The sequence below is a fragment of the Quercus robur genome, chromosome 5 (assembly GCF_932294415.1).
Source record: "Quercus robur chromosome 5, dhQueRobu3.1, whole genome shotgun sequence".
Classification (NCBI taxonomy): Eukaryota; Viridiplantae; Streptophyta; class Magnoliopsida; order Fagales; family Fagaceae; genus Quercus; species Quercus robur.
In genome coordinates, this window is record NC_065538.1 from 9,691,207 (window position 1) to 9,835,385 (window position 144,179).

General features: G+C 33.6%; 8 protein-coding genes and 2 long non-coding RNA genes across 13 annotated transcripts in view; 3 read left to right on the forward strand and 7 right to left on the reverse strand.

Annotated features, from left to right (window-relative positions):
- Positions 1-3,376, reverse strand: part of LOC126725082 (uncharacterized) — a 6,311-nt gene extending 2,935 nt beyond the window's left edge. The window contains exons 1-6 of the mRNA XM_050429589.1: positions 2,756-3,376; positions 1,745-1,839; positions 1,351-1,418; positions 1,224-1,267; positions 935-1,012; positions 684-837 (exon numbers count right to left, since the gene is read on the reverse strand). Of these exons, the coding sequence (XP_050285546.1) occupies positions 684-837; positions 935-1,012; positions 1,224-1,267; positions 1,351-1,418; positions 1,745-1,839; positions 2,756-3,105 (789 nt within the window). The 5' untranslated portion in view covers positions 3,106-3,376. The remainder of the gene's footprint in view (positions 1-683; positions 838-934; positions 1,013-1,223; positions 1,268-1,350; positions 1,419-1,744; positions 1,840-2,755) is intronic.
- An 11,063-nt stretch (positions 3,377-14,439) lies between these two features.
- On the forward strand, positions 14,440-23,611 carry LOC126725083 (serine/threonine-protein phosphatase 7-like). Of its 3 annotated transcripts, XM_050429590.1 has the most exons (12): positions 14,443-14,665; positions 15,426-15,504; positions 15,843-15,997; positions 16,079-16,129; positions 16,203-17,030; positions 17,462-17,929; positions 19,652-19,792; positions 21,542-21,646; positions 21,832-21,954; positions 22,952-23,155; positions 23,224-23,295; positions 23,366-23,611. In XM_050429590.1, the coding sequence occupies exons 3-12, from the start codon at positions 15,845-15,847 to the stop codon at positions 23,405-23,407; spliced, it is 2,187 nt and encodes a 728-aa protein (XP_050285547.1). In that variant the 5' UTR covers positions 14,443-14,665; positions 15,426-15,504; positions 15,843-15,844; the 3' UTR covers positions 23,408-23,611. The 3 variants fall into 3 exon arrangements, 2 of the variants coding, with proteins under 2 accessions (XP_050285548.1, XP_050285547.1); XM_050429591.1 differs by lacking the exon at positions 15,426-15,504 and having other exon boundaries at positions 14,442-14,665; XR_007655313.1 differs by lacking the exons at positions 22,952-23,155; positions 23,224-23,295; positions 23,366-23,611 and having other exon boundaries at positions 14,440-14,665; positions 19,652-19,833; positions 21,832-21,936.
- A 969-nt stretch (positions 23,612-24,580) lies between these two features.
- LOC126725084 (protein MAIN-LIKE 2-like) lies at positions 24,581-28,049 on the reverse strand. Of its 2 annotated transcripts, XM_050429592.1 has the most exons (6): positions 27,892-28,049; positions 26,733-26,839; positions 25,992-26,630; positions 25,654-25,821; positions 25,177-25,566; positions 24,581-25,055 (listed from the first exon to the last, which is right to left on the reverse strand). In XM_050429592.1, the coding sequence occupies exons 2-6, from the start codon at positions 26,820-26,822 to the stop codon at positions 24,843-24,845; spliced, it is 1,500 nt and encodes a 499-aa protein (XP_050285549.1). In that variant the 5' UTR covers positions 26,823-26,839; positions 27,892-28,049; the 3' UTR covers positions 24,581-24,842. The 2 variants fall into 2 exon arrangements, with proteins under 2 accessions (XP_050285549.1, XP_050285550.1); XM_050429593.1 differs by lacking the exon at positions 27,892-28,049 and having other exon boundaries at positions 26,733-27,539.
- An 11,263-nt stretch (positions 28,050-39,312) lies between these two features.
- On the forward strand, positions 39,313-44,189 carry LOC126725085 (two-component response regulator ORR26-like). The gene is made up of 5 exons (XM_050429594.1): positions 39,313-39,630; positions 40,814-40,963; positions 41,117-41,371; positions 43,149-43,853; positions 43,974-44,189. Exons 1-4 carry the CDS (start codon positions 39,474-39,476, stop codon positions 43,220-43,222), a joined length of 636 nt encoding a protein of 211 aa, XP_050285551.1. The 5' UTR covers positions 39,313-39,473; the 3' UTR covers positions 43,223-43,853; positions 43,974-44,189.
- Positions 44,190-51,690: 7,501 nt separating this feature from the next.
- Positions 51,691-58,446, reverse strand: LOC126727767 (uncharacterized). The gene is made up of 8 exons (XM_050433685.1): positions 58,321-58,446; positions 58,084-58,245; positions 54,146-54,456; positions 53,812-54,033; positions 53,593-53,685; positions 52,365-52,466; positions 51,774-52,272; positions 51,691-51,695 (listed from the first exon to the last, which is right to left on the reverse strand). Exons 1-8 carry the CDS (start codon positions 58,436-58,438, stop codon positions 51,691-51,693), a joined length of 1,512 nt encoding a protein of 503 aa, XP_050289642.1. The 5' UTR covers positions 58,439-58,446.
- A 387-nt stretch (positions 58,447-58,833) lies between these two features.
- LOC126725086 (uncharacterized) lies at positions 58,834-61,487 on the reverse strand. Its single transcript, XM_050429595.1, has 4 exons — positions 60,246-61,487; positions 59,895-60,152; positions 59,697-59,811; positions 58,834-59,597 (listed from the first exon to the last, which is right to left on the reverse strand). The coding sequence occupies exons 1-4, from the start codon at positions 61,469-61,471 to the stop codon at positions 58,860-58,862; spliced, it is 2,337 nt and encodes a 778-aa protein (XP_050285552.1). The 5' UTR covers positions 61,472-61,487; the 3' UTR covers positions 58,834-58,859.
- Positions 61,488-61,490: 3 nt separating this feature from the next.
- LOC126727768 (uncharacterized) lies at positions 61,491-62,533 on the reverse strand. Its single transcript, XM_050433686.1, has 2 exons — positions 61,590-62,533; positions 61,491-61,524 (listed from the first exon to the last, which is right to left on the reverse strand). Exons 1-2 carry the CDS (start codon positions 62,531-62,533, stop codon positions 61,491-61,493), a joined length of 978 nt encoding a protein of 325 aa, XP_050289643.1.
- Positions 62,534-68,691: 6,158 nt separating this feature from the next.
- Positions 68,692-71,518, forward strand: LOC126725087 (uncharacterized). Its single transcript, XR_007655315.1, has 2 exons — positions 68,692-68,993; positions 71,166-71,518. It is a non-coding gene; the product is annotated as an uncharacterized LOC126725087 (long non-coding RNA).
- A 64,607-nt stretch (positions 71,519-136,125) lies between these two features.
- Positions 136,126-143,767, reverse strand: LOC126727769 (uncharacterized). The gene is made up of 3 exons (XM_050433687.1): positions 143,603-143,767; positions 137,677-138,033; positions 136,126-137,562 (listed from the first exon to the last, which is right to left on the reverse strand). The coding sequence occupies exons 1-3, from the start codon at positions 143,765-143,767 to the stop codon at positions 136,126-136,128; spliced, it is 1,959 nt and encodes a 652-aa protein (XP_050289644.1).
- Positions 143,768-143,925: 158 nt separating this feature from the next.
- Positions 143,926-144,179, reverse strand: part of LOC126729005 (uncharacterized) — a 726-nt gene continuing 472 nt past the window's right edge. Inside the window, exons 2-3 of the long non-coding RNA XR_007656455.1 lie at positions 144,175-144,179; positions 143,926-144,043 (exon numbers count right to left, since the gene is read on the reverse strand). The exon at positions 144,175-144,179 is cut by the window's right edge and continues 81 nt beyond it. This is a non-coding gene — a long non-coding RNA (uncharacterized LOC126729005). The remainder of the gene's footprint in view (positions 144,044-144,174) is intronic.

Genomic DNA, 144,179 nt, shown 5'->3' on the forward strand with positions numbered 1-144,179 from the left:
AGCACTAAGATTTTTCACTGCCTGGTTACCTAGCATAACCTCATTTCTCCCAAGAACCAATATTGGCCATCTTAACATATAAGGCTCTCAACATGATACTGTACGTGTTGATAGCACTAAGATTTTTCACTGCCTGATTACCTAGCATAACCTCATTTCTCCCAAGAACCAATATTGGCCATCTTAACATATAAGGCTCTCAACATGATACTGCCCATGTCATCTTAAGTCACCAAGTCATCTGATATGACCAAAAAACACTTCAGTGATACACTAACATACCAGAATCATTCTGAAAAGTTTTTAATCCGGTGGGTTTTCAATTCTCTTTCTTTTTCTGATAAGTCGGGGCATTCAGTTATCAATAAATTTGAGAATCTATAACCAAATGCACCCTAAATTTTTAAACCTTCCCAATAGTTTGTCATTCAGACAGGGAGAATAATAAAGGCTGCATCTCTACCCCACATATAGCCATTGTATGAAAACAACAATAACCACAATGGTCAATGAAAAAACCAGTCATTCATTAAGAAAGCAGTTCTAGTGCTTTATTATGGCCAGTATTATATTTTGTAAAACACCTGGTCAAAGTTCAGTGTGTTTTACCATAGTTTTCAAAACAAAATTTCAATTAGAAACAAGTTAACAACCCATTTCCTTAACACTTTAGAGATGCAAACCTTGTTTGTCAAAGGAGAAGTGGGTATCTCTATATTCAGGGAGCAGCTTTTGGGGAAAACTCCTTTTTCAATATCTCTGATAGCTGCATTTATTAAAGGTATACAGACAGAAACTGCATCCTTAAAATCATTTTCCTGACTTTCATCCTTCTTCCTGCAATAGATTATATCACCAAAGAATTACTTCTCAACATTAAGAAGGAAAATATATATATATATCAAATTTTTATAAGAAAAAATCTTCAAGTCACCAGTTCAATGATATTGACAATGATGGAACACCACAAATTAGGGCCTCTCTAGCTCCGGCAACAACACCCGAGTAAAACCTGATCAATGTTTCAGTCATTAAAAAAACTTGTCTATTCAAATAAGGACTAGAAGTCACCGGGAAAAAATAGAAACATACAGCTTTAACTGATATTACTAGAGTAAAAATATCAAACACTGATTTCAAATATTGGATGATTCCAAAGTTTACCCTGCTTGACTTAAACAAGAAAATATAGGAATGATAAAAAGCAATAACTAACAACTTACATGTGATGGCCACAGCTTGATCCCCGATTAATTCCACTAATCACCTGAAAATGAGACCATATATGATTTTTCTGGACCCCAAAATGTATATGCATAATCATACTGATGACATCATACAAATGCTAACCAGAAGAGGCTTTGACCAAGAAAACAATGCCCCAGATAATGCCAATGAGACACAATCCACAGGAGTCCCTGAGTAAAAAGAATCACGTCCAAGCCTGTTACTATCAGTAACCATGATGAAACCGCAAAATCCAGATCAACTTTACATAAATCTTTCAGGCATACATTGATGCCAATTTCAAAGAAAATATATCAATAACTAAAAATCACTGAAGTTTTCCATATATAGAATGAATGAATCTGGCTAGTAGTTAAATTGAATATCAAAAAATCCACATCATATCTACCCAATTTCATAAACATAAACAAAAGCCAAAATGCAAGGAATGATGAATCCATTAAATACAAGATAATTTTTATAGTTACAGAACCCAATGCATAGATATCGGTCATACCTGAAACTTCAAAAGCTGTAGAACCATTAATCTCGCTGGAACTCACAGCAACCGTTTCTTGGAGAGTCACAGAATGACCTGACACTGATTTGTCCCTAAAAGTACCAAATCACAAGCTAACAAATCAGAACATGTTCCCAGCTTCAATACCAATACTTGAAATGAAACAATGCAACATATCCATATACAAATAGTAATAGGCAAATAAATAAAAAACTACAAAATCCCACACCCATAATAAGCAATTAAGAGAAACCTGCACAAAAGGTAAGTTATATCAATAATCACAAAGAACCCAGATACTCAGATGATGAAATTAACAGAAAAAAAAAAACAAAAAAAAAACAACAAAACATATTAAAAGAATTGAGAAATGAAAGAATTTCACATACCAATACAGGAACACAAATATACACGCCTAAACAATCAAAAACAATGTAATCCCACATACCCAGGTGAGAGAATCAAGGAAAAAAGATATAAAACGCAAACTACGACCTATAATCAAAGACAACCCGGAAAACCAACAAGCAATGAATGAAACTCACATACCAATACAGGAAATGAAAGAAGCCCACATAGCCAAATATCAAAATCAATCAAAAAACACAAAACTTTACAGCTAAGCAATCAAAAGTAATAGAACCCGCATAACCCAGATGAGAAAATCAAAGGAAACAAGCAATAAACCACAAAATACAACCTATACAATACAGGAAATGAAAGAAGCCCACATAGCCAAATATCAAAATCAATCCAAAAAAAAAATCTACCACTAAGCAATCAAAAAACCCACACCCAGATGAGAAAATCAAGGGGAACAAGCAATAAACCACAAAATACAACCTATAGAATTCAGGAAATGAAAGAAGCCCAGATAGCCAAATATCAAAATTAATCAAAAACCAATGAAAAACCCCACATACCCAGATGAGAAAACCACTGGAAACAAACAATCAAACACAAAACACAACAAAATAGCTGAGCAAAGTGGATGGAGATTGAACCCACGATTGCGGAGCGCAGACATGGACATTGTACAAGCCTTCACGAACGAGCGCTTCAACGAGGAACACAAGGCCAGGGGAGTCAATCCCATCTCCATTGGTCACCAAAACAATGGGCTTGGAGGTGTCTACGGCCTCAGAAGCATCGGAAACCGATGTGGAATAAGAGGGCTCGGCGGGTTCAACATTGTCGCTTTCTTTTGACTCAGCTTCACTGTTACTAACTTTGTCATCATCATTGTTTTTGTTGTTGTTGTTGCTGTTGTCGCCGTTTTTTTTGCTTAGAACTTGTTGGAGATTGGAGACCAACCCCGGTGGCAACAAGTTGTTGTTCTTCACAGAAGTGGAAGTCATAGCATAAACTCAGACAAAGAGAGAGAGAGAGAGAGAGAGAGAGAGAGAGAGAGAGATTTGGGTGTAGAAGAATCAAAGCAGAACCCTAGAGAGCGAGAGAGAGAGAAGGAAAGGAAGAAAAGGAAAGAAATAAAGGATGGAAAGAATGAAAAGGATGGATTGATAGATTATAGATATAGAAAGAGAGAGAAAGAAGAAGAGTTGAGTAGATGGACCGGTTCATACGGCATTATATATTTTGAGAGAGAAAAGTAAGATTTGGGGTAAACGAAAGAGCAACGATTGGTGGCTGCATCATTAAACACATGAGGAAGAAAGGAACAGTGATCTAATTGAAAATGGGGATTTCATACAGTCTTTTTTTTTTTTTATCCTCAATAGAATATTACAAACTTTTTATTGAATAATAGATGTTAGAGAATATTATAAATATCTTCTAAAAATATCCTTTTATAAAATGTGTTACTAATTAAAAAAATAATTTAAAGCGTTTGTTGATGAGAAATCTTATGTTTGTAATATTTTCACCACAAATTGTAAGTGGTAAATTGTTACGGATTGTTATAGGTAAGAATAAAATCATTTTAGAAGTATGTTTAAATTAAAACCAATAACAATCTACCGTCTATAATTTGTTAGGAAATTGTTGTGAAAATATTATAAACGTAGCATCTCTTTCTATTGATTAAATGGTATGGTTAAAGTTAACCAAATACATTTATTGACACATTAATTTGTTAGTTTTATGTAGTAAGATTTATAGATTTTTTAACAGTTTCTTTCATTAAATAAGCAGAAAGTGAATTTTAAAATTATGTGTTTGGATGAGCTTATTTATTTATCTATTTACATAAAATATTATTAAAAAATTATGGAAAGCTTTTTTTTTTCTTTTTTTTTTTCCTTTATGCCATCAAAATAAAGCTAAAAAGAGGTTTTTTTTGCTTGCCAAGCACACTGGTAAAATTTAAAAAGCTACTTAAGATCTATTATTTTACACTTTGTTTGTTATGGGATATTTATTGGTGAAGAAAACAAATCAAAAAAAATTTCTTATCTAATGATGTTTGATTGTGTTGATGAAAATAATTCCCAAAATATATATATAACTCACATTAAAAATCAATTACACTTCATGTATGCACAAATCTTTTGCATTAATATCATGCATTGAATCTTTCATAACATGTAGAACTTATGCATCTATGAAGTTCACATATTTTGAGAGGCATGCTACACAATACACACCGTCAATTATATAAGATAATTCTTAGACCACTAGCATACGGGAATACCAAAAAAAAAAAAATCTATATTGCATCCTTAAATACTTTATCTATTTTATCAACTCATTTTACAATTTACCCTACATCCTAATTTTTATTTTTACATACAACCCAATAAAATAATATAAATTACCTAATAAAAAGTATTCTTCTCTCTCTCTTTCCTCCCATTATCTTTTTCTCTTCACACACAACCACAATATTAGATTTTTTTTTTCTTTACAATCTATGAATAGTAAGGTTGTATATACAACCTTACTATTCATAGATTGCAAATTTTTTTAAGTATACAAACTCAAATGGAGTGGGTTTTTGTTGTCTTGAGTTGTAAAATAGCAACTAGGGGTGTTTACATCCCCAATGCTAGTGCTCTAAGTAATGGTGACAACAACAACAACAATAGGTGGCAGTGCTGATGGCAAAGAAGGGAAAGAGATTTATGTTTTGTGTTAGAGAGAATTAATTTAACCCTATTTTGTGGTTTTCTTAATTGCAAATGGGTATCTCTATGAATAGTAGATTAGTTTTTTCTTCTTTGGTTATATGTTATAACTTATGGACCTAGTTCAATCGGATCTAGGAGCTTATTTTATGAGAATGGGGGTTTCTTTCCAGGGTTGAGAAGATGAACCTGTATGGTTTATTGATAGTGAACAGTTACAAGAATACAATTTTTATTGAGAAGTAAATCATATCAGCTCATGAAAGCTTGTAACCAAGATCTTAGCGGGCAACATTAATTTGCTTTTAATTTACTGGTGCTTATTCTTAAAGACAAAATAACAAGTATTCTTTTGTTGTAACTTGTAAGTTAGATTATTAGAGTTGATATGATCAACTTTAAAAAAATGAGGGCAAGTAAGATTAGTTTATGAGATTAATATAAGTAAAATTTTAAATGAAGAGCTAATTTGTATTCTTCAAAGGCCGGTGACATATGTCGAAAGCTACAGTCAAAGAATTCACAATAGGACAAGTTTGAATCATTGATTCATAAGTATAATTAATTTAGATGAGGACTGTTAATATAACACATCAATTTGATTAGCTGTAATGATGTATGTTTTTGGATATTGACAAATTATAAATCTGAGTCAATTTTTACTGTAATATTGTAACATTAATTTCGTTTGGTAAATATGGGTTAGTGTTTGATAATTAATTAAAGTATTCAATGAACGTACAAGGATTAAAGACCACATCTTACGTTTAAATAATTAAACACGTGAGGAAGAAAGTGATCTAATTGAAAATGGGGATTTCCTACCCTTTTTTATTTTAGCTTAGCTTTTTGCTATAGTCACTTTTTTTTTTTTTTTAATCCTCAATAGAATATTACAAACTTTTTATTGAATAAGTGATGTTATAGAACATAATAAATATCTTCTAAAAAAAATCCTTTTATAAATGTGTTACTAATTAAAAAAACAATTTAAAGCATTTATTGATGAGAAATTTTGTGTTCATAATATTTTCACCACAAATCATAAGTTGTAAGTTGTTACAAGTTGTTATTGGTGAAAATAAAATAATTTTAGAAGTAGGTTTAAATTAGAATCAATAACAACTTACCGCCTATAATTTGTTAGGAAAGTGTTGTAAAAATGTTGTGGACGTAACATTTTTTTTTTCTATTGGACGTAACATTTTTTTTTTCTATTGATTAGATGGTGTGGTAAAAGTCAACCAAATACATTTATTGACACATCAATTTGTTAGTTTCATGAAATAAATTTTATAGATTTTTTAATAGTTTCTTTCATTAAATAAGCCGAAAGTGAATTTTAAAAATGTGTGTTTGGATGAGCTTATTTATTTATTTATTTACCTAAAATAGTATTAAAAAATTATGGAAAAAGCCTTTTTTTTTCCTTTATGCCATCAAAATAAAGCTAAAAAGAGGTTTTTTTTTTTTTTTTTTTTTTTTTTTTTTTTTTTTTTTTTTAATGCTTGCCAAGCACACTAGTGAAATTTAAAAGCTGCTCTATTAATTTACACTTTGTCTGTTTTGGGATATTTATTGGTGAAGAAAACAAATCAAATTTTTTTTCATATCTGATGATTGATTGTGATGATAAAAATAATTCCGAATATATATATATATATATATATATATATAACTCACATTAGTGTTAGTTTAGAATAACTTATTTAACTGAAACTGAAAACATTTTGCGGAAAATACAGAAAAAATGTTAAAAAATAAGCTGAATAGTACAGTGGGACCAATGAATAATATCAAAAAGTGCAATGAGACCCATAAATAGTAGGAAAAATAAACTGAAAGCAGAGATAAGCTGAAAAATTTAGCTCATCCCAAACACGACCAATGAATAATATCAAAAAGTGCAATGAGACTCATAAATAGTAACAAAAATAAACTGAAAGTGGAGATAAGCTGAAAAATTTAGCTCATCCCAAACGCACATTAAAAATCTTTTACATTAATCATGTGCATTGAATCTCTCATAACATGTGAGACCTATGTATCTATGGAGTTCGGATATTGTGAGAGGCATGCTACACAGTACACACCGTCAATTGCATAAGATAATTCTTAGGTGATGGTGATAACAAAAACAATATGTGGCGGTGTTAATGGCAAAGAAGGGAAAGAGATTTATGTTTTGTGCTAGAGAGAATTAATTTAACCCTATTTTGTGGTTTTCTTAATAGTAAATGAGTATCTCTATGAGTAGCAAAGTAGTTTTTTCTTCTTTGGCTATAACTTATGGATAGTTCAATCAGATCTGGGTGCTTATTTTATGAGAATGGGGGTTTCTTTCCAGGGTTGAGAGGATGAATCTGTATGGTTTATTCATAGTGAATAGTTACAAGAATACAATTTTTCTTGTGAAGTAAATCATATCAGCACATGAAAGCTTGTAACCAAGATCTTAGCGGGCAACATTAATTTGCTTTTAATTCACTGGTGCTTACTCTTAAAGACAAAATAACAAGTATTCTTTTGTTGTAACTTGTAAGTTAGATTATTAGAGTTGATATGATCAACTTTAAAAAAATGAGGGCAAGTAAGATTAGTTTGTGAGATTAATATAAGTCAAATTTTAAAAGAAGAGCTATAATTTGTAGTCTTCAAGGGGCGGTGACATATGTCGAAAGCTACAGTCAAATAATTCACAACAGGACAAGCTTGAATCATTGATTCATAAGTAGAATTTTGGATGAGGACTGTTAATATAACACATCAATTTGATTAGTTGTAATGATGTATGTTTTTGGATATTGACAACTTATAAATCTGAGTCAATTTTTACTGTAATATTGTAACATTAATTTCGTTTGGTAAAAAATGGGTTAGTGTTTGATAATTAATTAAAGTAATGAACATACAAGGATTAAAGACTACATCTTAAGTTTAAATAATTAAAGATTGGAAGTTAGCTTATAAATTCAAGTCATTTCCATGCGGTTGATGTATTAAATCTGAACACCAAATTTATGTTCACATATATATCGTTTTTGCAAATAAAGCTTACGTTTATTATGTTAGGAAAAAGAAAGACATTTGTTAGCTAACATTGAAGCAAGCCACATTAAAGGAGTATATGTATTTTGTAGATCTCCTTCTATGTCTCTAGCTCTTAAATGAGAGCATATAATTAAGATGTCCTCATTTATGCAAAATTAGTTGAAAACCGTTTCTAGAAAACAAAAATAGTGAAAATCTTTACCTATTTATAAAAGGGAAATGTTTTGCTGCATACATGTATGTGGCAGCAAAAAGAAAGAAACATGTGCATATCACTAGGTGGACCTTAGACATTTGTCCATTTCTTTTTGTTGTTGCATACCTCCTCTACATACAAGTATGCATCAAAACTTTTTCCTTTTATAAAATTATGTTTTTAATTTTTATTGACTTTAAACCTACAAATCCTAGATTATCTTAAACTTTCCCTAAGAAAAATACTATCTTGCTACAAATCAGTTGAATAAAATAGTGGGTTCTAGTTAACTCAATTAGTAAAGTCTCTTGTCATGAAATAAGAGAGTTAGGGTTCGATCCCTATTTACATCAAAAACCAATTGAATGTCTTGATTTGATGATAAAGAAGCAATTATCTGGAACGAAAAGCATAAGTTGAAACTCTTTCAAAAAATATTATAAAATGAATATATGTATAATAATCAAACATGTTTTAATATATTGATTTACTTGATTAAAAACCTGTCTTGGTTGTTATTTATAAAAATTGGGATTAAATAAGATTGAATTAAGGATCTAAGATACCAATCTTGCAACTAATGTGTAGTTCATAAATCTAGATAGAAACCGGCACCTCTTAGCATTTTTAATGAAGATGTTTAGGATTTAAAACCTCATCCCCTAATTATCATATTATATTATTTATATATAACAAATTATTGTTCTTTTTTTTTTTTGGGAGAATCTTATATATAAAAATAAAAGTAAAATTCTAGACAGAAACTAAGAGAACTTTAGGAAGAATAAATAAAACAGAGTAAAGAAAAGGAAATGCATGTCGTATAGTGCTTGTGAGATACTATATCCAGACAAAATCTACGGTAATCAAGAACGTGATTAGCGTAATTTAGAGAATCATTCTACAGGTTGTGTCTTTTAATATTTTGACAATATCCTTTGAACGTGTCAAAGTACCCTCTTGACCTTAATGTGGGGTCTCTTAAATTTGAATGGAAATCTCAGACCAAATGATGCAACTAATGTAGATGTTAGTTTCAAAGTCAATCATATAGTTTCCTTTGGGCTTAACAAAATTCTTTTGAATCAGTCTCAATAATTTTCACCTAAATGGGACTTTAATTTTGAATCATACACTTAGCCATAGGAAATCGAGTCAATTAACTTTTCTGTGCAATTTTCTTCAAGAACTTGCCAAAGAAAATAAAAGGAAATAGAAAGTAAAATTTAACTCAAGCACACACTAGTTTGTTAATTTTTGGAAGAATAGCATAAAACTACAAGTAATTGGGACTACCATATGGTTTATATCATCACAACAATAATCTTTTAAAGAAGAACGTTTAGGATTTATTCATGTGAGTTTACTCAAGGATTCCCTATGCACATCTTACATTTATTTTTATATTATCATAGAATATTAATTTCTATCAATGACCAAAAAGGAGTTGGAATGCACTCTTCTATTATTTATTTATTTACATCAATCCGTTATTAACAAAAGTGAGAATTAAATTTCAGATCTTTTATTCAACTATCAGAGACTTTACTAGTTGAACTAACTAAAACCCACTACTTTATGAGGTTTAATACAGACGGAATGACTATATTGAAAATATAAGTTTTATTAATTTAGATATATATATATATATATAAAACAATTTTCCATTGTAGCAATGTTGGTGGGATTGGTAAATGGCAATGCAGATTTTGGGAGTGACGCCAACGTGGTAGCTCAACTGTTGTACATTATTAGATGCAGTACTATATCATTGTTTTAAAGTCAAATTTCATAACATTTAATTTTCATGTCCCAAATGTTTATCGGATTCCACTTGGTCTCCAATAATCCATCCACCTGTTTTACTTATTGTGACTTGTGTCGGTGCCTGGGTGCAGGTAGTTTTACCAAGAAGAAATGCATATTAATTATTGGTTGTAACTTGTAACTTGCAAAAGAAAACTTTAAGGATTGGAAGAGTAAAATTAAAAATTTTGAATCCTTAATCCTTGAATAATAATGGGTTTCATTATGACATTGACATTGTCCTCAAATCCCATAATTCTCTTTGGCTATTCATGCCATTTGTAATTTCTTGTATGGAATCTCATAGTAAATTGTCGGATTGAGATCGGTTGCAATACCTAGAGTATTGCACTTGATACAATAGTAATATACAGTTGAGATTGAAAGTTTCTTTTTTTAAACTTTCAATTTCAACCATTAAAAAGTTAAAGTTAAAAAATGAAAATGGTAAAAATTAATATGAGAATACGTGGTATAATTGCAACTAGTGGTATTGCACTTGATCCAAATCCGTAAACTGTCATATCAATGAGGTCGCAAATAAAATAAGAAACTAGTTCGGACAAGAGAGAAAATGGAGGCATTGTTAAAGCGTAGAGTCTTTGACATTCTAGCAGAATGAAGAGTAAAAGTTTTCCTTTTAAGATCGTCTATCTTTTCAAAGTGTAAAGAGGATATAAACCGCGTAAAAAGGGGTCTCCTAGCAAATTTACTGTGGAAGTATTAACATATTGAAAAGGGGTACTAATCTCAAAAAGAAAAAGATAAAAAGGGATACTTTGGTGACACATTGCTTTTGATAACTGATGCAAAGTTCATGATAATAAGGAATTCTGAAGAAAATGTAGTTATGTGGAATAGGATTGAGTAACTATTTTTGGTATTAATGGGGTTATTTAGAAGGTAGGAATATAATTTTCTTTTTCATTCTCAAAAATAACTTTTAATTAAATTTTAGAGCAATTTTTTGAAAAACCAGCCAAATAGAACCTTACAGAATAGATTTTGTCTGTTCCATTGGGATGAAGGGGAGTTTTAATTAAGGAGACTAAAGACTCTGCCTCGATATGGTCCATTAACTTAAGAATTTATTAAATTATAATTGTAAAATCGAAAATTTGAGACATAGGAGTGAGCCGTAATGAGTTACTGTGTAATAGCAATGTTAAAGATCAAGAAATATGTCTTAACATTGTTTTTTCGAATGACTTAGGAATGGTGTTACCAAAACAAATATATGGACTCATGGAGTTTAATATTGCCTTTTGAAAGAGTGATTTATGGTGCCTTAAACATTCATTTAGCTATTGTGTTATAATTAGGAGTGTGTATTCTACTCATCAACCCGACAAACCCAGTTTAACACCCTTTGCCCCCCAAGCCCAACTAGGCTTGGAGTTTGAGCTAGCAAAATTGTCAGTCCATGTAAATAGATGTAATCCATGCTATTAATAATATATATATATATATATATATAAAAGTATATTAATGTGTTAGTTTGCTTTACTTTTGATATTGAGATTTTGTTTAAATTTGCTTCTTTGATTTATTTTGGTGTTGTAGGACTTATTTTTGATGACATTGAAATATTAAGATTAATTGTGTAAATTATAATGATTTATTGAATAATGAGCTTAAATAGTTCAATAAAAATCGATTACTCTTAGACGTATCTAGTTGATTCTTTTTAATAAGAATGATTGAATTTCTTAAATAGTTATTAGAGATATAATTTTTTTTAGTTAGGCCATCAATATGGCATCTTCAACCTGAAGACTAAATCTAACCCAATCCAATACCTACAATTTTGGGTTAGGTTAGATTGGAGATTTCACAACCTAAGGAAGTTGCATTGAGTTAAAAACAAAATACATCTCAAACCGAGTCCAATCCAACGTATATACAACTCATAGGCCATTTGGACAACTACAAATTCAAGTATGCAACAAAAGTTGTTCCTCTTTCTTGTGTAAATAAATTTCAGGGTGCCCTACTTGTAGTTTTGTAATACTTTGATGGGTTTGATCCACGTGTTGTCCATCATACCACTCCCACTCTCTCCCACAAAAAGAACAACTTCACAATTTTTTAAAATTAATTTTCATATCACAGAATCTCCCAAACTATAGTTTACTTGGAAATTTCAGAAACCCAAAACATGTGACAATGAAATGTTTATTCCAAAACTGGTCTTAAATGGAGTTTTAGATCTCAAAATATAAAATGAAAAAGAATTTAACGATGACAAAAATTAGATGATACATGCATTAGTTTAGTGAGTTTTGGGAAAGCTTTGCTGGGTTGAATTGAGTTTTGGCTGAGAGTATGAAGTGGTTGTTTTAGGATGCAAGGTTTTGAGGAATTTTTGATGTGTTTGTGAGTTTCAATTGGCAAAAAGATGTTAGCTCAATTGAGAAATTGGGTTTGAGGATTGGTTGCTGTGAACTGTGATTACACTTTGTCGTGGAGGTTTGGTGATTTGGCTAGTGGGGGGACTAGAGTGGACAAGGGTTTTGGCCTAAAACCTAATCAATTTGGTTATTAAGGCATTTGGGGTGGTTGATAGGAAGTAGTCTATTTAAAATTTGAAGCAAGGACAATGGTGGTGAAGAGTGGAGAAGGCTAGGAGAGGTGAAAGAAGGGAGAAAGAAAAATTAAAAACAAAAAAAGATTTATGGGTAAAATGGAAAAGAAATATAATCAAGAGTTAAATAACAAAATAATCTACAAAAGTCACACCTTTTGCTAATTTAAAACAGAGGTGCAATTGAACCTGCAACAAGGAGAGATGCTAGTGTGCAAATCGTAAATCCATTGGTGACATAAACCATATCTCATATCTATAACAAAGAGGACAATTTCTATCGCACTTTTAGCTAAATGAGTGAAATTTATTGTAGCTAATAAAATAAGCAAGGGATGAAGGCGTTGGGATGGGCATCTCCTTATAGATTATTGTTGGGTTATAAATTGACCCCAATTTGATTAACTAATTAGTTAAGTAGATCAATTGATTCAATTACATGCAAATTCCAATTATAGGCATAATCATATCGCCAATCTAGAGTATAGCGCAGCAAAAAATAAATTGATATAGCGAGCCCGTCACAATGGGGAAAACTTTTGTAGTAAAAACTTCAACTAGTGATTATGTAGGTTACAAGTACAACTCTCGCAAGGTCTATTAATAAAAAATCAAGGTTACAAGGGCAAGGAATTTTATTCAATCCCAAATATCTACCTAAAATAAAACATACTAATCCTAACTCAATTCCGACTCATTGGACTTTGATTAACAGAAGACTTTTCAATTTGCACGGATCTCCTATTGATGTGACTAACAACGGTTGCACAAATATCTTATCAACATAGCAACCTTACAACAACAACAAATTGATTGCAATAGTGTAACTTTGCAGTAGTTTCACATAAAATACCAATAAGATATTCAATGGTTGGAGTTGAAGACTTTCTTTGGTATATAACCATTAGTGCACAAAATTCGCAGCAAGATAACTCACAAGTTCAATATGTGTAGGTTAGGATTTTTCTCTAAAAACCTTTCAGTTTCTATCTCAACAACATTATTTAAAGTGGGGCTTAATAAGCCTTTAAATAGGCTCCAGCTAGGTTACAAAAACTGAATTACAGTCATTTTAACTAAAAGCGTTTCAAGCTAATTCAGAATTTACAAATCTCTATCTATTGGCTGGTGTTGATATTGAATTAAACTTGATCAATTGATTTGTAGTCAAACCTAGTATTGAGGCAACAAATTCAGTAGTTATTGAGCAGTTTTCTTGTGTCTTCCACATAGATATTCAACACTTTTGGACACTAAAAATTAAGACTCAAAATACATCATTAAGTACGTTTGGAAGCTGGTATGCTAACACCTAAAAATATAACCTTAAATATTTTCCTATCAAAATCAGTTTCAAAAGTCGACAATTAGTCTTGTTCTATAATTTGTGTCATTACTCATTATCTTTCTAAGTTTTTTCACTAGTTCATAAAATGATTTTTTTTTTTGGTTACTACATTAATAAGTTAGAGCTAGGGATTGAAGGGATTGAATCCAAGACATCACTATTTTACCGTATGCAAGATTCTGTCGTTGGAGTGTCATTATCTTTATAAGCTTTTCACTAGTTCACAAAATGATCTTTTGATTTTGACTTTTTCCCCCCTCCTATATTAGGTGAAAACCAATGGTTCATTGACAATTAATCTCCTTAAAAATAAATAAAAAGAAAGAAAGAAAGAAAGAGATTCAATCAATAAGCAAGGTTACACATAAACATGAGATTATAATTAAAAAATAAAAAATTTATAGGTAAGAAATCCTTGAAGAAAAAAATAACACATAATAATTTCATAGGCAATTTTAATACTTGTTGAGATAATAAACTATAATTAATCCACAATTATCACACTTTTTTTTTTTCACCCATCAATCATAATAATAACTTTATTATCTCAAATAAGTTGTCAATAAAAACAACCTACTATATAATTATCCAAAATTATATGAAAAGTGAGCACACATAATAGACTGCCTATTGAAAAAAAAAAAGCTTCTCAAACTCAAAGTGGCGCCGTTTCCAAAGCTACAAGTCGCTGCATCTTTAGTAGTTATCGATCCCTAAACACTACCCTCCAAAGCACTCTGTCGTATTACTGTTTCTATGGCGTTGAGGGCCTTCCAATTTTTGAAACCCTAGCCTAGGGTTTCAAATTTCAATTTCTGGAGCCAATTGAAGGAAAAAAAAAACCCAGGTACACTTTCACTTTCTTCTTCATATTTATTCATTGGAAAATTCGTAACGAATTGGACGGCTACGATTGTACAAGATTGTGATTAGACGATCCAGGATTTTCCCCAAATTTTTTTTTTCAAATTTTTGCCTATTATTAATAAAGGGGAAAGAGTAAAAATCTGGGCTTGAAAACAAAGCACGCGAGAATTTGTTGCAAGCTGTGTTTGGCTGCAAAGAAAATGTTGGGAAAGTTTCATAAAAATTGAAACTTTGAATATTTATGTGCTATTTAAATAGAATTTGTTACTTTTCACAAATGAAAAAGAAAATCATTGTGGGTTTATGAAGCTGCATTGCTTAAAATTGGGTTGAACTAAAAAGCATGACACAGTTACAATTTACTTTGATTAGCTTCTGTGTAATGCTTTTGATTTTTCAAAAAAATTAAAGAACAAAAATTGTAATGTGTGTTATTTGACAATTTGCTAACTTCAAAGGAAATGGTTTATTGAAGTATTGAACCATTTTTTCTAACACTATCCCTCATGTGTGGGTTCATAATCTCTTAATAAGTGGGACCCACCATGTGAAAATTTTAAAGGGTTAAACTCAAGACTAACGATAATATCACTGTGATAAATTATCACTTATCCTAAAAGCTTTAAGTTGCTAGGAAAATGTTCATTTAGTGATTTGTCCATTTTTCTAACAGTTTAATACCTGCTTATACATGTAAAACTTTTGTGACTCGAATGCAATTTGTGTGTATCTAATGGCAGATTTGTTGATGGAGGGGTCTTAAGAAGTGTTGCAGTACGAGACTTGCATGAAAACTTTCGGTGTTTTTGTCGAACAGAAGTAAGTTATGGTCATGATTTTTGGGATAAATGAAGGTTTAGCTGACAGGGGATTTGTGCCCTGAGTAAAGAGTTTCCTAATTATAGATATAGCTAACAAGATCATTGCTTAGTCATGAATGTCTCAAAGGCCAGTTTAAATTATTCAGTGTAACTATTGAGTGTTTTATTTCCTTTCTAGAAGGTATTTTTCTATTTATATGGGCCATTAAACTTGCATTGCACAATGCTTTGAAGTTTGAAATCACCAAGCTATGTGAGTACTTGCAATTGAATGTGAATGTTTGGTTGTAGCTTGGGATAGATTTGTCCTAATATGTGCTGCATTGTTGGCTGTAGTCATGGACCGAGAAGAGAGAATTAAGAATGCATGCATGAAGATTGTGGAGTGCATAAACGCCATGTCTTTTTTAAACTTGGATGACCAACGGGTGCATTCACTAGTGATGATGCGAGAAATAGCACGTGGGGTTGTTGAAAATAAGGATAGAAAGGTAAGAGAGAGAGGGGAGTATGTGCAAATTATTTTGATTATCATGTTGATCACTCTCATTTGTTGCATTGTTACTTTATAGGTAACTAAGAGTGATGTGACTAGGGCTTTGCACTCTAGTATTGAGAAGATGGTAAGTACTACTTATATCATGATAAGTTGTTTTACATTATGTTATCATTATGTGATGATTGATGGCAATGCAGGCCAGTTCATGCAGGGATATTGTGTATAAATTAAGTAAGATGTCATATAAAGGCTTAGATGACCAACGGATTCAATCATTATTAAGGGTGAAAGAGATTGCGGCTAAACATGCTAAAGTTGCGAGTGTTGAGAGTGATACATGGATTAAAGAAAGCTTGGCAGGTGAGGAAATGCAGCCAAGCAGCGTGGATGTCCTGGTTGGAGGTGCAGAAATTATGGTGGTTGAAGAATCGCTGGTGGAGGAAACGGAGCTAAGAAATGAAGACGGTCATAATGTGGTGCAGAAAAGGCCTGTGACTAGGGCAAAACTCACTGGCCAAAAGGATATGCAGATTGGAGAGGTACAAAGGAAGATGCCTGAAGATGAGCCACCAGAGGTGGAAGCTCAGTTAATAAACGAAAATGGTAAAAATCAGTTGCAGGAGATTTTGTCACAACCACCGCTTCTGCAATCTCTTATATGGCCTCCAGATGACTGCATTACCTTAGATTGGATCTGGTCATTGATATCTGCAATTAAGCAGTTTTCACAGAATCATCCCCCCTCCGAGTTTCAATTGGTAATGCCAATTTCTGTGGTGGATAAACTAGTTGATAATGCTTCAAGTATCCTTTCCAAAGAACCAAACTGTGTGAAAATTGATTGCCATGGAGTGGACTCAAGAGTTGTTGTAGTGGGCGACATTCATGGCCAGTTCCATGATTTGCTCCATCTTCTTGAAAATGCTGGTTTTCCCTCTGAGAATCAGTTCTATGTTTTCAATGGTAACTATGTAGATAGAGGAGCATGGGGTTTGGAGGTATTTTTGCTCCTATTGGCTTGGAAGGTATGTGATATGAATGATATTTATGGTAGTTGTCCATTTGCTTAATGCTCATTTTTTATTTTTAGAAAAAGCAAAAGAATGGAGGCAAAAAAAGCATATGTAAACAATTATGTATCATGTACTTGTTTTGGTGGCTAAGTAACACAATTATATTTTTCTATTGTCTGTTGTATGAGTTGTATGATTACTTTGTATTCATTATTTTGATTATGCTTATTTTCTCATCTTAGTGATTATCATAAATAATATAGTGTTTTCTTCATTGAAGAAAAATAGCAGTTGGTTTCTCCTCCCTCTGCATAAGTAATATATAGTCCACTTATTTGTTGTTGATTTTTTATGTGTATTTTTTTCATTCTATAACTTGTGATGATTATACTGCTTTAATGTTTGTTGTTTTTGTTTTTCATTTTTAACTCCTTGATGTTTAGGTATTGATGCCTCACAGAGTATATCTACTCCGTGGGAATCATGAGTCAAAAGAATGCACACTGGCATATGGTTTCGAGAAGGAGGTGAAGACCAAATTTGGAGATCAAGGTGAATACGTCTATAATAAATTCCTGGATTGCTTTAAAGAGCTTCCTTTGGCCTCAGTTATTGCTGGATCTGTTTATACCACTCATGGAGGGCTTTTCCGTAGTACACGCATTGCATATTCACGAAGATCTAGAAGAAAAAGGACACAGAGGCTGGAGCTTGGTTCTTTAGAAGAGTTATCTGCAGTTAAAAGATCTCTAATAGATGCTCCATATGAAGGCCCAAATATGATATTAACTGATGTGCTATGGTCAGATCCATCACAGAGGCAGGGTATATGTAAAAATCGAGCTCGAGGACGGGGTTTATGGTGGGGTCCTGATTGCACTGAAGCTTTCTTGAAAATGTCCAAGTTAAAGGTAATAATTTTCTACGTAGCTAGTGAAAAATTAAGTTGAAGTTTTCTTGTCACAATTGAAGCTACCACTAACTTATTTTGTCACAATAGAAATCATATTAGATGTCAGTCATTTATGGAATTGATATCACATATGGTCTCATTTTTAAAATTCTTTTTTGTTAACTTTGGCTAAGGCTGGAGCTAATTTTTTTCCCCTTTTTTTGGACTGCGTTTTCAACGCTATGCTGGAATAAAAAATAAAGTCATTATGGAATGAAATGTTTCAAATGTTCTTTTGTTTGGTTTTGTGGACATTTGATGTGACTCATTGGATAATTAAATGGTTTTGTGAATTGTATAAGAAAAAAAGGATTAATGCCTAATATACTAGAGCCTGAAAGGTTAAATAAGCAGCCTTTTCTGACCTCTACCATAGTAATTAGTCCATAGGAAGCTTTAATATATATATATATATATTGATAATTATAGTAAGCTTTAAAATTAAATATTTAATTAATAGCCTTAAAAGTTTCTAAAATTATGTTGCACTGATGCAAAGAGGACCCATTTCTTAAATTAGGAAGGATTTGAGCTACTCGCTTCAATCCTTCACAAGATATGCAATTGACTCTACAAGAACCCTAAAACATACTAAAGTTGAATATGATATGATGGAGGTTGAAATCAAAGGATGTCATCTTTGATGTGCTGCTTCTGCCTAAAACCTCCTTTAGCAGAGAAGAAGCGTTCCACCTCCACTAACTGACCCACGTAAAGATTTCTTGCAGAGCATGCCATTACTGCTCCTACTGGATCCAAGAAGATTCTCTTCAAATATTTCAGCCCTTTGTGCAACCTGACCATTTCTCAAATTACTTATAGATATATAAATTGGTAACATTCCGATGATTCAGCACTTCTTTACAGGTAGTAAAAGTGTCTATATGAAACTTATACTATAAGTGGAACCATAATGGCCCATTCTGACACCAGGTACTGGATGAACCTCATCACATCTTGTCCCACCATCCAGCTTTTTCCATGAAAAAGCCTTGGTCATGCCATCTGGATCCAATGCCTTGTTCCCACTTGTATTTTGAAGAGTGAGGCTAGTAAAAGCTTATTACTTGGTATTCGCTCAAACTTTCAAGATTATTAACATACATACAATCATGTACACCGATTAGGTTCTAAGCAAATATTGAGAAAAAATTAACTGAGGCAATAATTTTAGCTCTTGGCTCAATTATCTTTTGTTAGCTCCATTTTGTGAATTATTTGTGCATAAAGACTCACTTCTTTACAGGTAGTAAAAGTGTCTATATGAAACTTATACTATAAGTGGAACCATAATGGCCCATTCTGACACCAGGTACTGGATGAACCTCATCACATCTTGTCCCACCATCCAGCTTTTTCCATGAAAAAGCCTTGGTCATGCCATCTGGATCCAATGCCTTGTTCCCACTTGTATTTTGAAGAGTGAGGCTAGTAAAAGCTTATTACTTGGTATTCGCTCAAACTTTCAAGATTATTAACATACATACAATCATGTACACCGATTAGGTTCTAAGCAAATATTGAGAAAAAATTAACTGAGGCAATAATTTTAGCTCTTGGCTCAATTATCTTTTGTTAGCTCCATTTTGTGAATTATTTGTGCATAAAGACTCACTTTCCAGATCCCCTTTTAATTTTTTTTTTAATGCTTGTGAACACTGCCTCTTCATTTCTACTGTAGTTGATCATAAGATCGCATGAAGGTCCTGATGTGAGGACTGGTCAGCATCTTTTTGGTGATATGCTATGTGGGTATAGCTTGGATCATGAAGGAGAATTAGGGAAGCTGTATACGCTGTTTAGTGCTCCGGATTACCCTCAGGTTGAAGATTTATCTCTAAGACTTGACCCTTAATTTTTTTGGTATGTTTAATTTTGTAAGTGACATTTCTTAGTCCTATGTGATAATCTTTGCTACTAGCTACAGCTTTGTATTTCGTTTTTCTACATCTGAAGGGCAGTCTGTGTGTGTGTGGACTTGTATTTAAATAATGGAATGCTTCTATTCTGTTTATATGACAACTATCAACTTTATACTTGGAAAAAAATAATGACAACTATAAACTTTATATGTGAATATCGTTGATGGGACATGACTTTGGAATTGACCAATATGAGCATTTCACCTTATTTCTCATATGAGAAAGTAAGCATAATTCTTCTGTACAAATAGCAACATATAACTATGACTAGAATTTCTGACTTTGATTGCATTATGTGTTATAAAAAAATAATTTTTCTTCTTAAATAAAACATGTCTTTTAATTATAGGATTGAAATTTGTGTGCTTTGGCTAACAGGTTGCAGGGTTCAGATTTATTCAATGTCCTAATTCTGTCTTTTGGTTGCTTTAACATGAAGTATCTTCATTTCTTTATTAAGTTGGTATGCATCCAACACCTGGAGAGTGGATTATAGATGTTTATTCTATACATTATGAATGTGTAGACATGTTGCAACACGGCAAATATCGTCGACAAGCAGGCCTTTGTATCCCTTACTAAACTAAGATTTGACTTACACTAGGGTTCAGATTTATTCAATGTCCTAATTCTGTCTTTTGGTTGCTTTAACATGAAGTATCTTCATTTCTTTATTAAGTTGGTATGCATCCAACACCTGGAGAGTGGATTACAGATGTTTATTCTATACATTATGAATGTGTAGACATGTTGCAACACGGCAAATGTCGTCGACAAGCAGGCCTTTGTATCCCTTACTAAACTAAGATTTGACTTACACTAGAGATTGTTTTGCAAAACTTAGTAATGTGCCACCAATTAGTATGGTTGTGTGCGTCAAGATTGAGAGGCCGTGACTAAGATTGATAGAAAATGAGGAATCCAATACACTTGTGGTCTGCTCTTTTGGTGTCTTTGCATCCCAAATGAGGGTTTCTATAAATGACTTCCATATAATGGAATGTGCAATTTGTTGCTAGCTTGCTAGTTGGTGGATTTTCTGGATAGTAGGTTGTGTGCGTCAAGATTGAGAGGCCGTGACTAAGATTAATAGAAAATGAGGAATCCAATACACTTGTGGTCTGCTCTTTTGGTGTCTTTGCATCCCAAATGAGGGTTTCTATAAATGACTTCCATATAATGGAATGTGCAATTTGTTGCTAGCTTGCTAGTTGGTGTATTTTCTGGATAGTAGGTTGTGTGCGTCAAGATTGAGAGGCCGTGACTAAGATTAATAGAAAATGAGGAATCCAATACACTTGTGGTCTGCTCTTTTGGTGTCTTTGCATCCCAAATGAGGGTTTCTATAAATGACTTCCATATAATGGAATGTGCAATTTGTTGCTAGCTTGCTAGTTGGTGTATTTTCTGGATAGTAGTTTTTCTACTTCTCTTCCTTTTATGAGCAGAAATTTGTGAGTATTTTATTTGGATTTTACATTTGAAAAGAAAATTAAATCTATTGGACATTCTACAGTATGCATTATTAGTAAAACATGGTAGCTCTTGATGTTCAAAGAAAGGAAGTTAATGTCAACTGCTACGGAAGTATACTTTTTTGGGTACAGAAGTTGTATTCTATCTCAGATAACAGTTTGTGAATTATGCAGTTCGGTAGAAAGATATTTGCCAATGAAGGAGCATATGCTGTACTTCAGTCTCCTAATTTTGAAAGTCCTTCCTTCCACCCATTCAAAGCTGTAGAAAAACCAAAGGTATGGATTCCAACCATTGATTTTGGCCCCTTGCCGATGGATAAGTTTGCACTTGTATGCTTAGAACACCTGCATCTAGCTGCAGGTTGGGGAAATGACATTAAAGCTTTTTGAAGGGTTTCAGTTTCATGTAACTCATGCCTGCATGAATGTATCCAATTAACTTGATGCAACTTGCTTCACAGGCAGATCCTTTTGTTGATGTTGATGACTATGATAAGATAGCATCATCTAAACGTGAAGATCAGATAGCAACATCAGATGAAGAAGATGAGATAGATATAGGTGAACGAGACCTCACATCAATAGTAAGTTGTTAACATTTTCTGGAGGAAAAGTAGCCCTTAATTGTTTTTAAATTATGGTTTCAAGTGAAATATATGATGCTCTGACTAATGTATTGGGTCGTAGATTCTGTGTTGTTCACAATGGTTGTTTTAAATTAACTTTTCCTCTGCCCTTGTTTAGTAAAGAGAAATGCAGCTTGAACAAATAAGGTATAATGTTATTCTTTATGGTGCAATTTGGGTCTGATTCCCGAAGACTCAACTCCACCTTATTTATACTTTTGGGAAAAAAATTCTTAAGTAGGTTTGTCAACAAGGCATGAAGTTGGATTTCTTTTTCTAATCGATCTTACAAATAGGTACTTTCTTTTTTCTGGCTACTTCATCTCTTTAATGAAGTAGTCTTTTCTTAATACAATTTTTCTTACTTATCAAAACAAAAGAAAAGAAAAACAATCAATCTTACAAATAGGTGATTCCTCTGTCCAATTTTGAAATGATATATATATATATATATATATTTTCTTGGGGGAAAAAATCAATCTCAGGTTAGGTAACTTTTTCTTTAAAATGGTTTCAAAGTAGGATTTGTTTTGCTTTATATCTTGCTTATATGGAAGATGGAATCAATGTGACATTATCTTTAAGTCAGAAAAGATTAACCATCTTTTCTAGAAAGTTGGAAGTTTAATATGTCTAAGAAATTCCAAAAGAAAATTTGAAAGCTGTGAAATGCATGTAATTTAAGGCAGATCAATTCTTGTAGCATTACATTATAGTATTATATGTTTGCACTTAGAGTATGCAGTATTATGTTTTGTTACATTTTCCCTGCTCACGTGTTCAGTTGGGATTTCAGTTGCTATATGAAGGGCTTATGTCACTTATTCAATATATATATATATGAAGGATTTATGTTAAATGCCCATGGCCCTTACACCTGATCTTAATGCTCCTAGCAGCTATTCTCCATTCTCCATAATATTATTCTCAGAAATGGACTTTCTTTGTTAATTAGCATGCACAGTCCTCAACGGCCGCCATCTCTTCGTTGCAAAAATCTTCTCCGGTTGTGATGGCTTCTGGGGTTAACTTTGAGGCACTGGGCATTTCTAATCCTCCTTGGAGTGTTCTTTTGCCGAATGATTTGGGTGGCACCCAACTTGTTCAAGTTCCACAGGCTCCTGAGGTGGAAGGACTACCACTACCCCCCAACTTAGAGGTAATAACATCTTTTTGGATTACCCATTATTATCATCTTCGTCAGAGGTCTAAACCTAAAGTGTGCAGGAGCCTCACAAATCTGCTTATGAGTACTTGTTCAAGCTTGTTGCTGGCCTAAAGCATATGCTTCAAACAAGGGTGAGCCATTTTCACATTTATCTTCTCTATTCCTCTTACGTGAGAAACTAACGTGATATTCTTTGAGTAGGAAATTGAGAGTAAGGGCCAAAAGAGGAAGCGAGATGATTAGGTCAGCTTGGAGCCAAGGCAGCTCTGCCACAATGGCTTGATATGTCAAGCATCACTAGAAAAAAGATTTTCTGGAGATGTATCCAAATGGAAATGTATATAATACCAAGTAATGTGATTCATTGATTCTATGTTTATGTAGATAAACACTCGCGCATTTTGTATCAAATTTACAAATGAGTTGATTTAGCATTTGGGATCTTTATTCAGTACACTTTCTTAGGAATCTAACCTTTGTCTAAATCTGTGAGAGATGAAAAATAGAGAGAAAAATGTGCAAAGAAAAACAATCAAACACGAGAGTTAAGTGATTTGGCGATGTGCGTATGTTCACAAAATTGCAACGGTTTCACTATATCAATAAGATGAATACAGAGGTGGCCATACAATACAGTTCATAAAAAAATGTAGGAAGTCGGCAAGCCTTTGTTCTATGGACTAAATCTAAGAAAATCACTCATTTAAAATTGTAATGCTTCTATATGCGTTTTTACTTTGTGTAGATGGTCTCTGCAACACCTATTTTATTCATTTATTTATTTAGTCCATGGTCAGAAATCAGACTTAATGGAAAGATAGCAGATTGTCACTCCATAACTGAATGAGCTACATGGTTCACAGGCGGTAAGGTGGCCAGCTGAGCTTGGGCTTACTCACTAATCACATAGAAGATTTATCTCAAAAATTACTCAACACTATATTAGGAGTAAATGTTAGTCATAATGACAACATCTGTTATCTGGGAAATTCTTTTGAGGATATTGATGGAAGCTAAAAGGTCTTACTAAAGCTAAAAGTTGCACTCATTTCAAAATACTCGAGTAGACCAAGTCAAAAAAAAAAAAATAAAAAAAAATACTCGAGTAGACAAGGAAGAAAAAATAAAAAGAAAGAGAAAAGTGATTAAATGGATTATGATTAATCTGCAGTATCTTTCATCCCCAATCCCTTGGATCAACTGGCTTGCTTTGCTTCAATAAAACCGAAAAATCAAATTTAAATTAAAAGTGTCATGGACCATCTAAAAGCTTCATTTTCCATGGCAATTAAAATAACTATCCAGCCCACAGCTCATTTGATACTACAACCGTTCCAGCAGTGCTTGTTATAGACCAAGAACTTCATAAATTCAAGAGAGAGAGAGAGTCTAGCCAACACCAAATCCATCCCAGCATTGAAAATTTTAATTCAGTGAAGAACTACTTGACATATTAAATGAAGAATTTTTTACACATTTCATAATCATACAAGGCGACTATAGGCTATGCACTACAAATCCCCTAAAACTAAGTAATAATAACCTACTTCCTAGAAGTGCTTTACTAATGACCAACGAAAAGAAAATCACATCTTAACCACTTTGCCAAACAGATTTTTTTAGGGTATTTTTATCTCAATAAACAGAGCTGTCCACATGATTAATGCATCTACAACTCTTAACATTGGCCATCCTCGCAAATCGAATCATCCTTCCGCTTACGCTTCTTAGTACTCTTCATTCCAATTTTTTTTGGTGAATCTCCAACTTCATCCATCAAATATTTGTGCACAATATCCTTGACCTCATCAAGTAACTTCCTATCCTGGAAATCCATCCCATCTTCTGAAAACTTACCTAGCATGTCTGCAATTTCATTCAAAGCTTCAACCTGTAAAATTAATAAAAACCAAATATCAAGAAAAAAGATGTAATTAATAAAAACCAAATATCAATAATATCTAATTGTTGAGATTAGTAAACATCAAATAGCTAGTTATGCATAGCCTTACTTTTCCCTTAAATTCAGACTCAACAGATGTAAGCCTCCCTACGAATTTACGAGTAATTTTCTCGTACCACTGCATGTACTCCTTTTCGTCCACATCATCATCACCTTCCACGACATAAAATCTACGCATTGCCCACTCATCAAGCTCATATTGCATTTTACCCAAGATGTCAACACCATGATCATATGCACGGCTCTTTCTCTCCCATCGATGAACATCATTTGGAATCCCTTGAAGCATGCCAAATTGCCTAACGCAACGATCTGGGAGGTGTCTTTCTGCCTTTTCAAAGCAAATGAGCATAGTCCTTGATGCCCGCAAGGTCAAAGTATTTTTAATATCTTCTGGTATTACTGTATGGTCGATATCTTTGTAAGGAAGCCACTCCACCTGTACGTCAAAAGCACACCAATTGGATCATATCTTCTAGACGATACATATAAGAATTGACACTGACTAACATGCATATAAACTCACATCAGAAGGTTTAAGAGAATCCAAGGCTTTCCGATAGGAGACTATATTACATTTCATTCTGGAACCACTTTGTTTTCCTTTCCACCAGAGCACCAATGGAAAGCAACCTTGGTTTGGCTCCTGATTGAACCTTGGTCGGCCAACATTCAGGCGATAATAACTCCAACACTACAGACACATAACAAAGAATTGAAGTCAGCATTATGACTGAAAGTCATCAACATAGCCAAATTCCAATTGCTTCACCAATCAATATTTTAAATCACAACCCTGCCCCCCCGACGGTTATTTATCTGAAACAAAAAGAGAAGCAAAGAAAACAGTTATTTATCTGAAACCTGGAGTAAAGTCAAAGAGCCGCTAATGGTGCTTTGAGACTTTAGTGAAGCATTGCCAAGTGCTCTATATAAGAATGCCAATGCTGCTGCACCCCATGCAAACTTTCCCGCTTTGTCAAAATCCTCAAACAATGAAAGGTACATGACAGGGACTTTGTTACCAGTTGTTGTGGAAAATATTGTACTGCCTACCAGGTATAGAAGGTAGGCACGTGTTCGGCACTCAATCTCTTCCACTGGTGCATCTTTGGGACATTGAGAAAAGAACTCTTTCAACCAGGTAAGCTTCACCATTCCACCAGTTAGGTCCTCTGGTACTCTTCCTAGTAATTTTTCACACAACAAGCTGGGTGTGCTGCTTGTTACACCTATAACAGGCTCTCCATCAATTGCTAGTCCAAGCAAGAGTGCTACATCTTCAAGGGTTATTGTCATTTCTCCAACAGGCAAGTGAAAGGTATTTGTTTCTCTCCTCCACCTCTCAACTAGCGCTGCTATGAGGGCACTGTCAAAATTAATTGCGGGAATCATTCGTAAGTAATGAAATCCAGCCTTCCCAACCAACTCGATTTGTTCAGCTGTGAGCTTCCATTGGTCAAGCAGTGAAGTGTGTTCATGACATCTAAGCACTCCTCGTTCCTTTTAAATGTTGCAATTAAATTATAAGCAATTGCAGTCCTTTAAAATATTGGGAAAAAACAAATTAAAACAAAAGGAGAGATATGATAGATATTGTCAAACCTGCCCATCCCAAACTGCTGAAGAGACATGGCTATCTTGATCATAAAGTACAACATTATCAATTGGACCGGGATCTCCAGTGGTCTCCATTTGAGCTTTGTAACAAACTACAAGCCAAAAAAGGGAATGCTAAAGTTAGCTCCATATAGTTGTAGCTCAAGAGCAGTAATTCGAGCTAAAAAAAAAAACTTGCAGTAGCATTAAACTAGTTTCAACTTGATTTTCAGACACAACAAATATTTTGGCCAGTTCAGACCTTGAATTGACAAGACTCACATTTGCATGACCCTTAATACATAGTTGAACAGATAGAGATTACAAAAAGGACAAACAAATGGTTAAGGCCATTAAAATCAATGCTCTCTTCATTGTACACTACCCTTACTTCAAAAGACACAGTTTGAATTGGAGCGTAAAGCTGAGGCTCCTTCCAATATATACAATAGTAAAAAGGATTAACAAGTAAAGAAAAGCCTAACTTCCATTTAATTTACCTGAACTTTCCCTTATCAAAGCAAAAAGTAAGAATATTTACAACTAAAAAAATGAATGAGCAATACTACTTTCTTCACTGTACACAAAGCCGTAGTTCCATATGCAAAGATCAATAATTAAACAAAAAGCCTAACTTCCATTTAATTTGTAGCAAACACCCAATTTCTCTAAATTTTAGCTCTCCCTTTTGAATTCTGTCTTCTGTGTCCAAAAATATAAAGATTAATTTCCCAGATAACAAGAAAAATAGTAAAGAATTCAAGACTAGGATTTTATTGAGCAAATCCTGAAAGCACTTTCCTTTCCTTTATTTCTTACTTCTTACAAACAAAAATGCTTCTCTACATCATCAATTACTATATTCTTCCTTAAACAGCTTGATTAAACCATGTTTTTCATCGAAAACTTTTCTGGGTATTTTCCCATAGAGGCAAACAGAGCTTTAGCAAGCAATTGCAGCATCCAAACCCGCAAATTAATTAAAACCCAGATGATAAGATTAAAAACCCAGATCAAATATAATATTTAATTTAAAAATACTAGGCCAATTAGTGGTAAAGGTTCAAGCTTTCAAATACACAAAAATAAAACCTTGACGACATATAGGATAAAGAAAAGGATGAAGAAGAACGACATGATTAAAGAGTAATTCACATTCACTGACCTGAAAAATAATTTTTTTAAAAAAATGGTATATTTGGCGAAACGACGATGTGCAAAGTGGGAAAGTTGTCGACGACGGCCACGGAAGTGTCGTACTTTGATTTGAATTGGGGAACTCTGGATTTAAAAAAAAAAAAAAAAAATCTTTAAATTACGAAAGTGTTAACTGATAAGATGATTTGAAAAAGGCCAAAAAAGAAAAAGAAAAAAAAGAAGAAGAAAGGCTCGGATAAGAATAATACTAGATGGGTTTGGACCTTTCTCAGCTCGGCCCAATTCAAAGTCCAAAGTACAGTACTCAGAGCTTTAACTTTTAAACTCACTTTGATATAATTTTATATTCTAATTATTATTTTATACTCTCATGTGGCAATTGATACAGGGTAATATTTTAAATATTCTAATTATTATTTTGTACTCTCATGTGGCAATTGGTACAGGGTAATATTTTAAGATTCTCAAAAATGTTTTAAAATTTTCATATTTGGTTGCAAATCATACAAGAAAATTAGATGCCGGGAGAATCTGGATTCCCCCTTTAAACCCTTCTTACCTTTAAACCCTTCTTAGTAGGAATGTGGATTTTCTTTAAAACAGGCGGGTATCCAGATTCTCAAACTTAAAGGAAATTGTATTTTTTATAAATTGATAATTTTAACTCTTTTCCTTATCATTTAAGCAATTAAGATAAAATATAAAACAAATTATTAATATTTTTTCCCTTGTCTTTATCTTTTCCCACCAAAATAACATAAATAGGATAGACAACTTTGTTGATATATTCTTTATCAAAGTTCTATTTAGATTTCACATGTGGAAAAAAAAAAAAAGTTAGAATGGGACCCTTCATTATTGCTAGGTATTCACTTTTGTTGTTGTGTGTGTATTGCTCAACAAATTATTAACAGTTTATATTTTGTTTTTTATTATTTATTTAGGGGAAGATTTTTTTTAAAGGACTTGGTAGTTCACATTCAAATCTAAGGATAGAATGAGAAAAATAAATAATTCATTTAAGATTCTTGGGAATAAACTAAATATTATCATTTCACATTCCTAGGAATTTTAAGAGATTTCCAATGAAACCAAACATAAGAATAGTTACATTCCTAGGCATCCAGATTGTAAAGAATCACATTCTTAGGAATCTGGATGCTATGAGTAATGTGGATTCCCTCGTATCAAATGCCACATCAAAGTTTTAATTTCTTTTGCTTCTTTTGATCGTTTGATTGGGGATGTGAAGGTTATAGAAGAATTCTTTATTGGTTTTACTACTTCTCATGTTAAGAGACAAGGAAATTCTGTTGTTCACAATCTTGCTAAACATGTTAGTGATTTAAAGGTGTGAATGAAGAGTGTCCCTCCACATCTTAATGTTGTAATTGTTGCCGACTTGACATCTCTTATTTAATAATATTAGCTTATAACTCTCTATATATGCATGGATACACTTAAAGATATACAATAAGATACATAATATAATATTTATATATATAATTTAAATACTATTGATAGTCATTTTTTTATTTTGTTAACTCTTTAAAAAAATTTGTAAGGATATTATTAGGTATAAAATGTAAATTATCCATTTTTTATTATTATTATTGTGAAGCATTTTTTTTAATGATTCATTTATTCTAGACTCTTTGGTTTTTGTACTTAATAACTCACTTAAATGAATATTTATGGTGTGGTCCAACATTTGATTCTAAAATTAAGAAATAAAACTCTTTAAAAATAAATAATTTAGGACACATGATGCAAAATTGGAACTCTAATTTAGAGTTCTAGTTTGAATTTTTCTTAGTTTCACTTATTATATAAATATATATATATATATATATATATAGATTATAGCTTTCTACTTCTCAAAAAAATAAAAATAAAAATAAATTTACACATGATGTGAAGAGTATGAATACTATTGAAGGTAAAACAGTCAAAACTCACAATTTTATGATTCTCAAATTTGGTTGGAGCTTTTTCTTATTTATTATTTTTACTTGATAAATTTAATAGTTAAGAATGGAGATATTTAAATTTTGAATGTTTTCATTAAAAAATATCATAAGGTATCAGTCAAGTTACAAGACTCTTTACAATTTTATGGAGCTTGAGTAGCATGTAGATTTCACTACAACAAAATGTATTTTTGGTGATGAAAATTTTTGTCACCAAATGTCCTCATTTATTCACCTATAACATTCAGCGACGAAACTACTTTTTGTTGAACATACTCGTCACCAAAAGGTTCAATTATTTTTAATTTTTTTTTTTTTTTTGCAACAAAACCATTTTGTTGCCTGATATTTTCCTTGCTAAATACATTATCCAACAATGAAATAGTTTTGTTGCCAAATGTATTTTATTTTTTATTTAATCATATTTGGTAACAAAATATTTCGTTGTCAAAACCAAAATTTTTATTTATTTTTTAATTTTCCATATTAGGCGACGAATAGTTTTGTTTCCAATATTTGTTTCTTTTTAGTTTATTTTATTTTAAATTTTACCATGTTAGTCAAAAAAAATTTTCATCACCAAATGTTGTTTACGTTTGCTGTTCAATTTAATAGCGACGAAACATTTTGTCACCAATTCTTTTTATTCCATCCTATCCAAATTAATAATGACGAAATATTTCATCGCCAAGTATTTATTTATTTTAGTCTAATTTTCTATTTTTATTTATTATTTTGATATAAACCTATCATTATATTATTAGAACCTCACATTTGAACAACAAATTTATAAGCAAACTATCTATACAATCCAAAAGTAAATAAAATAAGTATTAGATTTAATCCATCTATATAAGTTGTTTGCAACACAATTCTAACAAAAGATGTCTTATAATAATAAAAAAACATATTAAAGATTGAATTGATGTCATTATGTAAATAAATTTTGTACTTGACATTGTACTAAAAAAAAGTTGGACTTTTTTTTTAGGGGAAAAAAAATTCTATTTTACTCTATTTATTTATATTTTAAAATCTATTTCTTGAATTAGTCATTTGAGTTGAATTATTACATTGTCACATAATTGAATATATATGGAGTCAAAGACATGACTTAGAATCCGTTTGGATAAATGTTTTCTCCCGTTTGAATTAGCATTTTCTTAGACAAAAACCATGATTAAATCTCAGTTTGGAATTTTAAAATCATTTGGCATTGTGTTTTTAACTAGATTGTGTTTACGAAATTGCAAAAAGTTGTGTTTTAGAAAAGCAACTCCCAGGTGCTACACCCTAGAATTTTGATAAATATTTGTTGGTGCTACAACAAAACGACAAGGATGTTTCTCTTTAGGATTTGAAGTTCCCTTATGTTAGTTGTTAGAGATATATTAGACATATTAGCCCAATATAATAGGTCCAAACTCACCTAGTATGTGTGCAAGAGAAGTCTCCTACCTGTAATAGTCTAGGGTTTAGTCTTCTATAAATACTCATGTTAAGGTTTATTGTAATGCAAAATTTGTACTACACTCTTACATAATAAAGATGTAGCCTTTAAGGGTTTCCTCTGTGGACATAAGTTGTCAAGGTTGAGCTATGTAACCCTCGTGTTCCCGTGTTCCTATTCTATGCTTCATTTTTTGCATCTACTTTAGTATATACAACATGGTATGCACATCAATGCTAATATTTAACATGGTATCAGAGCTAAACTTCATTCTTGGCATTAAGCAAAATATTTCTACCCAACAAAGAAGATTTCCACACACATAGCACAGATCCACAACAGTTCCTATGCTTGGCTTCAGATCTGGACCCCACGGCATCACACAGCTCCCACGGAACCACCGTCACTACCTCGTTGTTGGGTGATGTCGTCCAATTTTGTAACGAAAATCGTAGTGTCGCTAAGGTTGTCGTTCCACCAAGAAAAGCAAAACAAGAACATGTCAAAAACACTAATAACATATAGAAAAATATGATTGAAACTTAGGAAAAATAAAGTTTGGTAAAATTCAATAATTAAAATTACTAGGGCGTTAGGGTTTGTCCACCAATATTGTTAAGCATCCACTACTAGTCCAATTTAGTACACAGTTGGGTAAGTAAACACATAAACTATCTGATCGAATGATTTAGAAATAAGCTTTATTAATAAAACTCTCTTTGGTTGATAATATTCATCAATTGTTCCAACAATTTAGTCTAGAAAATAATAATTTTGTTAGAAAAAAACTCAAGAACATTGCATACCCTAGAGGCAATACTATGGAAAAAGTAATATCTAACAAGATTACCACGTTTTGCTAGAGAGATTATAAAGCCCTATTCTAATAATAAGAAGATTCAAGAATAGACTCATGAAAGAATTAGAAATTAAATATCAATCTAGAAAAAAAATTATGAAAAGAGAACAATTGATTTCAATACTTGAGGTGTTTTAAGGTGGAGATGTCCTTGTTGATGACCTTATTTCTTACAAGAGGGTCAAAGGAGATGATTGTTTGGACCTTGGCTTCCTTGGTTGATTGAGATTGAAGTTGATTGTGAGCTTTAGGTTGGTTACAATTGATTGCATCAATGCAGTTGTTGGTGGTAGCCATACCAAGTTTAATTGAACTAGCTATTGTTGAAGCTTGAATGTTTTGGCTAGAGGCCATTGAAGCTGGTAGCAAGACAATGAAGATTTATTTCTTCGAAGGAGAAGGAGATAAGAGATAGAGAGGTCCCATAGGGCGTGCAAGAATTTGTTAACGACTAAATTTCTAATGTGAAATAATTAAACAAGTAAAATAGTTTCACAACTATGAATTTGTATTGATGATTATGTGGTAATTCTCTGAAATTACAAAAGAATGATCCTTTGATTTGATCTTCTTGAGATGGTTGCTTATTGGAATTGTGGTAATGTGATTTTGACTTGAACACCAAATATCCTTCAATTGGGCTGAAGGATGTATTGAAGACCCTTGAAACGGAATTACAACAAATCTCTAGCTATGAGCTTGTTAGAAATTCTTTATTCTTCATGTTCTTTGTGTGTTCTTCGCATGTTCTTCATCTTTGAAGGTTTGTGGTGGAAATTTTTCGGGGCTTTGGAGGCTTGTAGCCATACAACTTCATTGATTTGTGGTTTCTTGAAGTTTGTAGAGGCTTTTGATTTTGATTCCAGTGAACTTTGAGATTTAGGAAGATGATTTGAATGATTCTGTTTTGAATGTTCGTATTTGAGGTTGAAATTCTTGAAGTTCTTGGAGGCTTTAGGCTTAATTCTAGCAAAGCTTCTATACTTCTAAATCTTCTTTGATGCTGCTTGAAGTGCAAATGTCTTGGTATGTAGAAATGCCTTAGGATGACTTCTAATTATAGGAGTTTGGGTGTGGGTGAGTGACATGTGGTGGAGTTTGATTGGTGACACATGTCACAGCTTGATTGGAGGAGCTTTAAGACTCTTCCTCCAAGACACATGGCATAGTTTGATTGGTCGAAATGTCATAATTTTCAAGGTGATACATGTTAGCACCTAATAGGGATAAATCCCAAAGTAGATAGATCCAATTAACAGAGACAATCATAAGTGACAGAGTCAATGGCCTGGTAATTCTTCCAACTAAAGAACTAGTAGACGGGCTCATGACCTGGACGGAGAGGCAAGGCGACGGATGTGCTCCTCAAAGTGGACGGGTCCAAGGGAGACGGTTTGTTGAAGCCAGGTAGCACTTATGTGGCATGAGTGGTCTCCAAGAATCCTAGTATGGAAATATCTTGCATCCTACGCCCAACCATAATCAAAGGAAATCCCTACAAGGAAAGGATCCCATAAAATACGAGTATTAATGAGAATTTTCACTACAAGGAAATACCTTCTCCATCAAGAAAAAAAGATCAGCTCTACACTACTATAAAAACTCCAAAACCCTCATAATCAAGGTACGCGTAATTTTCCCCAGCTCTAGTACTCTAGAGTTGTAGAAATTCTCTCTAACTTAACTTTCGGAGGGTATTTGGCTGGTACTACACCAATACTCTCTATAAGGTCTTCTATGTTTTTGCTTTGTAGGTTCTGTCAAGAGCGTGTGAGAACCATGTGACTCATTGACGATTTTTGGCATCATCACACCCGATTGGATTACTTATGTTATTGCTTACATGCGTTGATATGTGATTGAAATTTTGCATGCTTTTTATGTTTTTATTTTAGTAACACTTGGCAAATCTCTATTAGTTTCTAAATGGTGATAGTAGAAACTAGTAGCAATACGTGGCGCTTTGTAATTTGCCATATGTTGTGAATTTGGTAGTAAAATGTGTCAGCTTGTAATAGGTCAAAAATTTTCCCTCTCTACACTTAGCTATTAAGAAACTTTTTTTTTTTAATTTATTTATTTTATGTAAGCTTCACCTAACTTCATTGTATACTTAATAAAAGTTGAACTTAGCTTGATCTATTAAGGTAAACAAGTTCAATTTCAAACTCGGATTTAGAATAATATAAAAGAAAAAGAATTTCAGAAGATATTTATAAAAAATTGCAAATAAAGTATAAAAACTAAAAATCATCTAGAAAAGAGTTACAGCAGAGAAAGCATACAAACACCGAGAGAAATCATAAAATCATAACAAATATACAAAGGAGACTTGAAAAGGAAGGGACAAAAATTGATACAATCATGACAATGCTTATTTTATTTTATTTTTTTTAAATTCCAAATTCTATAACAACCTATCAAAAGAGCCTAGAAAAGGACAAAAGGACTACCGGTGTAATATTTTTAGGCATATATTGCTGAAGAGTCATTTGCTGCATTACACCTGTCCGTTTACACGTCACACTAAGGAGTTTGGAAAGTCTTTCGATGTTGCTTTTCAAATTTTGATAAAAGACCCCTTGTCCCCTCATTGCTCATTAGTACCTTTAGTGAGATGCTTTAGTGTTTGCCTGTTTGCCATTTTTGAATTGTCGACGTTAAATTAAGCCATTGTACTTGATTATTCTTTGATAACAAAAGCTTTTTATAAAATTCTATATCTCCGCGGCTTTTAATTGGCTTAATTAGTAAAAGTTTTTGTTTCCTAATAAGATATTTGAGATTTAATTTATTTATACTAAAAATAAATTAAAGTTTTGACTTAAAGAACAATCACCATGGAGCAAACATCACAAATTTAAAACACTATCATATCTACAAAAAAATTATTTAATTTTATTAAAAAGAAACATGTAAATAAAGATACATTACTTAAAATAGTGATTGTCAGTTTTATGTGAATAGCTAAATAGTAATTTTTTTAATAAATAATTCAATTTCTCCAATCAAAGTTGCTTTTTGGATTGAGAAATACTTATTTCACATACCTTGTTATGCACATCTTTAATGTAATTTTTTTGCATGTTTGAAGCAACATTCTGACAGTTAGGCTGTGTTTGTTTTGGCTTCAAATCACTTTCGAAAATGCTTTTCCGTAAATGCGGGTGTTTGGTTGCGTATGGAAAATAAATTTTCCGGAAAATATTTTCAGTTGACTGTGTGTTTAATGGCTTTGACCCGGAAATTGGTTTTAGTCAAAATTTTCACTTCAAACTATTTCCGGACTCACGCGCAAAGAGAGAGAGAGAGAGAGAGAGAGAGAGAGAGAGAGAGAGAGAGAGAGAGAGAGAGAGAGAGAGAGAGAGGGCCCAGATCACGCCTTGGACTTCGCCAACGAACCCAGAGCCCAGATCACGCCTTCGACTTCGCTGATCTACGAACCCACGAAACGATCTTTGTCCTAGAGCCTTTGACCCACCGATCTACGAACCCACGAACTGATCTTTGACCTAGAGCCTTCGACCCATGAGCCTTTAACTTCGATGGCGACCCAAAGCCTTCGTGCCATGAACCCACGAACCAATCTCTCTCTCTGTGTGATTTTGATTTTTTGTGTGATTTTGATCGACCCACGAGCCTTTGACTTTGCCGGCAACCCAGAGCCTTCGCACCACAAACCCACGAATCGATCTCTCTCTCTCTCTGTGATTTTGATTTTTTGTGTGATTTTGATCGACCCACGACCCTTCGACTTCGCCGGCGACCCAGAGCCTTCGCGCCACGAACCCACGAACCGATCTCTCTCTCTGTGTGATTTTGATTTTTTGTGTGATTTTTATTGACTCACGAACCGATCTACGTTTCTGTGTGATTTTGATTTTTTACTTTCTCTCTTTGATCTCTGATTTTGTTGTTGTTGTTGTGGTGGTGTGGGTGGTGGTGTTTTGGTGGTTTTCCTGTTGTGTGGTGGTGGGTTTTGTGTGGGTGGTGGTGGAAAGTAGCATTTTCAGAATGTTACCAAACACATGAAAATATTTTCTAGAACAATTTTCATAATGCAACCAAACACTTGAAAATATTTTCGTTTCCTGAAAATAGCATTTCCGAAAAATATTTATTTTCCGAAAAATATTTTACATGAACCAAACACAGCCTTAGTGCGTGATTCTTTTTTCTTGAGGAACCGATAAGAAAGATTTTATAAATACACATAATCAGCTTGGAATACAAGCTTTAGCTTCGAAGAAAGATCTTTTACCTATACATCAAGATCTGCCATTAGAACTTGTCTTCTAGCAAGAAAATGAGCTAGCAAGTTACATTTATGAAAAGCATCCGACAAAGACCCACAATAGTGTTATTTGACAGATTTATTATTGTGATATGATGTACTTTTTCGTGTTTTGGACTTTAATCTTTTTTTTTTTTTTTTTTTTTTTTAACAAGATAGAAATTTTATTCTAGTCTAATTTAAGTGTATATGTGTGTGAAGCTCATTCTTGAAGACTTGAATCCCGACCCTTGCACCCCACACCTCACACACACACTTATACTTATAGAATGACTATCGTGCCAAAGGTGCACGATGGTGGACTTTAATCTTACTCCACTTGTATTTTGAGATAATAAAATAATATACCATGTTATAATTGGAAGGCCCAATTTTCTCAGCCAATGTGTACGAGGGTGTATGTTTTTGCTTTTACCTCAAATGTTTTCTTTTACCCCAAATGTTTTAGGAAATTCTCCTCCATGTCCGAAAATTGAGTAGATATTTTTTCTTGTTCTTTCTCTATAGTCTATGAGCAAAAGTCGGATAGATTATTAGAGTACTAGTATCAGCTGTGCCAAACTAAATGTTATTTTAACACATCAAAACTTATTTTATCTATTTTACTACACTGTTTTACAATACGTCATACATCACTTCTTTTTTTTGGGTAAACTTTAGCACATTTTCTATTTTAAAATTCTCACATTAAAATAATACTAGCCCACCACCTTTCAAGAATTAAAAATAAAAACAAAAAGCCACTGTTGACCCCTCTCTCTCTCTCTCCACCAAATTAAAAATCCATTGAACCCTAAATTAAAATCCCACTTCTGAAACCTCAAACCAAATACAATCCCCACAAGGTCAAACATAAACAACCAAACAAAGAAAGGGATTCTTGGCCGGAGAAAGAAAAAAAATAATAAAAGAGAAATAAAAAGGAAAGTAGAAAAGAATTAGAGATTGGTTGTGAATAGAGAAAGAGATTTGGGAGCTTGACCATGGTGGCCTCGGCTTGGATAGGTTCAGCCATGGTTGACGGTGGAGGAAGAGCTTGTGAGCTTCGACTATGGTCATGGAGGCTTGATTATCAAATAATTCAATTTTTCTGACCAAAGTCACTTTGTTGGATTGAAAAAATTCTTGTTTCACATACCTTGTTATACACATCTTTAATGTAATTTTTTTCGCATGTGTGATGCAACATTCTAACAGTTAGTGCGTGATCCTTTTTTCGAGGAATTGATAAGAAAAATTTCTATAAATACACTAAATCAGCTTGGAATACAAGCTTTAGCTTAGAAGATAGATTTTTTACCTATACATCAAGATCTACCGTTAGAACTAGAAAATGAGCAAGCATGTTACATTTATGAAAAGCATCCGATAAAGACCCACAATAGAGTTATTTGACTAGATTTATTGTCGTGATATGATGTATTTTTCGTGTTTTGGACCTTAATCTCCTTTTATTTTATTTTATTTTATTATTATTATTTTTTTTTACAATATAGAAATTCTAGTCTAGCCTAATTTAAGTGTATATTTATGTAAATCTCTCTCCTGAAAACTTGAATCCTGACTCTTGCACCCTATATCCCACACGCATTTATATTTATAGAGTAACTATTGTGCCAAAGGTGTGCAGTGGTGGACTTTAATCTTACTCCACTTGTATTTTGGGACAATAAAATAATATACCATGTTATAATTGGAAGACCCAATTTTCTCGGGAAATCTGTAAGAGGGTGCATGTTTTTGCTTTTACCATGAATGTTTTCTTTTACCTCAAATGTTTTAGGAAATTCTCCTCTGTGTCCAAAAATTGGTAGATATTTTTTCTTTTTCTTTCTCTATAGTCTATAGGCAAAAGTTGGATAGATTATTAGAGCACTGGTATTAGCTGTGTCAAACTAAATGTTATTTTAACACATCATAACTTGCTTTATCTATTTTACTACACTGTTTTACAATATATCATACGTCACTTTTTTTTTGGTAAACTTTACATCACATTTTCTATTTTAAAATTCTATCACATCAAAATAACACTAGCCCCACTGTCTTTCAAGAATTAAAAATAAAAATAAAATTAAAGCCACCTTTGACCCCCCTCTCTCCCTACCAAATTAAAAATCCACTGAACCCCAAATTAAAATCCCATTTCTAAAACCTCAAACCAAATACAATCCCCACAAAATCAAACATAAACAACCAAAGAAAAAGAGAGATTCTTGGCCGGAGAAAGAAAAAAAATATATTAAAAGAGAAATAAAAAAGGAAAGTAGAAAAGAATTAGAGATTGGTTGTGAATAGAGAAAGAGATTTGGGAGAGCCACCGTTGACCTCTCTCTCTATACCAAACTAAAAACTCACTGAACCCAAATTAAAATCCCACTTTTGAAACCTCAAACCAAATACAATCCCCACAAAATCAAACATAAACGACCAAACAAAGAGAGGGATTCTTGGCCGGAGAAAGAAAAAAAATTAATAAAGGAGAAATAAAATAGGAAAGTAGAAAAGAATTAGAGATTGGTTGAGAATAGAGAAAGAGCTTGTGAGCTTCGGCTATGGTGATGGAGTCATGGAGGCTTGGCCGAAATAGAGAAAGATTTGAAGAAAGAGAGAGAGAAAAGAAAGGCAGAGAGAGAGAGAGAAATGAAGCTCATAGTGGCTATTGGTGGTGCCATGGAGGTGCGGCTATGGAGAAGATAGAAGAAGAAAAAAGAAAGAGAGATTGGCAGAAGATAAAATAGACAGGCAGAGAAGAAAGTGGAAAAAAGAAAGAGTAGAAGAAAGTAAGTCATAAAAAGAGAGAGAAAATAAATAAAAAACTATATATTTTTTTTAGCATTTCCGTTTGGAATGAAAAAGAATCTTAATTTTGGGGCCTACATTTTAGTCCGTAGAAATTTATATTTTATTTTATAAAAGAAGACGTCCGTGGAAATTGAATCAAAATGATTGAGGGGGCAAGGAAATCACATTGTGTAATGTTTTGAATAACATCTCCGGAGAGTCGCATTGAGAGATGGACAGAAAAAGCAAACGCAAGGCCGTGTTGCCAGAAAGTGATACCGGTTTCGATTATTCTCCGGTTGGTCTGAGCATTTTGGTCGTGGATCATGATCAGAAAAGCCTCCAAGAAGTTGTAACAAATCTTCGGAAATGTAAGCACCAATACAAAGGTCTGTTCTGGTACCCTTTTTGACTTTCTTTTCTTTTTGACGGGGTGTTAATAGATACCAGTCATAATATTTGTGAAAGGAGTTTCTCTTTAAAAAAATTCAAAAGGTTTTTTTGATGACTTTCTCATCTTACACTGGTGACCACAGCCCCCTCTTCACCTTTTGTATGTTGCAGCATGAGTGATGTCTCATCTCTCTCTCTCAACACTGTCTAAGTGAGAGAGAAGGGCATTCCTCGATGCTGATGACGACCTTTTGTAGACGCATTGCGCAGATCACCTCGCGAGAACATGGGTCACCCTTAATTTCTGTGTATCATGTTAGGGTTAAGGGAGATGGAGTGAGAAAGGTGATGGATGTCCTAAAGTTTTTCCTTCTGGTTATCTTTCTCTCTCCTCTTTTCACGCTCAATCTTCTTCCGTCCTCAACATTCCTTTTAAATGGAGGGAGATGACAATCATCAACAAGAAGGAAAGAGAAAAAGAGGATAACATTTGTTTTGTTTGTTTGTTTGTTGTTGTCTTTTTTCTTTTGCTGAGAGTTTGTTGTTGTTTTTTTATTTTTTATTTTTTATCATTGCTTATTAGAGGGAACGTAGGAAAGGATGAAAACAGAGAGTTGTGTTTGCTTCGTTTGGAATAGAAAAAGCTGAAAATTAAGAGACTGAGGGATGTTGAGTTTTGACTTAAATTTTTTCAATTTTGGACTCCTATATGGTTGTTACTCACCAGATCGAGTAAGTATACTTATTTGACTCACTGGACTATTTCAGGGAAGCACATCATCTGCTACCTGTTCAGTTAAAACCAGTGCAATTAAGTATCTTGACTAAGTTCCATATTGCCTAGGTAGGGGTAGTCCTAAACCTTATATAGAGGGCCTTTAATTGGTATGAGTCCTTTTAAAACTTTGAGAGTCCTAGTTTGAGTCAGTAATGGTGACTGGCATGTTTTAAGGTAGGGACTTTTAGGCCTCTGTATAGATTGGGATTGTTTTCTCCATGTGGGATTTGTGTGTCTTGTAAAATGTGTTTTTTCGTGTTAATAAAATTCTTCCTGATTTTTTTTTTAATGGGCTATAACTGAATGCAAAATATTTACCAATCCCAAATATGACACCTAAATATGACATGTATCCATTTGCGCCCCATGGATGTTACACTGAAAGCAAAAATACTTTTCAGTTACAGAATGCAATCAAGTGGAGGAAGCTTTGACTCTACTTAGGAAGGACATAAGCATATTTGATATTATAATAACTGAACAACGCCTGCTTGGTATAAGTGAATTTGAGCTTCTTCGAATTGGTAGAGAGAAGGGCTTGCCTGTAGTGGGTAAGTATACACAGCTTGTTCAATTCCTTCAATATGTTATATATATTTTGACGATATTTATACCTTTACTAAAACATATATGCCATTTGTAGTTTCATTAATATTTAGCATGTTTTGTGAATCTAACATCTCACTATTTTTAATGATATTTAGTAACATCGGAGGATGATGGAGTTGACACTATTCAGAGGAGTTTAGACTATGGAGCTTGTGCCTATCTGGAGAAGCCCATCCCAATGCGTGATCTCAACATGGTGTGGACACACGTGTATTCCAGCAGAAAAAATAAGTTGGCTCAAGTGCAGAAGCCGGCAAATGATATGTCCAAAGCGAAAAAATGTCGAATTTCTTGGAAAATGGACATTCAAGAAAAGTTTGTAGAAAGTGTGCAAGAAATGGGCATTGATAGTATGAATCCTTTTCCTAATCTTAGCTATATTAATTTTTGTTCTCACACTCTGGCCATTTATCTGCTCATGCTAAGCACTTTTGTCCATTGCGTTCAATGGTGTAAGTTGGTGAAGTCAAATTACTATCAACTAATTCAATCTTTCATTTATGGAAAAAAAAAAAAGAGAGGGTTTGCTATATATGGGAAGGAAAACATATGCATCGCCATGATGAAGAAGCTAACATGCCTATATATTTGTAGTTATAATAGGATTATGCTAACAAGTGTTTTTAGGGCAATTGTTAACAATTTATTTTAAGAAAGTTTTGATACAATTTTTATAAAAAATTGACAAAAACTATGCAAACATTAATTAATTATTTATTTTTTTAATAAAAACTTTTTTAAATAATTTTTTAATTATTACCTTAAAAATATCTGTTAGCATTACCCATAATATGTGATAAGTAGAGTATATTGTTGTAGTGGGCAAGATGTTAAAAACGCTACAGCTGCTGATTAGTTAGTTTCAGGAATTAGTAGTTAGTAATATGTTGGAGCAGAAACAATTAGGAGTTTCTTAGGCTTATGCCACATGGCAGCGGCCTACACATTTAATTAGTCTTTTTTTTTTTTTTTTTTTTTTTTTGGGTTGGTAAAAACACATTTAATTAGCTAAGGCCTAGGGCAGTTAGTACTTGAGTTCCTAGCTATAAATAGCCCATTGATGTACTTGTAAACTCAGTTTTTGGATGATATTACTGATTTAGCCTAAGTACTAGCTAGTTTCCAAAAGGGTGGTGCTCTTGAAAAGTTGATTTCCCAATCTTGTATTTCTAAGCAACTTAGCCTTCATTTATTTCGATAGAAAATTATATGTGAAAATAGTTTTTTCATATAAAAATATTTAGATTAAATTAAAGAAAAATGATCTCTTAATTTTTTTAATTTAGCTTGGCTTGAGATAGAGTTTTTTTCCACTAAAATTTTCTGAAAAATAGTATTATTTTTATACGAAGCTAAATAAGGAAAAAAATTTATATCACATAAAAATATATAGAAAAAATTAAGAGATAATTTTTGAACTTATTTTAAGATTGTTATCAAACATAAGAAAATAAGATAATTTTCTATAAAATTCACTTTGGAAATAATTATCACGTATCTCTCGTAATTGTATCTCACTTCATGCAAATGATATTAATTTGGAATCATAAGTTCATGATTACTTCAATCATTTTATTGGTGGTTGTTTGGCCAAGAAACTGAAAATATAAATATTTTGCTTTGTTTGTTTCTCTATATTAGTAATATTACAGTATATCATGTTGATGTAGAAGCTACTCCCAAGAAAGTTTTGGAACGCATGAAAACTAAGGGTGTTCGAAATGTTTCTAGAGATCAAGTTTCTAGCCATCTTCAGGTGGGTAATGTTTGTTACACACTTTTTTGAACTGAAATTATGAGTTGAAGACACAACTTCAATTCATGATTTCAAGTTTTCATAAAAAGTGTGTGCAACAACTTTTATCTATTTCTTAAATTAAAATTTCCCTCACAAGTAAAAATCTAATTTAACTCATACAGTTGTATTAGAATAATCATTAAACATATAAATATCATTTTTTTTAATATATTAAGTTTTTAGGACAAGTGTTAGTTTATCATGGTAGGAAGTTAGATATCATTTTCGATAATAAAGTCAATGAGTTAGATTCCTTAACGGAAGTTTATGAAGTCGGATTCCTTTCCTTTGTTGGTGAAGGACACTCACAACTTCAGTGTATGATGCAGAAACACCGTTTAAAACTTCAAAAACAAGCTCGTCCATTACATATGGAAGGGTACAAAGACAAAGATGGTACTAGTTCAGGGCATGTTGAATCTAGATATGAAATGAAGCATCCACCAATGACTCTGCTCAATGGATTTCTGAACACCTCGGATCCAAATCAGCTAGATATACCCTCACAGCAGCAACGAGCTCCAGCAGCAATAAAGAACACTCATGGCTTTCAAAATTTACCATTGCCTGTTGAAGCCAACTTCTGTACCATTGAAGGTAGTACTATTTGTGCAAACCAAAACTTCACATTGATGACTCAGATGGCTCAAGCACCGTTAAGTGAGCAGATATGCAATCAACTCACGGGATGTCAGCCTTTTATCTACCACTTACCCAATGATGTACCAGCGAATGTACTTGTCAATGAGGTTGGATTGCCCAACTTTGATACTCTTCAGGGGGGAATTTCTGGAGATCCTGGTCTCTTCTCCAATTATACTCATCTTCCCAGTTCTTCTGAAGATTTTGGTATTGATTATAATTATATCCCCTTCGACTATTGAACTTACAGATCCTACTGGAATGAGAGCTGCCCGGTTGGAATATTTGAACATTTTACTGGGGAAGATATAGTTCATGATCATTCTGAAGACCTCTTCTTTGATGATGATACTGGTTCGTAAGATGATTCCATTCATGGTTGCTACTTGCTGGTAAAAAAATTGTATAACTTATTTGCATTCTGGTACAAGTTATAAGAATTTCTTCTATCTAAAATAACTGAGATTTTTTAGACAAATAGGAGAGCTTTATTTATTTATGTTCTCTTGCAGCCAGCCACTGGATTATCTGAAGCCAAAGTCTCAGTCTGGTGAGGTCATCCCAAATTCCAAGGAAAATGCTTCTCTGTTGAATACTCTCAGAAGAAGAAGACAAAGAAGACAAGGAATGATGATCAAAGCAAAGAAGAAAGAAGTAGTCGTGTTAAGTTTAATAAAGCTACTGTTGTTTTGGTACTAGCATCATAGCATGGTAAAGATAAAATGAGAAATTACATTTTATCATCCTAAATTATAATATTGATTACATTTTGCACCCTAAATTTCAAAATTTTGTCTAAATTAACAGTAAATTTAATGTCAGGGTATAAAATGTAACAATGGTTATAAATTAGGATGAAAAACTTGCATTTGAAAAGTTTTAAGGTGTAAAGTATAATATGTGAGTATAGTTTAAGGTTATAAAATGTAATTTTTCCTTACTATTGAGTCTTGTAAACGCTATTTAGTAACATGTGTGCAGGTGTCTTACTAACACAGCGGTCTTGTTTTTATTGGTTAGCTTCATAGCTGTATTTAGGGAATTAGTTAGAGTTAGTTTCTTCAGTTAGTGTTCTTTGTTGCTATAAATAAAGAACAAAGTCCCTTGTAATTAATCAGTTAGTGAAATAAGATTTTATTTCTACATCTTCTTGATTTTGTTATGGTATCAGAGCATACGTGTTGATTGACAGTAAAACCATTTCTATGGCGTCAACAAACTCAACAACCTCTACACAAACCATCGCCATTGATGAGTCTCATCCTTTCTTTCTACACCAAGGAGAAATTGCAGGTGCTATACTTGTGTCAAAACCTCTTCTAGGAGGAGAGAATTATCCAACCTAGGCACAATCTATTCAAAGAGCGTTGAGTGTGTAGAATAAACTAGGTTTTTTTGATGGCACTGTTTCTCTCATCGCATCAATGTTGCAAGGTTGGCCATGTTGTAACAACATAATTATTTCTTGGATCTTGAATTGCATTGCTCCCAATATTGCTACTGGTGCGGTTTATCACAACACCACATTGGGAATCTAGAATGATCTAAAGGATCGATTTTCTCATGGAATGGGCCTAGGGTCTTTCAATTGTAGAACGATCTTGGAACCAATTCACAATCTGAGCTTTCCATCACAGATTACTTCACTCAATTGAAGGCTTTAGCTGACACCCCTTTTGCAACTTTCATTAACCTCACTTGTATTGCATTGTTAAGAAAATGCTAATACTATTATTAGTTTTGTTATGGAAAATTTACAAACTGATGTTATAAAATTATAATCATCCCACCATCATTTTTAATTTGTTGAATCAATTACATTTAACATATCTTGAGTTTTACTAAACATCTGAACCAAACGAAGTTCCACTAATGACTAAAACAACCTAATATTCGTAAGAGACCACAACCTTGGTTTCCCATTGTAGAATGAGATAGGACCCATATAAATGGGTAAGGTTGTGTTAATTTCCCCTCAAAGTGTACGGGTTGGCTACATATCATATTTGATGTTGGAATTTTACCTAGAATTTATTTCAAAAGAATCAAATATAATACAATAATCAATTAACAATTATCATGACCAAATATATCAAAAATCAACTACAAATTATGAGAATTTTCTTACAAATTTATGTTACTCAAGAACCTCACAAATGATTAGTATGCTATCCCTAGCTAGTTAAGATTAATAAGAACTCTCCCTAAAGAGTTCGTTGAGGACGGTGATAAATTTCTTACAAGTTTGCGGGGCCCTAAGAGCTTTGTATTTATAGCTTGAAATGGGACCAAAGGAAAAAAAATAAAAAATATAGTTCCAATGGACCTTGGGCTTATATTATCTCATAACTAGCTCAAAATTATCATTAATTATAATTTATTTCACTATAATTAAAAATATAATTGCTCTCTAGGTCTCATTGAATTACACAAGGTTTCCTTTGACTACCTAAAATTTCATTTAATACCTCCATCATTCAAAGTAAAATAATTGCGTGAGTTTGAGTCTTGCTTAAGTGGGTGGATAAATGAATTTGAGTTGATTTTGCTACCTCTAATATTAAAAAGTAAAACATGGAACAACATAGCCTCATAATAGCACAGTGTTTAATATGAAAAGAGTAGTTGTAGGATTATAGACTGTTCCATAACTTTTTGCTACATCTCTAGCGTAGCAGATTGTGAGTAGCTGTATTTCACTTATGTAGATCTACCATTTTTTTTTCACTATTCACCATCTACCCAATTACACTTATGGCATAAAAATTGAGTAATAATTTATGGTAGTAGATTTTTTCTCAGAGAAGTTCGGAGGAAAAGGAAAACTAAAAACTGTAGTTAGATGTGGAGCCCTCTAGTTCCCTGTGCACTAGTTCCTGTACTTGTGGGTGCTAACATGCATTGTTCATATCTTAGGATAATCTACAATTGATACGAATATCAAACCTGTGATTCATATCAAACAAATGATACGTCAAATCTTTTTGACATTCTTTATATACTGACATTGTATAGAGCTTAATGCTGTACTAATTTTCTTCTTCAGTCTGCTTTTAGATTTAATTAGTTCAATTTCTTTTTTCTTTTTTGCTTTAGGGTTTCATCCCTTCTTCTTGTTGTTGTTCTTCTTCTCTCACAAACAACAGTCTGAAGAAGCTTCAGTACACGACGCCCTGTACCTCGCTGTATTCTAGAGAGAGAAAGGAAGAGAGAAAAAAAAAAAAAAACACATTTAATTAGTTCAATTTCGACAGATTAGGAAAATGAAAAGCGCATTGGAGAAGAGTGATAATACTTCCAGTGAGTTCCCAGCTGGAATGAGGGTTTTAATTGTCGATGGGTATCCGGAAAGTCTCCACCTGTTGGAAACGATGCTTAAGCAATGTGATTACGAAGGTATATATATGCACTGGAGTTTGGTCTCATTTTTCTTTTCCCCTTTTTTTTTGTTTGGATGTGAGGAAAATAATGGAATAACAAATAATCATATTCGTGACCCCGTGTCACTAGCTAGCTTTGTCCTTGTCTCTAATGTGTGCTACTTTCCCACCTACATTGTTTAGGTTTCTAAATCACACACCATGTTGTGATGTTGTGTTTGATATTGAACTTTGATCAAACTTTTTATGTGTTCTTCCAATATATTTCTTCACCCCTACTGTGTTACATTAAAGTGAACATAAATAATTTCAGTTGCCAAATGCAATCGAGGGAAGGATGCGTTGAATTTGCTTAAAAATAGCAGAAGCAACGAATTTGATATTATTTTGACTGAAAGATGCCTGCCTGACATGGATGAAATTACGCTTCTTGGAAAATTGAGCAAGGCCACTGATTTGCCAGTCATAAGTAAGCATATATACAGCTTGTCTTGTTCAATTCAATTTACTATATTCTTTTGCCTTTTACTATGATATATTTAAATTGCAATCTCATTATTTAACAGCATATGCTATATTATTGTGGCTTAAGAGGGGCAAGCTTATTGTCAGGCCATGTCTAACATCCCAGTATTTGTTATTTTACAGTTATGTCCGAGGTTGGAGATAATAGCACCATGGTGTATAGCATAAAATATGGTGCTTGTTATTATCTGGTGAAGCCTATCCAAATGGATGAACTCAAAAAGATTTGGATTCATGTGTTAAAGCATAGGATAAGTAAGTGTTTTGAAGTGCCACCGCAGCGGAATGAAGAGAAAAAAGAACGGATGATCTGGACATCTGAAATGAGAGAAATATTTCACCAATGTTATCTGGGGCTGAGACCTGGTGTGAATCCGTTCCCGGCCCTAATCTTAAGCTTCAATAATTTGTTATTCTTACAAAATTCACAACCCAATCAACCCAGCCCAATATACATTATCAATAATATTTAAAATGGACAAAGTTTAGTTTATAGCTCACTAAACAAATTAACATGGTTGTATATTTTGAAATTTAACTATTAAATTACATGTTTTTTATATTTTTAAATCACATGTTTTTTACTATTTGTTTCAAAAACTTATTTTTTAATATATAATTTTAGATTACAAAAACTCGAAATTTAAATATTTAATTGATGACATAATTATTAATTTTTGATTTTATTGAAATTTTGTAAGCATGAAGATATAAGAAAATAATGTAATCTAATAGTCAATTTGTTAAAATTTACATCCTATTAAAAAATATTAAGTAGAGTTAAAAAGTTTGTTGACAAACATTGTCAGTTTAAAAAAACATATTTTAAATTAATTATTTTTATTTTATTTTTTCAGACTTGTTATACCCATCACTCTGCTTTTATGGACTACCACATATTATGAGTGTGGAATAATTAACACTTTGATATAATTAGTGCACATTATTATTATTTTTCTAGTCAATGTAGAATTCCAAAACCAATAAATAAATCTCTATAATTCTCCCACTAACGTAACATGTGTATGTAACTCCCAAGAAAAGAATTTTGTTTCTTACGAAGAGAACTAAACAGTAAATAGAGCCATTGCGATTGTTTGAGCATCCCATTCCTTTCTTCTCTAATACTAATATTCATGTCTGTATGACAATATCTTGTGTTGCTGCAGAGGCTACTCCCAATAAAATTTTGAATAGAATGAAAGCACAGGGTGTCCAAAATCTGACTAGAGAACATGTTTCTAGCTATCTGCAGGTGCTTGTAATTTCTTTAGCTGGTTTTTACCTCTATATTATCAAGTTAAACCGTCATATTAATTCCTTCTTCGGTGAAGGACACGTACAACTTACAAATTCATGTCCAAAATACAGAAATACCGTAAAAAACGGCCGAGCGGGAATGACGAAGTCCTGAACACCAAGCAGCTTGAATTATCTAACATTGGAACTCAAGCCGTTGGGAATGTAGCGTTCCGTGACAGGTCAAGTATTACTGATGGTAGTACTAGTTATGGAAACCGAAGTGACACTTTTATGGCAGAGAATGTAGCTGCCATGGGAGGCAAAGGCCCAACTTATTTTCCTGCGTTAGAGTTGTCTAACCATGATAATTTTCTTGGGGACAATCCTGGAGATTCTGCTGGTATCAACTTGGATCAGTTGGATGATATTCTTGTTGATTATGATTCTAATATATAAGAGGAATGCATTCATGAAGGTTAGTTTACTGTTTTTTCCAAGTCTTTTGGTACAAGTTATAAAAAACTTTACTGTCTAAAATATTACGAATTAAATCACATATTTTCCTTTTTGTTCTCTTGTAGCTAAATGCTGGATTTCCTGAATCCAACTCTGACTGTCCTAAAAAGCTTTGGAATGAAACATTGATCCTTCCTCCAGACAGTGGATAGAGATGGTCTAGGCCCATCTGCTCTTTGTAGTTCCTTTGTTGTATACTTATGTTTTGTAAAAAAATTAGTTTATTCAGCAACACACAAAAGCATGTGTGAATTTTCTTTATGCATTTTCTGAATGCACTTCCCTTCCATTTTACCAACCGACAAGTCTCTTTTACACCAATACTTATTAGTGTTCCCTTTAGAAGCATGATTAAATCCTTTGCACATACCCTCAGCTATTACTAGCAACAATTAGATTGCATTTAGTATCGGCTTAAAAAGTCCCCTTTTTATTTTATTTTTTATTTTATAACTATTTAGTTTATTTTATAGTACCCAAATGAGATGCCATGCTATTGAGGATGTGAAAATTTTGTTGCCCCTGCAAATGTTGTAAATCATATGATCTTTGTGTGAAGAAGTAATAGTAGAACACAAAATTTTTATGTAGTTAGTGTGACAAATTATGATTGAAATAAAATTATTTTTATATGGGTAAAATATTGAAATTTGTTTTTTGGAAAACTCAATTGGTGTTGTATTTGATTGAATATAATTCGTTTTCTTTTAATTTGTTTTTGATAATTCGATATTTATGAGTTTTCTAGTGTGTGGTCCACAGAAAATAATTGATTTCTTTCAAAATTTATTTTTTATATCTTAATTATTTACTTATCATTATAATTAATTATTTGTTACTACTAATAATGATGAAATATAATTTTTCTAAAAAAAAAATTATTTATTTTTTAAATAAAAAATTCAAAATTTGTAAGAAAGAATGAATTTAAGTATTTAATGATCATTATTTTAGAACCGTTATTATAAACTCTTTTACCATCCTTGTAATTGATTCCCCCCCCCCCCCCCCCCAAAAAAAAAGAAAAGAAAAAGAAAAACCACGTTGTACTTTCTATGAACACATTCAAATTCACCACCACCGCCTTCTCCCCCTCTTTATTATTATTATTATTATTTTTATATGTGACCGAATTGCCTAGTTCTGCTCTGGTCTTCATGTCTCTGCGCTTTTGTCGGCCCTGTGGCTGTGCTGTGGGCCCTTAAAGTTTTTCTTCTCCGTTGAAATTTATTGACTATCCCGTTTCATCAAAAAAGAAGATTAAAGAACCAAGAAAAAAAAAAAAAAAACAGCAAAATACCATTCTTATCTAGAAAGAAAGATGCATTCTTGTTTCCAAAAGTTTTGAAGAGGATTTTTTGAGAGCCTACTTCTTTATTTCTCTTTTTAAGCAAAATAATTTTATTCAGTTGTGTCTAGCAGCAGTGGAATTTGGAGAAAGGGATATCACTTTCAATAAGTCTACCGGTTATAATTATATTCTAGTGAATTGAGAACAGACCTTACAACTATTAACTCTAGAGAATAAGAACCACTACAAAAAAAAGGACCTCTGGCCGCGTTTTAAAAACGCGGCTATATGATTAAAAAACGTGGCTATATCCTCTGGCCACGTTTTTTTAGGCCGCGGTTCAGAATGTGGCCTAAAACCTGTGACTATAGGACTGATGGTCCTATGGCCGCACTTTTTAAACGCGGCCCCAGCTCGGGCCCTATAGCCACGTTTAAAACGTGGCCTAAGGGTCCCGTCTTAGGCCGCGTTTTAAACGTGGCCATAGGGTTTCGTCTTGGGCCTCGTTTTAAACGCAGCCCAAGGTTAGACCTTAGGCCGCGTTTATAACGCGGCCTGAGACTGGACCCTTAGGCCGCGTTTAAGAAGTGTGGCCATACCCTCCATGCTGAGGGCCTCTACACACCTTTAAGCCGCGTTTTAACCGTGGCCTAAGGTCCAGCCTTGGGCTGCGTTTAAAACGCGGCCCAAGAGTTCACCCTGAGGCCACGTTTGAAACACGGCCCAAGAGTTCACCCTGAGGCCACGTTTGAAACGCGGCTCAAGAGGTCACTCTTAGGCCACGTTTTAAACGCGGCCCAAGACTGGACTCCTAGGCCGCATTTCAAACGTGGCCTAAGTTCCAGCCTTGGGCCGCGTTTTAAATGCGGCCTAAGACCCCCCGAATTCCTATTCAGAATTTGTCTATAGCCGCGTTTTTAAAACGTGGCTATAGTTTTTTTTTTTTTTTTTTTTCTCCTTTTTCTGGGCAGATGAGTTTTCCTGTATTACAATTTTGTAAAGCAACATAAATTTTCTAAAGCACAAATTTTCTCAAACCTGTCAACAAATTGATCAATCTTTATGGAATATGTCGTTCAATACAACAACTAAATGGAGGGAAAAAGTGTAAAATCCATTGGAGACAATATAATATTACAATCATGTTTACAATATTTTACAATCATGTTTACAATATTTTGAATATCCACGAAGTTACAATATTTTGAATATCTACGAATTTACAATATTACAGTATTCCGAATGTCCACGAAGAGTCCTCCCTGTGATGTAGCGCTATCCTGAATATATTATATACATTCTATTAGCAGCACATAAACACACAAGTTTCATTAAATTAAAGGCAAAGTTTGTATTACCTGACAAAATGCTAAAACCTAAACTGCTTGGCGTCTTTTGTAAGAAGGCTAGTATTTCATCCATTTTCCTCTTTGTTTCAGCCATTTCTTGCTTTGTTTCGGCCAACTGCTGCTTTGTTTCGGCCAGCTGCTGCTCATGCCGTGCATCTGACTCCCGCTTTGCTTCGGCCAATGCTTCGGCAATTTCCTCCTTGTGTTGTGCATGCAATGACGCCATCTGGTCTTGATGCCTCTGCTCTGCGTAAGCAAGTTGGTCCCTCATCGAATTTTCCAATGCAGTCATCCGTTGGGCCGTTTCAGGGGACGACGGCCCAGGCAAACATGGCAGGTTGGACCCACTTCTTCCTGTTGGGGTTGGTCCAAAACCGACCCCACGAACACGTCCAGAACTTTCTTTGCCCATCACTTGAGCGAACGCATCATCATGTGCCCAAAGAATTCCATCGCGACGGTCTCCTTTTAGTTTGCCCCCGTTGTCTAAAATTTCTTTCATTTTTGACTGTTTTCATACATAAACCAAATAACATATTATTTGCTATAAACATTTCACGCACAAAATAGAAAATAAATAGGTTATGATATAGGGCTTACAATCTTATGTAGCACTACATCACTAATAGGAGTCCCATCTTTCTTGCAGTATGCTTTTATGAAAACATCTGCACGCTCCACTGCTTCGCCGCTTTCTTTTGCCTACATCATATTCATCAGTCTCATTACAATAGTGACAATTTATGTTGGTGATATGAAGCGACAATCGACAACCAAACATAGCAAATGAAAGCTGGAACATAACATGCAATATAACTGTAAACAAATTCCGTAAACATGTAGTTTATTACGTTCAAAAAGACGAGTTGCACTCTTCATGTGAATGCTTTGTATCAAGCAATTTTTGGTACCAACACTCTTGCCGTTTGAAAAAGTGCGGCCATAGCACCCTTGTTGACAGCTTTGAAGACATTTTCGCCGCATTTAAAACGCGGCTATAGGCCACAACTATAGCCACGTTTCTTAAATGTGGTTATATCTGTTACCTATAGCCACGTTTAAAACGCAGCTATAACCCCCTAAGTATTTTTAGAATTTGTCTATAGCCACGTTTAAAACGCGGCTATAACCCCCTAACTATTTTTAGAATTTGTCTATAGCCACGTTTCAAACGCGGCTATAACCCCCTAACTATTTTTAGAATTTGTCTATAGCCACGTTTCAAACGCGGCTACAACCCCCTGCATATATGCATCCCAATTGTATTGGAGATGTCCACTTTCAACCTATTTAGTTTTCCTATTGAAGGTCACAAAGGAAAACAAATTTCAAAAAGAACGAATTGCTATATACCAAACCAAGCTCTTGCTAACAATGTGGCAAACATAAATATTAATGAAATCGCTAATCAAAAACAGGAAACATCACCCCAACACTATGCTCTACATCAATAAACTAGTTTCTTCCTTACCCCGACACATAATAATTTCAATTTAACCAAACAATATGTACAGAAATTTTGTTGTGAATTTTCCATATTGATTATTTCTAAACCAAGAAGTTGTGGATTGCTTAGTTTGGACCCTACGACAACATTGGGCATTGCCACCATTACTGTCATCTCCATGCAAGCCCTTCCTCAATGCTAAACTCACGCCGACAAAATCTATTTTAATTTCCATGAATTTGAATCAACCATGTTCTTTCAACAACAAAATAAATAAATAGTAGAGCATTATGTCAGACGTTCAATTAAAATATGTCAGAAGTTCAATTAAAATAGTAGAGCATTAAAACTTGGCTAGTTGTTGTATAATGCATTTCTTACCATTTTGTCCGCAGTTTGGGCAAAACTTATAGGCCCTGTCCTCGCTATATCCTTCTGAAACGAACGACTTCTCTTGTTCGTATCACATAATGTCTACAAACACATTCCCGCCAACAATTTAAAACAAAGAAATCAATTAAAACACTGTACTCAGTATATCCAAATACCCCATCACATATATTATCACTAAAAAATAATAGAGCAAGAAAATAGTGCAACCTTCGTTTTCGGATCAAACCAATAGTCAACTAGTGCGCGGTAGTCCTGCTCCTCAGCCCAAGATGGTTTATTTTTATAGACATCATCTTTCAACGCATCTTTTGGGTAGCATTTCTTTTTCAACTTACTCCTTCGATTTCTTCTCAACTCCCCTAGCAAGTGCATTGCCCAGTTCATTTGATTAGCTGGTCTGATAATCTCTGGGTCAATGATCCACTTTTTCTGAAATGCAAAAATTGAGTTAGCATAGTGCAATAATTCACCCTACTAAAAATGCCATTTAGCACATACACGGCTATAAACAAGAATTAAAAGTATCCCTATTTGATACAACCTCTATCGCTATCCAAGCTTCTTCTTTGTATTTACGGTCGACATGCGTCCAAGTTCTTGGCATAAGTGGGCAATAGTTGTGGCAGATGCATAAGGTGCCCAACCACCTTTTGAATGTTTGCCCGCTTTCTCCAACCGGCTGCTGGCTCCCATTTAACCCACATACAAGTTTCTTGTTCGCCGGAAGAGCCCATATCCGCTGCATTAGCGTTATTCCACGTTTTTTATTTAAATTATTGGATATTGGGGTTTCTGGAACTGAATCTTCTGCACACCCATCAGTGGATGGTGCGGTTTGTTGGACCAAATCTTCTGCATATAGTAAACCATTATTAGGAATGAAATTTCAAAGTTCACAATTAGAGAGATATATGTGATCTTTGTAAATGTGGACATTTTGATACTTAAAGAAACTGATAATAACAAATAAGTCGATGTCTCTATCTAAAAGCTGTTTTTATCCCTTACAAAAATAAAAAACTGTTTTCATCCAAGGCAGAAAAGTTGCATGTATTTATCAATCATACAAAAAAATTCAAACACAGAGATGGAGGATTATGTCCTGGGTTTGAACTTATTAGCTGCTTGTGTTACTTATCGATAATAAGTAAAAAAAAAGCGATAAATATCTGTTGGTGTAAAAAAAAAAAAAAAAGGCATAATGTTTGAGCGTGTCTTAATATTTTAATATTATTCTGTAAAGAAACTCTTGTAATAATAATAATTTTGTATTAGTTTCACCACATAATACACCTCATCCCCCCCCCCCCCCCTAACACACACAGGCATAAACATTGACTTGGACCATAGTGAATTCGCTAGGTTGGACCTCCAGGGAGACATATTCTCTTCACCTGTAATGATAGGTGGCAGAATATTTGTTGGTTGCAGGGATGATTATGTGCACTGCATTGTTGTTGAAATTCAAAGTCTATTGCAATCATAGAGCTTATTTGTGTGGCTTTCACTATCCAAACCATCGTCATATTCATTTTTAAGCCATAAGAATCTAGCTTGACCCATGCCATGAAATGTAATGAATGGTTAACTTAATTCAGGTTTTAGCTTTGCAAGGTCTCTAAGGGGACGTAACGTAAAGAATCTAGGTTGACCCCCCACTTGGGTGTTTTTTTTTTTTTTAATTAATTTGTTTTAGAAACGAATTATATACTAGAGAAGGGAGGCAAAATCGAGTGGAACTATCCCATCCGTTTCTTTTTAACCCAAAACAGTGGGAAATAGAAGAGATGAGTATGGTTCCATGAGGAGACCCAACCATTGAGCAAGTGTGCTGCAGAGTTGGGTTTGATAGGACTATATATAGCTGTATATATGTGTGTGTGTGTGTGTGTGCTGATTACTGCATCCCTCCCTTAAAACCCGTAGTCAGTCCAAATCAAATGATAGAGTGACACAATTAGGTATTCTCGTCAACAACATTTCAATTCTAGATTAGGCTTATGGTAGTTGAAACTTACAAAGTTAGTTTCCTAGATAAACTGTAACAGCAGACCAGCCCAAAGATGGCATGCAAAATTAACTCCAAAATCAATTTTGCAAATTTTTTTGCTTTGGGAAACTGTACACCAAAGGAGAAAATGATAATAAAATTTACAAAATAGGGTCACCTAGCTTAGTGCTAACATTACATACATCAAACACTGACATGAAACTATGGGTTCAGGTCCTAACTGCCCCTAAGACTCTAGCCAAATTTATAACCAAACTTTATTAGATTTAAATTTTAACAAATCTAATTGAGGTTGGCCTAAGCCAGACCCAACAGATGTGCCCTTTTGGTGATGTAATGTGCGGCAAAAAATAACGATTACGTACAACTGTACAAGCAAGAAAAAGTTATAGTGACGTGTATATTGCGTGTAGGTTGTATTTGAGAAAACCAAGGCTGGAAATCAGATTACTTTGAAGATGACAGCAGTCACAGCAGCTATGAATTTTTTATTTTTTATTTTTTTTTGGGAGGATAGTTGTCCTTTTCATTGGCTTAGGTAGTTTCATTTAATAATATTAAAAGTTTTGTAACTCAATAAAATTATCTAATTCTACTACAAAAAATTTGAGTTCAAATCTCACATTCGGTACTTTGATGTAAACAAAAAATAAAAAATAAAAAAATAAATAATGTCATTAACACATTGAGATTACAATCCAATTGGCACCTTTCTATGTCTCCAGTACTCATACCACGGGCTCTTTTCTCTCCCCTTCTCGTCCCTTAAATAAAAAATAATAATAATAAATAGAGGCCCTTGACTTGTCCACAATTATATACTTGAATTATAAATGCTTTAATCAAGGAGTATTTGGGTCAAAGGTAATTCCATACTCTCTTATTTGGGAGGGCATATGTTCAATCCATGAAGACTTAGTACTATTTTACTCCCAAGGAGTTGTGTATCTTTGATACAATACAATTACTACATTTATTATTCACATTAAAAAAATTACTAAATTTATTTATTTTAAATTTCTTTCTTTTCTAATTTGTAAATGGAAGATGCTTCTAAAACATCCAAATACCCACAATAGCCCAATTCAAGAATAACATGAGATTAGATTCGTATCCCTATATCTTTATTAACAAACAAAAGGAATTCAAGGATAGTAACAAAATTACGATAAGTTTAGGGCCATTATTATATTTATCCCCATAGAATAAACTCTCTCAACACACAACAATGAAAAGTTTGTCTTCTACCTCCATATATTAAAAAAATACAAATAAAAAAATACTTTATCCTACACACATCCTCTTCATCATTCACCACCTTTATAGACAACCATCATCCAAAAAACTATAATAAAGTTTCAGAAACAGATATCTAAAAGAGAGAGAAAAATAAAAATTCTGTGACATCTTGTTAATAAATAAAAAAATATTAAAAAAATTTGCGTGACACTGCAATGTTGATAACATAAAAAACAAGCAACTGATGTCTAGCTGTGCATATGTAGTCAATTATGTGATGTGAACATATATTTTGCAAGAAATAAAGACATTGATGCTGGTGATAGCTTTTTATCATGTGTCAATCGATCTGGTAATTCAATAGCGCACTTTTTTATTAAGTTTGTTAAATATATCTTTAATGATGTAACTTGGATGGAAAATCTTTCTCCTCCTGTCTTAGAAGTTTTGTTCTTTGACGTAAATGTTTCTCGGACGTAAATGTTTCACTTACGTGAATGATAGTTTTTTTTTTTTTTTTTCCTAAAAAAGCAAGATAAAAGGAAAAAAAGAATAGAAAAAAGAGGATGAAACATTTAATTTTAAAAGTTTGTAGTCATAGTACATCTCGATTAGAATCCTCCTTCTCTCTAACAAAGAAAAAAGAAGATTAGAATCCTCTAGCCACTTTAATGTCGGCCATTTTCCATAGCTGACACACAAAATATTCTCAAAATCCTGGTTACAGGATGGACCCCAAAAAAGAAAGAGACTATGAACAGGGAAGTCAAGTCTACCCATCAAAACTCACTACTCTGTTGAACTATGACCCGTCTAGAAGTCTTTTTTTTTTTTTTTTTTCACAGTATTTCCTCCAAGCAGCCAATAAGGTAATGCAATTGTCTTAGTCTAATTTTGTTTAGGAGGGAAATGAGGCTGAAAGGTATAAAAAGCTTTTAATGCAGTTATCTTAGTCACATGCATTTCTCTTTGTAGTATTCATGGCAGCTATGATGCAACTTCATTGAGGTAGTCCTAGGCTGTAATTGTACCTTAAGCACAATACTATACTAGCAAATATACCAAGAAAAAAATGGAGAGTGAGTGAGGAAAGGCTGGAGGTGGGTGGTCGTCATCTTTGTCAACTAGCTAGCTTCAAAGGGAAAATATAAAAGTGTTTGCTGTTTAGTCATTACTAGTAAACATAAAAGTGTTACCCTAAGAATAATCTACATTGTACGAATAACTACCTCCAGAAGGCGCCTGTGTCTCATCATCATCAATATCTCCTTCCTCCCATCTTGCGTGCTCAGCATCATAGGCAGCCCTTAACTCCTCCTCCATGATGTCTCGTGTGCGTGATGAACCTTGGCCAACTTCCACAACTGTCAATGGATGGTCCCTTTCCATTCCTGTAGCAAACATTCGAAAAATTAGTTACAACAGTAATAAATATCAAACGTTACATTTTAAGATATGTAAACTACCTGAGGGCTGTGACCTAGCATCACTAGTATGGGCGGCTTGCAGCTCCTCCACTCTCTGTCGTGAACTCGAGGGTCCTTCGCCGACGTCTACAACTGGCAATCGGCGTTTCTTACCCATTTCTGCGTCCAACAACTTCACAAAACAAAAAAACTGTTAATTATAGACAACAATCAATTGCATAAAATGTAAATGAAACAAACTGGGTAAAATAACTTATTTTAATATCTAACAATATATACAAACATATATCCAAGTTTAAAAGCTTCTCTTTGCCAAACACTACAACCACAACGAAATGAAACCCTAACACCAGACGATCATATATCCAAGTTCATAAGAAATGAATTTCAAATCCAATAGCTACAAGGGAAAGGAATTGAATACATAATAAGTAAAAATTAAAGGAATTAACAATAATAAGAGGAATTAACAAATTCAACAAATACTACACAGAGGCATTCCAACTAATTAATGAATGAATACGTTTTCATTAACAACTGTAACATCCAAATACATAATACACCACTAAACTATTACACTACTCATCATCGGTATACTCATCGTTGTTCTCATCTTCATTGTCAGACTCATCGTCAATAAACTCATCTTCATTGTTTACTCCATGAAGATCTCTTTCAGCAATGATGGAGGCATCAACTGTCATTCCCTCTACATCATCCCGAGCCCAACGAAGGTTGTCACTCACAACCTCATTAGTACTTATATTGTAGGGAACATTTTCAGAAAAACTATATGTATCATCCTCCTCACGTTGGGGACCAACACCAGCATCAAACACGTCCCTAGCTTTAGTTTTGACAACAGCATACCAATCCTTGTGCCTTTTATCTTCCACATAAAAAACTTGCGTAGCTTGCGATGCCAAGACATATGGTTCATCCGTCATTTTATCCCCACCATGTATGAAGTGTGTAAAGTTTACCATAGGAAACCCAAATTCATCAGTCTTATATCCTCTCCTATGTTGGTCATGAACCCATTTACACTTGAATAACACATATTTCATATTGTCAGAATAATTCAACTCGATTATATCACTTAAAATACCATAGTAAGTATTGCCCCCATCAGTAGCGACACTAACTCCACTATTCTGCGTTTTCCTGTTTCCCTCATCATTTACACTCCTAAATTTTAAGCCATTTATTACATAATGCTTGAACCGCTTTACATAAATATACGGCCATTTGGACAATGCAACAAGGGTATCACTAACTTCCTCTCTTTCCTTATCAGCACCAGTGAGGGACATCACCTAACATCAGTTGGCCAAAATAAAATAATTCATATCAGTACAATTAATCATAGTTGAGACAGTGTTACAAGTTTAATAAGTTGAAAATGTCATACGTACGTGACCCCTAAACCAAGTACAAAACTTCTCCATGTGGTGCTTATATATAATGGCATCAGAAACGTTACGATTGTGGCCTTTTCGAAGTTCATCCTCTATCAAGCTTTTGTGCATCCTGTGCAGGCAATTGTATTAGGGTTAATAGACCTTACGTACATTCGATTGACGTCCAATTATATTTGTATATGTAATACTTACTCACGAAAGCGGTTGATGTTTTCGGAATTGAATAGAACGTAGCGATGGGCTTGGGTCCACTCTTTATTGTTTAGTGTCATGATCGAAACCACCCCCGTTGACTCCTCAATCATCCGGGTGGGTCGATTGAATATAGTTTCCACTCCTTCCATATACCGTGAACAAAATGTTAAGCACTCCTCTACTATGTATCCTTCAGCAATAGACCCTTCCGGAGCAGCTCTATTTCGTACGTAAGACTTAAGACGTGAGAGGTACCTATAAAGGAATGATAAGATTAATGACTGGCAATGGTAATTCGAACACGCACATGAAACTATAAGTTGATCAATAGTATTACCCACATCTTACCTCTCAATGGGATACATCCAACGGTAGTGCACTGGACCACCAATCTTAGCTTCAGCAGCTAAGTGCATGACCAAATGTACCATCACTGTAAAGAATGATGGAGGAAATATTTTTTCCAATTCACACAATGTCACTGCAATCTCTGCCTCACTAGTCACAATATCTGAAACCGTAAGGGTTTTGGAACAAATTTGTCTAAAGAAGCAAGCTAACTTTATCAACGGCCTAGTAACATGAGATGGCAAAGAACCACGTAATGCTATGGGAAAAAGTTGCTGCATCAATATGTGATTATCATGACTCTTCAAACCAGAAATCTTGCGTTCTTTCATATTCACACGGCGTGAGATATTCGAAGCGTACCCATCGGGCACTGTTACGTCCTTCAAAACTTGCAAGAAACCATCTATCTCCAATGAAGTCATATGAAAACATGCGGCCGGTATGGTATACTGATCATCACTTTTTCGTTGTAGGTGGAGTTCACTTCTTATCCCCATGTCCGCTAAGTCAAGGCGTGCCTTGTAATTATCCTTCGTTTTATCCTTCAAGTTCAACAGTGTGCTTAGTATATTGTCCATCACATTCTTCTCTATATGCATCACATCAAGATTGTGTCGCAACTTGTGATCCTTCCAATAAGGCAAGGTAAAAAATATACTCCTTTTCTTCCAACCACTCTGGTCTGCCTCCCTTCTCTTCCTTTTTTTGTAAGCAAGTTGACATTTCCTACCCAGACAACGTCCAAGTAAATGTTCAGTTTCCACAATAATGTCAGATGTGATTGGTGGTTCAGGAGCCAATCGAGCATCATTAGATCCATCAAATGACATACCATCTTTGCGGAAATCGTGGTCAACATCCAACCATCGCCGATGTCCCATGTAACAAAATTTGTGACCATTTCTCAAATATCGAGACTCGGTCTGCACGGCACAAGAAGGACACGCCAACTCACCTTTGGTACTCCAACCCGACAAATCTGCGTATGCAGGAAAATCATTTATGGTCCACATCAATGCTGCATGCAATTGGAATACTTCTTTTGAAGATGCATCGTATGCTTGTACTCCAACATCCCACAACTCCCTTAGTTCTTCTACTAACGGTTCCAAGTACACATCTATAGCAATCCCTGGCGAGGTAGGACCAGGAATAACTAATGATAGAATCAAAGATGACCGTTTCATGCACAGCCAAGGTGGGAGATTGTACGGGACCAACATGACAGGCCACGTACTGTGACTAGTACTCATAATTCCGAAAGGGTTGAACCCATCTGCAGCTAATCCAAGTCTGACATTACGAGGGTCAGATGAGAAGGGTAAATGCTTACTGTCAAACATTTTCCATGCATCTGAGTCAGCAGGATGCCGCATTAGCCCATCATCAGTACGACCATTAACATGCCATTTCATAGAACTAGCCAGATCGGGTGAAAGAAATAGTCGCTGCAATCTTGGCTTTAAGGGGAACCACCGTAGGATCTTCGCAGCTTTCTTCTTCCCCTTAGTGGATGAAGCATGCTTACTAGCAACAGATGCCTCATTTGTTTTCCACCTTGAAGCTTTACAACAAGGACACGCCTCAAGGTTAACATTTTGCTTCCAAAACAGCATACAATCATTGGGACAAGCATGGATCTTCTCATAACCCAAACCCAAATCTCGAACTATCTTCTTAGCCTCATAATGGTCCTTTGGCAACTTAGCGTCTGAAGGAAGCATATCCATCAGGACTTGAAGCAACAGAGTAAATGACTTATTTGTCCAACCACACAGAGTCTTCAACTGGAACAACACGACAATGGCTGAGAAAATGCTAAATTTTGTACAACCTTCATATAAAGGTTTGTCTACATCATCTACCATCTTGTAAAACTTCTTGGCGTCATCATTCGGACCTTCATCCGAACGTTGCGCAGTTGGACCTTCTTCCATTGGTTCGGGTGGGATTTCATGCGGGGGGCACAAATCGTGCAACATCCCATGGAAATCACCATATGGATTTTGGGTTTCTTGCACATGAGAGCTCCCACATTCAGTAGCTGGCGTAGCAGCCGCCGATTCACCATGAAAGTTCCAAACTTTGTAATTTTTAAGCATCCCCGAAGCCCAACAGTGCTCACGTACCACATTTAGCGGTTGTATAAGCAAATTCACACATTTCACACAAGGACAATAGATCTTCCCATTGCGTGCAGATGGAGCAGCAAATTCCACGAATTGGTTTACACCTTCAAAATATTCCCTTATACCCCTCCGCTTCTCCATCCAACTTTTGTCCATTACGGAATTTTACCTACACCAAGATTTGTTACTACAAAGATACTAATTATTATAATTACATTCATTTGTCATTTGTGAAGAACAGACATACCCAAGTATGCGGCTATTTTGTTAGAACATATAACACTTGTCCTAGACTAACTCAATGTAAGAAGTTGGAAAAGTAGTTAACCATAAGTGTTTACAAACTTAGAAAACAAATACCAAGAGTGAGTTCACAACATTTTCGGTCTATAATACCATGATGCTCAATTACTTGGGTCATTCGTCAAAAGTGAGTTCAAGACATTTTGGTTGACAATTTCATTCGTAATGATGGTGTTTGAAAATGTGCCCATTAACGAGAGTGGATGCAAGAGTGTGATGTTGGTTTCATACCAATCATGTGCTTTGAAATGACCTATATGAACATAATACATCAACAATGCATAAAGAGAAGACTAATTTTGTTTGCTTTCTGTTTTATTGGGTGTCATCGCAGAAGTAAATAATGCAATGACACCCAATAAATGACAAAAAGTTGGCAGCTTTTGAAAAGAAAAGTAAACAAATTTATTAAAAACTAGGTGGATATAAAATTATTGGGAAAATATATCCAAATCAAATTAAGTTATGTTGATAAAAACGGATAAATCAGAACTTACTTGTGAATATCTTTTTGTTTTTGTCATACACAAATTTTTTTCTTTCCAATTGTGGTAGTTAGGAAAATTTATTTCCAATATTCATTTCATTATAGTTAGGTTGGGATATTTACATAAATGCATGAAATGTTTATAAATAGGAGAAAACATTAATGACACCATTCAAATATGAGTATATATAGCATTTATGCAATTCTAGTGAAACACAAAATATGCCTAGAGAAGTTTCATTCACCGCAACTGAATCTGAGGGCAGTAGTATCAAATTATCAAGTGCTCAAACTCCATATTTGTACTCACTGATTCTCCAAATTTGACATAACACGAGGGTAACATCCAGAGCCTATAACTACTGACATGGCCTACCTATATACAATTCTAGTATATTTGAGACAATTACAAGACTCAGAGTGAAAAACTAACAAACTCTTGTCAAGAACATGCATTGAATATGTGAATAGAGAGTTTACTAAATCACTCTGGTAGAAGCACTCACACCTATTGTGGTTAAAACATAATGTAATTGTAAAAGGGACGCCAAAAAACAAAATGTAAATAATAGCCTCCAACTCTGGCATTCCTTTTCCTTCAATTCTTATGTAATTAATGTTATTTCTACAAAACTTCAAACAGAGAAAGATCATATTAATTTTATCATTGTGAGCATGACACAAATTATGAGTAGCCAAAGGGAAAAAAATCAAATATTCTACTAAGTCCATCAGTAAAATTCTATCAAACAGAACACAAAAATTCTACCCTCAATATACCTGTTAAAAACAATTAATTAACAATAGAATACCCAATTCAATGCTCAAGGTCAGGAATTGACAACTTTCGTACATCTGAGTGGTAAAGAATACTCACAATTCTTTCAAGAAAGGGTGTTTATAGAAGTCTAAGTCAAATCTCCCTGTAAACTGGTTATGATCCAAGTACCTGAGATAGAATCAAAGAATCCTTTAGAGTATATACGAAGACAATTTCCTGTCCATGGACATGAACAATGATAACATAATCCAACGACGCATGTATCCAAACAATTTTAAATGAAGAAAGAAAATGCATTCCATTAATTGCCATTTCATCATGTGTAGTAATGTAAATTCTATTCAAATAAGCATCATCATGTGTTGTTAAATTAATATCAAGCAATCTATACTAGTAATTATTATTGGAATTCCTTGATTTTAAATCCAGATATCGAAACTACAAATGCAACCTAAAGGATATGCTAATCATTTTACCCATTTCATTATTTGATAATTGATAGCATATTCCTGGTAATAATTCATTTCTTCATAAATGTTTATAATTGTTCCTAATCCATTTATTAAATGTCACCCAGAACCAATCAATAGAGTCACCCATATATCAGCACCTATATACAGGTGCTCAAGGAGTTGATAGCGAAAACCTTTTAAAATCTAAAAAGAAAAACTCCAAACTCATCATTACATCAAGCACGTGGAAGCGTATTCCGCCTGCGGGGGGCAGGGGGGGGGGGGGAGGAAAGCTCATGGAGAAATAACAGTATGCAGAACCAGGAAAATAGATAAGGGATCCTGAATATGGAGTAATCTCAGTAAGGAAACATGACAACAATACCAAGCAAAGGAGTGACTATCGAGTACAAAAATTGTCAATTATAACATTTTATGTCTGCCTATATTTGGATAACTTTGGCCAATGAGCTTTCATTTAATAATACTAATAAACAACACTTTCTTCATGTATAATTTTAATGAAACTAATAATACATTATCACTAATGCCATTTTAGTACAGAATCAAAGTTTCAAACACATACCTTAATTGCAACTTTCAGTCTGCTAAATTTTGCAAAATCAACAGCTTTATGGTTATTTTCAAAACTCGCCCTATATGAATAAAATCCCTCTGAGGAATACAAAGCGGAGTCCCAATCTGTATCGAAAGCCGGTTGTGTTAGATGTGTACAAATATATAAACAAGTACTTTATGTACGATACAATGTGCTTAGTATAATTTCAAAATAAGCATTATCCTATAATTCATTCTTAAGTTAGTTTCAATTATAGGAAAATGAGGATATTGTGGTGTGAAAAATTAGACTAAATAAACTTCAACATTCAACAATAATAAGTTCTCTATAAGGGTAAAAAACATATATTGACATGGTTGGAGATAACTGAAGCTAATAGATCACTTATTTGTAGAAGGTTGATGACATGGCCATTAGAGTATTTCTACCGTTAGATTTATTACAATTCAATAAACAAGGAAGGGGATTTAAACACCCGGCTATGGCTATCGAAATTACAGGGAAATTACTGTTAATATTCCTCTAATCTAATCAACCACTCTATTGCCTTTACCACTGGATAATGTTTCGAAAAAGAGGAAAATCCGAAATGAACCCAAATTACGATACATTTTTAGAATTAGAATTTATTAAAATGGAAATCAAAATTATTAAATATTGTTATTTGGGGAGAATTGAATTAAATTCTGATAAAATTTTTGCGTTGGAAATTTGATAAGAAAGACAATAAGTGCAATAATAATAGAATAAAATGAAAATAAAATTTATTACTTGGTTTTTCACAAAACTTTCTATTCCAAATATGAGAGAAATTGCAAAGTATCGGTTAAAGAATTACAACGTGTTACTTGAATTATTACTCTTAAAAATAGTAATTATGCTATGGAAAAAATCCAACACAATTGTTGTGCCTGGCTCAACATTCCAGCTTTTACAAATTCTACATATTCCTTATGCTCTTCTTTCATGGTTGGTCAGATAGATTAGGTTTTCAATGATATATCATATCACACTAAAACTGAGGATATTAAGGCATATAATGACTACAAAACTCTTTTATAACATAATGATGAGAAGCAAGATGCAGGACATTGAAGGAATTTACCCTATAGTTTAATACTGTTAGAATTTATGACATAGTAAAATTTATTGTTATTAAAATTTTTACCCTATAGTTTTAAATATTGTTATTAAAATTTATAACATAGTAATCGCTCATGCAGGACAAGTTGACTACATAAATAGTATGCACATGTTAGTGCGTGACATTGAAGGATTTGAGCTGTTGTTTTGATGTTGGGGGAGACAGAAGGCATGGTTGTGATCTTCCCAATGTAGGTTAGAAACTTCTGTTTCATGCTTGAAAATCATAAATGCAACAAATATATTATGCCAATTGTTCTGATTTCACGAGTTAACTACACTGTATAAGTTAGAAAAACATTTTTTTTTTTTTTTTAATGATACCGATGACGTGATATCATTTAATAGAAAATATTATAGTTAGTTATGAACATTTTACATAGACATGATCATAGTCATCTTTACTAATTGAAAACAGGGGCTTAGATGATAATGGTTTGTTGGTATTTGTAACTCCTAGGTTAGACATTTTCATTCTTCTATTTTGTTGTGTCTAAAATTATTTAGACATTCTTTCTTGTTAAAGTATGTTACATAGTTTATGGTAAATTCCATTAACATACCTTGAAGTTTGGATTAATACCAATTAGGTTTAAGACTTTTTAAAATTAGTCAATTTGGTTCCTAAAGCTCCCTAAATAGTTGGTTATTTTTTCTCAATTGTTTTATAGACTAAATTAGATTTAGGGACCAAATTGATTAGTTTGAAAAGTCTTGGACCTAGATGACATTAGCCCAAATCTTAGGGAGTATGCATGGAATTTACCCTATAGTTTAATACTAATAAATTTTCTGTTTTCAGACCTTTATTTATAACTTTTTCCATTAAACCTTTTTCAAACCCTAGTTCAACTATTTAGAACCCCTACTAGCTAGTATATATGTACAGATTCTTTTTTGTCACACTTAGTTATATAATTTTAATTGATGGTTTGTTTGTAAAGTACTGTGATTATTCCTGCCAATAGCTGACAAAAAGTCTTCACAAAACCACGTTTTCATTATTGTTTTTTTTTTTCTTCCTAAATTTAGTATTTAAACTAATGATAAGGAATATATATATATATATATATATAGCCTTGTGACGTATTATTACGTAATTTCTACACCTGTATGTCATTTACAACTTTGCAACATCAATCCTTACCAACTCAAGCTAACAACAATTACCATAATTATCCATTCCAAATGGCAACTAATCCATTATGATCACAGACTCATTTTTACTGATTAAGTATGGTCATCTCTAATATACAACTACATATATAACAACACCAAAAATAGTAATAACAATCGCCCAGCACTTCTTACTAATTTCGAACCTGAAAGATTATATGCACTCTTGACCTTTCAATTCATTTACCTTATTGCTATATAGTTCATTGTACTTTTAAATGTAATGACATTTTGTTCTATTTGACCGCAAAGATAAAGTGTAAGGAAACCCTCTAGTACCATATGTGGTGAAAGTGAAACTCAGTCTTTTCTGCGTGGAAAAAAAAGTTTGATTCTTGAAGGGGGAAAACAATAAAAAAATAATAATAATAAAATAAAGAAAGAAAGAAAAAATTTCTTTAGGCATGTGTTTTAACAAGTGGTGAGAGCAAGAAAAATATAAATAAAAATTTTGTTGAGACACGAAAATTTAAATGGAAAGAAGACTAAAGAAAAAAAGGTTGATATCATATCAATCTAAAACTAGATCTCATTCGTTTATGGAGTGTTGTCAATGAGTTTATACGCCTGAAAAAGGATTAGTTCGATTAATTAAATATGGTTTTTCTACGCTTATCCTAGCAACATAATATTTTTTTTTTTTGGTTCAATTGTAACAAACTAACAAGTAACAACTATTGATATAATCCTTGTTAATTAACCTTCTTAACTAAAGGTTTAATTCGATTCTCAAAAAAAGAAGAAGGTTTTATTCCCTTTTCTTATATTTTAAACTCTTGTAGCAATATCCAAGATTTGTTCCTTGCGTGTAAATTTCAACTCAAAATCTTGATATTCCAAGAAGTCATCTACAGTTATTAATTTAAAATAGTTATCAAATATAATGCAGTAGATCTTTGACATTGTTAAGGCACTAGAAGAAAGGACCACTTGCTTGTTTAGGAATTAGTTCAAATATTTAAGAATGTTGAATATAATTTGGGACTTTATGTAAACCTATCAAAAAATCAGAGTCCATATCTGGATGAATTGTTTCTTAGTTTGATGAAAATATTGACTATAATTGGGATGATATAAGAAAATTTTGACAAGTAACAATGGTCATTGGATATAGTGTTAGTGTTCCCCTTAAGTAAGGGGAATTTTCATAAGTATAATGTATATATATCTTCCTACTTATTGAAGCTAGCTACAGCATTTTCTTTTCAATGTTGGGTTTCCTATTGGGCCAAAAGAAAGAGAAAATTAAATGACTTATCTTCTTCCACTTTTTTTTTTTTTTTTTTTTAATATTTAGCAAAAAGAAATTCTCATAGGGGTGGATGGACACCAACCATGGACGCGAAGTCTTCCACTGTCATGGGTTGGGACTTCTTAAATAATAATGCAAGGTTGATAATACAAGTTATATGGATTATTTTTTTGATAAAGAAGTTAAGAAAGCATAATTGAGGCCAACGTGGTCTTTCATCAAACGTGTATCTATAAAAACACCAAGCCGCCTATTAAAAAAAAAAAAAGCATACCCTAAAACGCTCTAACTTCCGTTTCTCCTCTTTCGGATACTCTCTCCTTTCGCTTCCTCTTGATTTTCTTAACACCGATGCTTACGATACAAAGATAGAGAAGGAGGGAAAAATAAACCTTGCGATTCAGAGATGAGAAGAAGACAGATGTTGAGAGAACTACCACCGGTAAGTTTTTCTTTTTTTTTTTTCATTGTTTCTTAGATCTGGGTATGGGTATGAAATATGAATTAGTTTTGAGAAATTTGGTTGGATTGATTTTAATTTAGGTATTTGGGTTACATTAGGTTTTGATTTTATTTTTTGAAATTTGGGGTTATATATGATTTAGGTCTGGAGAGGGCAAAAACAGAGAAATAAGAGAGAACAAGAGTTCTTATTCGGAAAGAGCAGAAATCTTTATCAGTAAATTTTTTTTTTTTTAAATATTGCTTTAAACGTTTGAGTTGATTTAGTATTAGGTTTGGGTATTTAATTGAATTGATTTTGATTCAATATATGTCTTCCTTTTTTTCTTTTTCCCCTTAAACTACACTCTTAGATACCATTTAGAGGACAGAAAAACAGCGAGTCGGAGATTGAAGAAGTTTGATTTTTTTTTTTTTAATTTGATTTTGATTGTCAATTTGTCAATTTTATTATTATTTTTTTTTCAATTAGTTTGTTCTGGGAATAGGAACAATTAAATAGGAATGTTGATTGAAATCACTAGCAGACAAATAACTTGCGGAGAATGACTTAGTTTTGGTTGATTAGTTTTAAGTTTGGATTTGTTTTGATTAACGTTTTTGGAATCCATTTATATATATATATATATATATGGGCATGTTGTTCCTTTGGGAAGGTTACCGTGTAAATTTTAAGGATTTCTCTGTTTTTCAGCATTGATAAAGATTATTGATTTAGACGCTCTTATGGTATGAGCGCATCAACTTTTATATGTTTATCCAAGTCAATGATATGGACATGCAGCACCATGACAAAGATAAGATAATCATGACCGTTTATGAATCAAGTTCTAATTCAATAAAAAACAATATATCACATGTATTAATCACGGCACACATGAATAAATCCAATACTTATGCAGAAAAAATTACTGCAAAATTTTTAATATGAAGAAAAGAACTTTTCTTTCATTCTAAAACACAATTAACTCATTAGTGCTGTTTTGTTCTCAAAGCAAATTGACCTGTAAAATTGTTATGATTTCATTAATTTTTTTCCCACCTTTTCCCAGCAGCCAAATAGATTGTTAGAGTTCTCTTTTTTCTTCTTTTTTAGGCTATGCTTTGTAGCAAATTTGGCTTATTTGTGTTTGTATAGTTTTACAATGCAGTCTGCCTCTAAGATTACATATAGTCTTAGTTTTGCGAAATTTGAGTTTCTATTAGTCATATTTCTATAACTACTAAATTTAAGTCCAAACCGAGTTTTATATATATGGTTTGTGGTCTCTAGCATTTTTTCCTACAAAACAAATACATATGTATAGTTTTAAGTTTGACTAAACCATGTTTCAATAGATTTTCATACTATACGTATTTTTTTAATTTATAAATTGACATTTAATGTAATTTTTCTCTTTAGTTAAATATGGATGATAGAATGGTTATAGCGAATGTGAAGATGAGAGACATACTTTGGTTTATGGTGGTTGACTATTTCAACAATTACATGTTGGTGCATACACATGTATAGAAGGAAATCTATTTATGTGGGTGAGGTTGAACCAACATATATCAAAGACTGAATTATATAATGGATTGAATGGTGTGATTAGAATCCTAACTTTGAATAAGAAAAATCTTTGAAGAGGAATGAGACTAACTTATTACTAAAAATTTTATGATATTATGATTTTGTTTAGCTATTTTATAGAGTTATCTTAGAAGTTTTATCATATCATGTTTATATTATTAGATTATGATAGTAGTAGGTTTAAGCAATAAGTGAAAATTGTAGTACCATACTAAGAGAAATTATTTATAATTCTTTGATTCTATACCTATAATCACCACCTTTACATATTTTTTCATAATTAATTTTTTTCCCCATGTTATATGCTTAATAATCAATGTTGTTTGTTCTCTAGAATTGGTTTTTTGTTTAATTTTGCTTTCTCTTTCATTGTATTTGATAGATAGTATACCTACAAAAAACATAAATGAGTGTCTTAAGTTCATTGTATCCTCATACATAACCATCTATTGAATGGATAGAGTATGGAGAATATGTGTCTAAAATTAATGAGAAAATTTGTGGTTTATATGTATTTATGATTTTTTTTTTTTTTTGAAGTTTCTTATCAAGCTTCTAAGATACATTTACTTTGTGCAGTATATAAATGTTGGGGTTAAACGGAATCTACAAAGGTCTATATTTATTCCTCACAAAAGGGACATGATAGGCGGAAAATAAAAAGGGGAAACGATATTTGACTGATTGGAAGGGAGCAAGAACAAAAAGAACAACTGAGATATGAAATGAGCTGATGCTGAATTAGCATCTTCAAATGCACTTGGTTGGATTGTTTTAGATTTAGATATTTGACTTAGATTTGGTTTTAATGGGTTTAAAATAAATTTTGTTTTGAGTATTTGTATTAGATTTGGGTTAAATTCGTTTTTGGTATTTGCCTATGGTGTTTGTATTTAGATTTATAAATGGAGATATGTGTTGGGTGTTTAGTACGTGGTAAAAGTGTATTTAAATATTATTAAAAAAATTCTTTTCTAATAAATGTAAATAAAAAGGTTCCCGCACATAGTGCGGGTTAAAAAGCTAGTTTATGTTAATTTAGGCACCTTGACAATCTTTAATATAATAAAATTCACCTATTATCAATTTTATAGCAAAGTTTTGCAATTAATAAGAAAAACTCCCATATTTATATATATATATATATATATATATAATCTCCCCTATCTCATCCCCCTTCCCCTATATATGTGTGTGTGTTTCTAAAAAAAAAAAAAAAAAAACTATTACCATCTGTAGTGTTAAATTTAAATCTCTACTATGCTATCAAAATCACACATTTTTATAGCTGTGAAAGGACGCAGACAGAAAGGGATCATCAAAAAGCTTTGATAATTGTATGTCTTATGAGTGTCTGATCTTTGTTTATGTAACAAACAATTATAAAGCATGTAATGTGATATGGTAACCTTATTTCAAATTTATTACCATATAATATGTTCCACAAAAATAAAAACATACTGCATTAGTGTGCATGCAGGGGTTAGCTTGGGATACACATGGCCTTAGGTAAAGTTAAAGTCAGTTAATTTTGTAGCATTTAGGCCTGACACTAGGTCTGTAAAGTTCATCCTTAGTCTACCTAGTGGATAAACAGCTTAGTCTACCTAGTGGGTAAACAGCTAGGGTGGTTCAGTACAACCTGATGTTTGCAGCCTAAGTAACAGAGACTAATAAGTGAGCTAACAAGGGACACTGAAATTGCAGAAATTCTTGTTTCTACCAAAAAAAAATATGTAAAAAAAGGAATATTCAATTGGAAGAGTTGTAGGTTTATAAAATCTGTCTTAGGAAGCATAATATTTCCATCAGCTGAATTATCCTAACACCTTACATGGGTAGATCACTGCACTGTATAAATTTGCACATATTTCAATAATATAGAGAGTATGGGGCTGATCACCCTGTTTCTATCACATTTCTATTTTTAGGTGGCTTAGAAAGTAGTCAAGTCTCAACTCATTACCCTAGACAAAAAGATTTTATCTACATTTTAATTTGTAATTCTAGTATGGAAGCTTCGTTTTAGTCAAGCACATTTTTATGGTTTTTCTGCTTATGTCTTAGGTTTTATACTAAATAATAAGTTTGGAGGTATTTTGGTATAAGTTAAACTTTTCCTGTAAAAATGATAATAATAAGGGTAAGTTACACTGATACATCTGAGGTGTAGTGAAATTAAACTTGCTATATCCAACTTTCAAGAAATGACATCATACCCCCAAATGATAAAAATAATTGAAACCCCACCCTCTTTTTTGAATTAATTTGGGGGTAGGTTTAATTATTTTTGATCATTTGGGGGTATGATGTCATTGAAGAAGAAGAAGAATTGCTATACTAAACAAATAATGCAATTGACATTGTCACCCTCTTTTTTAAATTTCTTTGGGGCAGTGTTAATTATTTTGATCATTTGGGGGTGTGATGTCATTTACCCTAATAATGAAGAAGAAGAAGAAAGAAAAAAATTCCTGTAAACAGTTTTCAACTGATTGGAGAGAGTTTGGATCCCAATACAATCTACCTAAAACTTATCCTGACTTCTAGGGACTGAAGACGCATGTATTCTCCATTCAGCTTACACATATTATAAGTTCCATCAAATTGTAAACAGCTTGCACCTTTTAATGTTTGGATAGGTGTAAACAGCTTACACCTGTTGATGAATGTACCCGCCATTCATATAAAGAAGGTAATTTCCAATTGAGCACTTATTGTACCCTTCTACTTCCGTCATAGATGATTAGATCTCCACCATCAAATGTTGCATTTAACTACTTCCTTCAAGTAAGTTTTATGAACTGAAAACTTGGGGGGCACAAATAGGCCAAATTTTTCTGATAGAGCAGTACGAAAAAAGAACAGGGTCATTTTAAAACCACGAGGTATGGACTTGATATATGGATGGAAAAATATTTTTGCACTAAACTGTAATCTCGTTCCAAATTGAAAAAGATCTAAATAGAATAACCTTATAAATATTCAATAATGCTTTATGAAATGATTTCAATGTAATTTGCACTACAAATCATGACAATAATGATACGTAATTTTGTGGTTTGTGACACTTGCAATGTGGGCTGTGGGAAGCAAATAACGGAAGCCCATATGATACTTCTTGATATATGTAAAAGGAAACATTGGTATGAGCCTTGGTCAAGATGAAAATTTATTTTTCATTGGTAGGGAGTCTAAATTACCTCAAACCATTCAATTTCTTCTTATGGTATAAAGAAAAATAATTTGTAAATATAGGCAGCTACACCAAACAGGAAAATTAACTTATTATACCAATTAGTATAGCACTTCAAACTAAATGTCCGTGCAGATTTCTTCAATATTATGGAGAAACAACGCAAAAAGAGAAAAAGTAGAAAATTTTAAATTGAGAAGTGTTGAATCCAAGAACAGAACATCAAAGTGAGCTTTATTGCAACCAGAAAGCAGAGAAAGATCTTCTTCACTTCTAAGGAGGGTTGTCCTTAATTGTGTTGCATCCTAGGAAGCACACACACTTCATTTGGGGTGTCTTACCTGTGTCATGCTAGTGTCATACCCACCGTGTTGTTTTACAATTTTTTAGAAATTGCTTGTATTGTCGTGTCCATGTCCATACTTCCTAGGTTGCATCCTACGGTCGGGGTATTCAAATATTTCCTAACTACAAAGCATTTGCTTCACAGTAAATCATCAACAATTGAAACTAACTCACAAAAATTAAAATAAATTTGTGCAAAGAGACATAAACATGCAAGCAAACACTCAAACACGCATGCACATTTAGGAAACACAAATTTTCAAGAATCTTTAGAGAGAAAAAACTACTATGTTCTAATTCAACCCCTAAAAGTTGTAAAGGCTATCATGCTAGTGCTAGCTAAGCCAAAAACTCTCTTACAAAAAAAGAAAAAGGAAGAAGAAGAAGAACCCATCTTTGTTCACCTCAAACTTATCTTACTGTGCACGCATGTGAAATTGAATACATTTTCATTGTCTGTGCGTATACTTGTGCTTGTGGATGTATTATGCTCCAAATTTAGACCCCACAATGCTATGCAGTAACAGTTTACCCAACTAGTGCAAAAGACACGTCCCAATCACGGTAACAAGGAAAGTAGGACAATTATACTTTTCTGTATGCAGTTTTCTTGTCATGATGGCTCTAAACTCGGAGAAAGTACAAACCCATTGTCTTCACTCTTTCACAAACACTGCACATATAATTAGGCCAATCATTCTAGGGTTTTATTTGACAGAGTTGCATGTATCTTGTTCATTTATCATTCCAAGTGCGGCAGGACTTTTTTTGTGGGGCATGTAGCTCGACTTGAAGAACTAGTGGCAATGAATGATGCTTCAAAGCATAGCCAATAAAACGGAGCCTACAAGGAAAAATATCGAGTCTAGCAATTCCTTACACCTCTACATACTCTTGCTAGCCTTCCCCTTTAAATGAAAGTATTTCCAAACAGTGTTTCTGTCATGCATAATGACCAAGAATACTATAAATGAGAGCCACAAATACCACTCAATACACGATTGTTGTTGGGATTTCGGCTGTGTAAGTTGAACATTAACATCTTAAGAAGTTCTCATTTTGTAAAGTCATATATAATGTAATATGCTGAAACGTTGCCTTAACCCAAGAGTTTAAGTTTATAGTTTCAGCCTAATTATGTTAATTAATTAAATATATCACCACTGAAGGTGTGTGGTCCAGTAACAAAAAGGTATAGTTCCATGTGATTTTATTGGAGTTAATGTCTTCAATTATCCTTAGGAGCATGAAATTGGTTCTTAAAATGCTTGAGAGATTGCTATTGGGTCCCCGATAAGGTTGAGATTAAACTATGATTGAACCCACACCTAAGAGAATGTCTAGGATCCCTCAAAAACAGCTGCAGTTATATATATATATATGATGGATTATGATCATGCTTAAATAAAGACTCCATGGCTATTCACACCTTACTATTTTTTTTGAGAAAAAAGAAAAAAAAGAAAAAAAAAAAACAATGTTATATCAACATTTCATTCTTATCACTGTTATCAAATGTGAACTACAACACATTGACCAATCATGCTACTCACACTTATATATATTAGCAAAATTGATAAAAAAGAATGTGAATTTTCATCTTAAGACTTCTTCGATTGAGTCCACTTCTTTCAATCAGAATCTTGCTCAAAGTGGCACACTGATCCATACAGATTCCAATGTTATTGGATTATAAATCCTACAATATTAAAGTCCTCTGTTCTAAAATATAATCAAATATTTGTGGAATGATTGATAGTTAAGCACGACAAGATTTGTGAGGTTTGAGTATATATTGTATATAATAGGACTCTCGCTACTTTTTTGTATTTATTATTTGACAAGAATGTGGTTGACACTAGAAAACTGTAAAGCTCAAATGCCCATAATGCAGCACACAACAAAGAAAAAATAAATAAATAAAACTATTACCATCTTATCTAAAAAAAAAAAAAAAAAACTATTATCATCTTATCTCAAATGTTATACTATGAAAGCCGCCAACATGTTCTACAAATCTCACACTAGAGAGAGAGAGAGAGTACATACGCTTTGTCGGCGATGGGCTCGGCGGCGTTGGGTATGGGTCGCCGATGGGTATGAGAGTTCGGCCTTGTCAGTGTTGGGGTCGTCGGCGCTGGGCTGGTCTCTCGGCGTCGGGGTCGGCGGAGTTTTTTTATGGGTTTCTCTGAAGAAAGAAAAAATTTAAAAAAAAAACTGGGTGAAATTTAGATCGGATGGAGGGTGACGGACAAAGAGGTTGAGATCGGATGGAGGGTGAGGGTTGAGGTCGGAGATGGAGGGTGATGAGGGGTCAGATCGGTCGGAGGTGATGCGGGGTCAGATCGGACGGAGGTGATGAGGGGTCAGATCGTAGATCGGATGGTAGATCGGATGGAGCGCTTGAAATCTGATGGGTTGGAGAGTAGATGGGTTGGAGAGTTTCTCATTGGTATTTATACTTCCCCTAAAGCCGCATTTTTAACATGCGGCTATAGGGGAAGTCTGAAGCCCCGTTTCAAAAACGTGGCCCCATCCAGAACTAGAGCCGCGTTTTTAACACGCGGCTTCAGAACCGGTCCTTAGGCCGCGTTTCTAGCTCAAGAAAACGCGGCCTCAGAACAGAATTAGAGCCGCGTTTCCAACACGCGGCTTCAGGACCAGCCCTAGGCCGCGTTTTTATCTAAAAAAACGTGGCCTCAGTAAAAGAAGACCAGAAAAAAAAAAATAAAAAAAGTTTCAGAAAAAATAAAATGCGGAGGTCCTTGGGCCGCGTTTTTATCTCAAAAAAACGCGGCCTCAGAACCTATCTATGGCCCCGCGTAAAAAACGCGACCTTAAGGTTCACCTTGGGCCGCATTTTTGGAAACGGGGCTTTAGCCGTACCTTGGGCCGCGTTTTCTATGGCCGCGGCTTTAAAAACGCGGCCCAAGGCCCCCGCGTTTTGTAGTGAACAGAGGAAAGGAGATAGACAAAAATTTCAACGGGCATGCATGGTTTAGACTAACGTGCATGCATGGTTCATGTTTAGACTTACGTGCGTGCGTGGTTCATATTTACACTTACTAGCATGGTTAATGCTTTTTTATTTTTATTTATTTTTATACTTTTTTTTTTTTTTTTTGAGAAATGGCTAATGTTAGTTGGACATTTAAATTGAGTTGGGGAACAGAGAACATTCAATACGAAAATGTTCAATTCTTTCTGTTATCAAAGAGAATACGAATGAAAGAAGAGAAGCACCTCTACCTCATATTTTAAGTTTTCAAGTCACACACATACACATGGACCAGCACAGCAATTGTGCGGGGTAGAGCAATGACGCTTGCTTGGTACATTGGCAAAGGGGGTCAAATGCCCAAAACTCACATAATGTTCTGCATTCGAGGCCACGAGCATGCTCACGTGGTCCACAACGGCAACACGAAGGCCGCAAGGCACGCGTGGGACACGAGGACGGCTTTGAGGCCTTGCCGACACCCGTGAAGAGCGTCGACTAGGAACGAATCAACTAGTTGGACGAGTGCCTTCAAGGCAGGTACGTAGCACAGGCACTCGAATTGCGTCCAAGGCATCGAGTGACGCTCGAAACAACGCTGATTGGGAGCACGCTGATCGGGAGCACGCTGATTGGAACATGCTTTGCCTAGCAATGGATGAAACTAACACCATCTGCGTTGTGATAGCATGCCTAAGCTATACCAAGAATGCATGCATCCCCCCACCACACAGCTATTGAGATCATCAACCTCTTGCCACTAGGCATGAGTGGGCGTGGCTTCAAGGAAAAGTGGCATTGGAGAGAGCTTTTAGAATACGGTTGATCATCACCTTAGGCTTGCTCTACGTGGCAATGAATGAAAATAACACCATCCGCCTTGCAAGAGCGTGTCGTAGCTATACCACTTACACGAGAAATGCTAACCCGGGTCCACCTAGGTGATGCATTTAGGGCACACCTCACACCATGAAGCATGCGAGGTTGGGCCCAATAATCATACTAAATAGATAGCCATAGGTTAAAGATGTATTGCTCAAGGGACTGAATCAACCTAAGGTGTGTGGTCTACATATGGACAGTGGTAAAATGAAAGTAAAGAAGCATAGTTGTTACCCATTTATTAAAAATTGTATTTTAGATTAGTCTTTATATTTTTCTCTACACATTTTCCATATTTTCGACATGTGGATTTATATTTTACATGCACATGTGATTTTAAAGGAATTAGTTAATTTGTTAGCGATATTTTCTTAGGCTAGCTTAATGGGTGACACCTAGAATTATTTCAGGGTGGCCGCTAAGAAACTTAAATTATATAAAATCTAATAAAAAGAAAACTTTATATATAGACAAAAAATAATAATAATAATAAAATCTTACAATTTCCTTTTACAAATTTTCTTATTTTGAAATTGTTATATGATAGTCTCATTATCAAAATGCTGCAAGCTACATATATATTTTTCAAAATTTTAGTTGAATAAAATTTTTCTTGGACTTTTTTTTTTCTTTGTAAGGATCTAATATATTGTTAAAGGAATCAAAGTTTAAAGACAAAATTTGGCTGCAAACTTAGGCTACAACTCTCACTAAACAAATTAACATGGTTATATATTTTGAAAATCTAACCATTTAATTGCATGGTCTTTATAGTCTTAAAAAACATGTCAAACTTCATGTTAATTGGATGTGAAAGCTCGGATTTGTGTGAAAATACAAGAGCTTGTTTAGATCCCCAATAAAAATTACGGCTAGATTGTTTTTACTCTAACTTAAACTAAGTTCGGAATAAGAGTAAATGAATGCAAACAACCGATAACACTACCCTAAGCCATATTCATCCATTATCAACAATAAAAGAAAAGTTTAAAGAGTAGGGAAGAGAGATGCAAACATAAAATACTACTGAGACGTGTTATCAAAGAGGAAATCAAAGAACTCGGCGAAAAACCTCTTCGGGATCCTTCAAGTCGAAATCGATCTACTAGAGAATAAAGTTGGAGTTCACAAATAACAAAAGACCCTTCAAGCCTAGTTTACCCAATGTACTTGAGCCCTTCAAGCTCTTGCTACCAATTAGCTTCTCGGAATCTTATCTTCTCTAACTTTCCCGAATCTCACAATTTAGCCCGATTGCATCCGCCAATGAAGGGCTCTTTCCAATGCTTCCTAGCAGCACAAAAATCTCACTTAATACTCAAATTGGGTGTGGTAAGTGCTTGAGCTATCAATCTCTCAAGAATTTAAAGATTAAGAGGTAGGAGTAGAGGAAAACCACAAGAAAATGTGTAGATGATTGTGGGTATAACAATCTCTAACTCTCAAGTGTATTTTCTAGGGTTTTCTCTCTGAAAAGCGCTCCTTACAATATGTGTGTAATGAGGGTATATATAGTGTGGTTAAAGACTTGGTAAAACAAAACATGACATTTTGCCAAACAGAATGTTTCATGAGTATTTCACGGGAATGCCTTACCCGCGAGACACTCACAAAATCCTCCAGGCTAACATGACTCTTCATCTTCTAGTCAAGTACTTTACACTTGGCTATTTCGCGGGTAAGCTTCTTGCGAGACAGTTACGAAATCCACTTGTTCATCCTTTTAAGCCGTAGTCTTCACACTCTCTCATACTCATCCCTTACAATTAAAAACCCACATAAATACAGGGAAATATGATTGAAGAAATTACAATCAAATTTGGTACGGAATTAAAGCCAACATAAAATAGTTGTAAATTACAACTTTATAGGATGTTATTTACTATTTAATTCATAAACTTATTTTTTTTTTTTTATGTATAATTTTAGATACAAAATCTAGAAGTTTTAAAATTTGATTAATGATATAACTGTTGATCTTTTATTTTCTTAAAATTTTTCAAGTATGGAGAATATAAGAAAAAAATGTAATCCATTGATTTGTCAAAAATTTACATCTAATAAAAAATATTGAGTAGAGTTGTAACCTTAGTTTATAACCAAGTTTGTTGCTAAACTTTGTTCAAAATGTAATTATGTTGGGTTCAAAAAAATTTAGGATACAAGAAGTTATTTATTATACACTCTATATTTTGACCTGTTATCAAGGCATATTTAACTTCTTGGCATCAATATCATCTTTTCTTTCCTTTTGATTTTAAGACTAGCACAACAAGTTGATTTCTTTATGAGTTTTCATATTTTGAAATCGTTACATAATAGTTCATTATCAATTGTAAAGATAGTTTATTATTAGTTGTTATTATTTATTGTTAATGTGTGTAGATGTGACCATTTTATTTTGTTAAGTTTGTATAGCATTTTTATTTTCATACAGTTATCATTATTTATTTGGCATTATTTTTTATAAAAATATTGTAAACTAAATGACAAAAATCAACCCACTTGCCCACACTGTCACACTCATCCGTATATAAATAATACACTAAGTGTATGCTTGAATAATTACTAACTTTACTGTTTTTTTCTTGAATCACTAATTTTATAACAAAAAGTTATTATAATTGGATAACAATATACACATTATAACAAACTCTTTGTATTTTCTAATTATTAAATTATATATAATTATATTATATTTGTACTATATATATATATATATATATATACACACGTGCACATTTACATACATTACAACTCACACAAATTTATAACATTATAACAAAAATAAAAAAATAAAAATAATGCACACAATCAACATCATGCGTGAAAGAGATATTTGTGATTATTGTGTTGTTTGATTTTGAAATAGGCTTGTCTATGTTGCTATTTGATTTTGGCCTAGATTGATGTGTGTGCAAAAATGTTTTTGAGAGTAAATTTAATTTGTAAAAATATACTTTAAATATATAAATATATATTTTTTTAAATTAGGGAACAACCCTAAAGTATATGTGCACCCGCCATTATCTACCCGCTAAAATCCTCCCTCGCCTTTCACGCATGAGTGGGGTGAAAGGCCTATGAGTGAAGCCCACTCCCTAGTCATTCTGATAGAGTATTGTGCGTGATGAATCATATGATCTTTAATTTGTGTGAAGAAAGAATATTCATAAGTGAAGGTTTGAGATCATGTGCGATACCTAAGGCATTTTACCTAACCTGATGCAATACCTAAGGTATTTTCACTTGATGCATAACAATGGATGGTTGAGATTGTTCAATCTCAACCATTAAATAAAAAAAATATTAGATGCAATAATAATGAATGGTTGAGATTGAAAGTTGCTTTTGCAACTTTTAATCTCAACCTTTAAATAAAAAAAAATATTAAAATGAAGTAAAAGTTAAAGGTAAAAAATTTAAAATGTAAAAAATTTGAGAAGGAAGTGAAGTAATTGCATGTACCTGATCTCAATCTATAAATGTAAAACACGAAAAAGAAAAGTGGAGAGAGATATAGAAGATATGTTTTCCAGTTTTCCGTTTAAAAAGAATGGAGCATAACATCTTTTTTTTACTTTCGACGAGTAGAAAATGAAGTGGGAAGAAAAGAAAAGGGCCCCGCAAAGAAAAATTAAACATCTTTTTTTTGTTTGTTACTTTTGATGAAAATTAAACGATTTCTTTACCACCACCTCTTATGACTTTCTGTTTCAGAAAAATTAAACGTTTTTTTTTTCTTCTTCATTTCAATTAATATAATATAGCCAAGTTGCCACCTTATCATTACTAATGGGTGCCCACTGTCCACTCCCAATCAGCCACCCATTGACGTTAACGTTTTTTTTTGGGAAAATTTTATTAACACGTGAGATTTGGACTAACAATTTTTCGTGTTTGTACCAATCTGAAAAAATAGAAGCCCATGGTCAAGTCTAGTTATGTGTATTTGAGAGAGAGAGAGAGAGAGAGAAAGAGAGAGAGAGAGAGAGTGCCGACCTATTCGTACAACATTATAAAGTGGCACTGTTTTAGCGCAAGCATTGGGGCTTTCATTGGCACCAATTCCGTAAAAGAAGCCCGGGATGCTTTGTGTGGATGTGAGGGAGAACAAAAGTGACACTAGGTCACTACCAGAGGACATTAGTATTGAATTGCATCACAAACCCTTCATAAATTAAAGATCCGTTTGATACATGTGTTTAAATAATAATTTTTATTTTTTTAAAAATATATATGGGTAAAAAAAGTATGAAAATATATGTAATGTTATTTAAAAATTAAAAACATGTGTTTGAACTTGCGTACCAAACAGAACCTATTGGTCCGTTTAGATTGAGGGAAATGAGGGGAGTGAAGTAGAATAAAGTAGAATTAGTAAAAAATTAGTTTATTTTCAGCTAATTCTACTCTACTCCTCTTCACTTTCTCTCAATCCAAACAGACTATAAGAGAAATAAAATCCACAACTTATAGCATGTGTGCTGTGACATTCCTAGCTAGGTGCACTAAATAATTTCTCCCAGAGAAGTCCACGTTAAACTTCAGAAATACAGTACTGTGTGTTAATACTTCGCCATTTTAGACATATTCTGAAAATTTTGGTGCCCCTATAAATGTTGTAAATCATATGATCTTTGTGTAAAGTAATAGTAGAACATAAAATTTTTAAGCAATTAGGATCCGTTTGAGATCCACTTATTTTGCTGAAATTGAAATTTTTTTGCTGAAAATATTATAAATAAAAGTAAAAATTAGTTAAGATAGTATAGTAAAACTCATGAATAGTACTACAAAGTGTAGTGAGACTTATAAATAGTAGAAAAAATAAGCTGAATAGTAAAATAAGTTGACAAAAATAATTTTTGCCAACTTATGATTGAAATAAAACTATTTTTATACAGGTAAAATATTAAAAAAAAAAATGAAAACCTCGATTGGTGTTGTGTTTGATCAATTAGAATTCTTTTTTTTTTTTTTAATTTTTTTTTTGATAATTCGTTATTTATGAGGTTTCTAGTGTGTGGTCCACAGAAAACAATTGGTTTATTTCAAATTTTATTTTTTATATCTTAATTATTTACTTATCATTATAATTAATTATTTCTTACTACTAATAACGATGAAATATAATATTTCTAAAAGAAAATTATATATTTTTTTAATAAAAAAGCAAAATTTATAAGAAAGAACGAATTTAAGTATTTAATGATCATTATTTTAGAACCGTTATTATAAACTCTTTTACCATCCTTGTAATTGATTCCCCAGCCCCCAAAGAAAAAGAAAAAGAAAAACCATCCAGTACTTCTCCCCCTTTTTATTATCATTTTTTTTTTGTGACCAAATTGCCTAGATCTGCTCTGGTCTTCATTTCTTTGCGCTTTTGTCGGCCCTGTGGCTGTGCTGTGGGTCCTTAAAGTTTTTCTTCACCGTTGAAATTTATTGACTATCCCGATTGATCAAAAAAGAAGATTAAAGAACCAAGAAAAAAAAAACACAGCAAAATACCATCCTTATCTAGAAAGAAAGATGCGCTCTTGTCTCCAAAAGTTTTCAAGAGGATTTTTTGAGATCCTACTTCTTTATTTTTCTTTTTAAGTAAAATAATTTTATTCAGTTGTGTCTAGCAGCAGTGGAATTTGGAGAAGGGGATATCACTTTCAATAAGTCTTCCGGCCATTATACTCTAGTGACTTGAGACCACACCTTCCAACTATTAACTCTAGAGAATAAGAACAGAGGAAAAGGGAGAGGCAAAAATTTCAACGGGCATGCATGGTTTAGATCGACTTACGTGCATGCATGGTTCATGTTTAGACTTACGTGCGTGCGTGGTTCATGTTTAGACTTACCTGCATGGTTAATGTTAGTAGGACATTTAAATTGAGTTGGGGGACACAGAACATTCAAGACGAAAATGTCCAATTCCTTCTGTTATCAAAGAGAATACGAATGAAATAAGAGAGGCAACTCTACCTCATATTTTAAGTTTTCAAGTCACATCACTTAGTGGCGGTTTTAGGAATATTTTTTTGGAATGGTCACTAAAAAATTTAAATTACCACAATATGTTTTTAGTACCATTTTTTTTTTAAGAAAAATGAAATTAGAAATTATTTTTATTGAATAAGTTAAACGAGCTGCAAATTTTATCTTTTTGTTTTATAATAGGCTTTTCTTGAATAAAATTTTCACTTCTTGTTGTTTGGTCTTGTCTTGTCTTTGTTTGGTTTATGTTTGTTGTTCTTTGAGCTAATATTTATTGTCATTATTTAAGCTTCAAAAAAAACTGAAATTAAGAATTATATTTGGAGGCAGTATTAATTTTGGAGTAATGCTACATCCACAACATTTTTATAATAAATCTTATGCAAAAAATTGTTATTGGTGGGTAAAAAAATAATATTAGTATTTGACTCAAATTAGAATTAGTAATAGCTTACTACATTAGATTTGTTATAAAGTTATTGTGAAAATATTATGAATGTAGTAGCATTACTCTTATTTTTGTTGAACCCAAATTTTTGTAATTCTCAAGTCAGGCTGTTTATAATTTTTATTTGGATAGTTACAATAGGTTAGTTCAGCATATAATATTTTATTTGACAACTATATACATTTTTTTGCAAGTCAAGGTGGTCTTGTGACCACCTTTGCTTGCATGTTGAGCCACCACTGACATCACTTCGTTCTTTGTTATATCTTCAAATCATATCTCTCAAAATTCATATCACAACAATTTTTGCACCGAATGAAAATTTTTACGTAATGGCCTCCTTGATATATATATATATATATATATATATATATAAAAGAGTTATTGGAGCATTTTAATATTAAATAATTAAAATGAATAAATGTAACAACATAAATGTAAAGATGTGACAGTGAATATGGAAGATGAGGAGTTAGTGAAAATGTTTAATCCCACATTGAAAAGGAGATAAACTATTTTATTCTTTTTAATTGTAGTGATTAATGAGTTAACATGAATTGTTTTAGATATTGGGCTAGATACGTGCGCAAAAGGGAGGTGAAGGGTGGAGGTATCAGAAGTATTATTCAGTTTCTTCTTGCGTTATTTCTATTATCATTGTGTTTGTACCAACAAGAGCCAATCCTTATAGCTACAGTATTTGATTTTTTTTGGGGGGGGGGGGGGGGTTAACAACGTCAATTGAACTTTTTTTTTTAAATATAATTTGTTATGGACATATGAACTGTTAGTTACTCAATTTATATATAATAAGTTAGTAACATAACAAATTGTCATAATATTTTTCTTTGCACATTTTCCATATTTTCAACATGTGGATTTATATTTTACATGCACATGTGATTTTAATTAGTTAGTTAATTTGTTAGTGATATTTTCTTAGGTGAGCTTAAGGGGTGGCAGTTGGAATTATTTTCAGGGTGATTATTAAGAAACTTAAATTATACAAAATCTAATAAAAAGAAAATTTTATATATAGACAAAAAAAAAAAAAAAATCACGCAAATACATAAAATCTTACAATTTCATTCTAAAAATTTTCTTATTTTAAAATTGTTACATGATAGTCTCATTATCAAAATGCTACAAGATACACATATCTTTCAAAATTTTAGTTGAATAAAATTTTTCTTAGACTTTTTCTTTTTATTTGTAAGGACCTAATTTATTGTTAAAGGGACCAAAGTTTAAGGACAAAGTTTGACTACAAACTTAGGATACAATTCTCACAATACGAATTAAAATGGCTACATATTTTAAAAATCTAACTATTGAATTATATGTTCTTTATATTCTTAAAAAACATGTCAAATTTCATGTTAATCAGATGTTATTTACTATTTAATCCATAAACTTATTTTTTTATGTATAATTTTAGATTACAAAATCTAGGAATTTTAAAATTTGATTGATGATATAACTATTAATATTTGATTTTCTTAAAATTTTTCAAGTATAGAGAATATAAGAAAAAAAATGTAATTCATTGATTTTTCAAAATTTACATCGAGTAAAAAATATTGAGTAGAGTTGTAAACTTAGTTTTATAAATAAGTTTGTTGCCAAATTTTGTTCAAAGTGTAATTTTGTTGGGTTTAAAAAAAATTTAGGATGGTCACAATTTAGGGTAAAAATCTTAATTTTTTTTTAATTTATATAATTATTGTGGGAGCCGGTTAATTAATAAATTATTAAAATCGTGTTAATTGGGCCTATGGCCCATCCAAGGACGTAAAACTGTTCGAGGAGGCCCATATCAGGTTATAAGGGTAACCAAATGAAAGGAAGAGTAGATATAACGTGCGGTAAGTTCAGTATGCGTCCGAGAACAAAATCCTTCTTGGCAATATGAGTCCGAGGACGACCTGAACGCCACATTGTTACAAACACACTTTGGAACTGCGTTACCACTAAAAGGACATGGGACCAAGGATAAGAAAGAAAAGGTAAACAAATATCTTTAACAACAGCTGCCTCCGCATTAATTGCCTCTCAACCAACTCTCTGGCCGCATTAATATGGAGATGATACCTGAACAGTGATGAGGCAGCCTTACAATTGCTGGTTGGAGGTTCCAGAAGGTGTTGGATGAGACAGGAAGAGATCCCCCGAACCCAACCTACACGTGTGTGGTGAAGATGATACCAAGAGGGCAGTATATAATATGGAAGAATGCATTGAGAGAGGGGATCAGAACTTCACAAACAAAGAGTACTCAGAAGAAAACCTTATGAAACAAAGAACTAAATTGGTTTCAAGGAGAAATTGATTGTGATATTAGTGCTAGTCTATCTATAAACGCTAAATTTAATCGTATTTCTTTTGGAGTTAACATAGTTCTTTGACACCCACGCTCTACAAATTTATTGTTTGGATCTTTAACGTTCGAACCCAATACCAATTTGGGATCGTTACAAATTGAGTCCCTACAATTATTATTATTATTATTTTTTAGTAGGTTAGGATGGTCCTGTGACCTCCTTGAACCTAGAGTGAACCTAGAGTGGAGCTGCCCCAGGCTAGCTCTTGTGTATGTATATATGAGTGCTTAGTGATGTAACATACACAACAATAATACAAGAAGTTATTTATTATGCTCTCTATATTCTAACTTGTTATCAAAGCATATTTAACTTCTTGGCATCAATATCATCTTTTCCTTACTCTGGATTTTAAGACTAGCACAACAAGTTGATTTCTTTACGAGTTTTTATATTTTGAAATCGTTACATGATAGTTCATTATCAATTGTAACGATAGTTCATTATCAATTGTTATTATTTATTGTCAATGTGTGCAGGTGTGACCATTTTATTTCGATAAGTTTGTATAAATTTTTATTTTTATGTAGCTATCATTATTTATTTGTCATTATTTTTATGAAAATATTGTAAACTAAATGACAAAACTCAACCCACTTGCCCACACAATCACACTCATCCATGTATAAATAATACACTAAGTGTATGCTTGAACAATCACTAACTTTATTGTTTTTTTCTTGAATCACTAACTTTATAACAAAAAGTTATTATAATCGGATAACAATATAAACATTATAACAAACTTTCTGTATTTTCTAATTATTAAATTATACATATGTATGTGTGTGTGTGTGTGCACATTTATGTACATTACAACTCACATAAATATATAACATTATAATAAAAATAAAAATAACGCACACAATCAGTATCATGCGTGAAAGAGATATTCGTGATTTGTGTTTTTTGATTTTGAAATAGGCTTATCTGTGTTGCTATTTGATTTAGACCTAGGTTGATATGTGCGAAAATATTTTTGAGAGTAAATTGAATAGGTAAAAATATACTTTGAATGTATATTTTTTAAAGTTAAGGGACAACCCTAAAGTATATGTGCACCTGCGCTTGTCTACCCGCTAAAATCCTCCCCCGCCTTTAACGCACGAGTGGGGTGGAACCCCTATGTCGGAACTATAAGTGAAGCCCACTCCCTAGTTATTATGATAGTGTCTTGTGCGTGATGAATCATGACCTTTAATTTGTGTGAGGAAAGAATCTTTGTAAATGGAGGTTTGAGATCATGTGCAATACCTAGGGTGTTGCACTTGATGCAATAACAATAAAAGGTTGAGATTGTTCAATCTCAACCATTAAATAAAAAAATATTAGATACAATAGTAATGAATAGCTGAGATTGAAAGTTGTAAAATACAACTTTTAATCTCAACCATTAAATAAAAAATATTAAAAAGAAGTAAAAAGTTAAAATTAAAAAATTAAAAATGTAAAAAATTTAAGAAGGAAATGAAGTAATTGCATTTACCTGATCTCAATCGGTAAATGCATACACGAAAAAGAAAAGTGGAGAGAGATATGGAAGATATGGTTTCCGTTTAAAGAGAATGGAGGATAACATTGTTGGTCGCAGCTGTTTTACTTTCCACGAGTAGAAAATGAAGTGGGAAAAGAAAAAGGCCCCGCATAGAAAAATTAAACGTCTTTTTTGTTTGTTTGTTTCTTTTGATGAAAATTAAACGATTTCTTTATCACCACCCCTTATGACTTTCAGTTTCAGAAAAATTAAACTTCTATTCTTTTTTTTTTTTTTTTTTTTTGTTTCTTCATTTCAATTAATTTAATGTAGCTAACTAATCATTACTAATGGGTGCCCACTGTCCACTGCCTAATGCCAATCAGCCACCCATTGACGATAGCGTTTCTTTTTTTCTTTTTATTTTGGCAATTTATTTTGGCAAATTCTATTAACGCATTTGGTTTGGGCTTAATGCTAATCAGGTCTAAATTTTTTTAAAATTTATCAATTGGGTCCCTAAAACATATGTTATGTTTGGAAATTTAGAGGAAGATGAGAGAGTAGAGGGGAATGATTATCCTCCACCTTATTTGGATGTTTTTAAAATTAAGTTAGGGGAGGGAAATAATTAGCTTTTTTTATAATTTGTAATTTTGTTAATATGGTGAGAGTAAATTTGGTAATTCATTTGCTCAAGCATTTCTATACTCTACTCTCCCTCAAAATCTCTTAATTAATTTGGAGGAATGAAAAATAAGGGGTTAGAAGTAGTTAGAACCCCTCCAAATCCCTCCTTCTCTTCCATTAAAAAAAAATCCAAATAAGGTAATTTAACTTACTCTCCCTCCCCTTATCTACTTTACTGTCCATCCATCCAAACAAGCTAATAGTTTCTAAAAACTGTTAGGCCAGTTAGTCATTTTTCTCAACTGTTTTAGGCATTAAGGACCAAATTAATATATTTTAAAAGTCTTGAATCTAGTTAGTATTAGCTTAAACTTGAAAGTATGTTAATTAAATTTACCATTAAAAAAAATGTTACGTCTTTGCCATTATATATATATATATATATATATGTTGTATGATGTCTTAACTCTTAACTCTTATAAAATGTTGTATTAACTAATTTAATTGATAGTAGGCAATATTTTCTTATATAATAATTAAAAAAAAAAACTATGTAATAAGGATATAATAGAAAAAATTTATATAAACTATTTTTTTCTATCATCTTTTTTTTTTTTTTTTTCCTCAACCAAACAAATAAAATTTATATTTGTTGTTTATTCTTCTACTTTTCCATATCCCAACCCTTTTCATCCTCTCTAGGTCTCACTTTTCCATGCTCTTAACCAATCAAAACAATGTTAGTTATAATTATAGGAACATTACTAATACAATTTTTTATTTAATACTAATCACTATATGTCACATTAATAATTATGAGGAAAAAAAAATTATGATATACGTTTTGTCTTTCGACTTATTGTTGTTCAAAGAAATTGAAAATGAAAATAACCTTATCTTTCCAAAAAATTTGACAAATTTAAACCTAACTACCATACAACGATTGGTTAAAGTTATTTGATGCTAAGTTTGATTTGGAGTGAAATCATTTGCTTTTATTAGTTTTTTAGTGTTTGGTGGGGGGGGGGGGGGAAGGAATGGCAATATTGAAAATAAAGAGTTTGGTCAAATGGAAAACTAACCCTTTGATTTGGTTCATTTTAAGATTAATATTTAGACCCTGCAATTGAGTTGTTAATATAACATTTATAAACATCACTTGACCCAAAAGGTTCAAGCCTATGAGTTTGGACTCAACTATTTTCTATTAAACACTCTCTTTTCGTTCTTATTCAATGTGAAACTTTATTCACACGTATATACTCAATAATCTCCCTCTCACATATAAGTCTTTGCCTCTTTGTGGTTCACAAACAAGTCATACTCACTCCCCCTCGTCTATGAGCATTTTCCATCACCAATGTGTCATCTATGGGTATAGACACCCCATTGTAACTAACACTTAACCTCATAATGTTTGCTTCACATCTCAGAGGTAAAAATGTAATTTTGACTATTTTATTTCCAAATGCATTCCAAAAAATAAATCTTAAAGTCACAATGATCAAAATGAGAAGTCGTGGGCTTAATATGTATTTGCATGAATTGAATCCCAACCACATGTGATTAATGACAGGTTGTAACAATATTGATTGAGGATATGATTTATTGTGAAGTTGCATGCATCTAATTTAATTCGAGGGACAAAGCATTAATTAAATCCTAAAAATTTGGTTGAAAATAATTGATTTACTTAAGGTTCGTTTGGGATCCACTTATTTTGCTGAAACTGAAAACTTTTTGTCAAAGGACTGTAAATAAAGATAAAAATTAGTTGAAATAGTATAGTAGAACCCATGTATAGTATTAAAAAGTGTAGTGAGACTTATTAATAGTATAAAAAATAAGTTGAATAGTAAAATAAGTTGGCAAAAATAATCTTTGCCAAATGGACACTTAAGGAAGTTAGAAATTAATTGGCTAAACCTGATCTCCCAATGAGAGTCTGGAATAGTTGAAATTTGGAGAGAATCAAAGCATTAAAGTTAGAGTCACACAAAAATGGATAGAAATTTGCCATTGCTGGGCCAAAGTTCCAATCAGCTTTTGCAGTAAGAAAAATCTTCCCTTTTTCGGTTTTGCTTGCTTCCCACTCAGGTCAGACCTTCCCTACTCTAAATTTCAATCTAAATTCATATTTTCCATAGTTTCATATGTTGAACAATCATTGTTTTAGTTGTTTGGTTATGCTCTTCAAAAATGATTGAAGATAGTTTTCAAAGGGAAACTTTTGGTAACATTTATGCAGTGTTTATCTTTTTCATAACCAGGAAACATAAATATTAGCGTAAAAATTTTTCTGAGCAAATGCATTATCAATTTTTAGTTCTGCTTTGTGTTTCTGAGTCTCCAAGAAGAGAATTTTATTGCTTAAGAAGAGAACTAAACAATATATAGAGCTCTTGTGATTGTTTGAGCACTACCCCTTACCCCTTTCCCATTCTTCATGTCTATATTACACTGGATCCATTTAATTAGGCATTTTGGGAGCTTAAAAGAACACTTTTAAATCCAAAATTCTGTTTTGCAACCACAATTTTTTATAACTTTTTTACAAACGTTCATTTTATACTCAAAACATAGTTTTCCGACAGCTTATATAAATACATCCAATATCTTCTTTGTTAATGCAAGGCTTAAACCAGTGAAATTTTGAAATGCATGGAAGCTAACGGTGTCCAAGGCCTTAAAAGAAAACATGTTCCAGACATCGTCGGTTATTATTTATATAACTAGTTTCCCAATCAAGTTAAACTGTCAGATTCCTTCTTCGATGAAGGACACTCACAACTGCATCTCCATGGTACAGAAATATAATGAAAAAAATGAAAAAAAAATAAATAAATAAAGTTTTTCCGTTAGATATACGGGGGCACATAGACAAAGATTTTACCAGTTTAGTGCTTGTAGAATCTAGATATGAAATGAAGGAACATCTGAATAAAGAATAATGCATCAGAAGATTTACTTGATGAAGTCCATAACTCCACAAATCCAAATGAGCCAAATTTAGCAACATAACTTTAACAAGCTCCAGTATTAAGGAACATGAGTTTGCAACTTAACATAGAAAATCAAAACTTTCAAAATTTATCATTGCTTGTTTCAGCCAGCTCACATACCGTTGATTATAATGTCATGTATAGATAACAGAGCAACACTTTAATGACCCAGATGGCGGTTTCAATTCAGGGCAGTTTGAATTGAGATATGAAATGGAGGAACATTATAAGCAAGAACCCAGAGCAACACTTTTAATGACCCAGATAGTCGTTTCAATTCAAGGCAGTTTGAATTGAGTTATGAAGTGGAGGAATATATGAGCAAGAACGATAAACCAATGAATTTACTTGATGAATTCACCATTTATCAAAGTCAGCCAGATTTGGCAACACAACTGCAACGAGCTCCAGCAGCAAGGAACATGAGTTCACAACTCCAGACTTTCAAAATTTACCATTGCCTGTTGTAGCCAGCTCATGTGGCATTGAAGGTAGTACTATTTATAGATGCTAGAGTAACACTTCGATGACCCAGTTCATGACTCAAACTCTGTTAAGTGAGCAAATATTCAACGAGCTATCGTAAGGTCGGCCTTTTGTCTACCACATATCCAATGATAAACCAACGAATTTACTCGCCAATAATGCTCAAGACCAGGCCTTGGATGAGAATGTGGGAGTCAAGGTAGGCAATGACCCAACGCGCTGCCTTCTCCAGCATTGCTAACTTTGATTCCTTTCTTTGGGCTAATTCTGGAGATAACAGCTTCATGATCTCCAATTATACTTCTCTTCCAAGTTCTTTTAAAGATTGTGGTCTCATCTTCAACTTTGATGATACAACTATAATCTGTGATGATATTCCTTTTGATATTAATACTAGAGATTATAGTTCCTTCTTGAATGACAGGTACCCTAGGGAAGTAGAGTAATTTTCTGTCCCACTTTTAACATTGCACTTTATTAATCGCAGCATGCATGATACATGTCTATTTGTTCTGTTCCTTATAAAGTAAGTACAGTATGGCATTAAAAGAACATATATAACATACTGCCGTTGATAGAACATGAAATACTAACAGTGAAATAAAGAATTTTTATTCATTAGGTTACTCTCTTGCATGTCTTTTGTTATAAGAATTTCTACTACTAAAATAACGAGAACTAATTAATTTTGATTTGGTTCTCTTGCAGCTAAGCGCTGGATTCCCTGAAACCAACTTTGACTGGTGGTCATCCCAAGGATTATGCTTTTAGGTTACAGTTTTGTCCTTTTTTATTTTATTTTATTATTTATATCTTTTTGAGATAATTATTTTGTCCTCTTTGATTCTACGCAGGTGCGCATTGTTTCTCTTAAATTTTCTTTCCAGAGACACGTTTCTCCTAACTTTTTTTTTAATAACTAAGAAAGATACATGTTCAAAAGGCTAGTTTGTGCAGGAAAAGAACAAGGCAAACCAAAATTTACAAAGAAAAGAAGAAGAAAGGGAAAAAGAAAACGAAGAAGAAAATTAATTACAAAAGAGGAGGGAAGAAAGGAATAAAGGGAGAGAGTCATTAGATGTGAATCCTCAAGTCCAAGCCCAGTCAAATAGAGAACCACTATAAATAGCAAGCAATTGATCTCCAGTGCAATCCAAGTCCTCAAAAGTCCGCCTATTGTGCTCCTTCCATAGACACCACAATAAGCACAATGGAACAAAATTCCAAATGTTAGACGAGTGTTTCCCCAACCAATTGCACCCAGCAAAAGCAAATCTATGACCGTTCTAGGTAAGACCCACGAAATCCCAAAAGATTTAAAAACAAAACTACATAACCGATAAGCCTTCTCATAATGTAGCAATAAGTGGTCCACAATCTCCCCACAGTGATGACACATAATACACCAGTCAACAAAATTGAAACCCCCAAGTCTCAAATTATCACCTATATAAATCTTACTCCAAGCTACCGTCCAGACGAAGAAGGAAACACATCGGGGGCCTTAACTTTCCAAATACATTTCCAAGGAAAGACACTAGAAGAAGAACCTCTCAACTTATTGTAAAACAAGCAGATGTCAAAATCTCCATTAGGCTTCAACTTCCATCTATTTGTTGAAGGAATATTGGATTCCAAGATGCGGAGAAAGTCGTCCCCTGAAGCCATCTCCCAATCATTAAAATCTCAAATGAATTGAACATCCAAACTTCTCCTTTCCCCCACCCCTAGTCTTGTCAAAGAAGACTCAACAAAGGCCTCCCTATTAGTGGAAATACCATACAACCTTGAGAAAGTCAGTTGGAGAGGTTGAGTCCCACACCACCCATCTTGCCAAAATCTCACTCTATTCCCCCCCCCCCTCCCCCAAAACAACAAACTGGGTATTTTTTCTAAAATCTTCCCAATCCATACAAATACCTCTCCATAAACCACACTCATGAACACCCATACCCAATTAAAAGTCCATCTCTCCCACTCTTCCCCAAACTTTGAAACTGCCACTCTCTTCCAAAGCCGAGTCTCCTCATTCCCAAACCGCCAAAGATATTTTCCTAGTAAGGCTTTGTTAAATGTAGTTAACTTCCTTATACATAAACCACCATTGGCCATAGGCGTGCACATTTTGTCACATCCTACCAAGTGAGTCTTGTTATCATCCCACAAAAAAGTCCCTTTGAAACTTTTCGATTATATTTGCCACATGAGTAGGAATAGTCAAAAGTGATAGGAAATAAGTACGAAGACTAGATAACGTACTTTTGAGCAGCGTCAAAATACCCCCTTTTGATAAAAATAGCTTCTTCCACGCGGCTAACTTTCGCTCAATTTTTTCCATAATAAAATTCTAAATTGAAAGAGATTTATGAGAAGCCTCTAACAACATGCCAAGATAGGACATAAGCAATGTACCAATCCTAGAACCCAAAATCTTAGCCAAAGCATGCACATTATTTACCCCCTCTATTGGAATCGTTTCACTCTTCTGTACATTGACCTTCAAGTTTGTCACAACTTGAAAACAAAGTAGCAACATTTGAACATGAAGTATTTGCTCCACATCTACATCACAAAATAGAATTGTATCATCTGCAACTACCAATAGCCTTGAAACCACTGATTAAGCCAGCACCCTCCACTTTGTTCAACATCCTACTAAAAACCTCCATCATAATCAAAAACAGGATAGGAGATAGCAGATCCCCTTGTCTCAAACCCCTTGAACTACCAAAGAAATCAACTTGTTATGATCCCAGTGTTTCACATGGATTAAGTATAAGTTTAACCATGTGTTTATAAGCTCTTGGGCACTCTCCCCTTGCAAGCCGGTTTTCAAGAGTGAGTTCTACCCATGGGTTTCTGACATTTGGTATTAGAGCCAATCCCCACCCCAAGTAATTTGGTGTAGCTCATTGAGTATGGGATCAAATGAGTTGCGGCTTTGTGGTTGGATTCCCAAGGGGGTAACCTAAAGGCTAGATTAAAACATTTGATAGGTGAGTAGAGCCACCAAAAGAAAAGGGGCTACCATCGGGTTAGTGTCGCTAGAGTAAGCGTTCATGGACATCGACTGTGGAGTGTGGCGGTATGTTATGATCCTACTAATTCACATGGATTAATTATAAGTTTAACCATGTGTTTTTAAACTCTTGGACACTCTCCTCTTGCAAGTCGGTTTTAAAGGATGAGTTCTTCTCATGGGTTCCTAACACAACTGAAGACCCATTGATCAAAACATAAAATTGAACTATGGATATACATGTTCGGATCCACCTACAACACTTCTCCCCAAAGCCCAGTCTCTTTAACAAATCCAGGAGAGCCTCCCAATTCACTTGGTCATATGCTTTAGTAAAGATTTTCTTAAAAGTTTGATATTTTCTTCCTTCAACAGCTTAATTAAACCATGTTTTTCGTTGAAGCTTTTATGGGTATTTTCCCATAAAGGTAAATAGATCTTTGGCAAGCATTTACAGCAACCAAACCCACAAATTAATTAAAACCTAGATTAAAAGATTAAAAACCCAGTTCAAATATCAATTTTTTCTCTATTTTTTTTTTGTTATTAAAAATCTAAGCCAATTAATGTTAAAGGTTCAAGAGGAAAATTATTGAATACTTCGGAAGTATCATAAATGTGTACTCTCCCATCTCACATAAATTATGAGTCTCACCATAAATTTAATTAATTATGTGAAAATGAGAAGTACACATTTATGGTACTCTAGAAGTACTCAATAATTACCTAGATGATGACAAATTAATGACTTTACACATAATTTAGGACAATAATTACAAAACAATGTCGGTTAAAATTATGATGCTAGAAAATATGGAGAAACATTGGACAAAGAAACCTTGATGTATTTGGAAAAAAATGCTGCTTTCTAGTTAAATTAAATTAACCATTAACGTTTCCACAGTCGACAAACAACAAAATCATATAATTCAATGGAAATTATCTGCTACTAATTAATTTTTTAGGTAAAGTTTCATTTAAAAAAGCTGAAAGGTGCCAACCAAGTACATAGACATTCACAAAATGTGGGAGTACTTAATAAAAAATCCTAACAACTATAAGAATTACTAATGAAAGAAAAAAAAATTGAACTTTCTTGTTTAGATTGATTCAAAAGTTCTTCAAACTCTATTTTCACAATTTCTTATTCTTATACAGCCATCCTAGTTTTACTTTTGCTTTAAGGGTCCATTTGGATACAGCTGAAAGCTAAAAACTGAAAATTGAAAATTGAAAAACACTGTAGCAAAATAATTTTTAAATATGTGAATAGTACGATAAAACCCATTTTTAATGAAAAAGTTGCTGAAAATTGAAATTTGTGGGTCCGTGAACAGTGCACATTGTGCACTGTTCACGGGAAAAGTCAAACATTTCGGCTCAAAAAAAAAAAAAAAAAAAACAGCTGAAATGCAAAACGTGCGTCCATAATTCTTTTTCTAATTTTTGGTAGCCAAGCAAACTTTTATTAAACATGGAATAGTAAAATATAACAACACAATGACAAAAGAAAAAATTCTAAGTTCCACTGAAGCTTTTAGAACCCCAAGAAAAAAAGAAAAAAAAAAAGAAGCAAATAGAGTGATACAAAGATAAAATTCTCTAGCACAAAATATTCATCCAACAAAACTAATGTATTAAACATGAAGATAGAAAAATCAAGATACTTTGGTGGCATCCATTACCTCTAACTTTCTTTTAGCAATTACTCCATCTGTAGTTTGCTTAGAAATCCTAGCATTATTAAACATGTAACATTTCAGTTAAGTCCATATTTAAATTCTTGGCCAATCACAATGATCATTCATTAATTAATCATTACTTATTTCATGACCATGTTTAACAAAGAAAGAGGAGGAGTTACTCATGCCATATATCTTACTTTAAATTAGAATTCAAATATATAGAGATGCAATTCATTATGGCACTAAATGGAAAGATCAACCAAAAGTCCAACATCTTCGGTTATATATAGGAAATCTAAAACCATATTGTATGAAAACTAATATTTTTCACTATTAACAATCAAAAACAATAAAAAGGGTACTGGCTGTGCAGTAAGCATCACCAGCAACAATGAATTATGACACAATTAAGGACACCAAACATGCTTAGAATAACCACGTTATGAGTTATATCAAACCTTTACCAACAGTAAATTAAGACAAAATATTGTACCTGTAAAAAAATCTGTCTAACTCCTCAATCAAAATTATCCATTGAATGCATACCTTCTCACAATGAGTTCTCTGCATACCAAACCTCCTTAGAAACCACCTATTCTCTTTAAACACAACTCTACTAAGCCTAACACAAAGCTCAATTGATAATCCACTCCTTAAAATTAAAAAAGAAAAACCAAATAAACTAACAAATAAAAAAAATTAAAAGATTTTCTTTCCTTTTCTTCTCTCATTTTCTTTAGCAAGCAAACTAAAAACAAAACCGAATAACTTTGAACTAATATAACATCAACCATTATGCCAAAATTTTGATCGAACCCATAAACAAAAGCTATTGCCTGCATAGAGTGTCATGCCAATGGAAATTTTTTTTTTTCCTTCTGCGAAATAAAATTCATTTAGATCTCCTTTCAACCATAGAAATGCAAATATACGTTTCAACCATGCCAGATAATATTCATGTAGATTTCCTTAAATCATGTCAATGCAAATAAACAAATCAAGTTCAAATTGAAGAAAATCAAGATCATTAAAATAATAAAAAATAAAATAAAAAGAAAGTAATTAGTGCAAATTAGGGTTTTTAGACATTTTTCTCCCTATTTATATGTTTTGTAGCCGTTAAAGGCAAATTAGATTATTATTAATAAATACAGACTTTTGTCAAATTCTTTTTCTGGTGGATTTTAGTTTTTCTCTTCGTGGATTCAGGGAAACCATTCGTGGATTCGATGTTTACTACCAGGAGCTAATAATTTAGTTTCTGTTTCATCAAGAGAGTATCGTGTATGTTTTCTTTAGGCTTCCACGACATCAAAATTCAGAAAATTAAATAATATGGATTACAACTGAAATCAAATAGAAGCATTTAAAGAAAAACCATTAGCTAATTACTCTAGCGAATAGTGTGTTTTATTTTTTTTATTTTTTATAATGAAATTATTGCAACCGATAGTTAAATCTATCCATTTGAATTTACTTCTATGGTAGATCCTCTGGGTTTGTAGACAGGAATTGCAAGTTGGGTTGGTAGGAAATATGTAAGGCTCACATTTATGTTTCAGTGGCACAAATGATGACTTGTGTGCATTTTCTGTCTACTCAAATTAAAGGATGATTAACATTGTAACAATATGCAAAGTTAGCAGTTAACATTACACTATGATAAGAACATCAAAGGCCAAATAGAAACGTACCCCAGAGTTGGATAGAGTAAAATGTAATAAGGCCTAACAATATATAAAGCGTTCTCAAAGTAAAATGTAATAAGGCCTAACAATATATAAAGCATTCTCAATACTTTGAAAAAATATTCACCTTAATGACTGCAGAAGAAGAAGACGATATTGAACATAGTAGCTGCACACAATACATTATCAAGTTGGCATATTGAACAAAAAAAAGGAACCAATTTCTTTAAGGTACCTGATCCTCAAATATTATTTGTTGAGCTTGTTGGAAGTTGAATTTCATTGGGTTTCCTTTCAATATTGTGGACACTAACACTACCTGATTGCAATTTATTCCTTTGGATCATTGACTTGGTCCCTACATGCACTCTTGATTGACCTTAATTTTATATTGAGAAATAATTGCACGAATTTTTCTGCGAATTTCAGCTGCATTCAGAAATAGTGAGTGCATATGCTTGTCGAACCTTGAACATCAGGCTAATTCTGAGCCCAAGTCTTCCTTAGAGTGAACCATAGAGGACCTAGCAAAGACCTACCGTCCAAGTCTTACTTGAAAGGGTAGATGGAATAGGTACTCGACTTGAGTCAGCTGAGACCAATAACTATGAAGGAGAGATGTCCCACACAGGAGGAAATAATGAGCTTAGACGCAATAAAAAATAGGGTCTCTCTACTTATCAAAAAAAAAAAAAAGGTCTCGCCTAATAGCGCCTTACTAGTCCAAGAGGATAAAGGAAAGAGAGTGGCTAGCGAATCTTCAAAATAAGGATCTTGCCTCTGATGTTTCAAATGTAATGGAGTTGGTCATATTGCGGATAACTGTCCTTCTAAGACCCTTGTCATTCAAGAAGAGGAAGAGAAGGTAGAAGATACGGAAGAACTTGTGTATGACCCAAATGTTGAAGAGACGATCCTAGGATGTTGAGGCAGAATGGGAAGACGATCCTAGCTACCTCGCATGCATTAAAGTCATCCTTGGTGTCCTCAAAGTGAATGTAGTAAGGTGTGCTTTGACACAATAAAAGGACAAGGATGATTGGCGGAGTGCCATCTTCCAAATTTACACTAAGTGTGGGGTCAAAACTTGCAAGGTTATTATAGATAGTGGGAGTTGTATTAAAGTAGTGTCTACTAGTGTTGTTTCTTGCCTAGGCTTGAAATTGGTTCCATACCCTAACTCATATAAAGTGTCTTGGGTAGATACCTCCTCCATAGCCATAAAAGACTATAGGGGTGTCCATGAGTCAGTTAGGTTTGGATTTGGGCTCAATTTGGAATCGATGTGATCCCATTGGGGTGGCAAGACAAAAGACCCATTGCCGGCTACGAAAAACCAAGGGTCAAGTTGGATCGGCCTTAGGTGGATGGCAGTTGGTTTCTACTTCAATCGAAAGAGAGAGATCAAAGATCAAACTTGGTAAATAAATCACAAAGCTGAAGAACAAACCTACAAACCCAAACACTAGTAGACCAAAAATCCAAAGAACACAAACAAAAATAGAGAGAGATGATAGCAAATCTAAACTTGCAAGAGAATGAAATGAAGAAATAGAAAGAGAACATGACTGAAAATCACACTTGAGATAGAGAATTGCAAAAAGGGAGACAAATTGGTGAGTTAGCGATGGGGGCGAATCGAAGATTTGAATTAGATGTGTTGGCCATTGAGAGAGAGAGAGAGAGAGAGAAGAGTTTGAATTGAAGAGACTCTAAACTGACTAACTGAGGGTTATATATCACTATTAGGTCAAATGTATTAGGTTTTCAAAGGGAAGACCTGCCACTTGACCTACTAGCATCAATTTGGGGAGGAAGGGACCATTATTCAACCACCAGGCAATCAAATCAGGTGATAGACGATTCAGGTTCAGTTGATTTGGCTAGGTAGGTTTGGTCTGTGGTTTGGTTGGATAGACCTAAAAGAGAGAAGTGTACTCCCACCTTAATTCCTTACTTAAGGCTGAAATATGGTGTGATGCACCCCTAAGGATGTAGGGCATATTATTTTAGGTAGGCCTTGGCTTTATAATTTAGATGTCAACCTTTATGGATGAACAAATTCTTGTTCATTTGTGTTTAAAAGTAAGAAAATTATGCTCACACCATTGAAACCCAAGCCAATTGACATGAGCAAGAAGAAAGATGTGACAAAAGTGAAAGGTTTGAATATCATAAGCCCAAAGGTGTTTGAAAGGGTAGCAGTTCAAGAATTAGTTGTGTTCACCTTGGTTGCCAAAAAGATTACTATGCATGCAAGTGAGGAGCCACCTGAAGAATGAAGTTAGTTGTCATGCCCCAAACACAAAAGGGTCCAAAGTGTGAGAGGAGAATCATTAAGAGCGAGAATGTAGGAGATTTTTTTTCCCTTTCCTTTCCACAGGATAATAATAAATAACCATACTAAAATTTTCACATTACAAGATAGAGCTTTATAACACATTTACTAACAATAACTAAAATCATGTGCCTCCAAATACTACATGAATATATTTTAGAGCTCCAAATGGATAACATAAAATCCATTCTAGAATACACAACCTCAACATTGAATCTAGGCCTACCACACCTAAGGCTAACAAAGCTCAAGTGCCCAACCTCTAGTAGAATTAGCAATGGCCTCGATGAATTTAGTAAGTTGAGTCACCAACAATTTATAGCACAAATCTCCCACTTAGCATAGTTTTCCAATCACTTCCAATAAACTAAGCTCCATGCTCAATGTATAGTTAATTTATCTGTAAAACTGTTGGAGACTGGGATGAATTAAAGTCCAGTGAGTAACATAATTAATGGGGATGGGGGAAATCTAAGTTTCATGATAACGAGCATTTTACAAAACATGCTATAATTTGGAAATTTCCAATTAATTTATGCAAAATCAATTTCATTAACAACATGACAACAACAATAGAAATAATATAGCACCAAGCTTCCCAAAATAACTATGAAACTATATTTTATTCACTGTGAGCCATAAAAACATCTAATACTATTTCAAAACCAAAAATCTCACCCAAGGTGCCATAAAGACAGAAATGTCACCAAGACATCATACCATCACAGACAAGTCATAACCTAAACACACTACCATGATATGTACCACTTTTGGCATATGGTCTATCTACCCTACCTAGCCCCACTCACACTCTCAAGGATTTACCTATCCCTCCATGGGCAGCAGGGGATAACATGCTATGTAATACCTCTTTTGCATGTGGTCTCTTGGCCCTGCCTAACCTCACCCACACACTCAAGGATTTACCTCTTCTCCCCATGGGTAGCAAGGAATGACACATCACACAGTACCCCTTTTGCATTTGGTCATTTGGCTCTGTGGGCAATAACCTTACCCACACACTCAAGGATTTACTCGTGACATGCAAAATGGGAGCCTCCGAATTGGCTTGTCGTCACAAAGATGGGGTAATCACATGTCACAAAGACAGAGTAATCACATGTCACAAAGACGAGGAAATCACCAATATCATAGTACAAAGGCAAATCCACATCAAAAGCTCACAAGTTAAATGTATTCAATATGCATAGTTTACTTTCAAGTAGTTTCATAAAATATTTCAATAACCAAATATTCACAATATTCTCAAAGTCCTCAAAACCATTTCTTGTCAAAAATGTTTTGCATCAGTTTTCCAAATAATACAAGTTTAGAAAAAGCGTCTTTAGTATTTCAAATAATACCATAAATCTATGAAATCCATTATCAAAGGAATTCAAAGATGCTTGTCTTTTCCATGCCAAATATTCATACATTTCCCCATATGCAATACCAAATATGATGCACTTTTCATAAATAGTCATATATAATAGGGTCACAACACAATACTTTTTAAGAAAACATAGTTTTACAAATAATTTTTCAAAATGTGTTTAACTCAAAAACAATATTTATGCAACATGATTATTTTCCAAAAATCCCGTTAAAAAGCTACTTACCTCAGCAGTTCAATCCAAGTTTACCTCAACTGGGCACTGCATTCAACCAGTCAAGTTACTAGGTCCATTGCTAAGTACTTTGGAACCTAGAAACACAAGTATCAAGCCTATTAATAACAAGGTCTATTGCAAATTACACTACCATATTTGTCTCCATAAATAGGAAAGGATGCCCTCAAAAATAAAACCTAAGGCCCTAAACCCTAACTTGACCATCCTAAGACAAGTGCCCCTACCCAAACGGGAGCCAAACAAGCATACATGAAAATCATAGGGTTTATAATAAAACATTTTATTTTCCTACCACAGCCATAAGTCAAGTAAATGCAACCTCATAACTCATTGAGGTCATCCGTCAACCACTTGACATGCCTACATCATTTAAACAATTCTATAGTTATATTTTCATATACTATCCACATAGCTACACTCATTTTTGTATGTCACAAAACCACTCAACGATGCAAAGAAACCCATTTTTAAAATTAACTGAATTTTTTAATTTAAAAATTCCCAATCGCAAGAACAAGAAAAACCATATGATCGTTTGAGAAAACCCAACCCTCAAATTTAGTTTTCAAAACCTCCTTACCATTCATCAAAATAAATGGCTAGGCATCAAACTAATTTTACGAAAATATCACACAAAACCCAAACCCATAGATGGCATGAATTAAAACTCACAATCTATAACTTGAGATTTTTGGCCATCCATCCAAGACCACCTTCCATGTTAAATTGAACAAAACTCTAAGTAGTACTATTAACTAAAAATCACTTGGATCCACCATTAATAACAAACGTGTATATTTAAACTAAATTATCAAAAGAACATGAAAATTACCTTTGTTTTTATGATGGCCAAGTATACAAGGGAAAATTAGAGCCTTCATATGAGATTGCAAAGAAGAAACCACTAAGAGAGAAAGGTGGAGATATCTATGGAGTGTGTAGGCTAGTAAAGGAGGAAGAGAGAGTGAATTAGAGCATTCTCATCAAAGATCTCAAAAAATTTAGCATTTAACATCTTAAAAACCTACTTTATCTATTTTAACAATTCACTTTACAATTTACCCAACATCAAAGGTCTTATATTTTTTACTACTTCATTAAAATATTATTATTTTTGTTATTTTTTATTCTCAATCTCATCTATTCTACTACCCAAAAACCCACTACCACTAGCCACAACCATAGTCACAGCCACCACTACCTAACCCCCAATCACCAAAATTAAAAACAAAAACAAACCACCGTAAACCCAACAAACCCACAATCATCACCAGCCACCATCACCCACCCACCTGCCACCACCATAAACTCCAACCCAAAAATCAACCCACCACTAGCCACCACCACTACAAAACAACCACCAAATCACAAAACCCAGCCATCAAACAACCAATCACAAAACAACCACCAAAACCCAGCCATCACAAATCACCAATTACAAAACAACCATCAAAACCCATCCATCACAAAATCACCAAATCGCCAATCACAAAACAAAAACCCAGCCACCAAATCACAAATCACAAAACAACCACTATCACAAACACAAAACCTAGCCATCACAAAATTTCACCTACCACCAAATCTGATCTACCACTAAACTGTGACCCACGACCCAGACCCACAATGACCAGGTGACCCACAGTGACCGCCGAAGCATTGTGACTCGCACCCACTATAAACTGGTGAGAAAGAGAGGGACGACCAAGAGAGGGCTGGAGAGAGGAAGAAATAGAGAGCACCAATGAGAAAGAAAGAAAAAAGTTAGAGAAGAGAGAAACTGGTGAGAGAGAGAAGAAAATGAGAAAGCAGACAGAGAAAAGAGAGTTTGGAGAAAGAAGAAAAAGAGAGAATAGTGAGAGCGAGAGACAGAGAGAAAAGATATTTTAATTGAAAATGTATTAAAAAATTATTATTTTTATAAGATTTGATTTACAGTGGACTATCATAGATAACAGTTCACTGTAACTCAACTGCTAAATTTTTTAACAATAACACCTTTGTTGTAGTGTGTTTTTTTGGAATGAAATGCTAAAAGATAGCATTTTTAACTTTTGAGAGCTTTAATGTGAGTGCTCTTAAGAGATGGAGAAAGAAGAATAAAATGAGAGAGGTGGGGGGTCTACCGTATGGTGATAATATAATAGAGGGAGGGGGGGGGGGGGGGGGGGAATTTGGACCACTTGTCCACTTAAAATATCTTAAGGGGAAAATTTTGCAAACATATCTTCTCTTAAAATATATTGCCAAACCTTTTTTTTTCCCCTTTTTTTTGGAGTGTTACATTCCTCCCCCTTAAAAGGATTTCATCCCCAAAATTATACTCGTAAAGAGATATTTTAAACAAAGACCAAGCAATCATTGTCATTAACATTTTCGACATAAACCTTTAAACTCAAAGGGTCATAGAGCACTTCAATCAATTATCGCATGAAAATTTATTTTATCATAGAGGTATGCCTTCAACTATGACTTAAAGCTTCAAACATGTATATGGAGTTCAAAATGAAAGTGCTCATATTCAATATGGGGTTTGAGGGTAACCATTCTTGAAACCAAGAGTATTAGTGTAGTCCACTAGATCCTTTCATCAACCAAATTGTTTGTTAGCAATGTTACTGCCAAGAAATTTCAAGCGGCACCTTACCTTCATACCAGTACATATATATGAGATGAAGAGACTCAAGAAATTACCTGGAAGGGATATATGCAAAAGTACGTCATCTTTTTCACTAATATTGTATATTATTGAGTTTGGATAAATTAAAGTGAGTGATGTTCTAATTGTTGTTCAAGGAGGAAAAGAGGAACCTAGGATAGTCGTACTCTCGATGCTTGGTAAATTAATTGCTTATTATGCCAAGAGTAGGAGCACGAAGGAGATAGAGATTTACCTGCTTAGATTGTTAACACTGGAAATTAGGCTTAAACTCATTACTCATCACTACATTGAATCATTTATTATGTTTGAAAATCTTTGATGGTAACATTTTCAGCAATAGACTTTTGTGAATTTAATTTCTATCATGTAGCGCTTACAGAAAATCATAATTTAGTCATGCTTGTGTTTTATGGAGTTCTATATAGGTTTTTGAAACTTGTGATCTTATGCCCTTGAAGGAATTGGTAATAAGCTTCAAACTTAATAAATCCTTGAAATATAGAAGATTGTGTGTTCTTCAAAGATAATATCCTTTGTAAAAGACTGTCTCCACCCAAAGTCCCAGAACCTTCAGATGCCAACATTGATGTGAAAAATAGTCTTCAACTGCACTTGGATATTCCCATGCGTTAGGTTCTAAAGAATTAGGATTAAATGTTCAGAAATTCATCTTGTATGTGTTGGCAAACCAAGAACCAAAAACATGTCTAGACATTGCTCAAAGTTGTACAGGTCAAAACTCAAGAATGTACAAACTGCAACAAAAAGAATTATTTTTCTCTAAAACTTGACTAATCGAATTGTGAAGCTCAATTGATCGAAAATTGCAAAAAAAGAATTTCTGCAGAAGTTTAAATAGGCCGAAGCTCACGAAAATGTTTAGGGTTTCAGTCTAACTCTCCTACGTATAAAAAGAAAACCCTAGTCACGTTTTGAAGACTCTTGGAAGACTTGTGAGTTACTCTTATGAGATCTAAGAGGTTTTGTACCTTCTAATTCTACAAGCATTAACTAGAATAAGATCTACAATAAAGTGCTGATGGAATCTAGTTGCTACATAGATCAATAAGCCATGATCTAAAATCTTTGAGTGAGATCTCAAAATCACAAGTGCAGGTACTTGTGTGCTATAAATTCAAGAGAGAAGAAGTTCATGGATTTGGAGTTTACATGTGATCGTATCAGTAAGTTACTACTAGAGGTAGCAATAGATTTAGAATTAAGATTGTAAAAACTTTGATTCTCCATAATGGATTTGTTTTATCTTGAGGATAGTTAGATCAGATCCTCCCTAAATTTTTACCCTAAAACCAGGGGCAGCAGCACTTGAAGGCCAAGGTGGTCACAGGACCACCCTGACCTGAAAAAAAAAAAATTTATATATAATAATTAAAATTTTATATTTGTCTATCCTTTAAAAAAAAAATTGGGAACACCCTCATTTTTTTTTTTATGCCAATAAAATTAAACTGAAAGTTCAAATAGTGTGTAAAACACCCTTGAACGTTTAGACCCCCAATTACAAAATAACCAATTCAAGCTTTATGCCAAACAACTAGTGTGCAGAAAATAAACAAAAACTATAAAACAGAATTGGTAAACAATCTAAGCCAATTAAAATCACAACCCACAGCAGATAATAAAAGACAAAGATAAAAGGAAAGGAAGATGCAAACACAAGGACAACACACTATGTGTTATCGAAGAAGAAACCGAAACTCTCGGCGTAAAACCTCTCCGTCGTCCTCCGAGCAATAAGTAATCCACTAAAAAATGTAGTTGGGATACATGGACAGTAATAGACCCTCCAAGCCTAATCTACCCAGTGCACCTAAGCCCTCCAAGCTTCTTACTCCAACGAGGTTACGCTGAACTTATTTCTTTTCTAACTTCCCGGATTTCGCTACTTGACCATAGCATCAACCAATGTAGATTGGTTCCTTCCTAACTGCTTCTCAGAACACCAAACAACCCTCTCACAGTAATGGATATGGTGATAAAAGGTTTTGGTAAAATGCCTCTCAAGGGTTTAACAATGAAGAGGAAGAGAATTGAGGAATTTGAAGAGACTCTTATGTAAAGATTGTAAATGAATCAATCTTATTTTACTCTAGGGTTTCTCTCTCAAAATTCTTTCTGGAAGCTCTCTTTCTTTTGTGGGTATAAGGGGTATTTATACTAGGGTGAGAATGGAATGTGAAGAGTCAGGTTTTACAAAACAGGGGTGACTCACGACTTGGCCTCGCGGCTTGACTGAGTTGCGAGATCCAGCCACAAGATAACAGAACGGCCAGTTGTTCTTTTTTGTCCTGTGGTGCTCCAGCTAGCATGACGTTTCAACTTTTGGCATGCTTGGCACGTGTGCTGCATCTGACAGCTTGAAGCCGCTAGTCACCCGCGAGATCAAGTCACGACTCTCTGTTTTCTTGCACACTCTTGAGCATTTCAACACTCTATCTCACTCACTACCCTTACAACAATCCCACCTAAATACAGGATTACTAAATTCTGAAATACAAGCAAATTTGGCCCGGAATAAAGCCAACAAGATGGTTGATTAAATTCAACCTTACATAAACTTTGCTCTATAATTTGTTCTGCTTAATAATATATTGGAGCTTTCAAGCAAAAAGAAAAAGCTCAAAAAAAAATTTGAACTAAAATCGAAAAAAAATATTATAACATAGCAAGCCCAAAAAATTATAATATTACTTGGTTGTGTACATTGAAAGAGATGTAGTTTGTAGCATTAATAATGAGACTATCATGCAACAATTTCAAAATATGAAAACTCATAAAAGAAAATTGTAAACTTTATGTATTTGTATGTTTTTTAATTGTTGTTATTGTCAATATATGAATTTTTCTTTTTATTAGATTGTGTAATTTATGTTTCTTAAAGAACATCCTGATAAAAATTCTTGGAGCCGCTACTGCTTAAAACTATTGGTTTCATTGGTTTTCATAGTTTATCATATCTTGGTGTTCTTTATTTTCTGCTGTTTGCATGATATGATTTATTTTTGTTTAACCTAGATCTGAATAATTAACCTGAATAACTACTTGGCTATTATATTAGATTAAACAATTTATTTTAAGGAGTATAAACAAACAAACACCATGAAAGATGAAAATATCCAAAAGTAGAAAATGCAAAGTGGTAGCTTCAAAATAACTTGTTATTTTGTGTTCATCACTGTGAACTCAATGTTTTTTATTATTTTTATCAATATAACTATTCTTATTACCTATAATAATAATAATTATAATAATAATAATGATGATAACTTCGACCTCTGCTTTCATTTACCTCAGATAATGCTATGTTTCCTCAATAATTTTGTTTATGGATTTAGCATTTTTCCATGCATGTTTCTCCCTCTATATTGGCAATTCAAAGTCTACCCCATATTCACTTTGTGCTTACTGCACAACTCCATAAGTCTACCCCGTAGTTGGATAAAAAAGGGATATGGATAGTCTAAGCTTTCTATCTCAATAATCCAAAAATAGATTTAACGATTCTATATAAACCTAGAGCTAGAAATATTTTATGAATTAGATGGGTATGACTTTTTCAATGCCTGCAAGTCAAAAGTTTACATATCTTTGACCTCTTATATGTTTGCAGCCTCCATATCTATTCTATGTAGGAAACATTTGGACGGAAAACCCTCTGCAGCAATTTGGATTTGGATACTTTTCCATGATCTCGTCATATAGGACCTGAAGTTTAGGTAAAACAACAATGAACATACTATGTATTAACCACTTGAAATATGTAAGGAAACAGGTTTCTTTTTGTTGGAAATATATAGGATTATAAAAAATAAAAGAACACACCTGTGTGAATTCGCTGTTGTAACAAGATACAACAGATAGAATGTTCATCCACCTTTGAAACAACTCATCTAGAAGACTGGTATAACTCATTGATGAAATGATTAAACTCAGAAACAAATCTTGGTGATCACAGGATAGTGAGAGGAAGATTTCACTCATTTCTTCAAAAATGATCACGCCTTCACTCTGAACACACACACACACACAACATTATAACCACATGGTGATTAACAAAAGATATATATGCTACTCCAAATTTGATGCTAGTGCTTCCCTTTGCACTATTTATATTCCAATTTCCAATCTACTCAATGTAAGATGATAATAAAAGGTACAAACAGCACTTCCCTCAAGAAATTTTAGTGAAATTATGTATGATAAAAACACCAAAAGGCAAACAGGAAAAAAGAAACTAAAGATACCTTAATGCAGTTGATAGCCCATTCCAAAACTTTAAGACTCGTCAAGCTTTACAAGAAATTGCTTCATATCATCCATGCTAATGTTAGGATTCCCAGGTTAAAACTCAAACTTCACTTCAAGTAGATATGAGGTATTTATAGAATACAACGGCATTTTATTGTTCAATAGCTCAATTGAGAGTAGATTTGGAGCATCAATATGCACAACCATCAGATTTGGAACAAAAAACTAGATTCTGAAATACAGTCAAAAGTAGACATAATACCACTCTTGAGCTCGAAAGTTGTTAAAGCTGAAGCAAGAAATCAAAGAAAGCAGTTGAAGAAAATAGCAGCGTATTGCATTTGCAGCAAAAGATTATAAGAAACAGAAAGCGATGTCGTGTAGTTAAATAAGAAACGTTGTCGCGTAACTAGAGCTCTTCTTCTTAGATTCTTCTAGAAAGTTCCTTTCTTTACAAAAGTAAAACCTAATAAACACAACACTGTCAGATTCCTGGTATCCAGGAAATTCCAAGGTAAGCTATTAGGTATAAATTGAGAATGGTCAGACCACAATGAATGGATATCCATCATAAGATCTCTCTCTCTCTCTTTCTCTCTCTCACACACACATCACCCTTTGCTGCCATGCAAAGCCATTGGTCCAAAGGTAAAATTGATTCATAATTGTAATCACAAAATTCAATGACCACGTTGAATTGCTGTACCCTCATGGCCTCGTGTTTTTCTCAAGCACACACTCCAAAGATTTGTCTATAGATTCCATTAACTTGTTCCTCTTCATCCTAGCTTATGGTAATATCTTTCTCAGCAGTGTGCATCAAAGTCCATTGTATGAAAATTCAAGATTGGGAATGTGGACAATGTACGTTGCCATTCCTTGGACAACTTACGGGTATGAGCTGTATCTTTCAAGTCGAGCCTAAATAAGATCTTGATTCTTGTGAATGATTTATTTGTGAAATCCTATTTACGTTTGTTTCATCCACTCCATCGTTTAGGATGCTAAAATTTGTCTTTTTATAATGAAATCAATAAATTTCTAGCAGAGAGAGACCCACAAATCTTATCAGAATTAGTAATAAAAAACAATAATAGCACTGCCACTATAAAGAATTAAGCACTTCCCCTAACCTATATAAATTCATCAGATATATAAAGAAGCAAGCACTTCCCCTTACTTCCATTCATATAATATCATTCAAAAACATAAATTCATTGCACGCTACACACAAATAAATAATCTCATCTTTCACCAAGTAATGGTACTATTAAAATCAAGTCAAAATTTATACTCATGCTGTAATCAAATCTCCTCTGATTAAAAATTGAGATAAAACTATTGATAGTGACAACTTAGCAAATCAAACAGTCCCAATTTCATAAGCCTATATATTCAGTGCCAATAGGCTCTCTAGTTTTTCTGTGATACGGCTGTCTCTCTGCTCTAAAAACTCGTAGCATTAAGTATATATATATATATATATATATATATAGGTAGGGTTAACAAAAGGCTGTGCAAACAGTTTCAAAACAGACTCGGGAAAACAGAATTTGTGAATCTCGCTTGAGCGATGGTCAGGTGAGCTTACAGGTGGATTAATGACTCGCTCAAGCACCAAGAACATCTGCTAAGCGAGCCTTGAGTGAAATGTCCAAGTTTTCACTTCTGTGAGCAGCTTTAACCATTACTTAATCTTCAATAGTGTATCAACACACTACAAACCTTTTTCATATTACATTGTCAATGGGTATTGCCAATCTAAAACCTAACATACACCTTGCATCACTGGATTCTTTTTAATTGTATGCCATATTTACTAGACGAAAAAATTCCTTTGTTTAATAATTGTAACCAAATGCCCATAAATAATAATAAAGATGATGATAACAAAAATCATACAACTTACAATTTGGATAATGATTTGTTATTCATTCCACTATTTGATTTACAGAATCAATGTCAGTTCTAGCAATTGCTAAAACGATAAACTATAGGCGAAAAAACAGAATCCATATTTTGACGTTTGGCATTTTTATTTGTATGAATCTTTAATGTTCTTTGTTGTGCATTTCTGCCAATTTTTTCACAACATAAAGTTTTAACATTACAGATTAAATAGATGGCTGCTTTCTTTTATTGTTAGTGTCAACTTTACAGAAAACTATGAATGTATAGATAACCACGCTGCACAGTTGCAACTAAGATTCTGAAGGATTCAACTTCTGTACCACAACACATGAACTCAATTAAGTGTTTTTTTAACATAGAGGACTTTAACAATCAAAGCTTCTTCTTATAACTTTTAGTAATATGTTTCGAGTACAAAGGATTAGAACTCAGTAATGAAATTCTCAAGAATGCACTCTTTTGGATAAATAAAGTAAAAGGCACCCATATCTTCGTGACTCAGAAATCATAATTAAGAAAAGAAAAATACAATTCTCTATTTTACAAGATACTTTACCTTACTGTCAAACATGTATGGCCCATAATTTGTGCGACCCATGTTTTCAACCTACAAGAACAAAGAAGATTTAAATGGAAAAAATGTATAATTCATCAGAAAATTCACTGTGTATGCTTCTGTGCATGTATATATACATATCTAGATATATTGGTATGTAATATATATTGCAGAGAACCCCCTAGCACTAACATGGTAATAAAAGAATTCATTGAATATTGCGACTCTTATGTAACATGAGCTTTACTAATTATTCAAAGCCAGGAAATATAACAACATGCTCATATAATAAACTTATAACCCGTAGTCAAATTGCATGATTATTATAATAGTAATAACAAAAACAAAAAGAATGGAAATTGTAGCTTTTTAGGAGTCGCTCCATAATAGTATCTATATATATCTAAAAGTTGAAGCGTAACATTTATTATTACTATATTTCAGTTAAGCCACGTTAGCGTCCACATCATTATCATTTTTTCTTTTCAATTTTCCTATAATTTTTTTTAACATTCACTTTTTTATTATTATAAATATTTACATTTTCTCTAACCTTTCTCTCTCCCTTACTTTTTCATCTCTACACTACCCTCTATCTTAATATCACTATTCATCTTTACCTTCATCTTTCTTTATTTTGTCTCTTTTTATTCATACCCTCTTACTATAAATTTGTCACTCTCTCTTCCATTCTTTGTATAGTTTTTCCTCACACAAGGGTTATTTCTCTCTCTCTTACAATTTTTTGGAGGATTTTTTTTTTCTTGCATCTCTGCTTTAGGTCGATAAATTTTTGTGTTTTTTATAACTCTAATTTGGGTTGATGGGATTTATTTTTGTATTTTAAGTTTTTTTTTTTTTTTTTTTTTTTTTTTTTTTTTTGATTGTTGAATATTATCCTATTTTTACATTATAAAGAATTACAGATAATATATAAAAAAATAATATTATTCTATTACATAGCATGATTTGGATAATTTAGTGTTTATTGTTATATCTTTTATTTTTGTTTTTTTTTTCTTCTCATCTTATTTTATTCAACATTGAAATAAGATGAGATCTTCCATATCATTAAATTATTTATATTTTCTCATCTTTATTATTTAAAAAAAATTAAAATTTCAATATTTTACACTTTCTCCAACCTTTCTCATTCCCTTTACCTTTTCATCTCTCCAAACCCTCTACCTTAATATCACTCTTCCTCTTTCCCTTTATCTTCTTTTATTTTGTTTCCTCTTATTATCATCCTCTTAGCATAAATTTGTTATTTACTCTTCCATTCTATGCACAATTTTCCCTTACAAAAAAAATATTATTTCTTTCTCAATTTTTTGGTGGATTTTTTTATTTTTCTTACATATCTGTTTTAGGTTGACAAATTTTTTTGTTCTTTATGTTGTTGCGATTTATTTTTGTGTGTGTGTTTTTTTTTTGTTCACTTTAATTGTTGAATGTTATCATATTGCATTATATATAAAGAATTAAAGATAGCATATAAAAAATTATTATTATATTACATAGCATGCTTTTGATAATTTGGTGTTTATTGTTATATATATATATATATATATATTTTTTTTTTTTTCTTCTCATATTATTTTATTCAACATTTAAATTTAGCTACATCCTCCATATCATAAGTTATTTATATTTTCTCTCATTTTTTATATTAAAAAATTAAACATATAATATTTTACTTAAATTCAATAAATAAAATTGTCCTCATAAAGTGGAGTAATGCTAGAGAAACACTCATTCTCACACCCAATACATTAAAGGAAAAATGGAATACAAAAAAAATGTCAATTTAGAAACACTTAATTATATAAAAAAAATAATGAGAATATTAAACCAAATATAACATAATGAAACTAATAAAGCAGATTTAATGCCATGGAATCATCATCAAATTTTGGAAAACGAAAGGTTGCCAATGGAGAGAGAGAGAGAGAGAGAGAGAGAGAGAGAGAGAGAGAGAGAGAGAGAGGGTAAAGAAAAAAACAATACAAAGTAATCAAGAGTAGAAAAAGAAAAAGAAAATCAAACATCATTAGTAGACGTTAACTGGAAAATAAAGAGGTTATAAGGAGAAGTAAAAAATAAAATTGAGATGTCCATATGGAGAATATTAAAAACTTTATAATGTGGTGAAATAAACCATTACATTCACTTAAAAAATTAAATTAATAATCAACACTTAAATACAATCATAGTACTAAATTTAAAATTAAAACTAACCAAACATTAATCATGAAACCATATTTCCAATCATAACTAAAAGAGTCTGGTTAATGTATGCCTTTAGGGCATACAATAACAATCCATTTTAAGAAAATTTTTATCAAGAATTGAAAAAACTGTCAAATTTTTCTGACAACTTTTTCAATTGACAGCTTTTTCAATTCCTGGTAAAATTTTTCATGAAATGGCTTACTAACTTATGCCCCAAGGGCGTACGTTAGTAAAACCCAAAGTGATGTTCTCTAATAATAATAGAAATTGCATAAGAAATAATGTTAGAAAATTTAAAATCTTTTTTTCGACATTTCAAGCGTTATAAATGAGATCATTAAAAAAAAAATTAATTAGAAACTATCATTATGAAGTAGTAGTATGTGGTTTTACGCATCTAATGAAGTGGAATATATATAGTTTTCTTAAAGGTATATGCAAAGATTCACATTATGTGTGTGTAAAGGTTTAAAAAGAAAAAGTTATATGTAAGGTTTTAAAATATATATAAAAAAATATATAGATATATATTTATATAAAATGAGATTATCAAAAAAAAAAAAAAAATTATCACGCATAACATGCAGGATTGCAACTAGTTACCATAAAAGAGATAAATTACAAGAAAAAAAAAATATTGACATTTGAGAGTATACTTAAGGAAAAGCAGAAACATTTCACGCCAAAATCTTTTACAGGGCAGCTGCCATAAAATCTGCATCAGTCTCTGCAAGCTTCTCTTACCCAGGGTGTAAATGACTCAAATAAGTATCAATAACTGAAATAAATAAACTCAAGGTAACAAAGAAAGAAAAGCATGAGAAAGATTAAAATTGAGTATAAAATTTGATGTTCAACTTTATGTAAAAAGACAGCATCTCGATAAATTGTTCATTTCTCAATAGTTTCCCTATAACCTCCATCTGTAGTTTACTAGATAGAAAACCATTAAGATCCAACAAGAAAAGGATGAATGATGAAAGAAGAAATCAATGATCTACAGATGCAACATAATACGAAAGGCATATGGTCACCACTCACCACTTTCCTTTCTTTATCTAGCTGAAGGCAGTGGCGGCTCCAGAAAGTTTTTTCAGAGTGGTCATTAAAAACACTTAATTTGAAAAAAATTATTAATAATAAAATTTCAATATATTAACATCACAAAATAAAAACATATTCAAAGACATAAAGTTTTAAAATTTTCTTTCACAAGTTTTCATATTTTAAAATTGTTGTATGATATGACAGTTTCACTATTAATATTATCAACTACATCTTTTTCAATATACATAACCAAGCAATTATTAAGCTACTGATCTCCTATTCAATTACTAACATATTGCCTAAATAAGTACTAATATAAACAAAATACATTATCCTTTTGAAAAAATACATCACATAAATCCAACAAATACTAACAGACTAGCTATTTGAAAAGTGTACATTTTTTTATATAAAAAATAGCAGTTTTAAAATATGCCAGTTGAAACACAATTTAAAAAATCACAATTAAACGTTTTATTTGAGATTTTAGGCTAATATGTTTGTTTAAACAATTTTGGAGAAGTGTTATGTTCACAGAATTTTTGCAACACTTTCACAACAAAACCTAGGTTGTAAGTTTTTATTAGTTCTAATTTGAATTTACCACTGAAATTATTTTCTATTAATCAGTAACAACTTGTTATTTAGGATTTGTTACGAAAATATTGCAAAACTATTGTGAACGTAACATTTCTTGCAATTTTTATTTTCAACATTCAATAGAAAATTTTTTTGGAGAGGTTGAATTTTATTTTTAATGGGCTCAATTGTTATTTAGGGTGTTCATGTATTTTTTTTAGGGTGGTCAAGTTTTTTTTTTTTTTTTTTTTTTTTTTTTTTTTTTTTTTTTTTTAAGGGATCAAAAGACCCATATTAATTTAAAACTCAAAAATTTTTAAGTTATATTAAAAAAAAAAAAAAAAAAATCAGTGTGGTCCTATGACCACCCTGATTAACACTTGGCATTGCCAGTGGCTAAAGGAATCACTTAAGAATAAACCTAATCAAGCTAAAGAGCTTTAGCTCAAATATTACTTCTCCCATAAGAACGGTTGAAGGGTGGTTCAAAAACCATTAGTATAGCATGTGACTTACCAATCAAAATTTAAGAAACTTGATCAATCACAGCTAGGTTTCTTCTTCATTTATCATAAAATGCTATCTTCTATCCAAATAAAAATAAAATCCATGATACATTTTTTTTAATAAATAAACTATTTAAAAAAAAAAAAAAAAAAAGACTCTTGAGACTTATTTACTAAGCATGCAAAAAGTGAAAAAAAAGACCAATTGATTGAGATGATATTAACCTATAATAAACAACTTTACAAATCTTAGACTGAAAGCAGGGAAACCCCCAAATCCCAACCTAAAAATAAAATCCCAGAAATGCAAAATGGTAACTGTCATGTCAACAACATATCATCATCTCATCATCAATTTCAACAAGAGAGACAAAAAATACCTTTTGGAAGAACAGCCAAGATAGTTGGAAGAAATAAGAGCACCTCCTCCGGTTGTTTTTTTGATCCATCATCAATTTCAACAAGAGAGACAAAAAATACTTTTTGGAAGAAAAACCAAGATAGATGGAAGAAATAAGAGCACCTCCTCCTGTTGTTTTTTTGACCCAAAGAATGGGAGCACTTCATAGGAACCAAAATTTTTCCTTTATCAATCTATGAGGATTTGAAAAATAGATGAGAACTAAATTATAATACCATAGCTAATTGAAGACCCTCGTCAAACAAGAAATATAAGTCATGTCACCCTTTTCTATAAATCAACCTGCCATGATTTACAGGAATATGTTTACTCAATAAGAAACATGTTTCAAATCACAAATTTTATCATGTACGAAGACCAGGGATTTGAAGAAGTACTAGCTATCACTATGTGCTAAAAACTTCACAAAGACCCCTAGAGTTTATATGAATCATGACTGCAGTATCCAATGCTTCTCTATGTCATCAATTACTATATTCTTCCTTAAACAGCTTGATTAAACCATGTTTTTCATTGAAAACTTTTCTGGGTATTTCCCCATAGAGGCAAACAGAGCTTTAGCAAGCAATTGCAGCACCCAAACCCACAAATTGATTAAGACCCAGTGTAAACACAAAATTTCTCAATTGCGGAAAATCAAACAATTGAAAAAAATATGCTTTGCAAATATATATTTGTATTGATGAATAATGAGTACAATCTCTATTTCAATTCTTTTACAAAAGAATACCCTTTGATTCTATCTTCTTTTGAACTTGACTCGAATAAGAAATCTTCTTGACTTTGGTTGGAAAATGGATTGAACAGTCTTCAAAACAAATCTCTAACTTTGAACATAGGGTCTGTTTGGATACCGCTTATTATTGAAAACTGAAAATATTGTAGTAAAATAATTTTTAAATATCTGAATAGTGCCGTGGGATCCAATTTTAAAGAAAAGTTTGTTTAAATCCGTATTTGCGGGTCCAGTGAACAGTGCACGGGACCCACACAAAAAAGGCCAAATGCTAGTTGTGGGAAAACACAAACGCTATCCAAACGAAGGCTTATTAGAGATTCATTATTCTTCAAGTCTTCAAATGTGAAGACTTTTAGGTTGAAGTTCTTAAGGTTTGTTGAAATTTATGGAGGCTTTTCACCTTAATTCCAATAGAACTTCAAAGAAGAACTTCAATGAACTTCTTTGAATATTTTCTTCATGTGTTCTTGAGGTCTAGAGCTTTGAGGTCTTAGAAAAATTGTGTAGAATGAGAAGAGGTATGCCCTCTTTTTATAGTGATTTCAAATGATAAGTCCCACTTAGGATTGAGCTCCTTGTAGATAATTATCTCTATTTTTTATTTATTTTAATAGAGATAATGATTAACTATTATCATTCTGATTTAATTCAGATATTAATCTCTATTTAATTAGAATAATTATCATCAAGATATTTATTTCTATTTAATTAAGATAATTATCATCTTTAATGACACATGTCAACACTTGATTTATCTAATTTAATGACATATTAATTTAGAAATTTTCACTAAATTTTAATGTGGCATCTTAAAATTTTGCCTCATAATAAGATTAAAAACCCATATCAAAATTTAAAAATCGAAGCCAATTAATGGTAGAGGTTCAAGCTTTCAAACTCAGTGACGATAAAAAACAAACACGATAAAGTGATAAATATTGTACATTTTTCACAAATGTATACAATATTTGTCACTTTTTGTGCACCTACAACATAAATTTTCATTGTTCAGTGCAATATAAAAAATTTCCCTTATATATTAAAAAAAAAAAAAAAACATAACTTTATCAATCATTAATAACATATCCCAAGAAAAAAAAATGTTTTACAAACCCTCTATATGACACGTGCCCATTTGCCCAATGCACCTACTACTACGTTACATTGAACTGAAGTGAGCAAAAATATTTTGAGTTACTGAATGCAATCAAGTGGAGGAAGCGGATTTGATATTATAATAAATGAACAACGCCTGCTTGATATGAGTTAATTTGAGAGATGGATTTGCCTGTCATTGGTAAGTATACACAGCTTGTTCAATTCCTTCATATGCTATACATTTTTTTAATGATATTTATACCCTATACTAAAATATATATGCCATTTGTAGCTTCATTAATATGTAGCATGTTTTGTGAATCTAACATTTCAATATTAATTTTTAATGATTTTTAGTAACATCGGAGGATAATAGAGTTGACACTATTAAGAGGAGTTTAGACTATGGAGCTTGTGCTTATCTGGTGAAGCCTATACCAATGTCTGTTCTCACAATGGTGTGGACACGTGTATTCCAAGAGAAAAAATAAGTTGTCTCAAGAGCAGCAGCTAACGAATGATGTGTCTGGAGCAAAAAACCTCGGATGTCTTGAACATCGGTCATTCAAGAAAAGTTTGTAGAAAGTGTGCAAGAACTTGGGGGCATTGATAGTATGAATCTTTTTCATAATCTATGTTGTTCTCACGCTCTGGTAATTTATCTCTTCATGTTAAGCACTTTGTCCATTGCGTTTACGGTGCAAGTTGGTGAAGTCAAGTTGCTCTAAAATAATGGCCCATTTATATTTAAAAAAAAGACGGGAAGGGTGGGGGATGTACTTTATCCTCTACGTTTGGGATAGTTCACAATTCCTCCATTTATCTTTGAAATCAACCAACAAAATAAGTAATCTAACGGAATCAATAAATACCCTCAACCTGTCACATTTTCAGTTAAATCCAATGGAATCACAATGATTTCAAATGTAACTAAGAAAACAACAATGCAATCCCCAATTTTTTTTCTTCCTCATTATATACAACAAATAATTTCTTTAAAAGATTCTGTCTAATTTAATTAAGAATATCACAAATTGAGAGTATTTGCTCATTTCCCAAAAATAGAATTGAGTTGGTAAATTTCAAAGATAATGAGGAAATTATAAACTGTCTCAAACATAAAAAGAGGGAGAGAAGGGAGGAAAGGTTTATTAGGTATAGGAAGGAAAACATATTGTGCACCTCTTTTATTATCCTATATATATATATATATATATGTGTGTGTGTGTGTATGTGTGTGTGTGTCCCTTTTGATTCATCTCTATGTTAAATTGGTAATTACTCTTATACACATTATCACACACTTTGTTTTTAACCGAAATTGTAACTTGAAGTCATAATTTCAGTTAAAAATAAGTGTGTATATACAATATGTGTTAGTATATGTGTAATAAACATTACTCATGCAAAATATAGCACATTGCATGGAGCATTAATTTATAACACTTCTGTACAACTATTTGCAATCATTCAATAAATTAAAAACATGCACCTGTTCTACTAGCGTCTCACTTGATGCGACTAACATTAATTTTAGAATCATAAGTTCATGCTGTTTGGTTATATGCTCTTAGAAAACTTTTGGCGAACATATATATTTGTTGGTTTTTTTTTTTTTTTTTTTGGGTGTGCAAATGCAATATCAATTATCCGTTAGGGTTGTTTTGTGTTTCTATAAGTCCAAGAATAGAAATGTTGTTTCTTAGGAATTAAGTGAATTAAACAGTAATTTTAAATTCAGCCTTTATGATTGTTTAATTTGACCAATCCATCTCATTTTTCACTTGTAGCTTTCTTGTCTGTATTACAATAACTTATGTTGATGCAGAGGCTACTCCCTTGAAAGTTTTGGAATGCTTGCAAACTAAGGATTTGTTTGGATACCGCTTATTGTTAAAAACTAAAAACTTATTACTGAAAACACTGTAACAAAATAATTTTTAAATGTGTGAATAGTGTTGTGGGATCCAGTTTTAAAGCAAAATTTGCATTTTTCCGTACTTGCGGATCCTATAGACAGTGCACGGAACCCAGGAAATAATGCCAAATGCAGACGTGAGTTGTTTTCAGTGCAATCCAAACTCAGCTTAAGGGTATCCTAGATGTTACTAGGGATCATGTTTCCAGTCATCTTCATGTGATTTTTACTTCTTTAACTGATTTTTCCCCAGCAAATTAATAGATAACCAGTTAAAATTAAACAGTTTTATTAGAATAATGACTGAATATTTAAACTTATAATTTCCTAATATATATTAAGCTTTTAGGACAAATTAATTACACTCACAACTTCACTGCATGGTGCAGAAATACCGTTTAAAACATAAAAAACATATGCTGTCGTTTAAAGCCAAAGATGGTCGTACAAGTTCAGAGCATGTCCAATTTAGATATGAAAAATGAAATGGAGGAACATCCACCAATGACTTTGCTCAATGAATTCCTGAGAACCATTGATCCAGATCAGCCAGACACATTAATATCACAACAGCAAGGAGCTTCAGCGCGCAGCAATAAACAACACTCTCAGCTTTCAAAATTTATGATTGTCTGTTGAAGCCAACTCATCTACCATTGAAGATAGCACTATTTGTGGGTACCCATAAGCAACACTTTGAACACCGAAAGCAATGAGCTCACTGGAGCTCATTCTGGTGAATACCCATCGCTCGATTTTGATATCTTCGATAAGTTTCCCAGCCTTGATATTCTTCAAGGGTTTATTTGTGGAGATCATAGTTTCCCCTACTATGATACCACTCTTCTTCCGAGTTCTTCTGAAGATTGTGGTATTGATCAAAGTGGAATATTTGAAAATTTTATTGGGGAAAAATTTTCCGACGACATTAATTAACAACCTCTAAGTTTTTGATGAATTGATGATGCTGGTACGTATAGACCATAAGAGGATCCCATGCATGTAAGAAATTTGGATGCAAACTTTTATGCATTCTAGTTAAAATAATTTAACCTATTTAATTAAAATAATTTTTTAGTTATTTATTCTTGGAGTCAGTCTCTTATGGAAATTTATTGGGTATTTTAAGAGCATATTTTCTCACTCTCATATAAAAGTGAGCTCTATAGTAAATAAGATCTGCCCATATATGAGAGGGAGAGACTATACTTTGAAGTATACTCCGACTCTTTGACAATCCGCAGGGTTCATAGAAACTAGAATTCTTCTGTTGATCCTGATGGATACATATATGTTTGTTCTCTACAAAATAAAATTATTTTACTTAAAAAGCACTTTATGTCACATGTTTCCAAGAAAGTCCAAAAAGATATGGCAAATAATTTTGTCTCATATAATGTGACCGAAAAGTTGTCTCTCAGATTCTTAAAAAATGAAAAAATGTCTCTCAAATGACGAAATGAGCTTTTGATATTTCAAAATTAATCCAACATGATTGGAAAAAACGCAGTTTTTATCTGGTGATGTTCTGAAATGTTTCTGGTTATTATTATTAAAAAGTAAAAGCAAAAAAGTTCTAGTTAGAGAAAATATTAGAAGTACAAATTTTTTAACGATATTTTTTTTACAAACTTCTAATGCAGTAGTAATTTGTAAGTACAAAAAAATGATATAAATGATAAACCTAAATTAAATGGTAAAATTTTAAAAATACTATAAAATAGTTGGTAGCTGACTGACTGTTAATATTAATCAGCTCGTTTAGTTAGTGACGATAAATAGTTTGTGTTCAAAACAAAAAGATGACGGATTTCTTGAAGAAAGTGTGCGAGAACTAGGCCTATATGTGAAAAAAAAAAAAAATAGAGGTTTATTAGATGTGGGGACATATATTTATTAAATTTGGACCGCAACTTGACGACTTCAGGTCATTAGGCACTGGTTTAATGATCAATAGATCATCAGTAAAATCATAGGCTGTATGAAAATTTGAATAAAAATTATAATTATTTTACAAAAGACCTAAAGAGTTAAAAATTTGATAGAAAATTTTTCAAGAATATCATAAAATGTATATATATATATATATATATATGTTTATATAATTTATTATGAATATTATCTATCTATCTATCTATATATAATGACATATACTTAATGTAATATTAATTACTAAACACTCTTTGTATAAGTTAAATATAAAGAACTCAATAATTTTGTTCTTTTTACAAAAAAATGTATATAATGATAGAATATTTAAGTTACAATATATAAATAAATAAATAAATAAATAAATAAATTTATTATTAAAAAAAACTATGATGGTCATAACAGAAAAATTAGACATATTTTAAAAATATCAACACAAATATTCGAAAAATACTAAATTAGTGAAAACTATTATGACAATATACTGCATTTATTAATTTCTTTCCTTGATTTAGAAACCTTTTTCTTAAAAAAATAAAAAAATAACCAAAATCTCAAATTGTTTGTAAAAATAAATTTTAAAAATTAGATAATAAATGATTTGTAGGACATGAAAAAATCTGGACACATTTTTAAGAAGCTATACAATTTACGCGTTACAAAGAAACTACCAACTTTGAGTGAATTTAATCGGATCATATGCTTAACAATAACGATGTACAATAATTAAAAACTTGCACGAGTCAGAGTACGTACTGGTCAACAATTCCCTTGCTTAGAAAAGATATTTGGTGTCAATAGATATCCAACACTCTTTTTTATCTTGTTGTACAGAATAATATACATCTCAATGATATTCAACGGGAGATCAAATTAGGAAGACTTTAGGAATTCTCAGATATAGTACTTCTTCGCTCTTAATTTGGCCATCTTCCTCTTCTCTAAATTAGGGGTACAAAACCATGTTTATATGTATAAGATTTTGGGTTTAACTAGCTACTAAAATTGCTTGAAGAAGCCTATGTTGGTGGCTTTCTACAAAACTCGCTCATCCTAATGACTACCAAATGTTAGGCAAACCTCCTCCTTATTGTAATCTTGCTTACCCTAGTTTTAGGCAAGTGTCTGGCGAAACTCTCTAGAAGTCCATACTAACAATCTAGCTTGACCAAATGTCTAGCTCAACCAAGATTCTCCAAAATAGCATACTAAAATAATGCAACTTCTGGTTCATCTCCCCGTTTAACACCCAACCCAATTACAATTCAAATAAAATAAAATGAAAACATGGAAATTATTTTGATTACATAAAACTTTTGACTCTAAATTAGCCAACACTAAAATGACCCTAACAAATTCTCAACTAGGTTTTCCCCACCTCAAGGAGGTGACGAGGTGGAGATGGGTTTTTAGTGTGTGTATCTATGTCTTTATTAATATATAAATTAAAATATTTTTATATATAAGTTCATCTTGTTTATACATATATTATTTATAATTTTATGTTTTTACACATTACCCTATATATCTTAAGACACATTCTCTCTCTCTCTCTCTCTCTCTCTCTCACACACACACATGATTGTCCCTCCCTTTCTTTCTTTCTTTCTTCTCTCTCTAAGACAGTTTGAAGGGAGAGGAGAGCAAGGGTAAAAAGAGAAAGAAAAGTAGAGTAAATGAGATGGGAGGAAAATGGCTACCCCTTCACCTTATTTAAATGTTTCAAAAATTAAGTAGGAGCAAGGGGAATAAATATCCATCCCCTTTGTTTGAATGTTTTAAAGCAAGATGAGTCTTGAGAGGGAGAGAAATTTCATATAAATAGACAATTATGACTTTATTCTATTCATTTTAAATAAATAAATATAATTTGACATCTTAAGGTAAAAAATACTAACATATTGTATAAGCAATGAATATATATATAATCATTATATATATAAAATAATAAATGAACCTTAGTACAACTTTGTTGTTATTATGTATTGTTAATCTGACACTTAATATTTATAAAATTCTTATATATTTGTGAATTTTGTTATTTTTTTCTAATTATAATACGCCAAACAAATTTGTATCTATTCTCAACAAACTGAAAGAACATGGACACAAACCACACGTGCTCCACTCCACTGCCATTTTTATCAACTGAAAGAATATGTGCATCTTCTCAAAAGATTAAAAAACATATATATATATATATATATATATTTTGCACTAATTTATAGAATATGATAATAATTATCGCTCCATTTTACATACTTATTTTATGCACACTGCTACATAAGTTGAAATTGTGTTTGAAATCATGTTTTAAAACATGGTTTTATGATTTTAACTAAAATCTTGTTTTTAAAACATGATTTTAAAAAATAATGTATACAAAATATGTAATAACGAGTGTGTAATAAAATTTTTTTATAAAAGAAAATATTCAAGAAGAATAAATTATCACTAAAGCTAGATGGCACCTCTATATCTCTCAAGTCTCAAGTCACATCACTTGATTCTAGCTTCAAATCATATCTTAAAATTCAAATCACAGCTCTTTCTATGATAATTGACTAACTCATATATCTTTTGTGGGGAAAAAAATAAGGGAAAAAAACTATTTCTGAAGGCTTCATTATTAGAAAAAAAAACTTTTACTAACAATCTGTTGCAATGTTATGTGAGTCAACGAGAGTCAATGTGAAAGCATTGCCAAGTGGTTTATACGGCAAGCGCAAGATCATATCTTCTTTTCCTTTCCCTTTTCTTTTTTTACATGATCGTAAGCAAAGAAAAAAGAAAGACCATATCTTAGGGCAATTTTTAGGCAGTCTTGAAAGGGCTCTCACAAAGGACGTGGATCCTAATGTGGACTTTTACAAAGGGCGTGGGCCTCAAACATTAGGGTTCACGCCATTTATGAGAGCTCCGAGCACTATTCCGAGACCACTTCAATTTTTTTCTATATTTTAAGCAGTTGCAACTTACAGAAACCCAAGAATCTAAAACAATATATAGACCCTAGATATATATATATACACACACGTTTAGACTCTAGATATATAAAGATACATACCTACGTCTCTTAAAATTGAGTTTCAATTTTATGTGAATGGCTACTTTTTTCTTTTTTTTCTTTTCTAATCATTTTTTACGATCTAAGTGGCCTTAGGTTATGCGTCGATGCAATATTCCCACACTGCCAAGCATGATGCAACTCGTAAAGAGTAGATCAAGAAGGAGCTCCATATAGTTCATACTTTTCAAAGACATCCCGTAGATACCATTTTATAATAATACAACTTTAGAGTCATAATAACTTTCACAATAATTGTCAAAGTGCTAAGTTGTTAATGGTAAATAATAAAATAATAATAGTAGTGTGCATATATGAGAATTAATAAAAACTTGTCAATTCAATTGCTATGAAAATATTATGAAAGATTATGTGCTTACTCTTACTAGTTTTTTTTTTTTTTTAGAATTACTCTTACTAATTAATAACTAAGTTTCAATCTATGCAATGCACAATATTTTTACTTACATAACTTTATCTATACTATTATTTAAGGGGCTTCCCCTGTTTGGATTCCTCTTTTTTTGTTCAAAAATACTCCTACACCCCTATGTTTAAGTAGAGACAAACTAAAGGACAATCCAATAAAAATGCAACTCTAACTCCCACTAAAACATTGCCTAAAAAATAAAACCACTCTCCTATTAATTTTCAAATTGATTTATTCACTTATAAATTAGATTTTTAAAATAAAAATTATATATATATATATATAATAATAAAAAACACAGTTTTTTTCCTACAAAATAAGACCACTAACCAAAAAAAAAAAACTTATCGCATGTGCGAAGTGCGTGTGATGAGGCTAGTATAATATTATTTTTCTATTTAAGTTTTAAGACATCATAAAGTCTAACATAAGTTACCATGTAAAATAATAATAATAATAATAATAATAATATATATATATATATATATGGTTGGGTTCAAGTTACACTTGGTGTAACTTTAAGCAATGATACACCACTCAATAACTTATTATTGAATTAATATTTTGAAAATCCAACTGTTAAATTACATATTATATATGTTCTTAACATGCATGCCAATTTTCATATCAATCCAATGTTATTTACTATTTGATCCATAAACTCATCTTTTATGTATTATTTTAAACTACAAAAACTTATATTTTAACAATTGATTAATGACATGGCTATTAATCTTTGATCACCTTGAAATTTTGCAAGAATGGAGAATATATGAAGATAATGTAATCTAACAATGGATTTGTCAATATTCGCATTCAATTAAAAAATATTGGGTGGTGTAACATTACTTAAAGTTATACCAGGTGTAACTTGAACCCAACTCATATATATATATATATATATATATATATTGACATCTTTAACTTTAAATCACCAAAAAATAAAAACAAGACTTTCTTCAAGAAAATCTCTACACATCTTCATAAAAATTTAGCTTCATTGACCTAATATAATTTATAATCCCAAGACAAACTTCAAAATTCAAACACTTTCATCCCTTGCTTATGGACTTCGTGCATCAATTCTAAAATGGTTTATAGAATTATAGGTCCAATGTTGTCAGCATTGACAAAACAAATATTTTTTTTGGAGTATATATATATATATATATTGATGATGCATAAAATATCATCAGTGAGCTGACGGTCCAAATGGAGAGCTCTAGAAGACCTACAAGGATGAACACATTCTCGGAGAGCGTCAATGTGGGGTTGGCCTATTAGCCGACAACCCTTCGATGATTAAGTCAATAACTCACAAGATCTCTAAGAACTCTCAATGCATATGAGATTTAGAATTGTGTTTTTCATGTACCTTGAAATTTGGGTGTCCTGGTGTTTATATAGGGGTCTGTGAATGATCACCTTAGCTGAATTGTGGAGACATGTGGTTATCCCTTAGCTGAATTGTAGAAGGTGGAAGTTATCCCATTGCTAATTTGTAGGAGATGGGAGTTATCCCTTTGTCGGCAATTGTGTGAATGTAGGAGAGCCTTAGGTGATAGCTACTATATGAGCGTTGTAGTATAAGTCTTGTACGCCCATTTTCACTCATCCGTCTACGGGGGTGACAGACAGGTGCCAAGTTCAGGCTCACAAGTGTTTACTCATCCGTTCTTGTATGTAGTGAATGACTTATTGGAGTAGATGTGATAGGTTGCATTTGTTGCATTGAGTCTTCCATTTCTGACACGTCAGTATTTTTAGAAGATGTAGCTTAAATTCGGAAGGATATATATATATAATACATAAAGTTGTCCATAACATTATTTAATATACATTATTTTCTCAAGTATAATAAATATATTTACACCAATTTACACTTTACATAATTCATTTTTTTTATTCAGTTTGTAAATAGTGAATTATCTTGTAAATAATTTTAACAATAATAAATATTATTAAAACATTGTAGATCAAGATTTTTGTAAATTAATTTAGAGATACTCTACACTTTTAGAGGAGCCTAATTGTTATAAAAATTACGGAACATATAAAATTTAATCATTTATAAATATATTATACAATAAACATCACTTTACATGCAACATGCCTAAACATTTACAAGTCAATATTAAAAAAAAAAAAATTATATATATATATATATATAATAACAATTTTTTTGTTAAAAAAAAAAAAAACTTGTTTTTTATTGATGACAAATTAATAAGGATCTCTCTAGCTTCTACCCACAAAATCCACAAATTTCATCTCTTCTGGAAAAAATTTATATATATATATATATATTGTAATTGTATATCTGTCATTTTCATATGAATCTACTACTATTTTTTCATTATTTACAATCAATTACATAGAATAATTTTGAAAAATAGTGTTGTAAAGGTTATGCTTCTAGAATTATATATTGATAAAACATAAATGGAAGGGCTACTGTATATATATAAAAATAGTTCTACAGTTCAAATTGCCGACCCTTTGCCAATTCAGGAGTAAGAAATTTTAACGTTTTTACCTTTTTCCATCTACCTTTTTAGAGAACTTTTGGTAACATACTAGCCCGCAATTGTTGTCTAGCAATACATCGGGAGATAGGATATATATTATATTTTATCAAAGTTATCAAACTATATATACGTGCATGGTTATAGTTAATGGCTGATGAAGTATGAATTCATCAGTCAAAATAAGCAGACGGAGCTCCCCGTCCGCAGGCAAATATCCTGTAAAAGGGTCACCGGTGTGGTGCCTGCCACAACGCCTCCGATGCCAAAGTTAGAACAGAAAAGCAATTCGTGAAATAGAAAATGAATGAACAAGATAATACTGAGTGTTCTCTTAGAGTGTCAGTATTCGTATCTTTTGTTTACAATGTGGAGGCTTTATATATGTGGCTTTGGGTGCTAGCCGTTGTGGTGGTTAATGCCCTTCCTAGTAATGCCTCCTCCCCAATAATGGGGCTTTTAATAGCTTCCCAACGGTCCGCCTGGATGATTTTGTAACTGCTCAGGTCATTGATCGACTACATTAAATGACTCCCTTATCTTCGTCAAGGATGACTAGTTTCTTCGTCAATAGGGATGACTTCGTCATGAGAGTTATCTTCGTCATGATAGGTCATTCCCATCAGTTGCCCCCCCAGATTCTGTGGTCGTCTATGACGTGTCAAGAGGACCATAGAAGGTGAAAAGTTTTCCTGAGCTGTCTGTGACTCTTGGGGTTTTGTTTCGAATTTAATGCGTAGTGGCGGCGCCACACGTAATGTGGCCATGTGGCGCGCGCTGATCCGTGGAGTTAATGGCATGACCCTTGGGTTTCCCGTTGGTTTTCCAATCGTTTTTTAGCCTTGTTTTGAAACTTCTCTTCTAGTTTCTTTTGCCTTTCGAAAACAAAACAAAAACTACCAAACACTGTTCCGAACGATTTTCCCAAAGCTTCCTTCTGCTAATCTTCTCCAAACCAGTGTGCTGCGTCTTGGTGCTTTGCCATTTATGGAGGTACGTTTTCCCTTACATGTTTTTGTCTTTTCTTTCTATCTTATTGTAGTATAGCTTCTGATTCTCTTTTTCTTTTTCTTCCTTTGCTTTTGTTGGTTTTTGATTTTAGCTTGTGTTGTCCTCCTTTGTCTCTTTTCTTTTCTGTATTTCCATGGTCAATAGTTCTGAAGTTAGGATAGCTTGCCCCTCAATTTCCTTTCTTTTTGCGCGCCTAGGGGGTCTTTGGGCGTTTCCCACACTTAGAAAATTTCATTTTTGAGGGTAACTGCCTGGGTATTGTTTTGGGCGATTTGCTGCCTTTGCTTCGCCAATCGCTCAGTTGGTTCGAGGGTTTAGTGAGAGAAAGAGAGGTGATGTCTGAGGTTAGGTCTAGTGATCTCGAGACTGGGTTGTCGTCCAATGGTGACCCAGTGGAGGGGGACACAGCCGTCTCTGCTCCTCGAGAGGTTAGGGCTTTTTATGCCCTCAGGGAGCAGTGTGGTTTGGATGCCGAAACTGTGAGCAGATTCAAGGATAGGTTCCAGTTTCCGACTCGAGTTCGTGTTCGTCTACCCAAGGACGAGGATAGGGCCTGTCATTTTTTCCCGGGTGAGGTATGTTTTTATGAGTCAACCTTCACCTGCGGGCTTAGGCTCCCCGTCCACCCGTTCCTGATGGAACTCTTGGCCCATTTTGGTATTGCTCCAGGGCAGCTTATGCCCAACTCGTGGAGGATTGTGATCAACTGTATGCAAATATGGTTGGCCTCCAACGGAGATATGATCAGGGTTGGTGAACTCACCTATTTATACCGTTTGAAAGAGTCGAAGGAGTGTGGGTATTATGAGTTAGTTCCTTGGGAGAGAAGAACAAGGATTGTCAAGGGTTTACCTTCGTCCTTCAGATACTGGAAGTCGCGCTTTTTCTTTGTGTTCGGGGATGATTTCGAGACTCAATCCAGCAGTGATTGGGGCGATATCCTGAGGTTGCTTCGTCGGTGGGGAACCCCGACTTTAGGTGCGTCAGTATTTCTCCCCGTCGTTTCAGTTTTGCCACTTTTGATGCTTTAGTATTTCTAACTCCTTTTTCTTCTATTTGGCACAGTTAAGAGACGGCCTAAGCTTAAGAGCAGGCACAAGGAGCGCATTAAAACCGCAATCGGGTACGCTGAGACGATTGAGAACTAGGACGACCTGGTTGATCCCCGGACCCTCGCCTTCTACAACCTTGGTCCTGACCCGTCCCCTTACGTTCTTCGTCAAATCGGTATTGAGGGCAAAAAAAGTAAGTATTGTCCTCGTCAGTGTTGATTCTTCTTTTGTACACTTAGGATCTCTTGTTAAGTGTTTTCCTCTTGCAGAGATGACAACCAAGTTTAAGAAGGACATGTACGCGAAGATGAGGTCCAAGAAGGATGAACCGCTGTCCAACTTAGGGAAGAAAGCCGTGCGTGTAACCGGGAAAGGCCTGTCCGTCAATCCCCTCGGCTCCGTGACTCCCATGGTTTCTGCTACAGAGACGACGAGGACGGCCTCTTCGACCATGTCTATCAAGGAAATCCCTACTCCAGGCTCCAAAAGGCCACGCGTGGCTGATAAGGAGAAGGAGAAGGTTGGTTCACGATCGTCCACGATCTAGGATGACGAGAGGCTGGCTGTGGACAGGGCTTACGAAGTTGTCACTCCAGCGGATTTGAAGGCCCTCTCTGATATGTCACTGAATGAGGTTGCCTCTCGTCATGTCCATAAGCTCGTCCAGGTAGAGTGTTCTCTTTCGCACACCTTCTCTTTTTTCTTTTTTCTTTTTGTGACTGATGACTTAACAACTTCTTTCCAGGTATTGGGGGAGAGCCTTCATATCACATCCGAATATTTTACTCAAGAGGCCAAGGTGGCGTCCCTAACATCTCGGATGGAGGCTTTGGAAAGGGAGAACTCTGAGCTGAAGAAGAGTTTGATCACTTCTATGGACGAGACAACTTCTTTGAAGGCAAAGGTCAAGACCCTGGATGACGACCTCAGAGTTGAGTGCCAATTGACTCAGGAGAAGGATGAGCAGCTCCTTTCTACCAAGGAGAAACTTAAAACCATTGCTGCCAGGTCGATTGAGGCCTTCCAGACCACTGACGAGTACAACACAGTACTTTTCAGTTGGTACTTTAAAGGCTTCGAGCTTCTCAGGAGATATCTAGTGAAGCATCCTTCTGGGGTCGGCATGGAGAGTTTAGATCTAGAAGAGGTTGATAAGGAGATGGCAATGGACGAAGCTGCTCAATCCTCCGCCCTTGAAGGTGATGCCCCTGGGACTGCCACTGAAGCCCCTGTCGGTGAAGATGCCCCTGATGCCAGATTTAGTCACTTAGGAAATTTTTGCTTTTGGTGAATGCCCGTCATGTTTTGGGCCTTTTTTTTTTTTTGTAAATCTAATTTCAAAACAATTATTTATTATCTTATTTTGAAGACAATGCTTGTGGCCCAACGTTTATGGGTTATTAGAAAGAACAAGGATAATTGCCCGTTGTTTTTGGGCCTTAATTGACTCTATGATTTTGCTCTTACCTGTTTATATGATTGTGCTCATGCCTGTGATGTTTTAAGTTCGTCCATACCTTGTACTTAGCATAAATTTCTTAGCTGTGATTTCTCCGTTCGTCCATGATTTGTTTGTCACCCTTGATCCTTTGGAAGGGCTTGGATACAGCTTGAGTTTTGTTTTGATTTGTTGCAAGGTTCTTGTCCCTTTTCTTTTTTCTTTTCTTTTATTTTTGTGGATTCGTCAGTGGCTTGAATTCGTCTTGGTGACTTACATCCATTTAAGGAATCTTGTCACTTGGGCTTCGTCAGTGATTTACATCCGTCTTGGCGGAATTTTATCACTTAGATTTTACATGCCTTATACCCATTGGAGGAATCGTCAGTAACTTACATCCGTCAAGGCGGAATCTTGTTACTTAACTTTTTTATAGCTTAAACCCGTTGGAGGTATCGTCAGTAACTTACATCCATCAAGGCGGAATCTTGTTACTTAACCCCTTTTTTTATGCCTTGAACCCTTTTGGGGGATCGTCAGTAACTTACATCCGTCAAGGCGGAATCTCGTTACTTTACTTTTTTTTTTTTTTTATGCCGTACGATTGGCTAGACCTGCTTACACAAAGACATTAGAGGAATAATTCTTTTATTAACTTCAAGAATGAACATGCCTGTTTGTTACATCTACTTGTGGTACTTTTTTGAATGCTCGATGTTCCATGGTCGAGGGAGTCTTTGTCCGTCCATGGTTTCAAGGTGGTAACTACCTTGTCTTGAGTAGTGAGTGACTCGGTAAGGCCCTTCCCATGTGGGACGCAGCTTTCCTTGGGCAAGGTCTTTAGTTGCTGTGGTGGTCTTGTGCAGGACGAGGTCTCCTATGTCCAGTCATCTGAGTTTAACCCTCTTATTGTAGTATTCGGCCATCTTCAGCTAGTACTTCGTCATCTTGCTGGATGCGTTGTCTCTTACTTCGTCCAGATAGTCCAGTTTGAGTCGCAGTTCATCGTCATTGCACTCTAAGTTGAATGTCCCTCGTCTGACGCTTGTTGCTCCCACTTCGACTGGGATTACTACTTCCGTGCCATCGGTAAGCCTGAAGGGGGTCTTTCCTGTTGGGGTTCTTGCTGTGGTTCTGTAAGCCCACAAGACATTAGGTAATTCTTCTGGCTAGGCACCCTTCGCGTCGTCCAGCCTGGTTTTGATAATCTTGAGCAGCGTTCGATTCGTCACTTCTGTCTGTCCGTTTGCCTGGGGATGCCCCGGTGACGAGAACTGATTCTTGATCTCGAGGTTTGAACAGAAGTCTTTGAACCCTTGGCTGTCGAACTGCCTCCCATTATCTGATATGATCGTCAAGGGAATCCCGAACCTGCAAATTATATTCTTCCACACAAAGCTCTGTATTCTTGCCTTGGTGATCGTTGCTAGAGCCTCTGCTTCAACCCATTTCGTGAAGTAATCAATAGCAACAAGTAGGAATTTTACCTGACATTTACCTTGGGGTAGTGGGCCGACGATGTCGATCCCCCGCTGTGCAAATGGCCACGGGGAGGATATGGTAGTCAGTTTCTCTGCTGGAAGCCGTTGTATGTTCCCGTATCGCTGGCACTTGTCGCACCTCTTGACGATCTCAACAGCGTCCACCTGCATAGTTGGCCAGAAATATCCTGCCCGTATTACCTTGTTCACCAGGGATCTAGGGCCAGCGTGGTCACCGCAAACTCCTCCATGGATTTCTTCCAGCATGTATCTAGCTTCTTCTTCGTCGACACACTTCAAATAAAGCATGGAGAAGCCTCTCTTGTATAAGGCGTCATTAAGGATCGTGAACCTAGCTACCCTCTTCTTGACCTTTTTAGCTTATTCTGTGTTCTGAGGAAGGTGCCCGTCCTAGAGGAAGGACATTATGGGTGTCATCCAGCTGTTGGTGCTCTGGATGGCAAATGTCGAGACCTCTTCAATGCTGGGGTGTTTCTGGATTTCCATCGTCAAATCCACGCTAATCTCCCCTTTTTCTGATGACACTAGCTTCGAGACTTCGTCTGCCCCCATATTCTGGCTTCTTGGGATTTGCACGAACTCCACGGTATCGAATTCCCGAGTTAGGTGTTTCGTCAGCCTGAGGTACCTTTGCATCCTTTTTTCCTTCGCTTTGTACTCCCCTCTAATCTGCCCAATTACTAGTTTTGAATCACTTTGGATTAACAGGTTCTTAGCTCCAAGTGCCTTTCCAAGCCTCAATCCTGTCAGTATCCCCCCGTATTCAGCTTCGTTGTTGGTAGCTGGAAACTTTAGCTGGACCCTATATTTTAGCATCTCTCCGTGGGGGGTGGTTACGACGACCCCTACTCCCCCCTTCCTCTGGGCTGACGAACCATCAGTTTGTATCGTCCATCTATCTACTTCGTCGATAAGTCTGTCTTCGTCCGGAAGTGTGAACTCTGCGATGAAGTCCGCCAGAGCTTGCGCCTTGATCGCCGTTCTGGGATGGTACTCGATGTCAAATTGACTAAGTTCAATCGCCCATTGGACCATTCTTCCGGCTACCTCAGGCTTGTTCATTGATTTCTTGATCGGTTGGTCCGTCATTACAAGGATGGGGTTTGCCTGAAAGTATTGCCTTAGCTTGCGCGAGGCTACTATTAATGCAAACGCGATCTTTTCAATCCTTGGGTACCTGGACTCAGCCCCTTGGAAGGCTTGGCTGACGTAGTAAACTGGGAGCTGCTTCGTGCCCTCTTCTCTGATCAGGGCTGCACTTACTGTCGAGGCTGACACTGCCAAGTATAAGTATAGGTTTTCCCCTTCTTTAGACGGGCTTAAGAGGGGTGGATTGCTCAGGTAACGCTTTAGTTCCTGGAACGCTGCTTCGCATTCGTCGGTCCAGGTGAAAGCTTGCTTCAAGATCTTGAAAAAGGGCAGGCATTTGTCTGTAGCCTTGGAGACGAACCTGTTTAAAGCTGCTATCCTTCCTGTGAGTTTTTGAACTTCCTTGACGGTCCTAGGTGACGTCATGTCGATGATGGCTCGCACTTTCTCTGGGTTTACTTCTATTCCTCTTTGGGACACTATGAATCCCAGGAATTTTCCTGATGCTATCCCAAAAACACACTTACTTGGATTCAACCTCATCTGGTGTTTTTTGAGGGTTGCAAACGTCTCCTTCAGATCGTCCAGATGTGTGAGCTCTTCCTTGCTCTTGACGAGTATATCGTCTACGTTTACTTCCATGTTCCTGCCAATCTGTTGACTGAACATTTTGTTCACCAACCTCTGATACGTAGCCCCAGCATTCTTCAGTCCAAAAGGCATTACCTTGTAACAGTAGAGTCTCTGACTGGTGATGAAAGCGGTCTTCTCCTGGTCTTCCTCAGCCATCTTTATCTGGTTATACCCTGAGAAGGCGTCCATGAACGTCAGTAACTTGTGTCCGACTGTAGAGTCCACGAGCTGGTCTATTCTCGGTAGAGGGAAGCTGTCCTTTGGGCACGCTTTGTTCAGGTCGGTGAAGTTTACACACATCCTCCATTTTTCATTTGCTTTCTTTACTAGGACAACGTTCGCGAGCCATTCGGGATAGTACACTTCCCAGATGAACCCTGCCGCCAGGAGTTTGGTAACTTCCTCTGCAACTGCTTGATCTCGTTCAGGGGCGAAGGTTCTTTGTCTTTGCTGGACGGGCTTCAGTTCTGGGTTCACATTCAACTTATGCTGGATGACTTCTGGAGCTATGCCAGGCATGTCCTCGTGACTCCAAGCGAAAACATCTAAATTTTCTTTAAGGAATTGGATGAGTCTTGTTCTCATCTGGGGCTCAACGTCGTTCCTATCTTTATCGTCTTTTGCTTTTCTCCTTCAACCAACTCCACTGTTTCCAAGGCTTCCATCTTGTCTTCTTCTTTTTCTTCAATCATCCACGTGTGGTTCTCCTTTGCAGCCAAGACGGCTTAATAGCATTCACTTGCCAGGACTTGATCTCCTTTTACATCACCAACACCATTATCTGTTGGGAATGTTACCTTCAAACAGTAGGTGGACGTGGCCGCTTTCCACTTGTTGAGTGTGGGTCTCCCAATGATGACATTGTAGGATGAGGGGCAGTCCACCACTAAGAAGTCTAGCTGACGAGTCAACTGCACCGGGTATGCTCCCACCGTCACTGTCAGTGTCACTATGCCCTTGGGGTATACCTTGTCTCCGCTGAAGCTGACGAGTGGAGAGTCAAAGGGGCGCAGTCTCCTTGGATCCAGCCTCAGTTGCTGGAAGGCTGGGAGGTAGATGATGTCTGCGGAGCTGCCATTGTCGACGAGGATCCTTTTGGTATTGAATCCTTCTATATTCAACATTATGACCAAGGGATCATTGTGGGGCTGCTTCACTCCCATGGCATCTCCTTCATTGAAGGTCATGTCTAGGTATGTTCGTCGCTGCTTAGACGGGGGTACGGTGTGGACACTATTTACCTGCCTTTGGTATGACTTCTTGAGTGATTTAAATGACCCCCTTGAGAATGATCCTCCTGTAATTGTCTTTATCTCCCCAATCACATTGTGCGGAGGTTGGGATGGACCGTCGTCCTCTCGAGAGAATGACTCATGCTGGCTTTTATCGTCCCTGGATTTACTATATTCTCCCTTCTTCACATATTTCTGTAATTTCCCTTTTCGTATCAACTCCTCTATCTGCTCCTTGAGGTCCCTACAATCTTCTGTGTTGTGGCCGTGATCTTTGTGGAACCGGCAGTACTTGTTCTTGTCACGGACATTGGGGGATGAGTGCAATGGCTTGGGCCATTTGAGATAGTGCTCGTCCTTGATCTGCGTGAAAATTTTGTCAACAGGCATAACCAAGGGAGTAAATCTTATCGTCCAAGAACTTTCATCATCTTTCTTCCTATTTCCGTCATTATTCTGACGGTCCGGTCGCTCTCTCTTTTGCCCCCTACGGTCGTCTTCTTTCTTTGTCTTGTCTCCTGGCTTCTTTGCGTCTTTTATGGCTGCTAAAGCATCTTCAGCATTCATGTACTTCTGTGCTTTCAGGAGCATTTCTGCCATCGTCTTTGGTGGATTCTTTGCAAGGGAGGCCACGAGATCCTTGGACCTCAATCCCGCTTTAAAGGTCGTCAGCTGCACCTTGTCATCGGTTTCGTCCACCTCCAGAGTCTCCCGAGTGAAGCGTTTGACGTACGATCTCAGAGTTTCCTTCTCTCCCTGTCTAATGGTGAGTAAGTAGTCTGCCGGCCTCTTTAGACGTTGCCCCCCTATGAAGTGGCGCAAGAAGGCATTGCTCAGTTGTTCGAAGCTGTCTATGGACGAGGTCGACAACTTCGTGAACCATTCTTTTGCAACTCCTTTGAGAGTGGTGGGAAAGGAACGGCACAGTATCTCGTCAGGTGGTTGTTGAAGACCTAGAGTCGTCTTAAAGGTATTAAGATGATCCTGAGGGTCTCTGAGTCCGTCGAATGGCTCAAGTTGAGGTAATTGAAATTTTGATGGTACAGGGCATTCAAGCACCGCCGTGGTGAAAGGCGAATCCGTGGCCCTGACCATCCTATCCACGCTCCGATCCATCTTCTCCTTAATGGCGTTCCTCAGCTCATCCATCTCCTTCCTCATTTCTCGAATGAGATCTGAGTTCTGCTCGTCCGGAGTGGTTGGCCTCTGATAGGTACTCCTCCTGTAGCTATCCCTTTCTCCCTCCGGGTTACCTTTGGACCTGTTCTCTTCCTGTTGGGCTTGTTGGACCTGTTGGATTCGTAGCTTCATTTCCTGGTTTTGCTTGGTGAGTTCTTCAATGGTGGCCGCAAGAGCTTGAATTTGCTGGGCCAAGGTTGCGGAATCTGGGTTGGGTTCTATCTGAATATAAAAGACTAATGGAAACTATGTCTTCAAATATGAATTTAAAAATGCGTTCCCCACAGACGGCGCCAAACTGATGAAGTATGAATTCGTCAGTCGAAATGAGCAGACGGAGCTCCACGTCCGCAGGCAAATATCCTGTAAGAGGGTCACCGGTGTGGTGCTTGCCACAACGCCTTCGATGCCAAAGTCAGAACATAAAAGCAATTCGTGAAATAGAAAATGAATGGACAAGATAATACTGAGTGTTCTCTTAGAGTGTCAGTATTCGTATCTTTTGTTTACAATGTGCAGGCTTTATATATGTGGCTTTGGGTGCTAGCCGTTGTGGTGGTTAATGCCCTTCCTAGTAACACCTCCTCCCCAATAATGGGGCTTTTAATAGCTTCCCAACGGTCCGCCTGGATGATTTTGTAACTGCTCAAGTCATTGATCGACTACATTAAATGACTCCCTTACCTTCGTCAGGGATGACTAGTTTCTTCGTCAATAGGGATGACTTCGTCATGAGAGTTATCTTCGTCGTGATAGGTAACCTCGTCACTCCCATCAATGGCCACTAATTTTCCTGAAATGCCCCTTTCCCTTTCTTTTAACGTTAAAAGTTCATAAATTTTAGATAATAGACGCTTTTAATTTTTTTTTTAATATATATATATATATATATATAAACACTTTTTAATTTATTATTGTCTCCAGCATTTTCCTTTTAATATTAAGTAAGCAACATTTTTTTTTTTTTTGTTATTAAATGATAAAGTCATAGGCATTTATATTAAGAAAGTTAAGGATTGAAAGTTCAAATAGTGTTCAAACACTCATCAAAAAAAAAAAAAAAAATAGTGTTCAAACACTATAACTTGTTTAAACCCCCAATTCTTAATTACGGCTTGATTAATTTTAATCTAAACACATTTGATGCGGAATATACATGATTAGCAAATTAATTAATCGAAACACTCAACAATTGCATGGATGAACAAGTAAGTGCAATGCTAAAATGGAAAGGGCAGTGGGTAAAAGAATAGCAAAACCAAGATAACACGGCGATGTGTTATCAAAGAGGAAACCGAAAAACTCGGCGAAAAACCTTTTCGCAACCCTCCAAGTCAAAATGATCCACTAGTGAATAAGTTGGAATATAAGGATACCAAAAAGATCATCCAAGCCTAATCTGTCCAAAGTACTTGAGCCCTCCAAACTCCAGTTACCAATGGACTTCTCAGAGTTTTGTCTTCACTAGTTATCCGGATCTCGCAATACCACCTGATACCCAATGCTTTCCAAGTTTCAAAACAAGCTCTACACTTTGAATAGGTGTGGATTGTGTCTGGGTATAAATCTCCTCTGAAAGTATAACAATGAGAGAGGGGAGGAGAAGAGACTACAAAGATTTCTCTCTTGAGGATGTGTAGCTCTTTCTAATAAGGTGGGTGTGTTATAGAAATCTTTTTAGGGTTTTCTTCTGAATAACCTCTTTACAATCTTATGGGTAATGAAAATATATATAGTATAGGTGAAGGGTATAAGAGCCACACTTAAAATCATCCAGGCAGAGAGTTTCACAAGTCACTCACGGGTTAGCGAAGTCGTGAAGTGGTACTCGCGAAATACAACCTGACACTTGAATCTTCAACTTCTAGAATGTGCTTATCATGTGACCTTTCGCGGGTCGTCCACTCGCAAGTCAGTCACGAGCAAGTCGCGAACTTCACTATCTTGAGCAATCTTCATCAACTTAATACTAAAACCCATTACAAATATATCTCACAAAATACAAGGAAATAAATTAAGCAATTACAACACATTTTTTTCATGGAATAAAACCAACATAAATATTATGTGAAAAACCATAACTTAACAATGATATTGAAAGACAATGATAAATTTAGCTTGCCTCCATTTGAGAAAAAATTTTAGCTCCTCCACCGAAATTCATGTTATGGTCTAAAAGGCCAAACTTATTATAGGCCATGATGTCTAACATCCCAATATTTGTTATGTTAATTAATAATATCGGAGGATAATGACACCATGTTGAACACTGTAATGAATTGTGTTCAACATGGTGTTTGTTACTATTTGGTGAAACCTAGCCCAATAGTTGAACTCAAAAGGCTGTGGATTCATGTGTTTTCTATGAGAATCAAGTGTTATATACGGACGAGTGGAGAGGCAGAAAGCGGATAAAATGGACGTCACATCTCAAATTGGTATTTCGGATAGTCCATTAATTTGGATTGAACGGGAATAAAACAAGAGAGTTAATGTCATACGAAGGCTGTACCGGTTTGACCACAAGAATGATATATTTCGATACCGATCAATATCGGTGTACCGTTTCAGATTTACCGTTATTATATATATATATATATATATATATATGTGTGTGTGTGTATTATAATAAATATAAAAGTTTACTATAAAACATTACCTAAATTCGGAACAAATTATTCATAGTTTTAGACTTTAGCATCAATTAAAAAAAAAAAAACACAATATAAAAAATATAAATCTTAATTATTCATTGCATATTAAGAAAACAAATAATACTAATAATTTAAATCAAATAAGTTATCATTCTGCCCTTACAAAAATTCAAAAATTACAAAATTTATAAAAAAATTTTAAAAAAAATTCAGTACCGACCAGTATTGCCTGAAATTGGCCGACACATGGCCGGTATTTAAACCAGTATGAAACGTTGGCGTTTTGATATCGATATACGTACCGGTACGGCCAGTACCGATACGGTATCGACTACCTTGGAATAAAGTAGAGTTGACTGAAAATTAACCTAATATCCGACCAACTCTAATTTCCGGTCAACTCTATTGTACTTCTTTTTGCTCCTCCTTCCTTTCCTCTTAATCCAAACAAGCCATAAAGGAACTGGGCCTCCTTGGTATGAGATATGAATCTTTTATCTGACCTTATGCTTCATTAATATGTTTTTTGTCACAAATTTTATTTATCTACCGTTGGTATGAGATATGAATCTTTTACCTAATCTTATGCTTCATTAATATGTTATTGTCACAGATTTTATTATTATTATTATTATTATTTTTTTGTTTGTTTGTGGCATCAATCTAGTCTAACCCAACACAACACCTCTGATAGGTTTTTAATGGATTAATTGATGAGTTCGATTGAATTTTAATTCTTTTTTAAGCTTGTGTTGGGTCATCAAATTAACAAAATTTTCAACTCAAGTAATTCAACCCAAACCACATATTTTAGAAAGATAAAAAATCACATTAAATGTGTTAGTTTTGATTCATTTTAAATTTATCAACTTGATTTAGTATTTTGAAACTTAGTTCATATTAATATATTTGGAAAATTAGACCCAATTATATAATTTTATAATCATTTTTTAAATTAATTATTGGCTTAAATAGTTTAACGAAAGTCCAATATTTTTATTTGGCAGGACAATATTACCCTAATAAGACAATACCACTCAGCTTAATCTCTACCGATTGGATTGATTTTTAGAGATATCATGAGCTGGGTTGGGAGTTTAATATCTACCTGCTGGATTCTTTTTTTTTTTGGGAGACATCATGAGCTGGGTTAGGTTAGGAATTTTCCAATTCTTGTTTCATTGATACACGATAGTTTACACTTAAAATAATCGCACGGCACATTTATTTAAACTCCCTTGGGTGTTTTTAATATTTATAACTAAAGATTATGCAGAGTTTTTTTTGGTGGGAGAAAGATTATGTAGATTTTTCATTTGAAAAATACACTCCCCCAAAAAAAAAAAAAAAAAAAAATACATGTCAAAAGTATATAGTCTAAAATCTTAAACCTATATCCTTCTCAGTTCTCTCACCAAAACAGTGAGTTTGGCTGACCAAAGGCAAAGAGTGCAAAATAAAAAGACTGTTCAAGGGACCTTTCACCTTAAATAGATAATATATATATATATTTTTTTTTTTTTTTATAGGGGGTAATAAATATGTTGGGAAGGAAAAATCTACCGGGTACCAGTGTTCATATCCTAAAATAAAACATGTGCATATATGGAACAACATGTCCTTTAGATTCTAATATTTTAAAATAAATATATTATCACAATAAATAAAATAAATATGTAGAGAGGGAGTTACGCCAAGTGTAACTTTAAGAAATTTTATACTATTTAATAACTGTTGATTGGATAAATAATTTAAAAATCCAACCGTTAAGAGAGATTCATATTATGCTAAGTGTGATTTTTTATTTTTTGAATACCATGTCACATCAATTCCTTGGGAATTGGGATAACAAATAATATTTTGTCTCATAAATAAAACAAGTTGCCAAGAGCCTTGTATATAGCTCAACCAACAGTTTTTTGTGTTTTCAATAAAAATATCTAAGGTATAAATCTCTCACATGCAACTATCAAATTATTAATATGAAAAAAAAAAATCTTAAAATAATCACTTTCTCTCTTTGACCAATGGCGCTCATTAAAAATTGAGTCTCAAAAACTCACTTTGTACTCATTTTGTGGTGCTGAGTTGGACGAAAATGCTAGCTGGATCTCGAGTCTTAAAGACTCGTTTTGTACAAAATTAAAAATCAAGTCTCTAAGACTCGATTTTCTTAGGGTAAAACGTGATCACAACTTAATGGTTTTAATTTAAAATTTGCGTAGAACTCTAGTCTTATAGACTCAAGTTCCACTGGGCAAAATAAACGTGCTATTAGTTAATGTTTTTAATTTAAAATTTGCACATAGAACTCGAGTCTTATAGACTCGAGCTCCACTGGGCAAAATATTAAAAACCCACACGCATCACTAACTCCCTCAATCTCTCTCACCCATAACACTCAGTTCCACTGCTCATTCAACTGCTCATTCAATAGGTGCAAGTGCATAAATACCAAACATGTTCTAAACTTCTAATTAATCAGGAAAAAAATTGTCACTGATACTTAGCAGAAGCAAAGATTTGTTTACATCATGATGTACTTTCAGTAGCATGTTTTATCTCATGATGTACTTTCATTAGCAGTTTCTAAATAAAATTGACAGGTTTATATAAATATATATATATATATATATATATAAGTCACAGGATAAAGTGGCATGATTGACTGCCATAAGGCCCATACGCACCATATTGAGAATCTAATCACGTTTGTTTTAGTATATGTTTTATGTAAGACAATGATTTTCCTCCTAGTATTGAACATTTAGATATACAAAAATACAAAAAAGGAAAAAACAAGCGAAATAATAATTTTCATTCATCAATACAAATAAGCTATAGTAATTTAAAAAAAAAAATGACAGCAAGATATATCCAATTTTCAGGAACATTACAGAAGCCTGAAACATGTAGCAAATTAATTTTCTTCTTTGCTCTTCAAATTACATCAGACAGCAAAGCCTACTTTATACAATAAAGGCAATGTATACATCAGACCAATCATTAGGGGGGCAAAAAAAAGCAAAAACTAAACAAAACCAAAAAAAATAAAAAAAAATGTATGCTCTATGCTGACACCAACAGTTTAGCAGAATCTGCTCTTGGGTCACTCATTGGCAATGTAGTCGCAATACTTGTTTCGAGAATCTCTGGAGCCTGGGGTGGAGCCTTTGCCAGTGTTGAGTTAATTGCAGATGTTTCTGCCACGCCTTTTCCATGAGAGCATTGTCTCCCAAAACTGCGGCTGAAAATGCTGCTTCACGTCCCAGGCCAACTGAGATCAAGTAAAACTGCACCATTTTTTTCAAACCCAACAGTCTAAAATCATCAAGACCACCATCAAAAACAGCCTACGCAAATGAAAGATGGACTTAGTCAGGGCATATCACAACCAAAAACAGTGATTCAAGTAAAACTGCTTCTCATATCACAAGCTCCTTATAAGGCAATACCTTCTCATATTTCTCGGAAGCCTTTGCACATTTACCAGCCTTGATCAATAAATTTCCTTCTTCCTTCTTTTTACCAGTGGCTTCAATTTTTTCTGGAGTGTTCATATCCCATGATTCCTTCTCCTAAAAGAAAAACCATTATAATAAACAATACAAGAAGTCATACCACTTGAGCTATGATAGCAATAAAGTTCTATAAGTAAACGTATGTCATATATGGAGAACTGAAATTTCATAACTATTACTACACATACCTCTA

What these genes read in the sequence shown, in the direction of transcription:
- LOC126725083 (XM_050429591.1), top strand. Translation starts at nt 15,845, where the DNA reads ATGGACCGAGAAGAGAGAATTAAGAATGCATGCATGAAGATTGTGGAG. An exon ending in AAGCTGTAGAAAAACCAAAG is followed by an intron (nt 21,647 to 21,831) that starts GTATGGATTCCA and finishes CTTGCTTCACAG; the next exon opens with GCAGATCCTTTTGTTGATGT. An exon ending in AACGAGACCTCACATCAATA is followed by an intron (nt 21,955 to 22,951) that starts GTAAGTTGTTAA and finishes TTTGTTAATTAG; the next exon opens with CATGCACAGTCCTCAACGGC.
- LOC126725084 (XM_050429592.1), bottom strand. Translation starts at nt 26,822, where the DNA reads ATGGAGACCACTGGAGATCCCGGTCCAATTGATAATGTTGTACTTTAT. An exon ending in CAGCAGTTTGGGATGGGCAG is followed by an intron (nt 26,631 to 26,732) that starts GTTTGACAATAT and finishes AACATTTAAAAG; the next exon opens with GAACGAGGAGTGCTTAGATG. An exon ending in ATTCTCTTAAACCTTCTGAT is followed by an intron (nt 25,567 to 25,653) that starts GTGAGTTTATAT and finishes TTTGACGTACAG; the next exon opens with GTGGAGTGGCTTCCTTACAA.
- LOC126725085 (XM_050429594.1), top strand. Translation starts at nt 39,474, where the DNA reads ATGGACAGAAAAAGCAAACGCAAGGCCGTGTTGCCAGAAAGTGATACC. An exon ending in GAAGGGCTTGCCTGTAGTGG is followed by an intron (nt 40,964 to 41,116) that starts GTAAGTATACAC and finishes AATGATATTTAG; the next exon opens with TAACATCGGAGGATGATGGA. An exon ending in GCAAGAAATGGGCATTGATA is followed by an intron (nt 41,372 to 43,148) that starts GTATGAATCCTT and finishes TGTATGATGCAG; the next exon opens with AAACACCGTTTAAAACTTCA.
- LOC126727767 (XM_050433685.1), bottom strand. Translation starts at nt 58,438, where the DNA reads ATGGGTAAGAAACGCCGATTGCCAGTTGTAGACGTCGGCGAAGGACCC. An exon ending in TGCTAGGTCACAGCCCTCAG is followed by an intron (nt 58,246 to 58,320) that starts GTAGTTTACATA and finishes TGTTTGCTACAG; the next exon opens with GAATGGAAAGGGACCATCCA. An exon ending in GGTTTGATCCGAAAACGAAG is followed by an intron (nt 53,686 to 53,811) that starts GTTGCACTATTT and finishes ATGTGTTTGTAG; the next exon opens with ACATTATGTGATACGAACAA.
- LOC126725086 (XM_050429595.1), bottom strand. Translation starts at nt 61,471, where the DNA reads ATGTTGGTCCCGTACAATCTCCCACCTTGGCTGTGCATGAAACGGTCA. An exon ending in TGGATGTATCCCATTGAGAG is followed by an intron (nt 60,153 to 60,245) that starts GTAAGATGTGGG and finishes ATTCCTTTATAG; the next exon opens with GTACCTCTCACGTCTTAAGT. An exon ending in GTACTTGGTTTAGGGGTCAC is followed by an intron (nt 59,598 to 59,696) that starts GTACGTATGACA and finishes AACTGATGTTAG; the next exon opens with GTGATGTCCCTCACTGGTGC.
- LOC126727768 (XM_050433686.1), bottom strand. Translation starts at nt 62,533, where the DNA reads ATGGACAAAAGTTGGATGGAGAAGCGGAGGGGTATAAGGGAATATTTT. An exon ending in GACTCAGATGCATGGAAAAT is followed by an intron (nt 61,525 to 61,589) that starts GTTTGACAGTAA and finishes GATTAGCTGCAG; the next exon opens with ATGGGTTCAACCCTTTCGGA.
- LOC126727769 (XM_050433687.1), bottom strand. Translation starts at nt 143,767, where the DNA reads ATGGTGCAGTTTTACTTGATCTCAGTTGGCCTGGGACGTGAAGCAGCA. An exon ending in TCCAGAGATTCTCGAAACAA is followed by an intron (nt 138,034 to 143,602) that starts GTATTGCGACTA and finishes TTTTATATTCAG; the next exon opens with ATAGAACCCAACCCAGATTC. An exon ending in CGGCGGTGCTTGAATGCCCT is followed by an intron (nt 137,563 to 137,676) that starts GTACCATCAAAA and finishes CCACCTGACGAG; the next exon opens with ATACTGTGCCGTTCCTTTCC.